General features: G+C 40.7%; 1 protein-coding gene and 1 long non-coding RNA gene across 6 annotated transcripts; one reads left to right on the top strand and one right to left on the bottom strand.

The window, feature by feature from the left end:
- Nucleotides 1-62260: 62260 nt before the first annotated feature.
- Nucleotides 62261-130224, bottom strand: KIF20B (kinesin family member 20B). Of its 5 annotated transcripts, none has more exons than XM_058188870.1 (34): nt 130021-130224; nt 123859-124006; nt 122505-122591; nt 122287-122418; nt 121999-122137; nt 120621-120805; nt 120187-120235; nt 119569-119763; nt 118633-118744; nt 116933-117001; nt 116690-116836; nt 114153-114315; nt 111500-111793; nt 106624-106763; nt 105251-105395; nt 103862-104084; nt 101505-101566; nt 100324-100443; nt 93409-93538; nt 88587-89697; nt 84497-84635; nt 83472-83594; nt 83021-83078; nt 82264-82389; nt 81551-81690; nt 80345-80500; nt 77585-77752; nt 75072-75224; nt 72318-72413; nt 71426-71626; nt 67218-67307; nt 66153-66300; nt 64801-64943; nt 62261-62470 (listed from the first exon to the last, which is right to left on the bottom strand). In XM_058188870.1, the coding sequence occupies exons 2-34, from the start codon at nt 124003-124005 to the stop codon at nt 62402-62404; spliced, it is 5460 nt and encodes a 1819-aa protein (XP_058044853.1). In that variant the 5' UTR covers nt 124006; nt 130021-130224; the 3' UTR covers nt 62261-62401. The 5 variants fall into 5 exon arrangements, with proteins under 5 accessions (XP_058044853.1, XP_058044854.1, XP_058044852.1 ...); XM_058188871.1 differs by having other exon boundaries at nt 130025-130224; XM_058188869.1 differs by having other exon boundaries at nt 130029-130224.
- Nucleotides 99397-101528, top strand: LOC131201183 (uncharacterized). Its single transcript, XR_009155791.1, has 3 exons — nt 99397-99505; nt 100435-100632; nt 101423-101528. It is a non-coding gene; the product is annotated as an uncharacterized LOC131201183 (long non-coding RNA).
- Nucleotides 130225-144179: the final 13955 nt, after the last annotated feature.

Here is a 144179-nt window from a genome sequence, read left to right as displayed (position 1 = left end):
TACAGGTATTTGATGTGATCTTGCTTAGCTTCACCTGCTGCTTCCTGTTTGTTAGGAAGCTTGTGATCCACTTACAAGTCTGTTCCGGTACCTGTAGCTGGTTTAGCTTAGTTAGAAGAATGTCTGGAATGATGGTATTGAATGCTGAACTAAAGTCTACAAAAAGGACCCTTGCATAGGTCTTTGGAGACTCAAGATGTTGTAGGATGTAGTGCAGAGCCATATTAACAGCATCATCTGTTGATCTATTTGCTCGGTATGCAAATTGCAAGGGGTCTAACAGCGGATCCATGATGGTTTTCAAGTAGGAAAGCACTAGCCTTTCAAAGGTTTTCATGACTACAGATGTTAAAGCAACTACTAGAAAATTTGGTTTATTTTTAGGTAAGAAATATTATACTTCCATTCTCCTTATCAAAAGAACTTTGTCCATATTCAGAGGAGCCTCACTTGAAACAACTGACATTTCAGAAAACCAAAGATCTTTTATAGCCATAGCTTACAGGGACACCGTGAAAACTCTTGAAACAGGTTGTAAATCAAAGATTACCTTTAAGTGTGCATTACTCAGGTACCTAAGACAAATAATTCCAGATTTAAGACATAGGAAATTTCCAGATTAATTGGAAAGCATTAATAAATTAAATATCTCATGGTTGGTAACTTTTAGATGGCTAGGTCCATGTTGTGACCTAGGCCCGAATAGTTATTACCAAACACAATCAGTCCTAAACAAACATATTTTATTAGAACATTGAGAATTACTTCATTCTCAATTTAGTCCAAATTAAGTCCTTATCACAAACCTTCTTTGGCACCCTGCCAAAGGCTTTTCTTGGCAAAACCCCCCACAAAGTTCAGAAACAGGAGTCAAGAAACAATTGCAACGTTGCTTTCCTACAAAGAACCCAAGAGCCGTTGCTGCTCTTTTAAGCCTTATGTGGGAGCCAATCATCTCCTGGCCTTACTCCCAAGTTGTCCTTTTTGCTTTAGCTGCTTTTGCCTTCTGGCAGCCCTTCACATGTGTGCACTAGGAACAGGCTCCACCTGTTCTTCTTCCTCTCTGCTGCCCGCCTCTGGAGGCTCCGGAGTCCATGCATTGCTTCCAGATGGCCCTGGCCCCATCTCTGCCTCCAATGCAGAGCCCTCGTCCGGGCCTTTCCCTGAATCCAGGACTGACCCATTGTCCTCCCCAACCTCCTCACTATCCGACTCCGCTGCCAGCTCCATAGGCTGCTGGTGGATCACAACAGTCTATATCCAGTGGTGGGATTCAAATAAATTAACAACCGGTTCTCTGCCCTAATGATTTCTTCCAACAACCAGTTCATCAAACTGCTCAGAAAGTTAACAACCGGTTCTCCCAAAGTGGTGCGAACTGGCTGAATCCCACCACTATCTATATCTAATATTACATGACTGCTGAAGATTACTTGATATATTTAGGAAAGTTTTTCCCCCACTGACTTTGGAGGAAAAAAACTTTGGGATCTTTTTTCCCCCCACAGTATAGAAACCCATTTTATAGCATGGCTACAATTTTTCTTCAGAATGGCAGGAAACTGTATTGCTAATTTTCAGGCATATAGTTCAAAGGGATCTTAGGGCCACAAAGAATAGAATAGAATAGAATAGAATTTTTATTGGCCAAGTGTGATTGGACACACAAGGAATTTGTCTTGGTGCATATGCTCTCAGTGTACATAAAAGAAAAGATACGTTCATCAAGGTACGACATTTACAACACAATTGATGGTCAATATATCAATATAAATCATAAGGATTGCCAGCAACAAAATTACGGTCATGCAGTCATAAGTGGAAAGAGATTGGTGATGGGAACTATGAGATGGGAACTATTAATAGTAGTACAGATTCAGTAAATAGTTTGACAGTGTTGAGGGAATTATTTGTTTAGCAGAGCCTTCAGGAAAAAACTGTTCTTGTGTCTAGTTGTTCTGGTATGCAGTGCTCTATAGCGTCGTTTTGAGGGTAGGAGTTGAAACAGTTTATGTCCAGGATGCGAGAAATCTGTAAATATTTTCACAGCCCTCTTCTTGATTCGTGCAGTATACAGGTCCTCAATGGAAGGCAGGTTGGTAGCAATTATTTTTTCTGCAGTTCTAATTATCCTCTGAAGTCTGTGTTTTTCTTGTTGGGTTGCAGAACCAAACCAGACAGTTATAGAGGTGCAAATGACAGACTCAATAATTCCTCTGTAGAACTGAATCAGCAGCTCCTTGGGCAGTTTGAGCTTACTGAGTTGGCGCAGAAAGAACATTCTTTGTTGTCCTTTTTTGATGATGTTTTTGATGTTAGCTGTCCATTTTAGATCTTGCGATATGATAGAACCTAGAAATTTGAAGGTTTCTACTGTTGATACTGTGTTGTCTAGTATTGTGAGAGGTGGAAGTATGGAAGGGTTTCTCCTAAAGTCTACCACCATTTCTACGGTTTTGAGTGTGTTCAGTTCCAGATTGTTTTGGTTGCACCACAAGGCTAGTCGTTCGACCTCTCGTCTATATGCAGATTCGTCATTGTCTCGAATGAGACCAATCACTGTTGTGTCATCTGCGAACTTCAGTAGCTTAACAGATGGATCATTGGAGATGCAGTCATTGGTATACAGAGAGAAGAGAAGTGGGGAGAGCACACAGCCTTGGGGGGCCCCTGTGCTAATTGTACAGGTATTTGATGTGATCTTGCTTAGCTTCACCTGCTGCTTCCTGTTTGTTAGGAAGCTTGTGATCCACTTACAAGTCTGTTCCAGTACCTGTAGCTGGTTTAGCTTAGTTAGAAGAATGTCTGGAATGATGGTATTGAATGCTGAACTAAAGTCTACAAAAAGGACCCTTGCATAGGTCTTTGGAGATTCAAGATGTTGTAGGATGAAGTGCAGAGCCATATTAACAGCATCATCTGTTGATCTATTTGCTCGGTATGCAAATTGCAAGGGGTCTAACAGCGGATCCGTGATGGTTTTCAAGTAGGAAAGCACTAGCCTTTCAAAGGTTTTCATGACTACAGATGTTAAAGCAACTACTAGAAAATTTGGTTTATTCTTAGGTAAGAAATATTATACTTCCATTCTCCTTATCAAAAGAACTTTGTCCATATTCAGAGGAGCCTCACTTGAAACAACTGACATTTCAGAAAACCAAAGATCTTTTATAGCCATAGCTTACAGGGACACCGTGAAAACTCTTGAAACAGGTTGTAAAATGATACATCCTGACCAATGGTGGGTTTCAAAAAATCTTACTACCGGTTCTGTGGCTTGGTGGGCATGGCTTGGTGGGCGTGGCAGGGGAAGGATACTGTACAATCTCCATTCCCTCCCCACTCCTGCAGGAAGAATATTGCAAAATCCCCATTTCCTCCCGATCAGCTGGGACTTGGGAGGCAGAGAATAGATGGGGGCGGGGCCAGTCAGAATTTTTACTACTGGTTCTCTGAACTACTCAAAATTTCCGCTTCCGGTTCTCCAGAACTGGCTAGAACCTGACGAAACCCACCTCTGATCCTGAACATATGTCTTTGAATTGGATGAAACATCCTTGATGAGAAATGTCCCCACATCTATCAATTAGCTCAAGAAAATAGGAATAAAGGCAGCAAGGATTATTGGGAAGAGAAATATTGCTTTTCAACCAGCAGACTGATTTACTACCAATGTTGAAATGTCTATGGGCTTCAATTGATTGTAGACTCGAGTAGGGTCAGGCTCAAGCACCCTTAATAAAATTCATGGTGTCCTAGACATCAGCAGGCATCAGCAATCTCTCATTTGCAAATTGGCTTTCACCTTTGTTCGGCAATTTGTATAGATCTTGCTCCTTGTTATAGAGATGGATAGCATCCAGGCCATTTCAGCAAATGTAGCTTAGAACCTGTTGGACAGCTCTGCTGTTTAATTCATATAATTTGCTGTTACTTCTGCTGCACAGTTCGGACAAATTGTCATTATTCCAGGAGAAGACTGAACCCCAAGGCACAATTCACCGAATCAAATTAAATGAACGCTTAGGACTAGGCTAGTTTTTTAATAGTCTATGACAGTCTTCCATAGCTAAGCCTTCCAGGTGTTTCTGAGTAAAACTGTCCATCTCCAGCCAATTCAGTCTGAAGTAATTTTAGAACCAATGGATAAGGATGATGGAGTTGTATTTATGCATATGTATGTATATATGTACATATGTATTCAGCCTATATTCTCCCTATCTCATCTAACAGTTACTTTAGACAGGTCACAGCAAATAAAAGCAACAAGATACAACATTAAAATAATAAATAGTAACACTAACATTGATTTTAAAATTAACAAAGATAGCAAGGAAGGGAGAATGATGTCCACAGGGAGGAAATGGGATCTTATTTCGGTCCATTAACCATCTCCAGTATGACATGCCTCCACTGGGCCCAGACCAATTGGCAGAGTCAGAATTATCTAAGACACACGGCAGGAAATAAGGTGGAGGCTATTACCATGGGCAAATGTTGTTTTGTCTCCAAGCCTGTAGATGTGTCTAGACTGGTTTTGAAAAGATGGTCACACATGATGTCTGTGTGTAAAGATCTTTACCTGATACCATCGCCCATACTCTAGATCAGTAATTGTCAACCTGGTCCCTACCGCCCACTAGTGGGCGTTCCAGCTTTCATGGTGGGCAGTAGGGGTTTTGTCTGATACTGAAGCGCTTTCCTTTTTTAAAATTTAATTGACTTTTTAAAAAATTTTCATAGCATTATTTTGAAACATTTTCATTAGGTTTTCATAAAATTCCCCATGACAATTTAAATTTCTGAAAATATACTATTTGTATCGCCCGTGCATAAGTTTAGTTCACGTTACGTAAGTGAAACTAAATGGTGCTATAGTGCGACCCCAAACAAAAGAGCCTCATCCCAGAATAGCTCAAGCATCTCCCCCCACACCACCCAGCTGTAACAGACAAGCAGAGCTGGTAGCACCCCCACCAAACCCAATCCACAATGCGCAAGGGGCATGTGCAGACGATGATACACTTTATAAATCACCATTACTGTGGAACCGGTGAGTGGTTAGAAAATTTTACTACTAACAGAGATACAAAAGTGGATGGTAGGTATAAAAAGGTTGACTACCCCTGCTCTAGATTATCAAATATTTTTCTTATACACAAATTCTTATTTCTTCCTCCCACACTCTCTCCCCTTTTTGGTCTTTTCTCTTGAGCACCCATAGGCGCATGCCTTTCATGCAAGAGTCTCACATGCAATCGAACTGTTATCCTTCCACAACCAATCTAAAAATGAGCTGTTGGAGGAGACAGCGGAATGGTTTCCTGGGAGAAGGTGGGGAAGCTTATTTGTCATCCTTTCAAGGTGGACTGAATTGAAAAACAGGCAGGGTAGAAATTCTGAAAATGCTTTTTATTGTACTGAGCTAGAATTTTGAAAGCCTATCCAAGTTTCCCCCTGACCTACATACACTAAAAAGAAATCAGGATGGGATTATTTTGTGTATCTTTGTTGTGCTTTCCTGTTTCTAAGGATTCTGTAATATTCTTTGTAGGTTCTCCCCTTAAAGTTCATTCATTCTTTCTCCTTTCCCAAGGCCAGGCCTATGTTATTTTCCATCCTATCACCTTCTTTTAGCAACCCAGCTTAGCTAACCTCCAAAAGAGGCTACCAGCAAGAAACCAGCAATCTTGTGCTGAGCATCTGTGAGGAAAGAGAAGGCAACAGATGGTTTTTTAAAAATAAATAAATATTTAACAAGCTGTTTGTTTTCTATTGACCAGTTGACAGGTGAGAAGAATTGGACAGGAGACAGCTTCCGGCAGTTTATGGTATAAGAAATCTAGCTGAAGGCAAACATGGATATATTGGCCTTTCAAACACCACACTCCAGTTGATGCTACTATTTCATTTGCTTTTTACCTCAGCCACAGTTTAAATGAGTCATATTGTAACATCATGGTGGATTTTGTTGAGTTCTTCTGCTGAAGCATTTAAACGATTTCTCTGGGGTTTTTTGTTTTTTTTTTAACTAAAGAAATGGTTCCAGTTCTTTTATTTAAAAAAAACACTCCTCTTCAGAAGTTAACCTAATTAACTGAAGCTTGTGAATTAATTTGTTCCTAAGGAAAAATAAGAATTTAATGCATCTGATTCTGGTTGGGTGATTGCAACGATTTTTTTTCTCTAAGAACTAAATGTCAAATTAGCTGTAAAATTCAAATTAGCAAATCCATTTTTTACAGAAATGTTCATGCTATTTTGTCCTTAGTCTTTTTAAAAGACAAGTGGCAAATCCCCCCATCTCTCTCTCTCTCTCTCCCTCCCTCCCTCCCTCTCCTTCTCTCTCTCTTCCTAAAACCATGAATGAAGGAAGAAGTTCTATATTTAGCCTTCAGGACTACTACTTTTGGATGGCTATTATCCAACACAGAAAATTGGTTATATTCTTACTGCAGTGATATTTCCAAAATAAAATTAAAAACAAAAATGATCTTCATATAAATGGAGGGCAACCAGTCATGCATGATGATGATGATGATGATGTTATCAATTCAGTCGTATCTGACTCTTGGAGATTCTATAGGCCAGGTCTTTCCATATCTTTCACTGCTTCTTTGAGTTTTCCTGTGCTCTGGCTGGTGTCAGTTTTGATGGTGTCCAGCCATCATGCTGTTGACAGCCTGATTTCCTTTTACTGTTAAACTCTTTCAAACATACTTGCTTTCCCAGGGAATTCCCCCACATGACATGGCCAAGTCATGCATGTGGGACCACTAACTTTTTATGCATTATGATTTCCCAGATTTATAGTTTAGTCCAGGAGTGTCAAACTCAAGGCCCTCGGACCAGATCTGGCCCGCAGGGTGCTTAAATCTGGCCCGCAGAGTGCTTAAATCTGGCCCATGGCCTGGGCATATCAAAGGACCAACCTGTGGTGCCTCCACTGGCTAAAATGGGCCATGTGCAGCCCCCCCCTGCCAAAAACCATTTTTGGCCACTTTTCAGCTGGCAGAGTGCTTCAGGAGGCCGTGGTGGGCAAAAATGAGGTGGGGGGGCTGCACGCAGCCCTATTTTGGCTAGTAAAGTGCTGTAGGAGGCTATTCAGGCCAAAATTGGGTAGAAAAATCTTCTCATCAGGAAATCTTTTGGAAGTCACGATGAGTTTTCTTCAATCCCTTAAAAATGCTTTTGAATAAAAAACAAAAGTATAATTAGTGTTGGCTTTCAAAAATTTTAAGTGAATTAAGCACTCAGATGGACTTGATTTAAGACTTTAAAGTTAATTAAAATAATTGTTTCCCATTGGAAAATGTCTGTGTTTATATTTGGAAACAACTGATTAGATGACTTTGAAAGCAGATGTTAGAACTTTGTTTGAGGGATCTAAACATTGTTGGGAGAGGCAAAAAAAGAACATAATATTGGTTTATTTGACCAAGGTTAAAATAAAGGGCTTGCTATTTCTGGTAACTGGATGACTGTTTTAAAAAATTTATCTGAAGAGAAGAAATAAGGGGGATATGCTTAATAGAAATAGAGATATAAATATGAAATGAACAAATCAAATTGGATTTAGTGGATAGATCCACTGGCCTGAAGTCATTCCACTAGTTATCATGCCTAAAACAGGACTAGAACTCAGTGTATCATGGTTTTGAGACCAACACCTTACATACAGAGACCTGGTTTGGTGGAATGGTTAAGGTGCTGGTCTAGAAACCAGGATACGGTGAATTCTAGAATTCTAGTCCTGCTTTAGGCATGAAAAGTGGAAAGACTTCAGACTAGACATTCTCACTCAGTTAAATCCATCTCAAAGAGTTGTTGTTGTGGAAAAAATAGGAAGCAAGAGTATAAGCATCCAAATAAGCAGGTATTAACACTAGAGAAACAATAAAGCAGAAAACAATGCCATAATCAAGTAATTAACAAGAGAATCTTCTACCCACACTGGCAGGGCAAGCTACCGTATATAAAAAGAGAGCAAACTCCACAATGACTGATCATACTGGAGCAAATAACCAAGCTCAAAAACTACCAAGGATTCCACAGTTTAACACTGAACTATAGATATTCTCTTCTACTGGAACTAGAAATACTGTCAGCCAGGCAAAATAAAGAGCCAGATTGGCAGTCAGTTCCCAAATATTATTGTAAATTTAAAGAAGGGTGAAGCTGGCAAGAAGAGTTGCAATGTGGATTCCTCCACCATTTCATGTTCTCTAAGAAGAAGCTGCAGCATCAACTAAAGTGCAGATGAATGGCCTGGGGTTTTAGCCAGGATGCAGTTAGTATAGCAACAAGATTTGCTGCGCTATAAATATTGTGAATGCCAATAGAGAATGAACTATTTATGTTCCTTCCCTTCCTCTTCCCTTTCTTCTCAATAAATAGCTCCCCTCACTATTTTTAGATGCTATTGATAAAGAACAGAAGGAGAGAATGATGGATTACCAAGAATAAGAATGTTTGATGACAGCTCTTTGAAACATAAAGGATCAATTATCAGAAAAGTCTATTCGAGAAAAGAGAGAAAATGGCTGCAGAAAAGGAAGAGAGAATGTAGCCCAATTGTGGTACATTTAATTCATTTTAAGGTACAATTCTACGCTATGTTCAATAGAACATACTTCTGAATAACTGCAAATATCCAGCTGCAGAAAAGGATGACTAAAACTCAAAAACATGGATATTTTAGTTCCATCATTTATTATCTAATATACAATCTTATGTAGTTTCAAAGAATCCAGAATGAGTTTTCAAAACTGCCCTTTGCATTGCCTTTCATCCCCAAGCTGAAAAATATGTTAGAAGTACAAAGAGAAGTTTTGTTATTATTGTACCACCACCTTTTGAAGAATGAAGACCAAGAACAAATCTGTGCCGCTCATAAAATGGTAGAATTAGCAGCCCTTTGGCCACATAGGAAGAAAGATATTCCCTTTATCTTCTATCACAAGCCTCACCAAATAAAGAAGCTTCCTTCACTATACAATTGGGCAATTATTGTAGATTCCATAAATCCAGGATAATCACTTTCATTCTGCTTGTAAAATGTTAAATATTTATAAGCTTACTATTATAACCACTTACTGTGTTTTACCAAGAGGCCTTTTTTTCTACAGCAAAAATTGCTCAGAAATACTCATCCTTTCACCTCTTGCAGTTGACAAGCTGATGAAGAAGCACATACATTGGTAATCACTATGTCAGAGTGTATACTGGCAAAAGGGTCAAGAACAGTGGTGGGTTGCCCCCGGTCCAGACTGGTTCACAAGAACTGATAGTAAAACTGGTGGGAGGCTTCGCCCACTGACCTGGATGTCATCAGGAAGCTTCTGCACGTGCACGTGTGTGGCCCCATTGGGAACCGGTAGTAAAGGTAAGTAGAACCCACCCCGGTCAAGAGAGTTGGACAAACAGATAATTTAGCCAAACCCAGGTATAGTTTAACTGGCTGTTGGTGGTTTGCTGTGCACACGGGTGAGGAGCTGCTCCCAGATAAGCAATGGCCAATCCTGTGACTATAGCTCTGGAATATGGGACTGGCCAGGCAGCTCATGGTGGAGCTGTAAATCTCTGCCTTTGAGGGACGTTCGTGCAACTTGCAACTTTGCAGCGCAGCCCTCGCTGGCTGGAATGAGGTAATGGTGCAAGGGGGGCGGTGCAGCAGGCCGAAGCAACGGATGGCGGGAACCCCAGGCTGTTTCTTCCCCCTGCTGTAGCTTCCTGTTGGCTGAACCCACCAGTGGCTGTCCCCGCCCCTCATCCTCCCTTCCCAGTCACTCCTCGCCTGGCAAGGGAAGGCGGGATGGAGATTCGCTCCATATTCCAGAGCGGGAGCTGGATCTCGCGGCTGTTTCTTCTGGCCCTTGTTGGTGTTCCTGCACCTTGGTCTCTCAGGGAGATGCCTGACTTCCTCTCAGCCCCAAGACACTGGCTGGACCATGAGATGACAGAGAGAAAGAGAATGAGAGAGAGAGAGAGAGAGAGAGAGAGAGAGAGAGAGAGAGAGAGAGAGAGAGAGAGAGAGAGAGAGAGAGAGAGAGAGAGAGAGAGAGAGAATCAGAATGAGAGAATGAGAGAGAGAGAGAGAGAGAGAGAGAGAGAGAGAGAGAGAGAGAGAGAGAATCAGAATGAGAGAATGAGAGACAGAGAAAGAGAATGAGAGAGAATGAGAGCACCGCCTTCTTGGAAGAAGTGGGGGGTGGAGCCGAAGGGCGATGTCTTGCATTTAAGTATTGACTCACCCACCTCAATTTCACAAGGTTGGCGCAGCAGGCAGCAGTCCTTCCCGGCGCGTCTTGTTTCTCTGGAGCACTCTGCCCCCTCCCGGTTCTGCCCGCCTCCTCCTTCTCCTCCTCCCGGAGTCTCTGGGCTGCTTACTCAGCCAGAGGGAAAACTCAAAGGGCGCTCCTCCACCCAGCTTGCCCACCTCCCTGGGGATGTCACCCAGGGGGCCGCTCTCTTCACAGCTCTTGCTCAGAGCCACCTGGCTCTGAAAGGGACACGCAGAGAATCAGAATCAGAGAAAGAGAGAATGAGAGAGAAAGAAAGGGGGAGAGAGAGAGAAAGAAAGGGGGGAGAATGAGAGAGAAAGAGTAGGGACAGAGAGAGAGAGAAAGAGAGAGCGGGAAAGAGAAAGAGATGAGAGAGAGAGAATGAGAGAGAATGAGTGGTGGAGAGAGGGGAGGAGAAGAGAATGAGAGAAAGATTGGGGAGAAGAGAGAAAGAGAGGGGAGAGAGAGAGAGAGAGAGATATATAAGAGAGAATGAGTGAGAGAGAGGGGGAAGAAAGAGAGAGAGAGAAAGAGAGGGAGAGAGAGAGAGAGAGAAAGAAAGAGAGAAAGGGGGAGAGAGAAAGAGAGATGAGAGCATGAGTGGGAGAGAGAGAAAGAGAGAGGGGGAGAGAGAATGAGAGAGAAAAAGTGGGAGGGAGAGGGAAAGGGGGGAGAAAGAGAGAAAGAGAGAGGAGGGAAAGTGCCTGAAGGACCCCATCCCATCACTGGGAGTCCAGGCGCTTCAGCAAGCGGTGCACTGAATTCATATTAGTGGTCTGCAGGATTTAAAATTATGGACTTGGTGGTCCCTGAGGTCCAAAAGGTTGGGGATCCCCGGTTTAATACATTTCAGTTGTCTTCCACCAGCCGTGATCGTGTGCCTCACAGCAGCTCTGCATTAGAACTTGTATTGGCTACTCAGCTCCATAAGCCTTTGCGTGTCCATGCACACAATACTGAATTATTTTGATTCATTCCAATCTTGTTTCTGATCTGGTTTTGGCTTCCAAACTGCCTTGATTGCTGATAATACTTCAGGCAGTAAATCAAAGACGCATATCTTGCTTGATGTTCTAAGAGTTTAAGACAGTGTTTCTCAATCTTACAAAGAACTGTAAAACTGATAGATATCTAGGATCAGGTCTTTTCTGCACTAGCTTCAAACTTTGGAATATTTTTCCATGAGACATATATGGCTCTTTTTGATGACTTACAGAAAAATTTCAAAGAGTTATTTGCTCTGGTTAACATTTAGTAGGCTGTGAATTCACTGGACATTTTATTCTGCAACTACTGGTTTTGTTGATGATTTTTTTTTATTTGTTGTTTTGTGATTTTGGTATTTAATTATGATTTTATGTTATGTTTGTAACCTAAAGATACAAATAATCACCCTTGGACAAAAGGAAGGCTATAAACTATAAGTAGGATAATTTGAACCTGGTATTTTTTGCCTGAAGTAAGAACGAAATTTCATTTTAATGTATGCCGATTAGTGTACATTTAAAGTGACAATAAAGTTATTCTAACCTGACCTGACTTGTTTAATGATTGGTTTAGTTTCTTGGCTGTCCACAATTTTCTCAGCAGTTTTCTCCAACATCAAAATTCAAAAGCATCAATATTATTTCCTTTACTGCTTCTTTCAAGTCTAACTTCTGTAGAGTCAGAGGGAATATCACACCCACGTCATTCTGATCTTTCTAAGTATAGTGTCATGCCCCAGCATATAAATTTATATACAGTTGTTGCTCTCTAGCCCCATCTAATGGCCAGAGGGACAAATATGCCCCAACATAGCATCTTTATAAACTGTTGTTGCTCTCTAGCCCCATCTAGTGGTCAGAGAGACAAATATCAAGTATATTGTTTGAAGCTGCCACAACTTCTTTATCCATCAGCCCACACTCTCAAAACAAGTGCATGCTGGGAAGTCAGACTCCATTTCCTTTAACATTTGGAGAAGGCCGAAGCACAAAGAAGAATCCATCTTAATCTGTGGCACATGATCATCCAAGGACAAACCCACATCCCACACACAGAGCATTGCTGGTGAGATTTAAATTACTTGCATTTATTAATTGTTAAGTTCAGCAGTAACCCAATACGGTCTATCTTGTATTTGGTTCTCATAGTATGAGAATAGTATAGTACTATTTTCCCGTTTCACCATATCCTGTTCTTTCAATAAAGCATTCAGATCTATGCACCCAGTCTGTTTTATTGGAGGACAGGTGGGTTTAGCTAAATGTCGACTGCACACAGACTAACGTGTAGCGAGGACAAAACATATAGACACACCATGACATTTGAATATCTTTTCCAGAGCCTTCATGGATGCTTTACCAAATGTTGATCTGCAAAGTGCTGCCCACAGAGTCTAATCCATATTATTTGGTCATGGATTGCATTGTAGCCAAGTACTATTCATTATATTAATATATTAATTAGCACAGGGGCGCCCCAAGGCTGTGTGCTCTCCCCACTTCTCTTCTCTCTGTATACCAATGACTGCATCTCCAATGATCCATTTGTTAAGCTACTGAAGTTCGCAGATGACACAACAGTGATTGGTCTCATTCGAGACAATGACGAATCCGCATATAGACGAGAGGTCGAACGACTAGCCTTGTGGTGCAACCAAAACAATCTGGAACTGAACACACTCAAAACCGTAGAAATGGTGGTAGACTTTAGGAAAAACCCTTCCATACTTCCACCTCTCACAATACTTGACAACACAGTATCAACAGTAGAAACCTTCAAATTTCTGGGTTCTATCATATCGCAAGATCTCAAATGGACAGCTAACATCAAAAACATCATTAAAAAAGGACAACAAAGAATGTTCTTTCTGCGCCAACTCAGTAAGCTCAAACTGCCCAAGGAGCTGCTGATCCAATTCTACAGAGGAATTATTGAGTCTGTCATTTGCACCTCTATAACTGTCTGGTTCGGTTCTGCAACCCAACAAGAAAAACACAGACTTCAGAGGATAATTAGAACTGCAGAAAAATAATTGCTACCAACTTGCCTTCCATTGAGGACCTGTATACTGCACGAATCAAGAAGAGGGCCGTGAAAATATTTGCAGATCCCTCGCATCCTGGACATAAACTGTTTCAACTCCTACCCTCAAAACGACGCTATAGAGCACTGCACACCAGAACAACTAGACACAAGAACAGTTTTTTCCCGAAGGCCATCACTCTGCTAAACAAATAATTCCCTCAACACTGTCAGACTATTTACTGAATCTGCACTACTATTAATCGTTTCATAGTTCCCATCACCAATCTCTTTCCACTTATGACTGTATGACTATAACTTGTTGCTGGCAATCCTTATGATTTATATTGATATATTGATCATCAATTGTGTTGTAAATGTTGTACCTTGATGAACGTATCTTTTCTTTTATGTACACTGAGAGCATATGCACCAAGACAAATTCCTTGTGTGTCCAATCACACTTGGCCAATAAAATTCTATTCTATTCTATTCTATAAGGCGAACAAACAAGTCAGTTCTAGAGGAGATCAACCCTGACTGCTCTTTAGAAGGCCAGATCCTGAAGATGAAACTGAAATACTTTGGCCACCTAATGAGAAAGAAGGAGTCACTGGAGAAGAGCCTAATGCTGGGAAAGATTGAGGGCAAAAGAAGAAGGGGACGACAGAGAATGAGGTGGCTGGATGGAGTCACTGAAGCAGTAGGCATGAGTTTAAAAGGACTCCAGAGGATGGTAGAAGACAGGAAGGCCTGGAGGAATGTTGTCCATGGGGTCGCGATGGGTTGGACACGACTTCGCAATTAACAACAACAACTGTTCATTATGATAGGGACGCAGTAGCTCAGGGGCTAAGACGCTGAGTTTGTCAATTGAAAGGTCGGCAGTTCAGCGGTTCGAATCCCTAGTGCTGCCATGTAACGGAGTGAGCTCCCGTGACTTGTCCCAGCTTCTGCCAACCTAGCAGTTGGAAAGCACATAAAAAATACAAGTAGAAAAAATAGGGACCAACTTTGATGGGAAGGTAACAGCATTCCGTGCGCCTTTGGCATTGAGTCATGCCGGCCACATGACCACAGAGACGTCTTTGGATAGCGCTGGCTCTTCGGCTTTGAAACGGAGATGACCACGCCCCCTAGAGTCGGGAACGACTAGCACGTATATGCAAGGGGCACCTTTACCTTTACCTTTACTGTTCATTATAAAAGCAACACCTTTTCTTCTTTGTTTTTCAGGTCCTGGCCAGGAAGTGACAATTGTTTTCAGTTTGAACATGAATATGGACACCAGGATAAGATTCAGGGTGGAATTTCATGCTTAGAAATAGTCTTGAATGCTTTTTTAAAAATCAACCATTTTGTTTGCCTGAGGGGGGGAAGAATCCTAATTCTGTGGTAGTGGTGAGGGTGGTGAAATTTTTTATGTACCCGAATCAAAAAATGGCTGCCAGGATAAGATTCAGAGTGGAATTTCATGCTTAGAAATGATCCTGGATACTCTTTTTAAAAATCTACCATTTTGGGTGCCCAGGGAAGAAAATTCATGATGCTGGCAGCAGGGGTGCAGTTAGCAGGGAAGCAACAATTTTTTTCAACACATGAAACATAAAAAGGGACACTGGGACAAGATTCAGAGTAGAATTTCATGATTTGAAATTGTTCTGAATGCTCTTTTTAAAAATCAATCTTTTTGGGTGCCTGAGGGAAATAATTTCTGATGCTGGTAGTAGTGGCATCGGAGGCCGAGAGCTGAAGTCAAATTTTTGACCCAAATGCAAAATTAGATATCTGGAGATTTGGCATGGAGTTTCAGCTTAAAATGGTTTCATATACTCTTCTCAGAAATTGACCATTTCTAGTCTCTAGGGAAGAAAATTCCTGATACTAGCATTACGAGTGTGGGGCAGGAAAGTGAAACTAAATTTTCAGAAAAATGGACATTGGGACAAAATTCAAATTTGATGCCTAGAATTGATCCCAGATGCCCTTCTCAAAAACTGACCTATTTGGATCCCCATGTAAAAAAAAAATCCTGTCAGAGGTAGGAGTTTGTGACAGGGAGGTAAAGCCAGATTTTCAACCTGAATACAAAAACTGATGCCAGGACAATAATCGGGCTGGAATTTCACACTTAGAAATAGTCCTTGATGCCCTTCTCAAAAATCAACCATTTCAGACCCCCAAGGAATAAAATTCATGATGCTATGAGTAGGTGTGTGTGTGGCAAAGAAGTGAAAAAACAATTCAATCTGAAGGAAAAACAGATGCCATTTTTGCAGGGTGAAATTCTTGCTTAGAAATGGTTCTGGATTTTCTTTTTAAAAATTGACCATTTTGGATGCCCACAAGAAAATTCCTGATGCTGACAGTAGGCGGGTGTTGTAGGGAAGTGAAAAAATGAATAACCCAAACACAAAAACCAATGCCAGAATAAGATTCAGGGTGGAAATTCATGTTTGGCAATAATCCTGGACCCTTTTTGTAAAAATCAACCGTTTCAGGTCCTTGGGAAGAATGAAAACAGGCCCATGGAACAAACTACTTTGTCTCCAGCATTTTGAAAATGGGCAAAGCCCTCCTGGGGAATAACTGTTGAGGAAATTAGACTCTTTGTTTTTCTACCCTTAATTCTTCAGAATTCTTCTTACATCTGATTTTTCCTTCAAGAACTGAGGGAAGAATATGCAATGCTGCCTCTTCCTTTTCTTCAACTCAAACAAGAGCACCATGAAGGCCTGGAGGCTCGAGGTCTTCTATGGATCTCAACTTCGGTGGGCAGTTTCTAAAAGTGGCTATGTTCTAATGTCTCTATGCTTCACAGGGCCAAGATCTTTATTACATGAAATGCTCTGTAGATGTTAAGATGCTGAGCAACTTCGGTATGTGACGATGGCCTATATATTTTAGGCATGTGAAAAATAAGTTTATTATTAAGCTCCTGCTTCATGATCTTTCAGGGCATGAGTCTCTCAATAACATCTTCACTGGAGAACGTTAAAACATTTACATATTTATTTTATTTTCAAGGAAGACATTTTCCCTGCAGAAATGCTTTTAATCATGGCAAATAATATATTGTTCACTCTTTGTCAATTAAGCTAATTAATGGCAAGATAGGACAGAGCACAGCAGGGTAGATATTTAAATCTTATTAGCATGTATGGGTGAAGTTTCTCTGTCTTTGAGGAGGAAGAAAGCTGAAGATGCTTCTCTTCTTGGAGAGCTAAAAAAGGTAACTGCAGCACTGGTGGGATTCAAATTTTTTTACTACTGGTTCTGTGGGCATGGCTTGGTGGGCGTGGCATGGCTTGGTGGGTGTGGCTTGGTGGGCGTGGCAAGAGAAGGATACTGTAAAATCCCCATTTCCTCCCAATCAGCTGGGACTCGGGAGGCAGAGAATAGATGGGGGCGGGGCCAGTCAGAGGTGGTATTTACCGGTTCTCTGAACTACTCAAAATTTCCGCTACCAGTTCTCCAAAACAGGTCAGAACCTGCTGAATACCACCTCTGAACCATAGCATGATAAACTAGAACAGGGGTGGGCGATTAATTTTCCCAAGGGGCCACGTGAGAAATTGGAACGATTGTGGAGAACCAAACCAATTGGCTGAATTTAATTCTGCTCAATAGTCTTCTCCCACAACTGACACTGTAGTCCCTGCTTGCTAGCTGCTGGCTGTACTCCACCCATTTACCCACAAGGTCGTGCTTTGACTGAGGTGGCAGTGGGTAGCTGAGCCCAGGCCCCTCATGCAATGACTGCCATGGCCACCTCCTCAAGCTGCTCCAGGTGAGGGACAAACACTCACTGGTGCAGGAAAATGCTTTTTCTCCTCACTCTCCCGCAGCTGCCAGCTGCCTAAAGGAGCATCTAGTTGACTCAGCTTCTGCTTCTACCTTCTGTGGCATCCTTATTTACATTTGATTTGTAATTTCTGATTGAAATTACAAATGATATTACAGGCTGGTTGGACAGGGACAGCCAAAGGGGGCTGTAAAATGCCCAGATCTGAACTAGAGAATAGATACAGATACAGATTAACAGAGTTGGAAGGGACCCTGTAGGTCATCTAGTCCACCCTTCGTGCCCAAGTAGGGGACCCTTGGCTTACACCATTTTTGACAGATGGAGTCCAGTTTTTCCTTGAAAGCTTCCAGTGATGAAGTTCCCACAACTTCTGAAGGCAACTTCTGTTCCTTTGGTTGATTGTTCTCACTGAGAGAAAATTTCTCCTTATTTCCACGTTGAATCTCTCCTTGATCAGTTTCCATCCATTATTCCTTGTCTGGCCTTCAGGTGCCTTGGGAAATAGCTTGACCCCCCCCCCTCCTCTCTGTGGCAGCCCCTCAAATATTGGAACACTGCTATCCTGTCTTGTGAAGAAAAAAGTCCTGGTCTAGTGAAGAAAAAAGTCTTTTTCTTCTCTAGACCAGCCATGCCCAGTTCCTGCAACCATTCATCGTATGCTTTATCCTCCAGTCCCCTAATCATCTTGGTTGCTCTTCTCTGCACTCTTTCTAGAGTCTCAACATCTTTTTTATAGGGTGGTGACCAAATGAAAGAGAATATAAGTAGTCCTCGTTAAATGACTGCTCACCCAATGACTGTTCAAAGTTACAATATACCTCCCCAAAAGGTACTTACAACTCAATTCTGGAATTCCAATGATAGTAAACCCCCATAGTTACATGACCACATGTCAGATGCTTGGCATCTGGCTAGCTTTTATGGCCAGATAAAACAGTTGCACCGTTTTTGTGTTTATATGACATGATTTCTGCCTTCTCCTTTTTTTTTTTTTTTTTGCAGGAAACTAGTCTTTTTGCTCAGTTGCCTAAGAAAGATGTTCCTAAGAATGCATTGATTCATTTAACAGCTGCTGCATTTGATTAACGACCACTGCAAAAAGATGAAAAAATTGGGCTGGTCCCATGAGTGCCTTGACTTACAACTACCATGACTTACAAGAGAAATTCCAGGATCCATTACGGTTGTAAGTAGAGGACCCTCTGTATCTAAAAGGATCATGAAATGCTGTAAGAAAATTCCAGATTTGCAAGAGTTCAACATTTCCCTTAGCCATTAAGTATAATTTATGCTATATGAGCTTGTGTTAAAATACAAATTTAGAGATGTAACTCAGCAGGTTGTCATCTGTTTTTGTAACCTATGTATAAATCAAGTTTCCACACTATTTAATAAGATGGGTTTCTTTTTGGAAGATTAATGGATTCTGTCTTAGATACCGCTGGTCTTTAAGGATAGAACAAGACATTATTTTGCAGTATCTAAAATAAATATGAAGATGCCCTCATATTGAGGTCAGTTCCTAGCGACTGCATCCCCAAAGCATTATGGAAGTCATTATCATTGCTTTCTTCCATAATGTGCTTTGACTCCATTTGTCCTGCAATCAAATACTCCCCAGGGTCATTCCTCCTTAACTTCTGAGTTTGACTAAGGTCAACTAAGTGTGCTACTGCTGAAACTGGAGGACAATTAGCTGAACATCTGTACTCCACTTTGAAGGACAATATACAAACACAAAATCAATTAGATAATGAAAATTTTGTTAACCTTCAACTAAAATAGGGCATATCTATGGAGAATCTCAGTCATCCAGGTCCTGGTTGACCCAAAGGAGCTTTTTCAAGAGGCAACTGGATCTTCTGGTTTTTCTTTTAAGACATCTCACTTCTCATCCATGAAGCTTCTTGGTTGAGAAGCAAAACATCTTCAGAGAAAAACCAGAAAATACAGTTGCCTTTTAAAAAAGCACCTTTGAGATAAAATAGGGCATACTCCTATGCTGTCCCCCTCACTCACACACATAACAATGGTTTAGTGCAGGGGTCTCTAACCTTGGCAACTTTAAGGCTTGTGGACTTCAACTCCCAGAATTCCTCAGCCAGCAAAGCTGGCTAAGGAACTCTGGGAGTTGAAGTCCACAAGCCTTAAAGTTCCCACGGTTAGAGACCCCTGGTTCAGTGAGTTTATTAATATTTCCCAACAATTCCCTTCACCAAAAACCCAGAACTGTCTCAAGTAAATTCAGGAAAAAGCAGACCAATGCTAGTCCACAGAGCAATGGCCAATGAGTCCACAAGTCATTTGAAAGTTTACCAAATGAGATAAATCCAACAGGCAAAATTATATCTACAATACTGGAGGATTCACAAGGCAAGAAAAGTCCAGAGTTCACAAGGCATGATTCTGGTCAAGCCACGGTGTCATTCCAAAGCAAGGCAAAAATCACAACAGACGGAAAGCACACATTTAAGAAATGAATACGTTGTCCCCAGCATCACCTCCATCTGCCTGCTCTGCTAAATAGCCAGCTTCTGGTGCAGCCCATCAAGAAAGGTGAGGCTGTCTCCCCATGAGTAATTTGACTGACCTTCTCTGCTCCTGACTTTTCTCTGCCCTACATGTTCTTGGATTAGCTGCAGAAGGCAGTTCCTCTTCCTCATCATTGACCGCCTGCAGCTGCATGCTTTCCCCGCCTGAAGACTCAGGGCTGTCCTACTGCAGCTCTGCTTCAGCCAAATCACTTTCAGATGGCTTCTCAGAGCCATTGACCAACACCCCTCCTGATAGATGTGCCTGGAACTGGTTCATCTTCCCCTGACCTGTCATCTGGAGACATACCTGGGGAAGCATCCAGGGAGACATCACACAGACCCTCTTCCTCCCAACCAACTTATCTAAACTTCATTGTTCTTATTCCTCTGGCATACAGACACTCCCTCCTGGGAATCTGGACTAGATTCCACCAGATGGGTTCACAGGAGTCTCCAAAGGATATGGTCAAAAATGTTGAGATGACAGCTGGGAAAGTGGAGTACAGTAGAAACAAGACATATAAACATAGGTGGGGTCTTGACTGTAATTACTACCAACCTGCCTTCCATTGAGGACCTGTATACTGCATAAGTCAAAAAGAGGGCTGTGAAAATATTTACAGACCTCTCCCATCCTGGACATAAATGGTTTCAACTCCTACTCTCAAAATGATGCTATAGAGCACTGCACACCAGAACAACTAGGCACAAGAACAGTTTTTTCCCGAACGCCATCACTCTGCTAAACAAATAATTCACTCAACATTGTCAAACTATTCACAAAATCTGCCCTACTATTAATCTCATTGTTCGCATCACCCATCTCCTCCCACTTATGACTGTAAGACTGTAACTTTGTTGCTTGTATCCTTACAATTTATATTGATATTGTTTCCTGATTGTTATTTGTACCCTATGACTCTCATTAAGTGTTGTACCTTATGATTCTTGATGAAGGTATCTTTTCTTTTATGTACACCGAGAGCATATGCATCAAGACAAATTCCTTGTGTTTCCAATCACACTTGGCCAAAAAAAAAAATTCTATTCTATTCTATTCTTATATCATGGTCACCATCGTCACTTTTTTGAGCATATCCTGCAGAAAATAGAGACATATCAATATGATTAGGAAAGACTGAGGCTTCCAGTGCTGTCGGGGTGGGGGAGAGAGAGAGACCGCTTTTAAGAATAGGTTTGTGCTGGATTTTTGGTAGGCATCAAATACTGAAGACCAGATGAAAAGGAAAAGGGGTCAGAGAGTAGAAAGGAATATGCAGAGGAGAGAAGAGTTCTCTAGAACGAATAATTGGGTGTGGGATACATTAAAAAAAAAAGTCGCAATTCCCATCTTTTGTTGCAGGCTCTAATAATGCTTTCCAATGCTGTCCTTGCCTGCTGTCTCTGAAATTTCATGCATATATTGCAATGTCTCTCACTCTGCCTTCTGCATGGCCAGCAGGTTTGTTCTGGTTTCCGTTTGAGGGGCTGCATGATTTTCTGGTTGAGACTCAAACCCGGTTTCCTCAGTTCAAATTATCCCCCTGTTTGCATAGGACAGGGGGAAAAAAATTGAAATATTTTAGTGTCGATTCTAGATTGTGGGTTTTTTTCCTTTCTTACTTTTTTGCACCACCACATGCTTCCTTGAAAATTTGCTTCCTAGCAGCACTTGTAATAGAGCCTAAGTTGTACGGTATTAAAAATCATTAAATAGGCGCCGAAATACATTAGGTTGAGGAAGGAGAGAGAGAGAGAGAGAGAGAGAGAGAGAGAGCTAAAAGGGAAAAGGAACGGGTTTTTTTTAACGTATCTTCCTTTTATTAGCACACTACAAATTATTTGAAGTAAAGTAGCTGTAGTACACGGAGCAATGATTAAGCATTCATAATATGAGAACATTTAGAGACAAAAAAGGGAAAAAATGTCCATGAAAGTTCTCTTGAAATAGCAGAATTGTATGCTACTCCTTCTAGCTACAGCAAAATTAATCCTTTTTTTCAAATATTATGTGCACTAATTCAAAAATCACAGTATGAATGAAATAATGTTTTGGGGAGTATTATTTGCGTATGAATTTCAAAAATGATTTTAATCTAGCAAACAACTGCTGCTCTTTTGAGAGCAGATATTTGTTTTTTCTGTTTCTTTCTCTGAATGAGTTATATACAAATCACTAACCCCTCAAAAGAAACAGAACCAATATTTATATATATATACCTATTAGTACAATTCTTCCTCTAACTGGAAAAACCCCACAGAGGCCGCTCGGTAGCAGTCATTTTCCACTGCAATCTGATTTTCTAAGAAACTATCTTTTTTTTAAAAAAAGTCGCAATTCCCATCTTTTGTTGCAGGCTCTAATAATGCTTTCCAATGCTGTCCTTGCCTGCTGTCTCTGAAATTTCATGCATATATTGCAATGTCTCTCACTCTGCCTTCTGCATGGCCAGCAGGTTTGTTCTGGTTTCCGTTTGAGGGGCTGCATGATTTTCTGGTTGAGACTCAAACCCGGTTTCCTCAGTTCAAATTATCCCCCTGTTTGCATAGGATAGGGGAAAAAAAATTGAAATATTTTAGTGTCGATTCTAGATTGTGGTTTTTTTTCCTTTCTTACTTTTTTGCACCACCACATGCTTCCTTGAAAATTTGCTTCCTAGCAGCACTTGTAATAGAGCCTAAGTTGTACGGTATTAAAAATCATTAAATAGGCGCCGAAATACATTAGGTTGAGGAAGGAGAGAGAGAGAGAGAGAGAGAGAGAGAGAGAGACAGAGACAGAGAAAGAGAGAGAGAAACTGAGCTAAAAGGGAAAAGGAACGGGTTTTTTTTAACGTATCTTCCTTTTATTAGCACACTACAAATTATTTGAAGTAAAGTAGCTGTAGTACACGGAGCAATGATTAAGCATTCATAATATGAGAACATTTAGAGACAAAAAAGGGAAAAAATGTCCATGAAAGTTCTCTTGAAATAGCAGAATTGTATGCTACTCCTTCTAGCTACAGCAAAATTAATCCTTTTTTTCAAATATTATGTGCACTAATTCAAAAATCACAGTATGAATGAAATAATGTTTTGGGGAGTATTATTTGCGTATGAATTTCAAAAATGATTTTAATCTAGCAAACAACTGCTGCTCTTTTGGGAGCAGATATTTGTTTTTTCTGTTTCTTTCTCTGAATGAGTTATATACAAATCACTAACCCCTCAAAAGAAACAGAACCAATATTTATATATATATACCTATTAGTACAATTCTTCCTCTAACTGGAAAAACCCCACAGAGGCCGCTCGGTAGCACTCATTTTCCACTGCAATCTGATTTTCTAAGAAACTATCTTTTTTTAAAAAAAAAAAAAAAGCTTTAAAACAGCAGCAGATGAAGTTCAGGGTAGGCAAGGATCTTTTTGCCAGGCATTTCACAAAAATTAGAAGTTTTGATGGCTTCTTTAATCTATGTCTCTGCCAATGGGGGGCTGACCCTAATTGAAAAATTGCCAGTCTTAAATTGAGATCAGAGAAAGATCAAGAACAGTTTGACGCTGGAAATCTTCAGTGCTGCGACTTCCAACACTGTTCAAATGATATATTTGGCAGGAAATAGTTGTGTGACAAGCTACTGTTCCTCTCGTTTTTATTCCCGTTCTCCTAGGTATAACTGGCTATAAAAAGTAGAGAGGCCATTATCACTAACTGAGCGGTAGAACATGATTTCCATCCTCAGCCATTCCAATAATTTTCACTCATTGATTGTTGTTTCTTTTCCTCCTATAAGGATTGGCTTTGACTGTAAGGAAATTTACTTATTTGTTTATTTATTCAATTTATATAGCGACCCATCTTACTTTTATGTGACTCTAGGGAGCTTACAATGAAACAAAATACAATGCGTAAAACCAAAACCAAAACCCATAGCATCAGGGGATGATACAAATTATACATACAATCAAGCAAAGGCCTCTAATCCATACCCCAGCCTTTAGCACAGACCTGGGCATTTTATAGCCCCTGGGCCATAACCAGCCTTTCCGTTGTCCCTGTCTAGCCCACATAGATAGGATGTGGGGCTGGCAATTGTAGGTTTGTGCTAAGAAAGAGTTTGTATTTAGTATTTTTATGTATTACTTATCACATTTAGAAACATCCCATCTCCCTTAATCAGAATAGAGCTGGAAGGGACCTTGGAGGTCTTCAAGTCCAACCCTCTGCTCAAGCAGGAGACCCTATACTGTTTCAGACAGGTGGATGTCCAGTCTTTTCTTGAAAACCTCCATCCACAACTTCTGGAGGCAAGTTGTTCCACTGGTTAATTGTTCTTACTGTTAGGAAGTTTCTCCTTAATTCCAAGTTGCTTCTCTCCTTGAGTAATTTCCATCCATTGTTCCTTGTCTTGCCTTCTGGGGCTTTGGAAAATAAATTGTCCCCCTCTTCTTTGTGTCATCCCCTCAAATACTGAAATAACAGGGCCTCTGTGGCTCAGACTGGTAAGACAGTCTGTTATTAACAGCAGCCGCTTGCAATTACTGCAGGTTCAAGCCCCACCAGGCCCAAGGTTGACTCAGCCTTCTATCCTTTATAAGTTAGGTAAAATGAGGACCCAGATTGTTGGAGGCAATAAGTTGACTTTGTATATAATATACAAATGGATGAAGACTATTGCTTGACATAGTGTAAGCCGCCCGGAGTCTTCGGAGAAGTGCGAGATATAAATGCAAATTTAAAAAAAATACTGTTATTATGTCACCCCTAGTCCTTCTTTTCTCTAGACTAGCCATACCCAATTCCTGCAACCGTTCATGTGGGAAAATTAATTGTCCACCCTGCTTTAGCACAAACCCAGTTTTCTTACAAAAGGTGAACAGGGACCAGTCTAATCTCAGGGGGAAGAAGTCTCCTTCTGGGCCTCGCCAACTCTATGGTACCTGAAATATGTCCTTCCTGCCAGATTGAGTAGGGTAGAAAGAGGGTAGAAACCAGTCGTGGGTTTCTACCGGCTGGCCCCGGTTCAGGTGAACTGGTAGCAGCAGTGGCGGGAGGCTCTGCCCACCTGCCTGGACATCATCATGTATGCACAGAAGTGCTGCATGCAAGCGAAGCAAACACATGCGCATGCTCACAGTTCTGAACTGGTAGTGAAGGTAAGTGAAACCCACTACTGGTAGAAACAATTTAGAAGAGAGTCTCCCACAAGCAATCCGCTCCTAAACTATGAAGGACTTTAAAGGTGACAACCAGCATCTTGAATTGCACCTAGAAGCATACCAGAAGCCAATGCAGCTTGCAGACCAGCGGTGTCACATGTGCTGGGCATGTGCTGGACTGCATCGCTGCATTTTGCACCAATTTGAAGCTTCTGAATACCCTTCAAGGGCAGCCCCACAAAGTGTATGTTCTGAATGGTATGAACAACAAACTTTGAAGAGTACAATGACATCATTGTTACCCTTGCAGCTCTAACCTTGAAGGGCTTCTCAGGATAGTAAAAAATGCAGACAGTAAGGTTTTTATGCACACCCAAACACACACACAATTCATAGTCACACACGCATGGAAAGAGATTGGTGATGGGAACTATGAGAAGATTAATAGTAGTGCAGATTCAGTAAATAATTTGACAGTGTTGATGGAATTATTTGTTTAGCAGAGTGATGGCCTTCGGGAAAAAACTGTTCTTGTGTCTAGTTGTTCTGGTGTGCAGTGCTCTATAGCATCGTTTTGAGGGTAGGAGTTGAAACAGTTTATGTCCAGGATGCGAGGGGTCTGTAAATATTTTCACGGCCCTCTTCTTCATTCGTGCAGTATACAGGTCCTCAATGGAAGGCAGGTTGGTAGCAATTATTTTTTCTGCAGTTCTGATCTCCCCTTGTGATGGAAGAAGAAAAGGAGGGAGAGATTCATCTTGGGAGGTAATATTTGTCTGGTTCTTTCTCAACAGCTATAGGAATATATCTCTAAGGGCCTCTACTGCTGGGGCAGCAGAGATTAAACAATGGTAGAAGCAGTGGTGAAATTCAAATTGTTTTACTACTGGTTCTGTGGGTGTAGCTTGGTGGGCGTGGCTTGGTGGGCATGGCAGGGGAAGGATACTGCAAAACCCCCATTCCCTCCCCACTCCTGGGGCCAGCCAGAGGTGGCATTTGCCGGTTCTCCAAACTACTCAAAATTTCCGCTACTGGTTCTCCAGAACCTGTAAGAACCTGCTGGATTTCACCCCTGGGTAGGAGCCAAATTGCAGCAGATTCTGAGACACATTGCGGGTGAATGTTGGCAAGCGGTAAAAGTCTGTAGCTTTTAGTAACTAGACAAAAGAACAGTTTTTTCCCAAACACCATCACTCTGCTAAACAAATAATTCCCTGAACACTATCAAACTATTCACTAAGTCTGCATTATTATTACTATTAATCTTCTCATTGTTCCCATCACCCATCTCCTTCCACTTATGATTGTATGACTGTAACTTGTTGCTGTATGCTTACGATTTATACTGGTTGTTTCCTAATATGATTTGATTGCTTATTTGTACTTAATGACTATCGTTAAGTGTTGTACCTTATGATTCTTGGCAAATGTATCTTTTCTTTTTATGTACACTGAGAGCATATGCACCAAAGACAAATTCCTTGTGTCCAATCACACTTGGCCAATAAAGAATTCATTCATTCATTCATTCATTTATTCATTCATTCTATCTATCTATCTATCTATCTATCTATCTATCTATCTATCTATCTATCTATCTATCTATCTATCTATCTATCTTTTCTAGGTTCCTAGCACCTTTATATCATTTACCTCATTGACTTCTGTCAATGAGGGGAGGGAGGGAGGCAGGGGGGAGGCAGGGGAGAGGAAGGGAGGGGGAGGGAGGGAGGGAGGGTGAAGGAAGCAAGAAAGGAAAAAAGGAAGGAGGGAGGGAGGGAAGGGAGGGAAGGGAGGGAGGGAGGAAACGAAGGAAAGAAAGAAGGAAAGGAAAGTAGGAAAGAAGGAAGAAGGAAGGTGTTTCTGTTTTATGATCTACTTATGGAAGGTAGATAGGACGTCTCTCTACTGTTTGATCTTCTCCACCATACTAGCAAGATTTCTTAACTTATCTCAGCCATGAATCCTTTGCCTTCTCATTCTGTGATTTGATTCGTTGGCATACAGATTCATACGTCCCAATGCCTCAGACTGTATCTCACAACATATTCTTTCAGTCAAATGACTTTATTCTTTTTGTTTGTTTGCTTCCTCCATTATTGAAGGACATAGCACCAGGAGCCATCTGTTTGATGTTCTCTGGGTTTTAAAGGTAAGCAGGGATAGTGGGGGGAAGATGGTTAGTAGTTGTGTGGAGAAACACAGGTTAGGGTGAAAAACTGAAAAGCACCCCAGAAAAAAGAAATGGGAAACCACTTCTATATTCTTGTGTATAAACCAACTGTATATGTTCCTCGTACAGTTGCTGAAATCAAGATCAACTTAAATGGCATCCTTGTTCTCTCTCTCTCTCTCTTTAGTTTTTTTCTAAACATCAGCATTATTATTTCACTGAGTTCAGTTATGAAATACTGATCTTGTCCCCTTTTGTCTTCTTGAAAGTTTGCAAGAATAACATTGCTTCTACTAGGAGAAGACAGGTTGAGGAGGTACATTATTATTTTTCTTTTATTTGGACAATCTGGTGCTTAGTGTGAGTGATGAAGCATTGTCTTGACTGCAGGGGCATTCTGTAAAGAAAGAACATTTCTTTCCATTATAGTTGAGTGCATCAATCTCTCTAAGGCGCTGCCATACCTCCTAGGTTTTGAGACCTAATCTTCTCCATAAAGTCATCTGAAGTGGGACTCAAAATTATCTGCAGGCTTTAGTTTTCTGATGACATTGAAACCCTCTGCTCTGCCTTTGCAAGTTTAGTATTTGCAAACAGCACCATGAACAAACCCATCTGGTATTCACCTTTTGTTAACTTCAGCACACCAGTAGGACAACGCAAAGAATAAGACCCAATAAATGCCCCACTCCTGACCCACTGTCAGGTCTAAAGAACAAAATGAAATGAAATGAATTGCTAGTAATTATTTGCCAAGAAAATAGTAATAGTCTGAGACATATGCTATGAAGCAGGGGTCACCAACCTTTAGGACCTCAGGGACCACTACATTCATAATTTTAAATCCCACGGACCACTAATATGAATTAGTGACAGGATGGGGTCCTTCAGGCACTTAGCTTGGCCGCCTGTTAGTGAAGAGTGCCCGGGGTCAACCCTAGCTTTGCTCTACATTGCAGCTAAGAATCTCAAATACGGCCAAGAATGGATGTTTATCTTGTAGCCAGCCTGGGCGCTAGATTAGTCCCCTGCAAACTCAAGAAGTTTTCTGTGCCGCATGCTAAAGCACTTAGACTTCCAGGGAGGGAAAAGAAGGGTTGGAGCTACTAAACAGATGGCCAAGCTAAGTGCCTGAAGGATTCCATCCCATCAGCAAGCGGAATTAATTGCTTTGGTGGGCCTTATCTGGCCCAGGGACCATAGTTTGAGGATCCCTGATTTAGTGCAATATATAAATTGCAAAAATGCAAAGATTTTTCTGCGGACCTCCAGAATATTCTCGCGGGCCACCAGTGGTCCACAGACCACCAGTTGGAGACTGCTGCTATGAAAGATAGCCAGATGTAAAAAGATGAGTGCAGTTGTATACAGGTAGTACTCAACTTACAACACTTCACTTAGTGTAACTTTTGAAGTTACAACAGCCCTGAAAAAAGTGACTTATGACCATTTTTCACACTTACAACCGATGCAGCATCCTTATGCTCAAGTGATTTACATTTGGATGCTTGACAACTGATTCACACTTCTGACAGTAGCAGCATCCTGGGGTCATGTGATCCCCTTCTGCGGCCTTCTGGCAAGCAAGGTCAATGGGGAAACCAGATTCACTTAAAAACCGTGGTACTAATTTAACAACTGCAGTGATTCACTTAACAAATGTGACAAGAAAGTCGCAAAATGGGGCAAAATTCACTTCACAAATTACTCACTTAGCAACATAAATTTTGGGCTCAGTTGTGGTTGTAAGTTGAGGACTACCTGTACAAGCCAAATAGCCAAACTGACGTTCGTTCACTGTTTCTTGAATAAAACCCCGTGACTTGTGAAGCTACCATGCCAGCAATTCTGCATGTACCTTTCTCAATAGCTGACATTTGTTGCATGTTATTCCCTGGATATGGGGAAAGGGAAAAACAAAGGAGACAGTTTCTAAAACAATGCATGTACAAGCAGACAAACTCCAAAAATAGCTCTAAGCATCCTGGGGAAGTGCAAAGAATATAAAGCTTCATTTGAGCTCAGGAAGCTCAAACGGCCCAAGGAGCTGCTGATCCAGTTCTACAGAGGAATTATGGAGTCTGTCTTCTGCACCTCTATAACTGTCTGCTTTGGTTCTGCAACCCAACAAGACAGACACAGACTTCAGAGGATAATTAGAACTGCAGAAAAAAAGAATTCTTATAACCTGCCTTCCATTGAGGACCTGTATACTGCACGAATCAAGAAGAGGGCCGTGAAAATATTTACAGATCCCTCACATCCTGGACATAAACTGTTTCAACTCCTCCCCTCAAAACGACAGTATAGAGCACTGCACACCAGAACGAGTAGACACAAGAACAGTTTTTTTCTGAATTCCATCACTCTGCTAAACAAATAATTCCCTCAACACTGTCAAACTATTACTAAATCTGCACTACTATTAATCTTCTCATCGTTCCCATCACCCATCTGCTTCCACTTATGACTGTAAGACAGTAACTTTGTTGCTTGTATCCTCATGATTTATATTGATATTGTTTCCTGTTTGCTTATTTGTACCCTATGACTATCATTAAGTGTTGTACCTTATGATTCTTGATGAATGTATCTTATCTTCTTATGTACACTGAGAGCATATGCACCAAAGACAAATTCCTTGTGTGTCCAATCACACTTGGCCAATAAATTCTATTCTATTCCAGTTGTTAGGTAATGGGAAATTTGAGCCCAGGAACCAGGAAGTGAAAAATTCCTCCCTCAAACAGGAAAGGAAATGTCACAAAACTGCAGAAGTGGATTAGCAGATGCAATATGAAATGAAGATTGGTTTAAATGTGAAAATAACTGAATTAAGATATAAAATTGAAAGGCCAGTAAATGAGGAAAATAACTAATGGATGTTGGAATAAGAAATTAGGAACTAAGGAAAGCAAGAGGTCGAAGGTTAATTAAGTTAAAAAGTTTCAATGTAAAAATGGAATGAGTTGAAATACATTGTTAATAATTAAAAAATGTGATGGGGACTTTGAAAAACATAGTTAATAAGTGGGGGGTGGAATCAGGGTTGCCCAGATACCATTGTGGAAAATATTGGATTGAAAATGAAATCTCTTTCCAACAATGGAAAGAGAATGGAACGAGGAGTAGAGGGAAGAAGGAGAGAGGAAGGAGAGAGAGGAATAGAAGAAAGGGGAAAGGAGAGGAAGAAAGGGAGAGGAAATAAGAGTAGGAGAGAAGGTTAGAAAGGGAGGAAGGAATAGACGAGGGGGGAGGAAGGGGAAGTAGAGAAGGAATAGGAGAGGAGGAAAGAGGAAAGTAGAAAGGGATAGAAGAGGGGAGGAAAGAGAAAGAGAGAAGATGAGAAGAAGACTTGTTGTAAAACAAGGGAAATGATGGTAGAAAGGCAACTCCGAGAATGTGCAAATTTATTAGGATGAAGAATGAATTAATATGAAAGTTAAAAGGGAATATATATGATTAACAATGGATAAGATAAGACAATTAATTGAAATAATGTTAAGAAACTAGGATTTGAGGGCGGATGGTGATGCTGTTTATATAATAAGTATAGAAGTATTAAGATAAGATAAAAAGTATGGAAAATTGATATTTTGGCAAAAATGGTAACTGTGTAAAACGAAATTGGATATGATAAGTTGTATAAGATATGATATGGTCAGTACTCTGTTCATGAAACACGTGAGTGTCTGTGACAGAAAAAGATCAATGAAACTTGATTTTTTTTTTAAAAACTGCAGAAATATATCAAGATCTTCCCAGAAGCTTTATTTGAAAGAAAACGTGAGTTCAGAAACAGCTTTGCTTTACTGGGGGTTCCAGCAAATTGGAACAAAGTCCACAATAAATTTATTCATCTCTGAATAGCTGGTGAGGTCATGCAAACCATCCATTTTCCTGCCAATTGCAAAGTGGTCCTGTACCAGTTGTTTGTAAGCAGGTTTCTTCTGTTTTGGATGGGTTGGACAGCGATAGACTTTTATAGGTTCAGATTGATTCCTGCTCTATTCTTCTTAAGGTGACACGTATTATCTTTGGCATCAGCTGGATTAGATGAAGAGAGCAAGGAGATGCTCTGTTCCATGGCTTTCCACGGAGAAAAGATTAGTTCATGAAATCCATAATATTTAAAGATGCTTAATTTTAGGTTTATTTATTTATTTATTTATTTATTATTCAAATTTCTATACCGCCCTATCTCCCGAAGGACTCAGAGCGGTTTACAGCCTTATAAAACATAAAGTATAAAATAGATACATGTTAAAACAACATTTAAAAAACTTATTCCATTAGGCCAAATTTAAAACTATAGTTAAAAGTACAAAACCCCGTTTAAAATTAGTTTTAAAATTAAACCCTAGGCCAGCCCTGCACAAATGAATAGATGTGTCTTAAGCTCGCGGCGGAAGGTTCGAAGGTCTGGAAGCAGACGTAATCCTGGGGGGAGCTCATTCCAGAGGGTGGGGGCCCCCACAGAGAAGGCCCTTCCCCTGGGTGTCGCCAGTCGGCACTGCCTGGCGGACGGCACCCTAAGGAGTCCCTCCCTGTGAGAGCGTACGGGTCGGTGGGAGGTAGTCGGTGGCAGCAGGCGGTCCCGTAAATAACCCGGCCCTATGCCATGGAGCATTCAAACAGGTTGACTGTTTGAAGGTGACTGCTCTTTTCCATATATGCCTTGTTGGTGAGAAACTGCAGGACGCCATGTGGCCTTGGTCCACAAATTTAAAGACGTAGACATTATTCACCCTGCGGTCCCTTCCCCCATGTGGTTAATAATAAGATCTGGCAATGCTAAAAGCAGATAAGTTGAAGAAAGGGACAGAGGAACTAATTCTGGATGCACAAAACCAAGTCTTAAGAACAAATGCATACAAAGCCAGAATTGAGAAGATAGCAACAGACCGCAAAATGCCACCTCTGCAAAGAAGCTGAAGAAACAGTGGACCACCAGGTTAGCTGCTGCAAGAAGATCCCACAAACTGACTCCAAAGAACAGCATGACCAAGTCTGCAAGAAATACCATTTGCCTGCAATTAAGCACTGGTGAGACCATGAAATAAAAGAAAATAATGCAAAATGAAGAAGCTAAACTGCTCTGAGACTTTATAATTTAAACACACAAGGCAGGGGGTAAAATGCACTTACCTTTCCTATTGGCTCGCTAATGTGCGTGTGCTGTGCATCATCAGCACATGGCTTGCTTGTCTTGTGTGCGCGCTGTCGTCTGCACATGCACAAAGCCTTTGGCGGATGCGCAGAGGGTCAAAACCAGGACGTGATGAGAGCCACGTCCCAGTTTTGGGGAGGTGGAGCCTCCCGCCACTGGCTCTAATGGCTTGCCGAACCAGTCACTGCCGGCGCTACCGGCTTGCATGAGTAAGATAGAGCCAGCTGCATTTCACCACTGACATAAGCATCTGCCACACAACACCCCAGATATAACAACTGTCAAAAGAAAGACAAAAAAATCTGGATCGTGGACTTTGCCGTCTCCAGAGACAGACTGCAGAGAATAGAAGAGAAAAAAGTGGGGGGGGGGAGATCACAAAACAAAAGATAAATTAGAAGACGTATGACTGCAAAAGAAAGCAAAGACGGTACCAATAGTAATTGGCACCATCGGCATTGACAGATTCACCATCAGTCAATTGCAAAAGCCACCTTTACCTGGAACAGCTTACATCTTGTGATGATACTTTCACACATCAAACAGCAACATCTACCCATCCTAGACCCCTGGGAAGGATTTGACATAGGTGGATAAAAATGCCAAATCCAGTCTAAACATCTGGCTGATTGTGCAACGGACTATAATAATATCTAGATTTCTTTTTTAAAAAACCTTTTTTCTGAGTCAAAACTTTTGCCTGTTTAAACTATGATGGAAAAATTTTATTCAGTGAAAGACCTCAGTCTTGAAACACTTCAATTTTCATCTAGATTAAGCAGACAGTAAATGGGAGGGGTCTAGGACAACCGCCACAGTCAATTCACTGCAGCCAATTTGCTGTAACCAACTTGCTGCAGCCAATTCTCCATTCTCCATGGGACAATTCACCATGGCCAAATCACAATGGGTCAACTGGCCATGGGGTGAAAGTTACATAATATCGAAGGAATGGTGGAAATAAATCATTAAAGAAAAGATGCAGGAGGAGGGACAAAATGAAACGCAAACAACAAAAATGTAAATATTTTTTAATTATCTTAAATATTTAAATAAAATTGTTGAATTGTCCTGCCACCAAGCTTTCCTGTGGCTAATTTTCCCACGGCAAGTTGGCTATGGCGAATTGGCAGTGGTGAGTTGGCCATGGTGAATTGTTCTATTCCGAGTGGGAGGGAGAGGTGGGGGGGAATTGCAATAGAACAGAGTTGTGGCTTCAATGTCCATCTTCTTGCCCAGTGTTCGGGACATGTGTCTTGTTCCTCCTGTTGACTGACAGTCAGCAAAAGTTGAAGATTCTTTTGTGCCAAGCTGATCAGCAGCTATTGCCCTGTTTATTTCATTGTACAACAAAGCAGGTTCATTCTCCATAATGCACCTTTTGCCGAAGAAAAGCCACTATATGGCTAGCTGTACCAATAGAGACTGATGGCTAAGCGTAGAAGCAGAGGTTATCCTGACATTTATAAGTTCCAAACTCTCATTTCGTAAGACAAATTGATTGGGAGGGGAGGGGGGAGGATACATATTCACAGTTTCTGTTTGTTAATGAGACCCAGGGGAACTAGAAGAAAAAAAATCAATTGAAAAAGCAACAAGGAAGACCATAAGATGAAGGTAACAGAAAATTGTAGGTTAAGGAAAAGGTTAAGCATGCCTTGCTATATTCAGTTCTCAGGAAATGTTCAGTTTTTAATTAGCTTTATTAGTAAGTATATATTCTTAAAATCTGCTTGTTTAACAAGCTGTGGTGGCGCAGTGGTTAGAATGCAATATTGCAGGCTAATTCTGCTGACTGCTAGCAATTCGATCCTGACTGGCTCAAGGCAGTGGTAAAATCCGAACCGGTTTGCTACCGGTTCACTGGCAGCACATGCGCGCTGCGTGACAAATGCAGTGTGCACCAAACACACACTGCATGCGCACGCATGCGCAGTACACGCCAAAGGAGACTGGGGAAAGTAAGTAGAACTGAGGGGGTGAATCAGCTATGGGCACAATTTAGCTTCGCTAGAAAGCAGGATTTCCTGCTTTCTAGCAAAGCTAAACCCCACTGCACTGCTGAATGTCGGAAATACCGGTTCAGAGCTGACTATCGGTTTGCCGGAACTGGTAGCTTTTTAAATTACCAATTCAATCAAACTGGTAGCTTTTTTTTTTTTTTACTACCGTTTCACTCGAACCAGTAGTTTTATCACTACTGGTTCACCCGAACCAGAGCAAACTGGTAGCATTTCACCTGTCTCAAGGTTGACTCAGCCTTCCATCCTTCCAAAGTTGGTAAAACGAGGACCCAGATTGTTGGGGGCAATATGCTGAGTCAGTAAACTGTTTAGAGAGGGCTGTCAAGCACTGTGAAGTGGTATATAAGTCTAAGTGCTATTCTCAGCTAGCTCAGCCACAGTTGAGTCAGAGGCCATGAGAAGAAACAAGCCAACTTGGTTTTCTTTTCCAACAGTGTCTTCGTTTATTGGGCCTGCTACACACCGGGTCTCAGTAATAGTCGAGGTCTCTCTGTACAAAGTCAGCGCTGAGTGCTTCTGCCTCTCAGGCCCTTTTAAGCATCTCGTGCTGCTCATGCCCCATCCCATGGCTGAACTGCTCCGTTGATTGGACACCCAGCTGCTCTCTCCCTCCTCGTCTGACAGCCTGAGCTGCCAAATCATCTGCCAAATCCTGGAATTTAAAGCAGCTCTTCGTGAACCCAGCCTTCATTTCCCTTATCCCGGCCGCCAGTGTGATGGTCCCCCTCCCCCTGCTTCCCAAACGCAGCCCTTGAACAAGTCCTCGATAATTCATCCTTTTGGATCTTTGATTGGGGCTGCTCCCAGGATCCAGCTCCCTGTAGCATCATGTGTCGAGACGGAGCTGGGCTCGACAGCTATTGCTACCAGATCTGGGCTTTAAGATGGCAACCAAGAATTCTAATTATCTCCTTGCTGCCATCTCATGGACATCTGCATTTTTGCAGCCCTATTTCTGTGTTTCCAGACCACATAGATAATTGTTACCTCATTTAAATAAATGTAAATATAACTTTTTCAAGATTTATCTCCACATCTTGATAACCACAATCGAAGATGTTCCACTAGCCCGTCTTCATGACATGGCCTTCCTGCTCATGTGCATGCAGCCTCCATTTTTCTTTAGCTGTTCCAGTGTTAAAGTCATGTTTTCTATTTTCCCCCCACCCAATGCATGTAATCCTTGACTTCTAACTGTTCGTTTAACGACAGCTTGAAGTTATGAAGGCCTTGGAAAAAGTGATGTATGATCTGTCCTTGAAGTTATAGTGTTGTACCACTCCCATGGTAAATAATTGCAACTCAGGTTCTTGACAACTGACATGTATTTATAATAGCTGCACCATCTTTTGATCGCAAGATCGCAATTTGCAGCCTTCCTAGCCAGCTTCTGACGAGCAACGTCAATTGAAGAAAGTGGATTCACTTTTTCATTTTGTATCACTCTCATCTTTCACATTTTCCTTCATTTATCTTGTTTCTCCCTCTCATTCTGCACCATGGTTGCTGCCTCTCAAAACTTCCCCTAGAAGCTTTTCTTCAGAGAAAACTGGAAGGGGGAGGGGCTGCCACAGAAAAGTCCTTCTTAATTCCCTTCCCTGCTAACCAAATCCACACACAACCTAACATTTACGTGTAGTCCTCGACTTATAACCTTTTGTTTAGTGATCATTCAAAGTTGCAATCACACTGGAAAAAGTGACCCCTTTTTCATCCTTAAAAACGGTGCAAGCATCACCATGGTGATGTGATCAAAATTCAGTTGCTTGGCAACTGGCTATATTTATGATGGTTGCAGTGTCCCAGGGGTCATGTGATCACCTTTTGTGACCTTCTGGCAAGGAAAGTCAATGGGGAAGCCAGATTCACTAAACAACCATGTCATGAGCCGCAGTGGTTAGAGTGCAGTACTACAGGCTACTACTGCTGCAGAGTGCCTGCAATTTGGCAGTTCAAATCTCACCAGGTTTCAGGTTGATTCAGCCTTCCATCCTTCCGAGGTGGGTAAAATGAGGACCCAGATTATTGGGGGCGATAGGCTGATTCTGTAAACCGCTTAGAGAGGGATGTAAAGAACTGTGAAGTTCTTAGACTTATGATATGATTGCTATTAGCTCAACAATTCAAGTGATTCACTTAACAATGAGTCACTTAACAAGTGCAAGAAAGATTGTAAAAATGGGATAAAATTAACAGCTGTCTTGCTTAGCAATGGAAATTTTAGGCCCAACTGTAGTCATAAGTCAAGGCCTACCTTTAATACACTTTCTTGTAAACTATCTTCCAGGTCTCAGAAGGAGCGGTACCGAGTTTGCTGTACCTAAGGCAAATTTTATTTAAACAACTCAGAGATTTTGCATTTTAAGACTTTTAGAACCAGTAGGTTAAGTGTTGTCCTCCCACAATGGCAAACAAGGGAAAATTGGTCACAGAGTATATTGATTGCTTTGGCCAATGTGAGCTAGGAAATTTGGCAGACAGAACTCATTAAAACAGCAGGCCCCATATTGTGTTTTATCACATACGCATGCTATTTATTCAAGTGCTGTTTACTAATTTTGCTGTCCCTTTCTTCTAAAATATCGGCTTTGTGGGCCAAAATGAAGGGATACCCACTATATTTACTTAAAACTTAACTATATGGAGCCGTGTCTTGTGGGAAGAAGAAAATCTTAATTGAGAGGCAGTAAAGAACAATCTTTCAGGGATATGTGATAATGATTCTCCCGTTGTTTCTGAAAGGCCACTTATGAAAGAAAGCAAGTGTATAATGTTCTGAGGACGGCTGGATGTCACATTGTGTTTCATGGATGGTTTTAAATGAGCTGAATGGGCTTGTTTTGATGAACATTAACATTTTGACACTAAATTAAACATGGATTATTTGAGCCCAGCACAGCAATGTGCTTCTGATGGGCTCAGGCTTTATTTGGTAAGTAAAAGTGTCTGGGATATTAAAGACAATGGCTAAGTTCTTACTCAGCTTCTCCGGACAGGTCTGCCATCTTTATAGCTGAATATCTCTGCAGAGAAGACTGTCTCCGAACGAATAAGAAACTCTACTTTCAATATGAGTTTAAGGCAGGGGTCCTCAAACTTGGCAGCTTTAACACTTGTGGACTTCAACTCTCAGAATTCTCCAGCCAGCTATGCTGGAGCTATGCTGGCTGGAGAATTCTGGGAGTTAAAGTCCACAAGTCTTAAAGCTGCCAAGTAAGTTTGAAGACCTCTGCTTTAAGGCATGGCCTGTTTTTTTCACACACTGTCACAGAGCTCAAACAAAAACAACAAATCATCGCACGTATTTTCAAAAACAGCCTTCTAGGTATTTCTGATTTTTAAAAAAAAAAATGCAATACGGAATGTTTTTCAGAGCGGCAGCTGATGTCCACTGTGGGACTGAAATTAATCAAAACACAGAGTGTGAAAAGCATGCTATGTACTGTAGGAAGTTAGCACCCACCCCTCTTCTGGAAGAATGAGATATTTTGGGAAATATTAAAAAGGCAGAATATATTTCCCTGGATGAGAAATAGAGAAACATGTTTTAAAGACAAAGCAGCTCTCACCTTCCTGTCTCTCCCCCCCCCCCACTTTTGTCAATGGGCCAGAGGCAGAAACCCAATCCCCATCCCCACCTTTGCCAATGGACCATCATCTGCAACACAATAGGACCCATCTAGCAACAGAAACTCACCACATGGCACCTGGGAAGATTACATCAGCCAGCAAGGCTAGCTAAGACCCCCCACCCCCTGGGAGTCTGACAACCAATCAGGATACTCTTCCTGTATCCCTGGAAGTTCAAAGCTCAGAGAGGGCATAAAACCAAGGCGCACTCAGCATCTCAGCCCTTTTCTGTTCAGGAACTCAAACCATGTGATCCTATCCACCATTAAACCATCTTTCCAAGCAGTCTCCATGTTTCCAGTATCTTTTTCCCCACTTGGAACTGAACCCAGATGGACATTTCTTCCAACAGTACTATTGCAATCCGTAATTCAGAAATGTCTGTTTACTGGAGGGAAACATCTGTTTGACAAAAAGTTAATGTGTGTGGCTCCTCACCACCCTCTATAACAGGAGTGCCCAAACTTGGCCCCATGAAGAGTGGTGGACTTCAACTCCCAGAATTCCCCAGCCAGCAACTTGCTTATATATATCCTAACAAACAGGAAGCAGCAGGTGAAGCTAAGCAAGATCACATCAAATACCTGTACAATTAGCACATGGGCCCCCCAAGGCTGTGTGCTCTCCCCACTTCTCTTCTCTCTGTATACCAATGACTGCATCTCCAATGATCCATCTGTTAAGCTACTGAAGTTTGCAGATGACACAACAGTGATTGGTCTCATTCGAGACAATGACGAATCCGCATATAGACGAGAGGTCGAACGACTAGCCTTGTGGTGCAACCAAAACAATCTGGAACTGAACACACTCAAAACCGTAGAAATGGTGGTAGACTTTAGGAAAAACCCTTCCATACTTCCACCTCTCACAATACTTGACAACACAGTATCAACAGTAGAAACCTTCAAATTTCTGGGTTCTATCATATCGCAAGATCTCAAATGGACAGCTAACATCAAAAACATCATTAAAAAGGACAACAAAGAATGTTCTTTCTGCCAACTCAGTAAGCTCAAACTGCCCAAGGAGCTGCTGATCCAATTCTACAGAGGAATTATTGAGTCTGTCATTTGCACCTCTATAACTGTCTGGTTCGGTTCTGCAACCCAACAAGAAAAACACAGACTTCAGAGGATAATTAGAACTGCAGAAGAAAAAATAATTGCTACCAACCTGCCTTCCATTGAGGACCTGTATACTGCACGAATCAAGAAGAGGGCCGTGAAAATATTTGCAGATCCCTCGCATCCTGGACATAAACTGTTTCAACTCCTACCCTCAAAACGACGCTATAGAGCACTGCACACCAGAACAACTAGACACAAGAACAGTTTTTTCCCGAAGGCCATCACTCTGCTAAACAAATAATTCCCTCAACACTGTCAGACTATTTACTGAATCTGCACTACTATTAATCGTTTCATAGTTCCCATCACCAATCTCTTTCCACTTATGACTGTATGACTATAACTTGTTGCTGGCAATCCTTATGATTTATATTGATATATTGACCATCAATTGTGTTGTAAATGTTGTACCTTGATGAACGTATCTTTTCTTTTATGTACACTGAGAGCATATGCACCAAGACAAATTCCTTGTGTGTCCAATCACACTTGGCCAATAAAAACTTCTATTCTATTCTATTCTATTTATAACTCATGCTGGCTGGGGAATTCTCGGAGTTGAAGTCCACCACTCTTCAAGGGGCCAGGTTTGGACATCACTGCTCTACAACCTTCCCAAAAGGCTATTATTAGGGATTGCTCGGGGATAGCTTCTTTTTCCTCTGGATGACATCAATCCAGCTATTTCGAGATTGGTCCCTCCAAGTATTTCAGACATTGTCCATTCTTTAAAAAATTCTGTTATCTCTGGAACACCAGGCCTAGAACAGGGACCCCAATCCCTGGGCTGCGGCCCAGTACCAGGCTGGGGCCCCTTCGGAACCACGGTGGGCAAGCCTGTGCCCAGCTCAACTTCCACGAGTGGTAAGCAAGCACACACAACTCCATTTGTGCAAGCTGTGCATTTCTGCGCTCGCTGGCCGCTTGTGCAGAAACATCCCCTTTCCCCATCTCCACCAGTCCACAAAGTCAGAAAGGTTGGGGAACTCTAGTAGAATAGAATAGAATAGAATAGAATAGAATAGAATAGAATAGAATAGAATAGAATAGAATAGAATAGAATAGAATAGAATAACAGAGTTGGAAGGGACCTTGGAGGTCTTCTAGTTGAACCCTTGCTTAGGCAGGAAACCCTGTATCATTACAGACAAATGGTTATCCAATCTTTTCTTAAAAACTTCCAGTGTTGGAGCATTTACAACTTTTGGAGAAAAATCATTTCACTGATTAATTATTCTGTCAGGAATTTCTCCTTAGTTCTGGGTTGCTTCTCTGGAATATCATGAACTTTCTAGCCTAAATTATTACATTTCCAAGAAAGTACCAGCTGGATCCAGAGGGGGGAAAATTGAATAAATAGAACATTCCTTTCCAGAGTGGAAATTTTGCACAAACCTACCATCTACCACTTCAGATTTCCTGTGTGTCTTTTTCTAAGCAAATGGGTGTACTATGAAACAATATTTTGGACAGTACCTCTCTACGGTTTATATTGTTTAATATTTCTAGGCTCTCAAATAAGTCTTGGGGGAAAAGGATGGTGATTAATTTTCAGCATATTGGATTCTAATTTTTAAAAAACTAAGAGAGTATCTTAAAATAAATTAAAAGGAAGTAAGGGAGGGAACCTGGCAGCCAACAAGAGAGGTGGGTGGACAACCAAAATGGCACACACTCAGATACGGATTATGTAATACTGATGAAAATTACATATTTTGTGTCATTTGCATAATGGTATTATGTATAATGTCATTGTGGCTTCTCCCAGACTCATGAAATCAGGTAGTGAATAGATACTCACTGAACCCAGGTAGACACAAATATCCTAATATTAGAGCCACTTAACTGTTCTCCATTAAGGCTTTTAAATCTATCATTAGGGCTGAAAAAACCTTTTGTCTTATTACTGCTGTTATATCAACAAAGGATGAAACCCGAAGATAACCTGGACCATTTATTATAGCATCAAGCTATTGTAAGATTTCCTGTCTCATACTCTGAAAGATTATATAAAAATGTAAATAAGGAAAAACAAGGCTCTTTATTTTCATACTTTTCATATTTTGTTTTGTTTGGGGATGTGCATTGTATGGATGACAACAAGGAAAAGCATATCAAATTTGTAATCAGCACCTCAAGTCTTTGTAAAAGCACTTTTGTTATCCTCCTTTTGAAATTTCCTACCTTTCAAAATATGCATTCATCAAGAAAAGTTTCCCCCTTTATAGGTATTTCAATAGAATAAGCCACCAAATCTCATAGCACCTTGATTCTATTGTGCTTCTGGCACACATTTGCAAGGGTTGGTAAAGGAGAAAAGGATGCAGAAAAATATTCCCAAACAGCTAACATGTAAGGGCACGTTTTGCACTCACCTTCCAACATACAAATGTAATGCAGTTAATTGAGCCGATGCTTCGCACAATCGCATGAAAATAGATACAATAGCAATTAAAATAAAGGGGGAAATTAGGCAGATTTGATATCTGTAGTATTTTGTACAAATGAACTTAATTTGCATATTTAAAAGACCCAGGTTAAAGCTCTGCCACTACTTTTGTGGGAAGTCATGCAGAACTGAAAATCCTTTTGTTCTTCTTGGGAGTTTGTAGTCGACAGATTTGGGGTGGGAGAGAGAGACAGGGAATAAGATGGACCAGGATTTTGCTGTCTCTTTTGATAACATTCTTCTGAATTAAATTTTGTTCAAGGACACTTCCCAGTACTGAAGTATGTGATTATTTTTATTTTTATTTTTGCTTTCCATTTGACATGCTCTCCACCAAACTCAAGCTTTTCTGGATGGTTTTGCCTTCCTTAGATGGAAGGGGCCCATTAAGTCTATATTTGGATTCTGCCACTACAGTGGTCTATCATTTCACTCTAGTTACTTTCTTTACTGGCACAGAGATAGGATGGTTCCAAAGCAAACTACAATTACTAACTATACAATGCTTGCATATTTCAAATTTATTTATTTTTATTTATTTATTTTATTTTGTCACAACAATATATGTAGGTATCATACAAAAAGATTATATAGTATATAAACACATATATGAGTAAATATAAGGAGGTATAAGCATATATATAGGAAGAAGAAAAGAAAAAAACAATAGGACAGAACGGTAGGCACGTTTGTGCACTTATGCACGCCCCTTATGGTCCTCTTAGGAATGGGGTGAGGTCAATAGTAGAAAGATTTTGGATAAAATTTTTAGGATTATGGGAAGAGACCACAGAGTCAGATAAAGTATTCCAAGCACTGATGATTCTGTTACAGAAGTCATATTTTCTGCAATCTAGATTAAAGCGGTTGACATTAAGTTTAAATCTATTAGTTGCTCTAGTATTATTGCAATTAAAGCTGAAGTAGTCTTTAACAGGAAGGACATTACAATAGATGATTCTGTGAGTTAAGCTTAGGTCTTGTCGAAGGCGACGGAGTTCCAAATTTTCTAAGCCTAGGATTTCAAGTCTGGTGGGATAGGGTATTTTATTGTTTTCAGAGGAATGGAGAACTCTTCTTGTAAAATATTTCTGGACACGTTCAATTGTATTGATGTCAGAGATGTGGTGAGGGTTCCAAACAGGCGAGCTGTATTCTAGAATTGGTCTAGCAAATGTTTTATATGCTCTGGTTAGTAGTGTGGTGTTTTTGGAAAATCACTTAATGATTAGACAATCTTTTTGTTTTGTTTTTGGAAAATCACTTAATGATTAGACAAGGATCACATCATTTGATTGGATCCCTCTCCTTCATACCCACTCCATGTCTTCAAATTCCAAAGGTCTGAAATAGGCAGCCTGCTTTACGATACAAGTGGGCATGAATGCACGTACAAAATTTAGAACTTGGCACAGTCAAGATTCCAAACAATGGACCAAGTCCATCACTCCATGCCATCTGCCTCCAAAGCACAGAGTATCGTGTGGCCAGGTCAAGAGGATGTGATTGAAGCATGGAGCAGCTGGGACAGCTGTTCTCTTTTTCTCATTGCATTTCTAAGCGCAAGATGACTTTAAGTATATTTAATTGTTATTGGAATATATGAAACTAAACATTAGGTGATATACATGCTTCAAAAATAATTCAGAAGTCTTTTGGACTTCATACAAGCAATTATAGTGCCTCTGTGCCAGTTCTCACAACTATTTTCCAGCCTGGTATGCAATCCTGAAACAACAAAAAATTGCCGTTTCTTTAAAGAAGCCGCCTACTGAGCTAAGATAGTCTTTTAGTGGTAACACCTTTTTTCTCAGGTTGTGAGAAGCTTAAAACAAGTTGAGCAACTTTGCAGAGTAACAGTAGGCTTAGGAGAGCTCCAAGGTACATCTTCCAATTATGAATGTCAAAGCATTCTTGGGCTAGCAACAACAAACCACTTCTGAAAAACCTTGCCAAGAAAACTGCAGGGATTTGTCCAGCCACTCTCTGAGAATGATTGAACGGAAGAAAAAAAATAAGTTTTCAAACTAAAATCCAACTGAGTCTGCATGGTGCAGTTCAAAAGTCTTGAAAACCAACATACTTGAAGAAAATTTCCTCCCTCTCCCCACAATTGCTATTATTCAACATAGTAAAGTAAGTCCTTTGAAATAATGGGCTGCAGATGCTTGACTTTGGTTTCTCTAATATTGTCAAGCTCTTCATGCCCAGAAACAATTTCAGACTAAATCAAAGTAAATCTCACTACCACCACATACCCCAAGCACATAGATTGGACCTGTCAGTCAGCATCTTCTAAAGATAGCAAATAGGAGGTTTGAAACAACAACCACCCAGCTCTGTGTCTTTATCTACAGCAGGGGTCTCCAGCCTTGGCCACTTTAAGACTTGTGGACTTCAACTCCCAGAGTTTCTCAGGCAGCTTTGCTGGCCAAGGTTGGAGACCCCTGATCTACAGCCATCATGTACAGAAATCATGTTGAGATTTCAACCATCTCAACGTTAGCAATCAGGATAATTTGCACAGCCATTTAAGATTCCATGTCGCAAGATGCAACTCCTCTGTTCCATGCATTTAAAAGACTAAAAGCCACGGCAGGATGCTACGGCGACACGACCACTGCGGCAAAACAAGGGATCCCAAAAACTGATCGATGCATTCATGAGCCAAAGGGGAAATGTTCTGCTCCCAGCCTCTGCAGAAATCCAGCTCTAAAAGTGGAAAGCCAGATTCAGCAGGTTTTCCACTGAACCGCAGCTGAACCAGAAATAAATTAACTCAGCTGCTGAACCAAGATAAGGTTGTGGGATCCCACGAAGAATCAGTTTGGGGATCAGGTCAAACCCCTCGGAAAATAATAGACCCTGCAGGAAGTTTTCTATTTTGAGTATTTTTTTAAAAAAAAATACAATACTTCTATTTAAAGTAGGCCTGAATAAACATTGAAAGCTCTGATAACATTTCTGTTTATCTTTTTTTTTTTTTTAGGTATGATAGGCTTACTTTATCTAAAACATGTACCATAGGAAAGAGAGCTTGTTTCATATAATTTTGCTTTCTAATTTTTCCTCTTTCGTGCAGGAAAAGCAGAAGTCAGCTGGAGTGAAATACTTATGGCCTCTCCACATGCAGGGTTTGCACTGATCCTGGCATAAAGAGATCAAGATTGCTCTTCTCATCCTTCTTTGTCAGCCAAGGCAGTGCTCTTTTGGTACGCTTGTGGTACAACTCAGATTGGGGGGGAAAGAAAGAAGTTTTTCACGACGGACCTCTGTGACTTTGGCCGAATGCTGATTTTTCCATTCATTGCATTTCTTACCTCAGGGGTCTCCAATCTTGGCAACTTTAAGCCTGGTGGACTTCAACTCCCAGAATTCCCCAGCCAGTTTTGCTTTGCTGGGGAATTCTGGGAGCTGAAGTCCTCCAGGCTTAAAGTTGCCAAGATTGGAGACCCCTGTCTTACCTGGTTCAACTCTGAATAGATGGAACAGGGAGTTTCACAAGCTTTGTACAATCCACCTCAAAAAATCCACCCAGATTGATTTTCCATGTTCATATTAATTTTCTTGCACAATTAACAATCGTGGTACGGTGGCCTAGAGACAGTGGTGAGATTCAACCTGTTTGTACCACTTTGGCCAAACTGGTTGTTGAATTGCTTGCTGGTCCCACCATGCCCCTCACTTGTTATCTCACACACACCCCACCTTGATCGATGCCTACGGTCTCGCCTGTGGCATTGCTGCTGCTGCTCTCTGGCTCCCTTGCTTGCCTTGACCGTGGCCATTTTGAAAAAAGGATCTTTGGGACTAAATAAAACATGCAACTAGAGTTCTTTTTTTAAAAAAAAACCAGTTGGCTATGATATTATTTTTGACTGTAACTGGGGGACAAATTTTACTCTTCAAGAATATCAGACACATTTAAACTGAATAACATGCCTTTTAAATGCAGAGACAAATGGCTGTTATGAGACGTAAGAACTGCTGTCTGTGGCATTGCTATTGCAACAAGGGACTCTAGTCCCTAAAATGTACTGTAATTCCAGCAGAAATGTTTGTCTTTACTTAAAAATCAGTGACGTCCGTCCTTGCTCCTTCAAAGTTTCAGTTGGTTATTTTTCCCGCCAGAGTAGTAAAAAAAGAAATCTCACTTCAGAGAGTTCTATTATAGCACAAATGTTCTTACAAGGCCCTTGTATCAATTGACTTTAATCTGCTAGCAGGAGAGGCAAGGAACTGGCTGCCTTTTGTTGAATGAATGACATCCTGCTAATATAGAATGGCCCCATTTGATTTCTCTTCCCCCCCCCAATTTAAAATATATAACATGAGCTGCTGATCCAGTTCTACAGAGGAATTATTGAGTCTGTCATCTGCATCTCTATAACTGTCTGGTTAGGTTCTGCAACCAACAAGACAGACACAGACTTCAGAGGATAATTAGAACTGCAGAAAAAACAATTGCTACCAACCTGCCTTCCATTGAGGACCTGTATACTGCACGAATCAAGAAAAGGGCCGTGAAAATATTTACAGATCCCTCACATCCAGGACATAAACTGTTTCAACTCCTACCCTCAAAATGACGCTATAGGGCACTGCACACCAGAATAACTAGACACAAGAACATTTTTTTCCCGAATGCCATCACTCTATTAAACAAATAATTCCCTCAACACTGTCAAACTATTTACTAAATCTGCACTACTATTAATCTCATCATTCCCATCACCCATCTCCTTCCACTTATGACTGTATGACTCTAACTTTGTTGCTTTATCCTTACGATTTATATTGATATTGATTGTTTTCTGATTGCTTGTTTGTATCCTATGATCTGAAGATGAAATTGAAATACTTTGGCCACCTAATGAGAAAGAAGGACTCACTGGAGAAGAGCCTAATGCTGTGAAAGATTGAGGGCAAAAGAAGAACAGAACGACAGAGAACGAGATGGCTGGATGGAGTCACTGAAGCAGTAGGCATGAGTTTAAATCAGTGCTTCTCAATTATTTTCTGTCATGCCCCCCTAGGAAGAAGAAAACATTTTTCGCGCCCCCCGCGCGACTGTAAATATCATGTTTGTTATGTTAGTATGTTTGCCGAGGTCAAACGCGCCCCCCTTTACGGAGCCTCGCGCCCCCCCCGGGGGGGGCCGCCCCACTATTTGAGAAGCACTAGTTTAAATGGACCCCAGAGGTGGTAGAGGACAGGAAGGCCTGGAGGAACATTGTCCAGGGGGTCGCGATGGGTCGGACACGACTTCGCAACTAACAACAACAACAACAACCCTATGACTATCATTAAGTGTTGTAAGTGTTGTACTTTATGATTCTTGATGAACGTATCTTTTCTTTTATGTACACTGAGAGCATATGCACCAAGACAAATTCCTTGTGTGTCCAATCACACTTGGCCCAAAAAAAAAAAAATTCTATTCTATTCTATGAACTTAGTTTGGGTTTTTACTTAGAGTCCTGAGGGAAACCAACCTTTAAGATATGTAAACTACAGTTTAGCTCAGAATATATATTTTTTATTTCTTTTTGTCACAACAGTATACACAAACAATTGTCATAGATAAAAACAACATAATTTGAAGAAAATATACATATATGTATAAAAAAAATATGCATCAACTATATCAATTTGATATGATGAAGGAACAATAGGACAGGAACGGTAGGCACTTTTGTGCTCTTATGCACGCCCCTTATAGCCCTCTTAGGAATGGGGTGAGGTCAATAGTAGACAGTTTTTGGTTGAAGATTTTGGGATTTGGAGTAGAGACTATGGAGTCAGGTAATGAGTTCCAAGCATTAACAACTCTGTTACAGAAGTCATATTTTCTGCAATCAAGTTTGAAGCGGTTGACATTTAGCTTGAATCTATTTTTTGCTCTTGTAATATTGAGATTAAAGCTGAAGTAGTCTTTTATAGGAAGGATATTGCAATAGATGATTTTGTGTGTTAAACACAGGTCATGTCAAAGTCGACGGAGTTGTAAATTTTCTAATCCCAGGATTTCAAGTCTGTTGGTATAAGGTATTTTGTTGTTTTCGGAGCAGTGAAGAACTCTTCTAGTAAAATATTTCTGGACTCTTTCTATTGTATTTATGTCAGAGATGTGGTATGGGTTCCAGACGGATGAGCTGTATTCAAGAATAGGTCTGGCAAATGTTTTTTATGCTCTAGTTAGTAGTGTAGAGTTTTTAGAAAAGAAGCTGCGTAAAATTAGGTTTACAACTCTTAGGGATTAAAAAGCTGTATTTCTGCCTGGTTTTTGGAACACCAAGGTAAATATGGGCTAATAAATATGGCTAAGTATGTGAAAATATGGCTACGTGACTAAATATGGCTAAATATGGCTATGTGACAGAAAGTAGTGAGTACAGCAGATGACCTTGATGAAAATAATCCAACCAGAACCAACTCAGACTTGCAAGGTTCTCTTATTATAGCCAATCTCAATAAAAAATAGTTGTAGTCTTACTCAGGAGTTAATTTCCTGATCTGGTCTACCTAGTGAGCTTGCAGATCTGATCGGGAGTGGTATTCACTTACTTTCCCTACCGGTTCGCAAATGCGAGTGCATGCGCCACTTCCGCGCATCTGCACGGCCTTCCACACATTTGCTTTGCTTGCGCGTGGACCTTCCTTCTCATCCAAGAAGCTTCTTCAGCTGTGACTGGATGGTGGGGAATAGAAGGATTTATATTCCTTGCAGATAGCTGGTTACTTGCATCCTTTTAGAGGGTCATTGAAGCAGTTGGAGGTTTATCTGTGTCCTCAGGGTCACCTGAGTAGTGTTCTGGTTCCTGTAGTCTGCAGTTTTTTCTCTGGAAATCCATTCCTACGCCCACCCCATTCAAAGGGTGTTCATCCCAAATTGTACAGCTAGATGAGAAGAAAAACGTCTTCAAAGAAAAAACCAGAAAGTCCAGTTGCCTCCTGAAAAAGCACCTTTGGGACAATCATGACGTGAATGACTGAGAATCGCTACATACTTCCTACTTCCTTTATTGTCTTAGGCTACCTGTTGAACTGTTGATTCATGACTTTCAGGGCCCTGCTGGTGTCATGGAAGGTTTTCCCATTCAACTTTTCTGTGATCCAGATCATGACACTTTTTCACCCCACGGAATTGCAGTATGCCTTCTGCACCATTTCATTATGAAAAGTTTGACAAGATGGATTGTCTTCCAGATCTTCTGTTTCATCTGGATAGAAAGTATCCTCTATGCACAATCTTGCATGGTACTCTTAGGAGTAAAATATGGGGTAGGGTCCTTCAGTTACCTGCTCCAGACATGCTCAGGATTATGGGTATCAGGCTGTTGCTATTCTATGGAATCTGCAGATGCCTGATGCTCTCATGGTTAAGGCAGAAAGGACCTGGGAACAAGTGCAGTTTGTGTTATGTACTGCCTGGGTGATGCTAAAAATAAGTCAAGTTGGTGGCCATAACATGCAATTCAAACTCTGCTCACTTTTTAATGTGCATTGCATACCTGTGGACTTTCCAGCTATCTTGGGTGGTGAGGTGGCTGGAGACTTTTTAAGGGTAATTGCTTTACCCTTAAATTTAAATTGCAGGATGTAAATTGCAGTAGATAGGATTTAAATTGCAGTGAAGCCTATGGGAAGAGGCGTTGTATTGACCATGCTACGGAATGATCTTTAAAGAGAGGCCATACAAAAGATTGTAAAGAGGCTAGGACAGAAATTGTCTTGTCCTAGATAAGAGACAGACATCAAAAATCTAGAGATGGGCCAATAATTGATAGTTTGTCCCAAACAGAGCAACCAGTGGTGGGATTCAGCCAATTCGCACCACTTCGGGAGAACCAGTTGTTAACTTTCTGAGCAGTTTGGCAAACTGGTTGTTGGAAGAAATCATTATGGCAGAGAACCGGTTGTTAAATTACTTGAATCCCACCACTGAGAGCAACATAGCCTTGGTGACTAAAGTCCATGAAAGAAGCATTTCAGTTTCTTTAGAGAAACTCTACTTTAATTAAATTCACTATAAATGAGAGCGGGGCAGTCTTCTTTACTACTTCCAAGATTCTCTATTTATCCTAAGGCAAGCATTAAAGATAAAAAGAATTGAAATCTCTACAGTTCTCACTTCCTTGACTTGCTCGGTTGCATGGGACTTGACAAACTGACAGCTGCTGGCATGAATGTTAGAAATACACCTGGAGATGTTTGGGTTCTTGGCCACATATATTTCAAGTGTTGCTGCTTGTTTACTTTTGGAAGCACATGGTAGGGTGTGGAATTAGTTCAAGCATAGAATTAGTTTCAGCATAAGTCAGTGTTTTTCAAACTTGGCAACTTTTGATTGTTCTGGGAGTTGAAGTTCACACATCTTAAAGTTGCCAAGTTTGAAAAATACTGGTGTAAGAGGCTCCATTGAGTGCGTTTCCCAAGTTGGATTTATCGCTGGTCGTGATTGCAGGAAGTGTGTTGGCACATATCCTTCCATCTTACCTAGAGAAGATTTAGCTGTTGGAAATAGGAGGTCCATATGTGCACATAGTATTTATCCTGTTCTTAATTGGAGTCAAACATTGTAGGAATCAATTTCACAACATGATGATATTTCAGACGTGTGTGTGTATATCCATGGTGAGAAATGCTAGCGTTCCTCAAATATTTATCGTTAGTTCCTTGTAATCTAGGATTAGACAAAGATTTGTAAATATATACATAAACATTTATGGGTAAGGTCCTCAACTTCTGCAGAAAAGGAAGCTAGTTTGGCCATCTCTTGGCAAACTTTAAAAAATAAGGCAGGAAATTTCAATAAGCTTTGAATATGGTGACCAGATTAGTCAGCAGAGTATCATCCCTTGTTTGTTATCATCCAAGTGCTTAAAATATCTTCAGCTTCCTTTTTTAAAAAAAAAACCCCATGGAATTTGAAGTATTATTAATGCCTTAAAACTGGGCCATCTGAAGATGTTATCTTCTCACACAAGACACTGACCATTTATTGAGATAATCACTTGAAGTTCTGTTCTAGATGTCACCATATTTGGAATCTAGGCAGCCTTTTCCAATGTAGAACACTTCTGGAAGTATCAATATTATGATTCTTTATAAGCTTCTATTCCAGCGCCATATTAAAACTATGGTCCTTCCTTCCTTCCTTCCTTCCTTCCTTCCTTCCTTCCTTCCTTCCTTCCTTCCTTCCTTCCTTCCTTCCTTCCTTCCTTCCTTGATTTCAGACAGTTTTTGATGATGAATAAGTGAGAGGATTCATATGTTGCTCAACCAATCATGTTATTCCTGTGTGGCTCCTATTTGTATGCACTGTGTTACTTCAGTGTGTTTGTACTGCATCGCGGTGTTTGTGGTTGTTATGGTAAAAGAGTCAAGATGGTAGCCACAACCATTGTTAAGGGACAGGGCTTTGATTGCATAGTTATGGCCGCTAGCTTGACATTTTTGAGTCCCTCTTTGCAGACACCCCAAGGAAATGCAAGCTGTTTGTTTTCTTAAATAGAAGACTCTTCTCTGAGCATTCAATGGCATTCCCCTCCCAAGAGAATTTCTCAAGCTAGATACAGAAAGACAAATAGCTATTTGGTATTTGGATGGGTTTTTTTGCCTTGTGCTTCCGAGGATCAGAGCCGATAAACATCTTTCAGTGCTGAAAAATAATTTTAAAAGACTAGATAGGGTAGAAGATGCCCATCCCTCTTCAGTCACCAATGCTTGAATTTTGTAAAGAGTAAAGAGATTATCTGAGCTGGCAAGGCTGTAGCAAATGCTAAACTATCTGCCATCCCTGCTCCTTTCTCTCTCTTTCATCTTTGTTCCATCAAGGAGGTCCATTTTGCCCCTGGGTGCACTTGAGTGACATGTAGCACCATGCTGTACAAGAACCTCATCTTATCCCCTATAGTGTAGTTAACATTAACGAGATAACAGCATGGCATTTTAAAGAGGTCTAAATATTTGATTAAGGGCAGAAGGAAGGGAACTGAACATATTATGCAGGAGGAACATGAAATGACAAAGAGAGAGGTGGACTTTACTTCTCATCTACCCTCACCCTCATTTTCCCTCTCAAAAGAAAATATATCACACAATAGGATTAAAATTGCCTTTCGTTGCATGAATACCTCTGGTCAAATGGGGGGGGGGGATCAGTCCCGCTTATCCACTTTGGGATTTTGAAGAACCAATTGACCTATTAGGGTGGAATTGCTGTAGAACATTGTATAGCGTTACATTTTTCCAAAAAGACTTTGAAGAATTCTACTTCCCTGGAGGCCTCTATAAGGAACCTCCTCAAATGACAAGATAATAAAATTGTGCGCTGTTGTGAATTCAGTTGTAAAAAGGTTCTTTAGAGAGCGCGGGAGTGTGAATGGAGATGATGACTCATTAAAACAGCTTTGTGAAAGCATGGGAAAAGACATGGCTGATTTAATGAGTCAACAGCAGAGGCTTCATTCATGTTCCCACACTTTCTGAAGAAACCAAATTAGAAGCACAAGACTGCCCCCACAAGGCCACATTCTGCTACTGAAAATCTTTGCAGTACAGTACATGACCTGCCTAGACATATTTGCAGTTTTGAGAACATGATACAGCTGCTATCTCCAAACAGTTTTTACGGTGAGCACGGTGAGTCACAAAAAAGCAAACAGATGGAGATGTTCCCTGCAGCTCTCCTGGGTTCTAGCATCATGTTGCCCAGGGAGCTTGCAGGGTATCGTTAAAAAAGTCAAGATGCTGCCCACAACAGTACAGTGGAAATATGTAAAAAGAACAGGTACTTCAGTCACAACATCATGGCCGCCATCTTGAGTTTTTTTTACCACAACCTGCAGAAACTCTACTATTTATTCTGTGCAGGTGACCCTGGTTCCAGCCATTTAGTACTTTTTCTTTCGTGGAATAGCTGCAGAGCCAGTGCCTTTCCTGTAATTAAATATTCTTTTAGAGACTGGTGCTTTGCTTTGCTACCTTCCCACTTATTACTATTTTTAATTAAAAGAATCTAAACAAGCATTAAAGTCAAGTGGCGCAAAGAGACTACTGAGCACCAATGAAAACAGCTCCAGGCACGAACTTGCTCACTAGCATCATGCTGCCTGTGCCTAATTTACACAAATGCCTGTGAGTTGTAAATTCTTAGCTAAATGACTATAAATATGATCATCCGCAACTAAGAGTAACATTTAAAATATAAACCACTCATTCAACTTTCTTGGCTAAGTTTCAGTATTTGAATGTTGATATTAAGCCAAATGCCTTTGTTCCTATAGCGATATACTTAGAAACCCTTAAGCGAAAAGAGCTGTGCTGCCATATGAAAATAATGAACCTATATTAAAACCAAGTAAACAAACTCTCCCTTGAGTTAAGGTCATTTCCTGAAGACTATGTTTGGTTTAGAAACTGATAAGACCATTCAACTCTACTATAATTCTGGGTGGCATATAGCAAAAACAATCAGGCAATGCAAATAAAATACAAAAAAAAAAAAAAACCTTTCCCAATGGCACTGGTTTTTTTTTTCTTGGTAAAAATCCAGAAATAATTTGCTAGAGCCTTTTTCTTGAATATTTTCTAGGCTATAGGCCTGAGATTTCCTAGTGGTCTGTTATCCAAGCAATAATCATGCCCGACTCGCTAAACTGTTTCAAGATTAGCCAAGGTTAGCTTTGGTCCTGCTTCCTATGCTAGAGAAATCAATTTTTCTTTTCTTCTTTAGATAGCATGCCAAGTAAAAGATGAAAGCAGTCTTTCGTCTAAAAAAGAACGGGATGTGCTTTGGAGTTCTTCACCACCCCAAAATAAGGAGTAAGGACTCCATTTGTTCTTTATGGCAGAGTAAATTAGATTTCTTTAAATTTAATTTCAACGGAATTATTAAATCCGGTAGCTTTAATCATTTTCTCCTCCTGATGCATTAAAACATAGAGAATTTGGCAGCAACTTTAGAAAGGGTCACATCCATAGGCCGTATCCAAATTTTTGAGGACAGCAAAACTCAGGAAAAACAAACAATCAGAGTCTTAATTTAGTTACAAACTTAATCGGAAACCAACCAACCAACCAACAAGACTTCATCAAGTTCTGGAAAGGCTTTTTATTTATTTATTTTTATTTATTTATTTATTTTTATCACAACAATATATGTAACTATCATACAGAAAGGTTATATAGTATATAAAGGTATAAGCATATATATATGAAGAAGAAAAGAAAAACAATAGGACAGGAACGGTAGGCACGTTTGTCGGCTTATGCATGCCCCTTATGGTCCTCTTAGGAATGGGGTGAGGTCAATAGTAGAAAGTTTTTGGTTAAAGCTTTTAGGATTATGAGAAGAGACCACAGAGTCAGGTAAAGTATTCCAAGCACTGATGATTCTGTTACAGAAGTCATATTTTCTGCAATCTAGATTAAAGCGGTTGACATTAAGTTTAAATCTATTGGTTGCTCTTGTATTATTGCAATTAAAGCTGAAGTAGTCTTTGACAGGAAGGACATTACAATAGATGATTCTATGAGTTAAACTTAGGTCTTGTCGAAGGCGACGGAGTTCCAAGTTTTCCAAGCCCAGGATTTCAAGTCTAGTGGGATAAGGTATTTTGTTGTTTACAGAGGAATGGAGAACTCTTCTTGTAAAATATTTCTGGACACGTTCAATTGTATTGATGTCAGAGATATGGTGAGGGTTCCAAACAGGTGAGTTGTATTCTAGAATTGGTCTAGCAAATGTTTTATATGCTCTGGTTAGTAGTGTAGTGTTTCAGTAAATGAATCTAAATGTAAATATGTTTACACTCCTTTGAACATCAAGCTTCTTATAAAGTACTAAAGATTTATATATCTTGGCAAGAATATAAAGAGATGGTAGATAAGAAGCTCACAAGAAAGTCCCTGACCACAATCAGACCCGGACTTCTAAATAGAAACTCTTTTCTTTTCTCTACCTAAATGTGATTTATCTCCTTTATCTCCTTTATGACTAAGGATCCACATTTCTGTTATTATCTAAGCACCTTAGAATCTCTAGAATAGTTTGGAAACAGTTATTCAATATTCTCTATTAAAACATAGTGTCAAAGCTTCTTAAAATATCAGTGACAAAGGAATAAGGAGGAAATGTGAACAGACGAAAAAAGTAGGTGATTTCTATTATTTCTTTTCTTCCTTCCTCCAGCCCGCTCCTTTAAAGGCCTCTCACTCCAAGTGGGGAGCCAAATCATTTTAAAAACAAGCTCTACCAGGAATAATATGGTGTGGGGAGGCTTCTTCTGGTTATCCTTTATGTGCTAGGGACAAGGCCTAATTTCAAACACCATGGTTTATTAGCCTCAATGGCCGCATTCACACAACATGTTATGCCTACAATTGAATCAACTGCATTATGGCTGAGGGAAATGGGGAGACCAGCCACTGCAGATTTATGTCACTGCTGACACATTTGTCTTTTAATGCATTACTATCTAGATTTACGGTCTCCAATCCTCTTACAAATTAGCCAGACATGACTCCCTATTGGCAACTTCCTTTAAAAAAAAAAAAAAGAAACATTATTTCAAAACAATAAAATAGCCCTCCAAAGGCGAGGGCTTATTTTTGCTCTTGGACAGGAGATGGGTGGTTTTTTTGCCACCCCACCCCAACTGAGCATCCATTATTATTTGCAGAAGATCAACCTGGAGATTATTTTAAAGAGTGTGTCATATATACCATTTAATTTATTTATTTTTTATTTATTTATTTATTTTGTCACAACATCATACAAAAAGATTATATAGTATATAAACATATATACGAGTAAATGTTAGGAGGTATAAGCATATATATATATAGGAAGAAGACAAGACAAACAATAGGACAGGAATGGTAGGCACGTTTGTGCGCTTATGCACGCCCCTTATGGTCCTCTTAGGAATGGGGTGAGGTCAATAGTAGAATTGATGCCCCAATAATAGTAGAATTAATGCCCCAAGTAAGTGTGCCATGTGGTGACTAAGGCCTCATCAGTTACTTGTTTGGCTGTATTGCATTATGCTTTGGTCCAAATAAACATTCCCCCCAACCCCCTTTCTGCAACCTGTGGACCGGTGTGGACCTGTGGACCTGTGGACCAGGGCCGGTGAATAGCGCAGGCTGGTAAAGCCTGTTATTAAGAACACAAAGCCTGCAATTACTGCAGGTTCAAGCCCGGCCCAAGGTTGACTCAGCCTTCCATCCTTTATAAGGTAGGTAAAATGAGGACCCAGATTGTTGGGGGGGCAATAAGTTGACTTTGTAAAAATATACAAATAGAATGAGACTATTGCCTTATACACTGTAAGCCACCCTGAGTCTTCGGAGAAGGGCGGGGTATAAATGTAAACAAAACAAAAAAAAAAATGAGGACCCAGATTGTTGGGGGGGGCAATAAGTTGACTTTGTAAAAATATACAAATAGAATGAGACTATTGCCTTATACACTGTAAGCCGCCCTGAGTCTTCGGAGAAGGGCGGGGTATAAATGTAAACAAAAAAAAAAAAACAACCCTAAAAACTCTTGTCAGGATAAAAACATTTCAGAAGGGGTTCTTTTCACTTTTAATTTTAAAAAGGTGCTGAAGTGCCATCTAGTGGAGCTTTCCTTGTCTTCTAATTTAAACTAAGCCAGAGAGACCCAGACAAAATCATTCAGTCGCAAATTCAATTGCAGAAACAAACATATCAGATCTTATTTGATGAATAATTGCTTGAGTTAGAGCTCAGGATGAAGCAGGGCCACCAGCTCAGTCTAACAGTTAACTGTGCATAGACCCAACTAGCTTAAAATTGGAACTGTTAAATTACCTACCGTAATACTAATTATTTTCCAAGCCATTATTCATTGCTGATTAATCCCCCTTTCTATAGAAAGACAAGAGGCATATTTAAAATGTTTACATAAGCAGAATTGAAAGAGCAAGCAAGAATAGGGCAAAGAGGGATGGCAACCAACTCAACATCCAAATCTTATTGGTTGACAAGAAAGCAGGACAAGAACCAATGGATGGAAACTAATTTAAGGAGAGACACAACCTAGAACTAAGGAGAAATTTCCTAAGTTAGAACAATTGATCAGTGTCTCCAGAAATTGGAGGTGTTAAAGAAGAGATTGGAGAATCATTTGTCTGAAACGATATAGCATTGGAATAGAAGACTTGTGAGATCCCTTCCAGCTCTATTATTCTGCTAAAGAGCTGTGGTGGCGCAGTGGTTAGAGTGCAGTACTGCAGGCTCCTTCAGCTGACTGCTAACTCAGTTCGGCAGTTCAAATCTCACTGGCTCAAGGTTGACTCAGCCTTCCATTCTTCCGAGGTGTGTAAAATGAGGACCCAGAGCACTGGGGGCAAGATGCTGACTCTCTAAACTGCTTAGAGGGCAGTTAAAGCACTGTGAAGCCGTATATAGGTCTAAGTGCTATTGCTATTGCTATGATAGAATATTGAAATATTATTGCCACTGGTCTCTGTTGGGGAAAATAAAGCAGAGCAAGTGACATCATGGGTATCATGACATCAGACAAATGATGGAATTGATGTTATTTGTGCCAGTTGACATGATCTATCAAAGGTAACTTGATAAGGCCTATTTGGATATAAGGAAGGTTTCTCCAGTCCAGGGATCTCTGATGTTTTAAGACTAGTGGGCATATTTGGAATTTTGAAAACATATTATGAATACCATGCAAGATGGCTCTATGGAAGGCAGTGACCAAATACAAAGTAGATATTCATTCAAGGGCAACTGAAGAATTAGCTTCCCATCAACTTACAAGTATTAGCATCATTATTAGAATTTAATAATAATATTGGTTGGATCAGTACTCTGGGCAGCAAGAAAAGGCACAATGCCTCAGGTGCTGTTTTAGAAATTGTTGGCTTTCCAAAGGTGAGGGCAAAAATTTTTTACAAAAATATCAGAGACTTCCCTTTGAATATTTGGCTATACATCGTTGCTCCCATCTTCACCAAGAACATGTCCTGACATTTTTGCAAATTCTTTGTGCAAATGAAAGATGTATTTCCCAGATATCGCACAGACACTCTCCAGAAAGTATGGAGGACAATATGGTACTTCAGTGCTTCTTCCAGAAGATTCAGGGCACATATTTTGCATTGATTGAAGATGAGGGAGAAGAGTGCTGATGACCAGATGATTGCAAAGAATATAAATCTTTCTATTCGCCACCATTCCATCAGAACCGAAAAAGCTTCTTGGATGAGAAGCGAAACACCTTCAAGGAAGAAATAGGGTCCAGTTCAGGGATGAAATCTAAAAAAAATTCCTACCGGTTCTGTGGGCGTGGCTTAATTGGTAGGCGTGGCTTGGTGATCAGGTGACTGAATGGGCATGGTCAATAATAAGAAATAATAAAAGTAATATACAAAACTTGGGAGCGCACCGGTCTACCTTCTTTAAAAATAGAGGCACCGATCTACTAATTGCCTTTTTTTGGGAGGCATCAGTCTACCTTCTTTAAAAATAGAGGCACCGGTCTACTAGCTGCCTACAGTGCTGATCAGCTGTAGTGCGGCCTTTGAAGCGCCGCGGCAGTCATTTAAGACCGTTTGCAGCTATATCACCACCGAGAGCTTCATGGACAGAGCATAGGAACAGTGAGGTGTAGGGGGGGGGCAGGAATTTTTGCTACCTGTTCTCCGAACTACCTGCCCCCCATCACTACCGGATCGGATGATCCGGTCCAAACCGAGAGCATTTCACCCCTGGTCCAGTTGCTTTTTGAAAAAAAACATCTGTGGGACAACCACAACCTGGATGACTGAGAATCTCCATAGGCATGAGGATCACTATAGTAAAACTATGAAATTGCTTAATTTCGCTCCCTGCCATTGCACGAAAGTGCAGTCATTAAAATAAATACATCTTGCTTAGACGCAAGATGTATTTATTTGTGCACTCATCATTTTTTTTAAAAAAAAATTAAAATAGAAATTATCCCACAGGGAAGCCAACGTTTTAGAATTTGCAACATTGGCACTAGGCAGCGCCAAAGGGCTTGAACCCTTCATTGAATTAGAAAGAAAAGCTAATTAGACGAACAGGGAAAACTCAAAAACATTCAGACATTAAAGGAACAGGGAATATTGATAGTCTGGTGGCCATATTTACAATTGCAATCCAGCTATAAGAAAGACATGGAAGAATTTGGAATTGATATGGAACCAAATCAACTAGACAAATTATTGATAGGCCAGGAAGGAAAATTAATATCTAAACTATACAAATACCTACTAGAGTTTGATAGAATGGAAGAGGTAGTGAAAGAACCGATGATTGCATAGGCAAAGAATATAGGGCACAATATAGATTTAGATAATTGGGAAATAATCTGGAATAAAAATTTAAAATTAACCAGATCTACTGCTTACAAAGAAAATCAATATAAAATGCTTTACCGCTGGCACTTAGCGCCTGATAGGTTGGCCAAAATGTACCCAAATCTAAGTCCAAAGTGCTGGAAATGTAATCAACATCAAGGTACCTTCTTTCATGTCTGGTAGATGTTCCCCAAAGCGAAAAAGTACTGGGTTAAGATACAGGGATGGTTACAGGATATAACAAAATGCCAAATTGAACTGAACCCAGAAACATTTCTCTTGGGAATGTTTAAGACAAAACTTAATAAAAAAACAAGATATTTGATTTTGCATATTTTAACAGCGGCAAGGAAACTCAGTAACATACCACCAGAGAGTCTGATTATCCAAAAAGTATATGATTGCGTAGAAATGGATAGGCTTACCATATAATTACAAAAAAAAAACAAGATTCAGAATACTATGCGGTCTGGGAAAATTGGTACACGTGGACAATCAATAGAAATAGAAAACAAAATATATATAAGGCTATATTGATGATTAGATGTATATAATGTATATAGAAATTATATGGAAGGTAGATCCGAAATATACAATAATGTCACGGTTCTGTTGAATATATACAATGGTTATGAAAAAAGAAAATCGTAATAAAAATAAAATAAAAAAAAATAGAAAGAAAAGCTCACAAGGTGGAGCCTTAAAACTCTGCTGCTACCACAGCAAAAATCTACAAAACCTAAAGCAATAGATTGAGGATGCATAAAACAGTTTGTTGCAATAGATACAACCACTAATGTTGGTAGGATGTTGTCCTCTATGGCCCAAACGGCAATTCCCTAAGACTGTCAGTTCTTGTGCCAAAGAGTGAAGAAGCAAAACACACAGAGTTTCTGGTACTACAGATTTTTTCCTTGGAATTGCTCCGAGGAGAGACACCTTCAACCCTAGAATTGTTGAATTACAGGTAGTCCTCGACTTACAGCAGTTCATTTAGTGACCGTTTGAAGTTACAGCGGCACTGAAAAAAGTGACTTGCGGCCATTTTCCCCCCTTACGGCCATTGCAGCATCCCTATGGTCACGTGATCAAAACGTGGACGCTTGGCAACTGCCTCATATTTATGACGGTTGCTGTGTCATATTTTGCAACCTTCTGATCACATTTTGCAACTTTCTGACAATCAAAGTCAAGAGGGAAGCCAGATTCACCTAATAACCTTTTTTTTTCAAACAGACAGTGGTATTTTTATATACTTTGGATTAAAGTATATAAAATTAAAATTAAAGTATATATATTAAGTAAAACCTATATTTATTTATTTATTTATTTATTTATTTGATTTTTATACCGCCCTTCTCCCGAAGGACTCAGGGCGGTGTACAGGCAAGATAAAACAATACAATATACAGATTAAAATACCATTTAAAAAACTTATTTAAATTAGCCTAACATTAAAAAATTTCCATACTAAAAACCCCGTTTAAAAATTGATAAAAGATAAAATTCAAGACAGCCCAGCGCAAATAAAAGATCGTCTTCAGTTCGCGACGGAATGTCCGAAGGTCAGGTATTTGGCGTAAACCCGGGGGAAGTTCGTTCCAGAGTGTGGGAGCCCCCACAGAGAAGGACCTTCCCCTGGGGGCCGCCAGCCGACATTGCTTGGCGGACGGCACCCTGAGAAGTCCCTCTCTGTGAGAGCGTACGGGTCGGTGGGAGGCATGTGGTAACAGCAGGCGGTCCCGTAAGTATGTATATATATATACATCCTCAACTTTCTTATGAATAATACCTATTTTTGTTTCTGTTAACTATCCACCTATACCATTTTCCCCAAACTGCTTAATATTCCGAATCATCTTTTTCTTTTAATTCTAAGGTTAGTTTATTCATTTCGGCACATTCAAATATTTTCTGGATAATCAGTCCTTCTGGTGGTAAGTTATGTTCCTTCTAATATTGCGCGAACACAATTCTTGCTGCTATTAGTATACGTACGATCAGATATCTTATTTTTTTAATCAAATTTAGTTTTTAATATTCCCAGGAGAAATGTTTCCAGATTTAACTCAGTTTGGCAATTTATTAAATCTTGTAGCCAACCTTGTATTTTGGTCCAATACTTTTTCACTTCGGGGCATAACCACCAAGCATGAAAGAAAGTACCTTGTTGCTGGTTGCATTTCCAGCACTTGGGGCTTAGGTTTGGGTACATTTTAGCCAGCCTTGCTGGGGCTAAGTGCCAACGATATTTTATACTGGTTTTCCTTATAGGCAACCGATTTTGTTAATGTGTAGTTTTTGTTCCAGATTGTTTTCCAGTCATCTAGGTTTATATTATGCCATATATTTTTAGCCCTCACCTAATAATCTAGTCACTGCAGAGATTCATCTAACAACTGTGGCAAGAAAGTTCAAAAAAATGGGATAAAACTCACTTAACACCTTTTTCACTTAGCAATAACAGAAATGTTGGGCTCAATTGAGGTTTTAACTCCTTTACAGGAGTTCCAGGGCCTTATAATAACAGGAATGTTAACAGCAGTAGTTCCCCCGAGACCTATTGTCAAGTTTAACAATTTAAAGTTTAGAAACATGGCTTGTTTTAATAATCTTTCCAAACCAAGATCATGAAGATGCTAAGTTCCACAACCAAAGAATATTTGGGAGCATTTATTTATTTGATTTACCTTCTGCTTTTTATTCAGGAGTTTACGGTAGTACCGTAGTATGGTAGCATTGTAGAACACTTCCTCCAGTGATGGGATTCAGCTGGTTCTGTCCGGATCGCGCGAACCGGTAGCGGCGATGGCGGGAGGCTCCACCCACCTGCCAAGATGTAATGCGCGACTAGTCTGCATGCGAGCAAAGTGAGCAAGAGCGTGAGCGCGCTCACATTTGCGAACCAGTAGGGAAGGTAAGTGAATCCCACCTCTGACTTCCTCCTTCTATCTTTCTTACAATATCTCTGTGAGATAGGCTGGACTAAGACAGAGTGACCTACCCAACATCATCCAGTAAGCTTTTGTGATTATGGATGCATATGTATCTGGCTTTGTATTTAAAGCAGGGCTAGAACTCCTGGTTTCTAAACTAATGTCTTAATCACTACACTAAACTGGCTCTCTTTGTGGTTGAGAATGGGCCTCTGGTGGCTCAGCAGACTAAATCTGTCTGTTATTAACACAGCTGCTTGCAATTACTGCAAGTTCAAGTCCCACCAGGCCCAAGGTTGACTCAGACTTCCATCCTTTATAAGGTAGGTAAAATGAGGACCCAGATTGCTGGGGGCAATAAAGTTGACTTTGTATATAATATACAAATGAATGAAGACTATTGCTTAACACAGTGTAAGCCGCCCTGAGTCTTCGGAGAAGGGCGGGATATAAATTCAAATTAAAAAAAAATCAGATTCACCCCAGTTCTACCCTTAATCATTATACCACACAGTTAAAATAGCAGATTCAGCCTTGTGTAATATGGCTTCTGAAGAAACTACATATTTTTTTTTTAAAAAAGACCATAGACTCTTCAACATATTTTAATTTCCCTTTGTTCATTTTTACAGCAATATAAACAAAATCTACACCAAAATTTTGAAAAGTAGCAGTTACCGCATTGATAAGATCTAAGAAACAATTCTATACAGGATTATCCATGAAAAGAATATTGCTATTTTTTTTTCATTCGGAGCCGTCGTTTGATGATTTCATGATCGGTTTCCTTTTGATCCTCAAAGATCTAAAAAAAAATATGAAAAAGTTTTCTAACCAATCAGGTACGCAGATACTACTTGATCAAAATGTGAGAATCGGAGCAAATTCTTTCTCGGAACAATAAAGAAGAAGAAGCTAAACCTCCCAAGTTTACAAGAGCTTTCAAGTTAGAGAGGCCAGCAATCAAGTAACTTTGGTTCCCAAATAACTGCATGATGAAGGCCACAATATCTTACATAGTTATTCTTAGCGGACCCTGGTGATGGTTTCAAAATCCTGAGCTGCCCTAGATCTGATGTAAAGTAAAGAAATAATCCAGTGTTTAGTACTTGTTCAACTAGAAGCCAAATGATGTGGGAAAGTCATTACTATTTTAGAATACCACCTCTTAAGGCTGGTTAGCAATCTGAATTCATGACTCTTAGATGACTAACAACAGACCTTGAATAAAATAATAAAGAAATGGTTTTAGCACCAAATGCTAAGCAATAATATGTTTTGGTTTTCTGCTAAGAATATCCTTAGATTATGCTTGCTGACTCTCAATATTATCCAAAAAAGATAAAAGATTCCCACTTGGTCAAGGAAAAAGAATGCCTCAAAATTCTCACTATCTTATTATTCTTAGATAATGTTCATACTTTTATTTATTATCGTATGATGGTATTCCCTCATTAAACAAGTTTAACATTGTAAATGCAATCATTACGGTTTAGCATTATTTGCAGACTAGTTTAGGACTTGTTTCAACAAAACATACCGTGTTTCCCTGAAAATAAGATCCTGTCTTATATTTTTTTGAACCCTGAAATAAGCGCTTGGCCTTATCCATGCGCTCAAAAGCCATTTGGGCTTATTATCAGGGGATGTCCTATTCTGGGGGAAACAGGGTAGTTAAAGATTGAGATAACTGAATTGCCGTGAAACATTAAACAGTGGTTTAATTGGGTGATTATTATCTGTTTTATTTGTATTTTGAACAAACCAGAAACATATGTGACCTCCTCTAGCATATAAAATGAATCTGGATATTGGGATCAATAAAGCTTCTAAACCAAGATAAAGTATCACTAGTCTCACCTAAAGGTAATAAAAACAAGTGGAATCCAAATACAACTTTGCTTGCTCTTCTCGGCTTTATTTATGATTAAGCTGTTTACTTTTAATTTGGATACAATGCTGCATTCCAGTTGACCCATATCAGGAGATTTTGATTTTGTGTTAATCTTGCCGTTGACAAGTGGGGCAGGATGTAAGCTTAAGACTTATTGAATAACTAATATAAAACCAATACAATTTATTCAAGCGAAAATAATGACAGTCATCAGCTTGGAAGGCAAGACAGAAGTGGGAAATGGTGATTTTGCTGAAATCCTATTGCTGAGGATAAAGATTTAAGCCTCTCAACTTATGCACGTTTACTTTGGGCAAACCCACTGGACTGTACAGACTTCAATTAAGTAGAAGTATATAAAATAAAACTAAAAATAGAGAGACAGTTAAGGAGAACAGACACAGACTGTAATAGTAAATGCATCTGTTTCAGTTATATTCCAAGATGGCAGGGATGGGCCAAATAATAATGGAAAAATTAAAAAAATATCCTAAATCTATCTTGTCTCAGTCTATACAATATACCAGTATCATATTCTATCGTATCTATCCATCACCTATTTCTCTGCCTTTCTTTCAGAGAAACCTGTAAAAATGATTTAATATACAGGTAGTCCTCTACTTACAACTGTTACTTTAGTGACCGTTCAAAGTCACAACGGCCCTGAAAAAAGTGATTTATGACCATTTTTCACACTTACAACTATTGCAGCATCCCCATGGTTATGTGAGCAAAATTCAGATGCTTGGCATTTATGACGGTTGCGGTGTCCCGAGGTCACGTGATCTCCTTTTGCGACTTTCCGATGAGCAAAATAAATGGGGAAGCCAAATTCACTTAACAACCGTGTTTCTACCTGAACAAATGCAGTGATTCATTTCACAACTGCGGCAAAATAGGTTGTAAGGTGGGGCAAAACTCACTTAACAACTGTCTCGCTTAGCCAACAGAAATTTTGGGCTCAATTGTGGTTGTAAATTGAGGACTACCTGGTAGTAGAAACCCCTAAAGCTTATCCCCCTTGCCAAACAAAAACATGGAAAATCCTGCCATTGCCCTCATCTTTGATCTAATCTTATTTCTTCTGAGCATCATGGGCTTTTTTATAACTTTTAACTTCTTTTCTATAACATCTGTTTCCCTCCACCTATCCCACCCCACCCCCAAAAAATTAGGTAGTTTCCAGCTTTCAAAAGGCTGTACACTCTGAATTGGTCAAAATGCTTTGTGGAATCACTTACTACAGGCCCAGAAAATTCAACGGGAGAAGAAATATTGGTTGAGTGAAGCTTCCGCTTAGCTTTCTTGGGTTTGTCATCATTTTTCTTAACAGTTTCTTCATCAGTAGATTTGGGAGATTTCATTGTTGCCATCAGCTTCTTCGCTGGAAAGGGAACAATAGAAAACATTTTTTAAAATTCAAAACAGTCCAATTCTATCTTATCATTTGCTCTATTTGTATCTAGACCGGGGGGGGGGGGGTTTCAAATCAAAAAGTTTAATGACTAATCTTTCTCAGTTATACCTCTTCCTTTTCTTCTCCCGGAAATCATCTTTAAAAGTCATGATCCATACAAACTGAAATTCATTCAACAAAGAGGAAAATCTTGAAAGCAATGTTTTGAAACAATGCTTTTCAACCTTGGTAACTTTATGGCAGGTGGAATTCTCCTCCCAGAATTTCCCAGCCAAGGGAGGGACGGAGGGAGGGAAAGGACAAATTGCCAATACCTGGTGTGTGTACTCTGCCCCTCACAGTTTTATGTTGAGGATTACTGGTTCACTCTCACCCAACTCCATTTTCTGCCTTCCTTATGCTTATCTTTATAAATAATTCATGTACATTCCATTATGTACATGCAGTCCAGCACATTTTCTTTAATATGCTGTTTATTCTCTGACTTTATTCTCTGGCTCATTTTATCCTAAGCAAACTTACGACACAAACAGTGTGACTTTATAGCAGTCGTGTCCAAGTGAGAATCTGAAATTGGATTTTCCTTGTTTTAGTTCAACCATTTATCACACCGCATTTTTAAGGTTTACAGAAGCTTCTAAGAGGCATGCCAAGAATCTGTATTTAACATTGTTCAAGTTCAAAACAGACCCTTCTCTCAAAACAATCTCAAACCTTCTGGAAGAGTCTAAAGTCAAAATGACACTGTTTTTAATTCAAAATAGGGCTGGCTTTGACACTTCCAGAATTGTCAAGGCAGCATTGGAAGGTTTCCAGTAATTTTGGAACAGCTAATTCAAACTCAAAAGAGAACATGTTGAACTTGAAATACTTTACAGTCTTCTAGAGGCAATCGTTTCAGGAAAGGGGAGCTTTCCAGTTAAAGACCTGTCTCTAAATGAGGTGAGGCTGAAACTAATTAAATTACAGTTTCAATGTCCCTCCAGCAAAGTACTACAAGGAATTAAAAAAAACAACACCCAAGAACACAAGTGATGCCCAAAATGGATTTCATCAGCTGTGTAGTTTAAATACCAACTGTCCCTTTTAAAATATGCAGTGTTCCAGTTGGAACAACTGAAATATCTCCTAATTGCCTCACATTAATGGAAAAGGCTTCTTGGTTTGGCTGCTTACCTTTAGTTTGTATGATTGTAGGGGAATTCTGCAAGAGATTGCCAAATTTGTATAGGGTTCCACCTGGGGATGCTGTGGATTGTATATTTAATGCATGTTTATTCCTTAAGGAATAATTCTTCCTGAGAGCGGAGTTAGGAGGAGAAGTCTAAAGCAATAGAAAAGATTAAAACAGATATTTGAAACATTTTATTCAGGAACTAAAGACATTTGCTAAATTATATTGTCCTTTATAAAAAGTATACCTTCATCATATTATTACCATGTTTTGAACATTAGAACTTGAACTTAGTTCTCACACATATTTCCAATATCTGATACATCTCTTCTCAAATGTGTTGGAGTTCATTTGTGTAGTCCTTGTCTTATTCCTTAGTAGCTCTATGTTGCCTAGATCAGCAGTCTCCAATCTTGGCAACTTTATGACTTGTGGACTTCAAGTCCCAGAATTCCTCAGCCAACATTCGCTGGAAACCCATTCGCTGGAAACCCCTGGCCTAGATGGTTTCCAGCTGCTGCAGTTATATCTTTTTAAGTTTCAGTTTATTACAGCCATGGGCCAGAACAAATAAAAAACACTCCTGCAATTATATCAGCTTTCCCCAATCTGAGCAAGTTGGCAGATGTCTGGATTTCGTGAACCCAGAATTCTCAGCAAAGGCTTGCTGGTGAGGGAATTCCCAGAAAGTCCAGACATCTGAAGGTCATAAAAGTTGGAAGTAGGCTGACCATTCAAGTAGCTAAAGGCTTAGATAATGGAGATTGGCTGTTGATAGGTTAATAAAAAGTACTTTAAAGCACTTTGCATGTGTACCTTGGAGAGGAGAAAATGATAATTAGTTTCTAGAAGAAAAGGAAGAGCCCATTACTCCGGCCTAAAGCAAGCTAGGGTCCTTGACAATTTATCTCCTTTTTATCTGCAATATAACAACCTACTGTTCACATAATTGCTCAAATCAGGAATGTATGCAATCTAACAATTAAATTATTATATCATCAAAATAAAGCTATTCCGTGTCAAACTACTGCCACAGCATTATATTATAAAGTTATTAACTCACATACCTTTTTTCCTTGTCTCCTTAATGAATCAGACCACCCATTCATATTAGCTGGCAATTTTACATTCTTTTCATTTTCATTTTTCAAGGCGTCCTTAGAAAGAGAAAGATGTGTTTAGTAATGAGCTACAGTCTCGATATTGGATTGTTAAATTCTTTTTAGAGGAAAATGGGGCAGCTTTAACCAAGACTTCCAATCTTTTCACACATTGGATGGAGCGTGTTATCACAGACATTAACAAAAATAACATTTTTCAAAAAGCCAAACTCTTATGAGATCTCATGGGAAGGGCATTTACATCTTGTTATACTTTTGCTATGGTTAATCTTAAATTCAAATTAAATCCAAGGCAATTTTCCAATAATCATGAATTATTCCATCAGGGACAAAGCAATCTGTGGTATTTTTAGATGTTATAACCTCTAGGGATTTCAACAAAGGAAGAGAAATATTGTAGTTTTTATTTCGACTGCATTTATAATTCTGTCCTGTTCTGCATTAATTCCATATTGTTTAATCTGAGAACATGAAAAAAACCCCATACTTCCGAATTAAGTTATACTGTTCTGCCATTTTTATTCATTTTATAAATTCTTCTATTTTGCAATAAGAATTTTTTTCCTTTGGCTTTTGTATTAAATTGGTTTTTGCTTTATATTAAATTGGACACCACTCCAATTTTAGAATGAAGGACTCAGGATAGTCATAGGTCTCTGGGAGAACCTTCAGCAATTTCTCCCTGAACATCATCTGGATTCTGAGTGCTGAGATTTTTCACTCAGTATATCCAGAGTGGCTGGATTTTGATCTAATATATACAGGAACTTATTAAGTAAAAATGAATACTTGCAATCAGTGTGCAAGCATTAGTGTCTGCTTCAGACTGAATTTAGAGATTAGTACAATATTTTATTGCCCATTACATTCCTCATGAATGAAAAAGAGTCTCTACATAGGAAGTTAACAGTTATCAGTCGCTCCGATTTTCATGGCCCTCCCTGGGGTCCAGGTAACAATGATTGAGAAGCCTAGTTCTGCTTCAGGGGGTGAGCTCAAAAAGACTGGATGGATGAATGGATGGATGGATACGGAGGGATGGAATGATAGGATGGGATGGGATGGGATGGGAGGGGAGGGGAGGGGAGGGGAGGGAAGAGAAGAGAAGAGAAGAGAAGAGAAGAGAAGAGAAGAGAAGAGAAGAGAAGAGAAGAGAAGAGAAGAGAAGAGAATCTTGATTATTTTTTTTAATGCCTACTGGCTGGGACCAACCTGCCTTTGTATTTTGTGCCAGGAGCTAATGAGGAATGAGAAAGAACTGCAAGGGTGGGAACCCTATATAGCAATGATGGCTAATCTTTTTGCCATTGCATGCCAAAAGCAGGAAGAGCGCAGGGGGTCACGCGTGTGTGTGTCCACATCCATAATTCAATGCGCCCCGCCTCACACGCATGCGCGCACAACCCCGTGTTCCCCCCACTTTTGTCATGCAATGGCATGGTGGGCCTGGGACGGCCATTTTTCACTCTCCCCAAGTTCTAGAGACTTTCTAGGAGCCTGGGGAAGGTGAAAAGGGCCTTCCCCATCCCTCCGGAGGCCCTCCAGAGGCCAGAAACAGCTGATTTCCTGACTTCCAGTGGGCCCAGAAGACCTGAAAACCAGCTGGCTGGCACGCGCACTGGAGCTGAGCTAGGGCAACGCTCACGTGCCCAGAGATATGGCTCCGCATGCCACCTGTAGCACACGTGCCATAGGTTCGCCATCATGGCTATATAGATTTATTATACATGTGGTGAAGTTCAATTCACTGTTCAAAAACTACCACTTAATTGAGATATTATTGTTGTGATTATCTTTTATTTTATTAACATTTTCTCTCAAATTCTCTATATCTTGTGTGTTATTCACATGCATACATACAATTTTGGTTTTTCCTCTTTTTATTTTTGTATTAAAGCAATAAGATAAAACCTGTTCAAATGAAATTTATTTTCAAACCTACAAGATTAAGATTACCATCCCACCAAACTATTAATGGATATGAATAAATAATGGCAGATTTCAGTTGGTTAGCAACGATTCTGATCAAAAGATAGATACAGTAAAATCTCAAATCAGATTCTAATTCAGTGGACTCGATATATATACTGTGAACAAAATTTTGCTTAAAATTTTACCCTTAAACAATGAACTTGGTTTCCAAAATAGTAGAGATCATTTATAAAAACATGTTACTTGTATCTATTTCCACTTACGCATTTAAGCAAATAATATAAATTGGCATAAAATGACATGACTTAGATTTAATACAAAAATTCAAATATAATGGGTATTCAGCTTACTGGATACCTTTTTCTCTTCGAAATGGTCCGTTAAATTGAAGTTTTACTGTATATTGGAAAAGCAGGTTTGATTACAAGAGATGGTAAGAAATAGGAGATGAAAGATCAACTGTGATAATTGTTATAATATAAATGTGGTATTTGGGTGAAATGTGAAGGAGGATTAAAGCAGCAATCCCCAACTTCTGCGGCTTGGCGGCCCGGCTAGTGGGAGCGAGAGGGGAACCGGGCCATGCGAGCGGTGGGATGGCGCACATGGAGATGTACACATCCCTTGCCTTCTACGCACAGCCCGCCATTCACACAAGTCAAGCTGTATGTGTGCACACTGGCCCGCTGCACATGTGGCCCAGTTCCGAATAGTCCGTGGCCGCAGCCTGGGTGTTGGGGACCCTTGAATTAAAATATTGTTATCTACTTGTACTAGTTTATCTATCCCGTAAGCTTAAAGAGATTCAGTACCTGACTCACATTAGAAATACCCTTATTTCTAAGTTTGTTTTTCCAGAAACTTGACAGCATATTACTCTTGAAGGAAGCACAGTTGAGAAGACAACGTTATTTTTCCATGTAGTTACCCCTAAGTATTCATATACCATTTTAAACCTGAAATTAAACCGTCCCTTTTAGAAATGTGACTTTTGAAAAAAAATAGTATTGATGGTTAAGAAATGGTTTTAATGTTTGAGGGCACTGATTAAGGTCAGATCTTAGCTGCACATTCAGATTCCCCTGAGTAGATTTAGGGGGCAAAAGAGACATGTTTGATGTACAGGCTTGTGTTTCTCACCTAAGATTTAGTCATATACAGATGCCTAGAAAATTAGAGTTACATCTGCAGCTCACATTATGGAATTTCAATTCTATCATAACTTAGGGGCAATAGCCATGAAGAACACATTAGTAAAAAAAAAACAGAGACTTGTGATAAACTGGGTCTATGTTTTCAGGCTAGAACCTGTTTTTCCCCAAACAAATTAAACAAAAAAAGTTATATAAATATCAGTGCAGGTTGTTAAAAAAGTCTTTTGACTTCAGCTCTGATGGCTTCATGGACATATTCCTATTATTTTCTTGGCAACAATTAAAGCAAGTTGTACCCTTATTTTAGCACCAGAGCAATAGCCTACCTAGATCAGTGTTTCTCAACCTTGGCAACTTTAAGATGTGTGGACTTCAACTCTCAGAATTTTGTCAAAGTTTGTTACAAAAAAAACAAATCCAGAAGCACCCAGATAAACTGATGCAGCAGGATTCATTAACTTCTTTATATATATACACAATAATACATGAAGTAAGTTTACAATAACAACAATAGATCACATTTTCATTTCAGCTCAGAGCAGCAGACAAGTTCACACACACTCTGGTTTCAATTTCTATTTTCTGCACAGAATCAGAAGCTGCAGACTAAGACACGCCCTGGCTCCAGTCTGTCTCAGCTCCCAATTGGCTGACTTAGTTGCTATGCCTATTCATTGGCTAACCTTGTTACCATGCCTTCCCAGTCATGAATATTCTAACAAATTTCTCATGCTGGCTGGGCTGGGGAATTCTGGGAGTTGAAGTCCACATCTTAAAGTTGCCAAAGTTGAGAAACACTGGCCCAGATTATAAAGATAGAACCAGATGCATCCAAATCCTTAAAAAAACACACATATAACCGTACATGCCAAATCTTTAAGAAACTATGTATAATTGTACATTTATAAGGAAGCGTGTCCTACTGTATCCAATGAGACTTATTCTTTGGTTTGGAATTACATCCTTTGGTGATTTAACAATTAACTTTTTAGATTTCTTTCAGAAATACTATTTCGAGAACTATATAAGAAACACACAAGAATATTTGCTTTCTTCCAAACATGGTACCTCATCCATAGTGCAGCTCTTCCTTTTTCTTGTCCTGGGCACCTTAAGAGTCACCGTGGAAGGACTTCCTTGATGCTTTATTTCCATTTTATTGGGCTGCAAAGGTGAAAACTGAATTTCCATTTCAGATTTTGGAAAGCGGCTAATTTGTTCACTCTCAGAAGACACTTCATAAGAATCTAAGACCGCATCTGGTTGTTCCTACAAGTACAATAACATGACATAAAATAGAAAGCTATTTTCTAGGAAAAAACTATTTGCTTTGCTCTTAAAATGAGGAGGAAAACAAACAATTTTGGTGAGAAACTGAACAGAAATCTCTAAGAAAAAGTGACTCTGTTGCATACACTATGTCATTGTTCAAATCTTTGCAGTAGGTCTTATAGTATGATATCAAAAACTTGTCCTATCAAAGGACAATTCAATGAAGCACAATTTTACTGGAGGACAGAACACTGAAAAGCAGCATAGAAGTGCATCAATAAACCTAAAGCGATTTACTCCTAGAAGACTAGTTTTATATGAAAACTAAACATCTTTCAGTGCAGCAAAATCCAATACCAAGAAGCAGAATGCTTTGGGCCTCAAATATATCTAGGATTAAATGCCATCGAGCAAAATGCTACCTTCGCTGGATGGGCCCTTTTTTAAAAAGAAAAATATTTTGGAATCATTTTTTGACTCCTGCTAACTGTGTGAACTAATCTGCAGTTTTCTTGGCAAGATATTTGGAAATGGTTTGCTATTACCTCTTCCCTAGGGCTGAGAGAGAATGACTGGCCAAGGTTAGCCAGCTGGGTTTTTTTTCCTAAAGCAGGACAAACTGACAATCTCCTAGTTTCTACCCTGATGCCCTAACCACTACACCAAATAAGAGGGGGGGGGGGATTACCTGAATATTATCTTCTGAAGATGCCTTGCTAGACTTTTGCAGTAAGGAGCCATTTGACAAGTTGCAATTTGACAAGTTAGTTTGTTTTTCTTTAAGCTGTGGAAGAAAGAATTTGATGGGATTTTAAGATCTGCATTGTTCAGAAATACACATGATTTTGTTGCCACTAGTGGTGTAACAGGGCAAGATGAAGAATCTGATTTCTACCATAATGGTGACCACGTGGTGAAATATCTTCCTAACTTAATTGCAACTTTATTTCCTGCTCCAAGTGCCTTGTTTTGTCAATCACATTAATAATATATGTTGCTTTATAAAATTATGGGCTATGTCTGCTTGAGAAAATGGCACCTGAATGTGCCAGGCTATCTGGAAAGAAACAGATTTTTTTTAAAAAAAGTTTTACAGTAACTTGAAGTTTGCTATATGAAAAGAACCAGATGAAGCAACCACTTTCTTCTAATAACTACGAAAATAGTCTGCAGAAGCAACTGGCAACAGATGATTGCTAAACAGCAGGTGACGTCCAGTACTGTGCCAGCCACATTCAGCAAAATATAGGTCATTTGGGGGCAATATTGTTTTTTGTCTTGGGTGGGATAAGGACTGGGAGATCTCTGGAAGACAATGCCTCCATTTCTGCTCTTATTCTTCCCCAAACAACCCAAAAAATTTGCAAGGCCAAAAATTTGGCCTCTGTGAGGCTCAAATGTGGCCACACAATTCTGAACCACTGGAAGAAATCAAAAATGTGAGCAGGTTGCCTCCAAAACTATTCACTTTGTTTTCTCCTCTCCAAAATCTCCCACTAAAGGAAAAATGAAAAATAAATTCAGCTATACCCTTTTAGTGACATTATATGTGACTTCCCCAGTTGATTTCAGGAGTAAATTGAGACCCACAAAGCAAAAATATTTTTTAAAAAATGGGCATTGTTTTTCTCCCTCACACACACATTTTTTTTAACACTAACCTACCACTAATAGTCTTTAATTCAGGAATTTAACCAGTTTAAGAGAGTACAGGCAAAGAAGAACAATTGCGAAAGATCCTAAAGAAAGAAATTTTGTGCTGATTTAGTTCTTTCTAATCCTTCTCTTCCAAACTAAACATAGTTGAAAGTTAACCAGGCTAGAGTCTTGTTCAATTTAGAGGAACTGCTCCAATATTAGATTTTTAAGCGAGTAGGCTCTGGCATGTTTAGCTAAACTTTAACTAATAATTCATTCTGGATCAGAATACAAGTAGTGCAAGATCAATATTCCATGTTATATATATTTTGAGGGTTCAATCCTCCAACGAAGATTTATTTTGCCCATTTCAGAAATAAGCCGGTTTCTGGAAGACAGGAAAAAATTATCTTGATATTTGCAACCGTTAAATTGCCTCCAGATTTGCCTTCCTGCCAATAAGTTCTCTTTTCAATTTGTTTATAATAACTCTTCCCTTTTTCCACATTGGGAAAGGCTTTATAAAACAAAAAGAAATAAGTTTGCTGCAGGATAAGGAAAATAGAACCACCAGATTCCAGTTTTAATCTTCTAAGGCAGGGGTCTCCAACCTTGGCAACTTTAAGCCTGGCGGACTTCCACTCCCAGAATTCCCCAGCCAGGTGGCTGGGGAATTCTGGGAGTGGAAGTCCGCCAAGCTTAAAGGTTAGAGACCCCTGCCAAGATTAGAGACCCCTGTTTTAAGGCAAGGGTCTCCAACACCCGGTCTCCAACCATGGCACTGGGCCACAGCATGCCAGAAACCAAGCTGCACAAACAAGCAAAACCCTCGACTTCCAACAGTTCGCTTAGTGACCGTTCAAGGTTACAATGGCACTGGAAAAAGTGATTTATGACTGTTGCAGCATCCTCACAGCCACGTGATTCACATTTGGATGCTTGACAACTGACTCGCATTTATGACGGTTGTAGTGTCCCAGAGTCATATGATCCCCTTTTGAGACTTTCTGACAACCGAAGCCAATGGGGAAACCATCTTTTAACAACCGCATTACTAATTTAACAACTGCAGTAACAACTTAACAAATGTGGCGAGACGAGGTGTAAAATGGGGCAAAACCCACTTAACAAATTTCTCAGGAACATAAATTTTGGCCTCAATTGTGGTCATACGTTGAGGACTATCTGTATAGCATACCAAACCAGAGCTGCTCTTACAAGGAATGGAGAACTTAGGGATATAATGGATACAAAGCCAAAATTGTCCCCTTCCTATCCGAGACCCACAATGATAGTAAATTTGCATGCACAACTTTCCATGGGAGTCTATAGAGATTCTTAGTCATCCAGGTCATGGTTGTCCCAAAGGTGCTTTTTCAGGAGGCAACTGGACTTTCTTTTGAAGACGTTTCGCTTCTCCTCCAAGAAGCTTCTTCAGCTCTGATAGGATAGTGGAGAATGGAAGGATTTATATTCCTTGCAGACAGCTGGTTATTTGCATCCTTCAACGACCCTCTAAAAGGATGCAAATGACCAGCTGTCAATAAGGAATATAAATTCTTCCATTCCCTATTATCCAGTCAGAGCTGAAGAAGCTTCTTGGAGGAGAAGTGAAATTTCTTCAAAAGAAAAACAAGAAAGTCCAGTTGCCTCCTGAAAAAGCAGATTTGGGATTTCCAAAGCCTGCACACTTTTCTTTACCCTAAGTCCTTCTCCTTCAAAATGGAAGAGAAACACACAACTCCTTTACCTGAGGGTAAATCCCCCTGGGCTAGGAAGAACTCAAATTGTAAACTACCATTACCTGCACCTGCTTAGAGTCGCTGGACTCTTCCGCCTGAGTTTTTTCTGCTCCATTTGAAACAGCCAACACTGCAGAGGCAATATTCCCACATCCAATTTCAGTTAGTTCCTTGGAATCATCACCTTGCAATCCTTCAGCGATAATTTTGTGCTCCTTTACAGGGTGAAAAAAAAGACATTGTACATTTAGCTAAATAGATTCAGACAATTCAGGATCAATAAGAAGACAATTTAAAACACAGCATAGCGTGGATCAATATGGGGATTTCAGTACATTTTCTGTTCAATAGTATTTAATTTAAACATATTCTTTATTCATTGAATCTGCAGCCTGATTTTCCTTTGGGAATTTAAGATGATGTTTGTTTATTTAAAAAATTTATATTGCTGCCTACTTGCACATGGCAGCTCAAGGCAGCTTACAAGGACATAAAAACACAATATAAAAGAAATAAAAATAATACTATGTTTCTCCAAAAAGAAGGCCCAGTCTTATTTTCTTTTGATCCCCCCAAAAAACGGCCAGGCCTTCTTTTTGCTTGTATCCTTACAATTTATATTGATATATTGATTTATATTGATATTGTTTCCTGATTGCTTATTTATAGCCTATGACTATCATTAAGTGTTGTATCATTAAGTGTTAAATTTGTATTTATTGTATCATTGTGTATTTTAATTGGCATAAATAATAAATAAATAAATAAATAATAAATAAATAAATAAATTTGTACCCTATGACTATCATTAAGTGTTGTAAGTGTTGTACCTTGATGAAGGTATCTTTTCTTTTATGTACACTGAGAGCTTATGCACCAAGACAAATTCCTTGTCTGTCCAATCCCACTTGGCCAATAAAAAATTCTATTCTATTCTAAGTGGTGCTTGTTATAATTGAAGGTCAAAGGCAAATTGAAATAGGGAGGTTTTAATGGTCTCACAGGTTGCCCAGGAGGATGGAGTCAACTGTATATTCAGGAAACCTATTCCAAAGCATGAAGGTTATCAGTGAAAAGACCAGCCACCTGGCTCACATCATCCCCTACATACAACTGCAATCCCAGAACTCCCAGTTGCGGTCATTAAGCAGTCTCCTGTGCCATTAGGATATAGTGAAAAAGTTGGCTGCCGGAGAGTTTGAGTTCCACACAGAACTGAAATCTTCCCAGGCATAGGCAGCTCTTTCAACCAGATCCCAGAAACAAGAGGCGGTCCTCTTGGCAGGCAGACACAGCTTGCAACCTTCCTTGTCTTAAGCGCTTTCTGGGAAAGCCAGCAAAGAAGATTGCCAATGGAGATCACATAAATTTAGCAACTGGTTATAAGGATAATGGTTGTCAAACATCCAGATCTCAATCATGTAATCAGGGGGTGTAGGCAATGTTTTGCAACCCTTGGAAGTGTTTTACACATCATAAAGCACCCATCCCAAGGCTACCATTAATTTGAACCATTAAGCAAATGGTTGTAAACCAAGGACTGTCTATATCAGAATAAATTCATGTTTGTCATTATTATTGGTTGTGGCAGTGACCTGACAGTTCCAAAACAGCCTATGCTGTGGAAGAATTGGAGAGAGAAGAAAGAGATACAGACTGGTGGTGATTTTGCACCTTCAAAGGTCACACTAGATTCTTGTGAACTTTCAATCAGCAACTTTAAATGTCAAGAACTTGGCCTGCAGCCAAAGGATGTGGAGAATGCAGTGCTTAGCTACAGTATGTAACCTACAGGACTCTGTGTAGCTATCGATAATTTCTTAAAAGCAACCACAGAAAACACTAACCTTGTGTGAGGGCTGGATTAGAACAAAAATCCCTCTTGCTCGTTTTTCACAAAAACGAGATGCACAGAGAGTTTGGGAGGCCTGCAGAGTGCTTCTGGGGGCTGGGGAGGGCAAAAATGTGACGCATGGGGGGTTTGGGAGGCCAAAAACAGAGCATGCAGAAGGTTTTGGGAGGCCTGCAGAGTGTTCCTGGGGCTGGGAGGTCAAAAACTCTGTTTTTGTGAAAAATGGACTCGTTTTTGGCCTCCCAAACCCCTCACGCATCACATTTGTGCCCTCCCCAGTCCCCAGGAGCACTCTGCAGGCCTCCCAAATTCTCTGCACATCCCATTTTTGCAGGTTTGGCGAAAACAGGACGTGCGGGGCGAGATTTCAAGAGGCCTAAAATGGCTGTATTCAGTGTATAAGACGCACCAATATTTCTACCCTTTTTTAGGGGGCAGGGTCTTATACTTCGGAGTCTTATACTCCGAAAAGTATGGTAATCAATGATGTGAAGTAGCAATAGGTAGACACGAGTGTTCATGGAACATAGATGTCAAAAATGCCAGATGGTCGCCACAGCAAGGAAATCAACATGCATGTATGTACAAATCAACAGGCCTTCGATTACCTTGACAAGAACTTTGTCTTCTTTTATTTTTAACCACATCTGTGCTCCCATGGTAGGCCAATTTGAGAATAGCAGAGAAAAAAGACTTGTGAAGGAATAACAAAACTATACAAACCTTCCCAGAAGATTGCGGTATCATCTTTTTCAATTCTTCCATTTCTTTATCTTTCTGTACGTTACTTGAGATTAGAGAACTCAGCTGAACTTCCAGAGCTGCAACCAACTGGTCTCTTTCTACCCGCCATCTTTGAAGGTCATGGTCTTTTTCTGCCACACGGTTTTCCTGGAGAGAAAATAAGAGATGATGATCAGGATGATGATGATGGATGTGTTGGGTTTACCATGAATGATTTTTTGTAGTTTACAAATGTAAAAACAAAGTAAAATATAAAAGCTGACTGAAAACAGAACCAACCATGAGACATAAAGTGGTAAATATAAGGGGGTGATCATTCTCCAATGGCCCTTGGGAGCAAATCTGTTTTTTAACTCCGGAAGGCCAACAGTGAGATGGGTGTGTCAATAGATATGGTCAAAAATGTTATGATGGTAGTTCTGTCAATGCAATCAAAGCTTTGACTGTTTTTTAACTGCAACATACTGTTGTGGCCGCCATCTTGACATTTCTTTTACCGTATCCCATGGATACCCTTGGCCAACAATGAGAGTGTTAGTATGTGCTAAATATAATATAGAAAGGAAGATGTTGAAAAACCTGGAGATTATCTCAGGAAGCATTCTCCAAAACCCTAACTTTTTTCACCTTCCTTATTTGGGGAACCATTAAAAGATCCATATTGGATAAGTGGAGGATGAATTGAGAGGCCTAACTCAAAGCAAAGGAAGGCTGTCTTATATAAGTACCTTAGTGCCAAAAAGCATCGGGATAAAAGACATATAGGTCAAAACCAACATTTTAGATTGCATCCCAAAATGTAACCAAAATAGTAAACCTAAAACAGTGCCATATGATTTTTGAGCCTGGAATGTTGATTGCAAGTTGTTTGCAGCCATAAGTCAAGGCACCCTGTGACTGCTTCATTCAACGACTGCAATCACGGCACTCCCGATTGTGGCTGTTAAGTGATTGAGTGGGTCATTAAGCCGAGCTTGCTTCAGGGGATGGGGAAAGCCGCCCTGTCATGATTTGGAGAAAGAACCTTCTGAATGACCGCAAGAATGGTACTTGCTTGCAGGATGGCTCAATGCAGCTTTGGGTAGAAAAGCCACGTCTCACATCAGCTAGGCATACCCGTAAGTAACCGCAGAACAACCCAAAAGTAAGGGGATAAGGATGGAGGGGGCAAGGCCTCCAGGACCCAGTCTGCAATTGGTGAGCCAGCTGTGCACCTGAGATGATGAGGAGAGATAGGTGAGTAGGAGCAGTTGCAATGTCCCTGCAGCCAGTCGTAAGGATGGGTGGATTGCCAAAGGCCTGAATTTTGATCACATGAGCATGTGGGCACTGCAACAGCTAAAACTTTGGACAAGGATCATACCTTCATTCAGCACTGTCGAAATTTCATGAATACATTTTGTGTCAACTGAAAATTTCTGTGTAATTTTTAGAGGCAGCCTTGCATATGGTGCCCAGTTAGAATTTCTTAGAAATTATTATGATTGGTCACACAATCAGCTCAATGTTTAGACTATTATAGGTAGTCCTCGACATATAACAGTTTGTTTTAAAAGACTGTAGAGATTTTCAGTCATCCAGGTCATAGTTGTCCCAAAGGTGCTTTTTCAGGAGGCAACGGAACTTTCTTGTTTTTTCATTGAAGACATTTTGCTGCTCATCCAAGAAGCTTCTTCAGCTCCCCACCATTCCCCACTATCCTGTCAAAGTTGAAAAAGCTTCTTGGATGAGAAGCGAAATGTCTTCAAAGAAAAACAAGAAAGTCCAATTGCCTCCTGAAAAAGCACCTTTGGGACAACAGCTTGTTTTGTTTAGTGTCCTTTTGAAGCAACAATGTAAACAAAGAAGAGGGAGTCAAACTATTTTCCAAAGCACCTGAGGGTAGAACAAGAAGCAATGAGTGGAAACTAATCAAGGAGAGAAGCAACTTAGAACTAAGGAGAAATTTCCTGACAGTTAAAACAATTAATCAGTGGAACTACATGCCTCCAGAAAATGCTCCAACATTGGAAGTTTTTAAGAAGATGTTGGATAACCATTTGTCTGAAGTGGTGTAGGGTTTTCTGCCTAAGCAGGGGGTTGGACTAGAAGACCTCCAAAATCCCTTTCAACTCTGCTATTCTATGTTCTAAGTAACAATAAAAAAAACCTGACTTATGATCACTTTTCACAATCACAACTGTTGCAGCATTCCCATGGTCAACTTGATCAAAATTCAGATTCTTGGCAACTGATTCATATTTATGATGGTTCCAGTGTCCCGGGGTCATGGGATCCTCTTTTGTGACCTTCTGAAAAGCAAAAGTTGATGGGGAAGCCAGAATCACTTAACAACGGTGTTGCTAACTTAACAACTGCAGTGATTCACTTAACAACTGTGGCAAGAAAGGTCATAAAATGGGACAAAACTGATTTAACAACTGTCTCACTTAGCAACAGAAATTTTGGGCCCAATTGTGGTCATAGAGAACTCCCTGTATTGATGTTGTTGAAGGAATTTTTAGTTTTTAAAGCTGCAGTATATTATAACGTGTGTGTGTGTGTGTGTGTGTGTGTGTGTGTGCGCGTGCGCGCGTGCGCATGCGTGCGTGCTGTTACATAATTTGTCTATGCACATATGTATTTTTTGGGAATTATACGCTCAACAATAAGGCAGAAGATAAATTGGAAGACATTCATTCACAAATCTTTCTCTTGGATTTTTTCAGAGATACAAAGAAAAAGCCAAAATCCACTTACTGCTTCTGCGAGTTGCTTGGCATAATATTCTTTATCTCCAGCAAATTTTTTCATCTCCTTGTTACGGAGAGTTTCCGCTTCTTTCGCCTGAGTTATAAGGAGCGTCTTTTCTGCCAGCCACTTCCTATGATCTGTTTCATGCTGTTCTTTGCATTCCTGGTTTAAAAGGAATCAGAGTTACACCTTTTCTTCTAATGGAACTGAAAATGTTCTAGAGACAAAACCATTGAAATGTGAAAATCTCCGTTCCCACTCCCCAAATTCCTCAAACCATGCCTGCCTTCAAAAGAGTATGTGTTTAAATATCAAATTCACATGTAACACATGTAACTCTAGCAGATAAAGGCATTATAGAGTACGTTCTGCGTTTGTGAGCTCTCTCTTCATTTCTCTCATTTTGTTTCATCTGAACTGGAGAAACACAAACTTTGTACAAGCCAAGGGAACGTCTCATGAAAACTGTTTCTAATCAAGGAATCACAGGGTATTTTTTTTCCATTCCTGATCATTATTTGTTGTAAGATCATCCTTTTTGTCAGGGTAGAGCCAAAAGAGGCAAGATGGAACTCTAATGGTGTGATTACAGGTTTGCAGGCCCAACATAACTAGAAACAACCAGAACTTCGATTGCACCATTGTGGTTGCCATCTTGAATTTGTTGACCCCACCCTGCTGTATGTCCATCCATTCACATGCATAGGGTGCCTATATATTCACTTCTTTCATATACTGGAAAGGGAAACAGGTTTTATTCCATCTCCAATAATGTTTGCCTTGAATCGGCTTCTGTTTTCTTTCATGAGCCTGTTCACAGACTGAATAGTCAGCGGAATAAGATTAAAGAGTCCTTTTTACCAATTCTGCACAAAATGGTGGCTTCCTTCTTGCCATTAGCATTGGATTATAATACATTAGTACAAACCAATTTTAGAGCTGGCAGCATCTAAGGAAATATATTTTCCCATATATTCCTATCCAAGAACCTAAGTGTAGTTAGTGGGGAACTGAAATTTGTAAAAATTAGAATCATGCTGTTTTGATCATACTGTTATAAAAATCCTTGTTCTGTCAAGACTACCAATGCCAATTTATTAGGGTTTTTTTTTTTTTTTTGAGAAACAAATTAAACAAGCTCAGGATCTCCACAAATAGTTTGACATGAAGTCCCATATTTGCCGCTAAATGTGACAGGAACTGACGCATTACCTCCAATTTCTTTTGCAATTGTTTTAATTGTTCGTGAAGCACGTTGGTGTCTTTTTCACAGCCTTCATTAACGTCTTGTGGCCTGAGATCAATCTTCTGCTCCTTTAGCTCCTGGCATCTTCTCTCCCATTCTTTCAATTCTACAGCAAAAATGTGCATTAGCAAGGTGACACACAATTGTAAGAGACCAAATGAATCCCATTAGCAGCAACTGAAGACAGTCACAATTTGCCTACAAAGGTTGCAAGATGAAACTTCAAATGATCAAGAGACTAGATAGGTCGGATTTCCTGGCACATGAAACAAAGGGTGCAACTTTCATGATTAAATTCTCCCTCAGTTGTTAAGTGAATCAGTGCAGTTGATAAGTTATTAACTTTGTTGTTAAGTGAATCCGGCTTTCCCATTGACTTTGCTTGTCAGAAGGTCGCAAAAAGTGACCTTGGGATACAGCAATGGTCATTAATATGAACCAGTTGCCAAGCATCTGAATTTTGATCACTTGGTCATGGGGATGCTGCAAAAGTTGTAACTGTGAAAAATGGACAAGTCACTTTTTTCAGTGCCGTTGTCACTTTGAACAGCCACTAAATGAACTGCTGCAACTCGAGGACTACCTGTTGTCGAATTCTACATCTCAGCTTCAAAGGCCGCTTGGCATTTGTGTAAGGGAGCAGAAGGAACAATGCACATCACCCTCCATCGTGGCTTACCTGCTTTACACCTTTCACTCTCTGCTAACGTGGCCTGAAGAATTTGATCTTGTTCGGACTGAGTCTGTTCTTGTTCCTCTAAGGTCAGTCTCATGTCGTCAATGGTCTTCTCTTTGCAACGTAGATCTAAAGTTTGAAATAAAAATGGCGACTCTTGTAAATCTTCCGTGCGGTCCTTAACTGCCACATATTTTAGCTGGGGAAGTTGGGAGGGGGTTGTTGTTGGAGCGGTAGAAAGTTAGTCATAACAACATTCCGTATTCAAGGACTTTTGCCTGCGTCTGATGGAGACTGCCTGAAGATTGTATCCAGTTGAGTGTGAAGAGTTGATTGGACAATATGATGAACTTTTGGGTGTGGGGCAGGGCTGTGAACTGTCAGCTGGGTGTGGAAAACCTGGAAGCTTTCAGATTCGGGTTTTCCCAGCTGTGCCAACATGACATCTCTAATAAATTGGAACTTTGAGGAACCTCAAGCCTCAGAGCTTTATTTCGTTGGGGGTGTTCCTTGGAACCGACAGAATTCTTTGGGGAGCAGGGAGACACAGCTGTGGGCCTCAGGACCACTTTTCCAACCCAAGTGATTCCCTGCTTCAGCTTCCTGCTCTACACAGAAAGGAGGCATGCTAATGTGAGGAGCAGGGGTTTTGTTGATATAGTACTTCGTATTAACACTATATATAGACTAGCAAAATGATAAAATCCAGAGAGAATAAGAAGCAGAAACATTCAGAACATTTAGAAGCATTGCTACATACCTTCACATGATTTCTGGTACTGCTCTAAAAGGTCCTCCAACTTCTTACTCAGATCATCCTGATTTGGACACAGAAATAAAAACATCAGACATAGAAACTAAACATTTTGTAAAAGTTTTTTTAAAATCATAAAAATTCTAAAGTCAGAGTCGCTGTGCTCAGTTGCAGGTAGCAGTCCTAAATACACAGAGCAGTAAACCACATTAGATTCAGTCTGACTTTGAGTGGATCTCTCTGGATCTTCACTGCCTTCACACACATAGCACCGTCTTCACTAGGGGTTTTACCCGCAAAGTACATGTCTTCACTAGGAGATTCACACGCAAAACACCGACTGCCTTCACTAGGGGTTCACGCACAAAGCACAGACTGCACTAAAAGGGCCATGTTACGCAAGTCATCTTCAACCCTTCCCCCTATATGTTACCCAAATCGAAACATTCTGTGGCACCTTCTTAAATTGCTGGATTGTCCGCTGCTTGAGATCCAGCTCTTCAGTTAGCTGGCCTTTGGCCTTCTCAAGTTCATTAACTTTACTCCGCAGCAATTTCTCTTCAGCACGCATGCTGCTCACCTGTAAAAAGATTCAATGGGGGTACATTATACCCAGCTGGAGAGAGAGTGCTACTTTCCCCACATATCTTGGTTGCAATTTGAAAGAGGAGGACAAATCAAGCATCAATGTGAGCAGAGAGATGATGTCCAGCAGGAACATGTGTCATCTTTTGAAAGCAGAACAAATGGAGCTTCTAATAGCAGGAAGGAAAAAAGATCTTGATGTGGACAAACTACAAAGAAAAATGGAAACAGCCAGAAAAATCTGGGACTTGATGAGTTTTGTTACACCAGTGGGAATGGAAATTGCCCAGTGATGAAGAGGCTTTGAACAAAACTCAACCAAAAAATATCCACCACCATCAATAAACCTTCAAACAAGGTTCTCAACTGATGACCACGGAAGGCCAATCTGTTTAGTTTCTTCCTGGAATGCTTCAATTTAATCCAATTTTACATCTTCAAGCATGACTAACCAAATTAGAAATACAAGCAGTCCTCGACTTAACGACCACAATTGAGCCCAAAATTTTTGTGAAGCAAAACATTAGTTAAGTGAGATTTGCCTCCATTTTACGATCTTTCTTCTTGCCACAGTTGTTCAGTGAATCATTGCGATTATTAAGTTAGCGATGCCGTTGTTAAGTGAATCTGGCCTCCCCATTGACTTTGTTTGTCAGAAGGTCAAAAAAAAGGTGATCATGCGACTCTGGGACACCGCAACCATCATAAATATGAACCAGTTGCCGAGCTGTAATGGTTGTAAAAACGGTCATAAGTCACTTTTTTCAGTGCTGCTGTAACTTTGATCGGTCACTAAATGAACTGTTGTAAATTGAGGACTACCTATAAGTGCACAAGACAAAAGAAGAGTTGCGTACAGAACAACAGAAAAAGAATTTCCCCCCCCCTCTTACAGACCTGTCTTTGAACCTGCTCAATCTGCTTTTTGGTATCAGCCAACTTCTCCTTCAAATCTGCATATTCTTCATCTTTCTGCTGGATTTCTGCTTGTAGACGGGAAGAAAGATCGGTACTTTTTGACAGCTCTTCTTTCAATCTGAAAGAGAAACGAACAACGACTGTGCCTGAGTGTGAGAAAGAGAGTGAACTCTTTTAGAAATAACTCCCTAAGCAGCAGAGTTCTAGTTTAACAAATCAGGAACAGAGCCAAGAGTCAAACGTATTTCATTAGCAAGATACAGGTAAAATGGCTCGGTCTCTACTTCTTACCTTGAAAATATTCTTCTCGGATAGGAACAAGCAATTATTTGTGCCTTTTAATTTTTCAGATTAGTCTTTGCTTCCAAGAGCCCCAGGGCATTTGTGGCCCACTCCAGTACCACTAAGTCATGGCAAGTGGTGTCCCTTGTAGGGGCCCAAAAATTCATCTCCAATTTTATAAGCTTTGTTAGTTATGTTCCCGGGGTTATTTAAAAAAATAGACAGGTGAAACTTAATATACCTATTTGGTTTATGATCAGGAAATAGAACAAAGAAATAATATTGTTTAAGGGATATTCAGGGAAAGCCAAAAAGGAATCAGAAACTATATGTAGACTATCTATGAGACATAAATTACACTAAAGCTATAGACTATCAACCATGGGTAACAATAGTTAGAAAAAAACTCACCAAGGACAGTAATTTAGATTTCTATAGAAATCTTCTATTTTTCTCTTTCACAAACACCACTGCTTTTGGATTCCAAGCAATGTTACATGAGAAGTCCAGCCAAATCAGCCAAATTTGCAATTTTGTTATCGCTACTTGTGTTCCATGCAGTTCCATGGAGATTTTCTCGCCGATTTGGTGTCTTTCCAGACAGGTCTGGACAGGTTCCTATTGAGAAACAGCTCTCTAAAATTGCCTAAGCTGTTCAGGGATTTTAAAGTTAAAACTAGCATCCGTAAATTATGCAGCTGCAACAACTAGCAACCTTTAACTTTTTTTTTTAACATGGACCATACCTTAGCAGCTAGCTGCTGCAATTTGCATTCATTGAAGCGGCTCGCCCAGGGGTCTCCAACCTTGTCAACTTTAAGCCTAGCGGACTTCAACTCCCTGGCTGGGGAATTCTGGGAGTTGAAGTTCGGCAGGCTTAAAGTTGACAAGGTTGGAGACCTCTGGGCTAGACAATGGCTAGAAGCAGAATGCATTAATTTTCTCTTCTAATACAAACATCCTCCCCCATTCAAAATGTGGCATGCTGGTCTCTTTTTCCAGACTAAAGAACATGGCATTTGTCTCTGTTAAATATCATTGTTATTTTTCAATCCATTTCTCTAATCTAGCAAGATCTTAACTCTTATTTCGTTTCTGTTTTGTAAGGCATTAGCTGTTCCATAGAGCTTTATGCCCTCTTCAGATCCCCTTGCTTCATCATTCAATCATTAACAAAAATATTAATTAATAATATATAACAAAAATATTTTAAGATTACATTTATCAGAAAACCTATTCAATACTTTCCTCCAGTTGAGGCAAAATCCTTTCATGAGTATTATTTGAGCATGAGTTTTGAGCTTCTTTTATGCTACTTATTTAATTAGTTTCCTAAGCATGATGTTCTTGTAGAGGGCAGAGGCACCTTCTGCAACAGGAGAAAAAGCCCAAGGCAACAGTTGAGGGGGGGAAAGGGAAGTCTGAGCCCAGGTCAAAAATGTAATGTAACCTATTTAGGATTGATTAACACGATTAGGGGACTGGAGGCTAAAACATATGAAGAACAGTTGCAGGAACTGGGTATGTCTAGTTTAATGAAAAGAAGGACTAGGGGAGACACGATAGCAGTGTTCCAATATCTCAGGGGCTACCACAAAGAAGGAGTCAAGCTATTCTCCAAAGCAGGGGTCACCAACCTTTCAGACCTCAGGGACTACTAAATTCATAATTTTAAATCCCGTGGACCACTAATATGATCTACCTGATGACCAGCTAGGTGGGTGTGGCTAATGGTCATGTGACTGGGTGGGCGTAGCCTACTCAATGTCACATCAAGGGGCACATCGCCAGCCTCTACTTGTCCCTCCCCTCCCAGCCACTCCTCGCCTCCCCACCCAGGCTCCTTAGGCTCCCAATAGGAAGCAGTTGCTGGAGCTAAGCAGCCACCATGAAAAAGAGTTGGCAAAACAGCTGGCTCAGTTCAAATTGGATCTGACCGAGAAGGTGGCTCAGCAGAAGCACCTCACTGAGGACTTTCATAGGCTTTCCAAGCAGAGGGAAGATCTGCAGGAGTGCAAGGCCAGGTACCAGTGCCCGGAGGCTTAGCAGGCTGAGATGGTTAACCAATTCAAGGCCATGATGCAGTCCCACTGGAACAAGGTTCTCCGGTTCTTCGCCACCAGTGGCACTTCTCTCCAGCCTTCGCCCAAAGCCCTGCACCAGGAGGCTGAAGCAGACCCCAAGTCAGAATTTCTGCCCTCCACCAACCCACACAAAAAGACCCCAAGGAGGGAGACTCTCGGCAGCAACACAAATGTTTATTACACGTTTCTGTCCCACGGGCCTTAGTTTGAGGAGCCCTGATTTAGTGCAATATAAAAAATGCAAATAATTTTTCTGCGGACCACCAAATTTTCTCGTGGACCACCAGTTGGTGAGCAGTGCTCCAAAGCACCTGAGGGCAGGATAACAAGCAATGGGTGGAAACTAATCAAGGAGAGAAGCAACTTAGAACTAAGGAGAAATTTCCTGACAGTTAGAACAATTAATCAGTGGAACAACTTGCCTCCAGAAGTTGTGAATGCTCCAATATTAGAAGATTTTAAGAAGATGTTAAATAACCATTTGTCTGAAGTGGTGTAGGGTTTCCTGCCTGAGCAGGGGGTTGGACTAGAAGATCTCCAAGGTCCCTTCCAACTCTGTTATTCTATGTTCTAAGTAACAATAAAAAAAACTGACTTATGATCACTTTTCACAATCACAACCATTGCAGCATTCCCATGGTCACTTATCAAAATTCAGATGCTTGGCAACTGATTCATATTTATGATGGTTGCAGTGTCCCTTAAAAGTCCCTCTTCTTTTAAGTGTCCCTTAAAAGTCCTTCTTCTTAAAAACTTTTAAGAAGTTTTTAAGAAGAGATTTGTCTGAAATGGTATAGGATTTCCTGCCTAAACAGGGGGTTGGACTAGAAGACCTCCAAGGTCCCGTCCAATTCAGTTCAATTCAATTCAATTCAATTCTCTCAGACAAACCCCTTCTTAGATCACACAACATGAACAAAAACAGAAGCACGTTCAGACCTGCAAGGTTTTGTTTCTAAAGCTTTACAATAAAGGTAACACTGATGTACGTGGTATTTCTTTTCTTAGCCTGGTCTACTTTGAAGGGCTACCACTTCTATAGCATTTTGTCCAAAATAAATATACAACCCATTCCCAAGACTGTTTATTGAGAAGCAACCCCTATTATGTTCCTAGTGCATGCCCCAAAGCTACTATAGAAGTCTGCAGCCTTGCTGGCTTGTGTTTTGGTCTTTTATCGCAGGGGTCACCAACCTTTCGGACCTCGGGGACCACTAAATTCATAATTTTAAATCCTGAAGATCACTAATATGATTTTTTTTAAAAGATAAAGAGTATTTAGTGCAATATAAAAATGCAAATAATTTTTCTACAGACCACCAAAATTTTCTCGCGGACCACTGGTTGGTTACCACTGTTTTATCGCTATCACTAGCTATTATACTCGTTTTGGCCACTTTCACGTAAGTTTTAGAAAAGGGTTCAGAGATGACCAGGAGAAATGTGGTTATTTTTCTTGGTCTTTTGACCAATCAAGGGAACAGGAAATTGACCAACTTATATTAAGACAATAAATCAGTCAATGACTTCAATTACGGAAGTTTAGAAGTGGAAGTTCAACTCCTAGAAAACATCTACTTGAAAAACTATCCTAGATTAAGCATTTCTTGGGAGAAAGGCGACAGTACATAGATGGTCTAATTTCACCCAATATTTATATTTGTATCCGTGTATTATTTAGCAGGAAGATAATAAAAACTTACTCTTTTGTGACTTGATTTAACTCTTCTCTCTTCTCTCTTCCAACTTCATTCAATCTCTTCAGGTCTAGAATTTCCACTTTCAGTTGTGATTCCTGATCCATAAATTTTCCTATTTTAGCTTCTGAAATGCCAAGCTTCTCCTCCACGTCTTGAATGGATTGTTTCATTGCTAAAATGGCCGAATCTTTATCTTTCACCATTTGCTCTAAAGAAACTATTCTGACATCTTTTGCCCTACACTCTTCCAAGAAGTCCTCGTTTGTTTTTATTCTCTCAACTGCTCTATTTTCTTCTTCCTTACATTTTTCAGCATAAAAAGCATTTTTCTGCTCTAAGTCCCTCAGCTGATTAAGGAGGAATGTCTTCTCCTGCACCAACGCATCTCTCTGACTTATAGTTTCGCTCAGTTTCAACTTCAGCTGAGAATTCTCCTCATCGACCTCGGAGGTTTTCCTCTGTAAACATTCAACCTGTTGCATGAGGCCTGCAATGCAACTGCTTTTTTGAGATGAGGCGTTAATGATCTGCTGGCTTATTTTCCAGATGCCTTCAATGCTACAATGGAATGAGCTCTTTTGTTCAGCATTAACATGAGTTGGCAAAGGCTCCTCTCTTGGCATAGCTTCTTGATTTGCCAAGTCAACATCTACCACAGGGCAATGTGACCCTAACCTGTTCAATAAACCCAGTTCTGCTTCAGGTGTCTTTACTTGTGATTTTTCTTCAACGGTGATTTGGCTAGCAGCACCTATCTCTTGAAGCAGAAGCAGAATTTTCTCCTCCTGACTCTTATTTCTCTCTTTCAGCCTAGCTAATTCAAGTATTGCCTGCTCATGAATTGTCTGCTGTTGCTGAAGCTCCCTATTCAAGCCAGAAACCTTTTCCTTTTCTAATGAAAGAGCTTGAGACAATCTAGCAATTTCCCTGGAAAATCCCTCCTTCTCATTTTCCTCTTTTTCTAACTTTTCTCTGAGTGAGGCCCCCTGAACTTCTAGCATTTTAATTTTTTCCTCCAAGGCCACCATGTCTCCCTTTTCCTTCAAAGGGTAGGGTTGTGTTTCATCAGCTTTCTCTGAGACTATGGCATCTTTAGAACTGTGGTGAATGAATCCTACAAAAATTAAAAAGAGGAATTTTATTCAACCGTCAACTGCCGACATATTTGTTAACAACCCTTTAAAAAATTTGCCCCATGAATAAAGGATCTGAAAATGGTATTTTAGAGATCATTTTTAGTTTCTTGTTTCCTTCAAATCAATTTTGGGAAAACCAGAAAGCTGACTTGCCTTACAAGTCTAGTCAAGTCTAGTCTATTAACTATCCCTAGGCAACTATTTAAGAAATTGACACTGTTGTGCAGACTAGCTTATCTGCAGTGATAGCACTGCTTGAGGCAGAAGTCTAAATGAATATACAGGTTAGACACCATAAAACTTCCTGAAGTCTTTATTTCCTTATTTGTTGCTGTCAAAAAAAATAAAACATTATATAGTTATTTTATTTTTACATAAAGACCCATGGTGGTGGCGCAGTGGTTAGAATGCAGTACGGCAGGCTCACTGCCAGGAGTTCAGTCCTGAATGGCTCAAGGTTGACTCAGCCTTCCATCCTTCCGAGGTCAGTAAAATGAGGACCCAGATTATTGGGGGCAATGTGCTGACTCTGTAAACTGCTTAGACAAGGCTATAAAGCACTATGAAGTGGTATATGCCAGTAAGTCTAAGTGCTGTTGTTATTTTTTATCTTACTGTAATATACTTTCAAATATATTGTTTTCTTTATAACTTTGTGGGGTGGGGGTGGCTGAGGTAAATTTTTTAAAACATTCTACTGGGTTTGCAATTACATTAATGAAAGCATTAGCTGCAAAAAAATAGCAACTCTAATCTCTACAGACCAGGTGTTAATAGCATCAATTGCAAAAAGTGTCAAGCATTAATTGTGGTATTTTTATATAGCAGGGCAATGTTGACCCACCCAAAAAATTTCTTCCTGCTCAACGAGAATAAATGTGGTTAGCCACTCTAGTTAAAGTCCAAAGTAATCACTAGTAATTGAAACCTGAAATTGCTAGTCAAGATATAGCCAAATAGTATTTAGCACACATCTGAAGAGGAATGATGAAGAAAAGCTTATATAGGCATAGGCACACACACACACACACACACACAATTGTATTCAATGACAAAATAGAGGGACAAATGTTAGTCTTTCCCCATAACCTTTGTGCTTTCAAAAGATTAATATAGGTAGTCCTCGACTTACAACAGTTCATTTAGTAACTGTTCAAAACGTCTCTGAAAAAAATGATTTATGACTGCTATTCACACTTAACGACCATTGCAGCATCCCCATGGTCATGTGATCAAAATTCAGATGCTTAGCAACCGACTCATATTTGCAACGGTTGCAGGGTCCCGGGAGTGGGGGCTGGGACATGCGATCCCCTTTTGCGACCTTCTGACAAGTAAAGTCAATGGGGGAAACTAGATTCACCTAACAACCATGTCACTAACTTAACAACTGCAAGAAACTAACTTGACACCTGTGGCAAGAAAAGTCATAAAACGGAGCAAAACTCACTTAACAAATATTTATTTATTTATTTATTTATTTATTTATTTCACTTAGCAACAGAAATTTCATGCTCAATGTACGTTCAGGACTGCCTGTATTTCTATATACTAAATGATAAGTCATGCTTACTGACAGGCCAACAGAAAAAAAAAATACCCCATTAAAGGTATTTTTATACTAAAGGTTTTATATACTATAAAACAATACTTTTCACATTTGTGAAGAAATCCTTAATTTTAATTCCTATCCCTGCAGTTCTTGCTTTAGGATTTTTGACACTCATCTACATGATAGTCTACAGTAGATGTACAAGATTCATCTACATGATAGTCTAGAGTAGACCAGTGATTTTCAAACTTTACAAATGTAAGATTTGTGGACTTCAATTCCCAGAATTCCCTAGCCAGTAATAGCTACAGATTTGGGGACTTAAAGTCCATACAATGTATAGTTGCTAAAGTTGAGAAGCACTGATCCAGATAAATGCGGCAGAGATTAGTCAATTCATATACTTGGCATGTACTACAGAGCAGAGTACTACAGAGCAAACTTTCGGACCTCAGGGACCACTAAATTCATAATTTTACATTCCGTGGACCACTAATATGATTTGCCTAATGACTGGCTGGGTGGGTGGGCATGGCTAGGTGGTCATGTGACTGGGTGGCCATGGCCAATTCAATGTCACTCACATGAAGGGGCACCTCATCAGCCTCTATTCACCCCTCCCACCCATTCCTCTCCTGCCCGCCCAGGCTCCTTAAGGCCCCAACAGAAAACAGATGTTGGAGCTAAGCAGCCACCATGAGAAAGAATTGGCAAAACAGCTGGCTCAGTTCAAATTGGATCTGACCGAGAAGGAGGCTCCGCAGAAGCACCTCACTGAGAACTATGAGCATAGACTTTCCAAACAGAGGGAAGACCTGCGGGAGTGCAAGGCCAGGTACCAGTGCCTGGAGGCTTAGCAGGCTGAGATAGTCAGCCAGTTCCAGGCCATGATGCAGTCCCACTGGAACAAGGCCCTCCGGCTCTTCACCACCAATGGCACTTCCCTCCAGCCTTTGCCCAAAGCCCTGCACCAGGAGGCTGAAGCAGACCCCAAGTCAGAATTTCTCCCCCCACAACCCACACAGAAAGACCCCGACTCTCTGCAGCAACACAAGCATTCATTGCACATATCCAGCCCAGGGGCCATAGTTTGAGGTCCCTTGATTTAGCGTAACATAAAAAATGCAAATAATTTTTCTGCGAACCACCAAAATTTTCTCGTGGACCACCAGTGGTCCACGGACCACCAGTTGGTGACCTCTGCTACAGAGTAATAGGTCTTATTCTGGTGACCTTTAAAGATTCTCTAACAATGATTTTTCTGGGGGGACTGTATGAATCGCAAACCAAAAATATTAACTACCATATAAATTGCTGACTGTAAAAAAAATGGGAAGAATAATTCAGATGGAAAAGATGCAGGATCTTGCAAGCCAGCTCTCTTAATAAAGGAAGCATAACGTTTTTAATAGACTCACAAAGATAGGATTTTGGAATTTCCATTGACTAGTACATTTAGGACAGGGGTCTGCAAACTTGGCTCTTTTAAGACTTGTGGACTTCAACTTCCAGAGTTGAAGACTTATGGAACTTGAAGTCCACAAGTCTTAAAAGACCCCTGCTTTAGGAGAATCAAAATTACATGTGTACGCACACACAGACACACACTTGCGCAGACCCAGCAGATTTACGAAACAGAAAATAGTTCACAACATCAATTTGATGAGAAATGCACATTTTTTTTGTGTGTCTTTTAATGACCCGTAATCCCTTGCATCGGGGTGGAATCAGGGCAACTGAATGGAGCTGAGCCTTTACTGGCCAAATGCCCTTCCTGTCACCAAAAGTGGAGCCTGCTGCAGATATTTTCTCATTGTGCCCAGAGAGAGGAATATCAGCCGCTACCTAGGATCAAACTCACAGATTGTGAGGCGAGAGCTCCACCTCTAGGCCATTGCACCACTCTGATGAGAAACGCGCATGCTACATGGAAAAGGCGATGTTCCATTTAAAACAGTTTATTTCTGATTTTGACAAAATAAAAGTAATAAGAGTTCATGCAAGATGCACATCTGATGTGACAGCCGTCTTCTGGTTCTCAACATTTAATTCTGTGCTTTATTAACTTTTCATTTTGATATACAAGTAATTTTTGACCTCAGCAGCCTTTAGGTATATGCAGAAGAGGAAGTGATACCTTGCTTTGAAGGGGGGCCTTCTTCATCCCTTTCTAAATGTCGTTTCCTTCTTGAGCCAATGCTTTTCTCATTGGATTCACTGCAGTTTTCCTCCTCCATTTGCTGTTTTATAGTCTTAATGGTGATCTCCTGCATTAAAATAAAGAAGCCAATTTTTAAAGGTCAGAATCATTAACAATTCACCTGCTTTGCCATTTCTAGTTCAAATGACTTCTACAATAAAAAAGATAAATAGGAATTTTTCCCCATTGCTACTCACACACGCTGGAATGTAGCATTCCAAACAATGTTTGTCAAGATCACTTATTTTAGATACTCTGCTAAGTTTCACTAACTCCTTACACCTTGGGTGATGAGGTGGCTCAGCAGTTCAGACACTGGACTTGTCGGCTGGAAAGCCGACAGCCCATGTTCGAGACCTAAGCATTGCACGACGGGGTGAACGCCCATTCTCACTCCAGCTCCTGCCAACCTAGCAGTTTGAAAGCATGCAAATGCAACTAGATAAATAGATACCACTTTGGTGAATAGGTAACAGCACTCCTTAATGTCATGCTGGCCACATGACTGTGGAAATACCTTTGGACAGTGCTGGCTTAACAGTCTTGAAATAGAGATAGACATTGCCCCCTAGAGTGCGAAGAAGATTAGCGAAGTAAAATCTGTAGGGCCTCCTTCAACTTAACTTACCTTTGGTAGGGTCACTAAAACTTATTTCTGCGTGGAATATTAGTGGCACTAATGGATATAGGCACTGAGTAAGTATGATAACTTCTTAGTAATTCAAATACCATAAGAATGTTAGTGCTCTCATCTAAAACTTAATGCAGACAAATTAAAAAAAAAAACTTATTCCCTGGATTACTCCCCATCGTGATGCATAGGATCAGATAACTTTTATAGGATCTTGTGTGGAAAATAAAAATGGAGTTGGTTGTGGGATCAAGAGTGTCCCTAAGCTCCTTATAATGGGTCCCACACAGTGGATCTATATATAACTTCACCTAGTGATGGCTAACCTTTTTGCTGTCGTTTGCCAAAAGCGTGGGGAGCATGGGGTGGGGGTGGTGTCACCCGTGCATGCCCACACCCATAATTCAATGCACCTCACACCCCGCGTATGCACGCACAACTCCCCCCCCACTCCCCAAGCTTTTGGCACGTGATGGCACGGTGGGTCTGGGAGGCCCATTTTTTACCCTCCCCAGGCTCCAGAGGCTTTCTTGGAGCCTGGGGAGGGCAAAAACGGCTCCCCCCCCAAGGCCCTCTGGAGGCCAGAAGTTGGGAAATAGGCTGTTTCCGGCCACCAGGGGGTGGGGAAGGCCATTTTCGCCCTCCCCAGGCTCCTAGAAAGGCTCTGGAGCCTAGGGAGAGCAAAAAATGGACTTCCCTACCCCCACCATCACCGAGACCCTCTGGAGGCCGGAAAAAGCCTGTTTCCTGACTTCTGGTGGACCCAGAAGGCCTGAAAACCAGCTGGCTGGCATGCGCATGCGCGCCAGAGCTGAGCCAGGGCAACACTCGTGTGCCCACCAATTTGGCTCCGCGTGCCACAGGTTTGCCATCACGGACCTCATCTCTCTTCTATAATTTTTTTTTTTTTTGCATTTATATCCCGCCCTTCTCCGAAGACTCAGGGCGGCTTACACTATGTTAAGCAATAGTCTTCATCCATTTGTATATTATATACAAAGTCAACTTATTGCCCCCAACAATCTGGGTCCTCATTTTACCTACCTTATAAAGGATGGAAGGCTGAGTCAACCTTGGGCCTGGTGGGACTTGAACTTGCAGTAATTGCAAGCACCTGTGTTAATAACAGACAGTCTTAGCAGTCTGAGCCACCAGAGGCCCTTGTGTAATTCTTTGTCTTTTCATTATTATAAAATATTTTCCTTCAGATTTTATTCATAAAACATAAAATACTGTTTCCAATTATCTACTTCAAGGAGCAGGCTCAAATTTAGATAGCTGCTTTACATGGTAACAACAAAGATAAACAGAAAGACTGTCCTTCAAAAGATATCATGAGACCTCTCCCTCTCATGAAGTTGCTCTTTGAAGTTTTAAATCATGTATGTCGGTGGTTCTCAATCTTTTCTTCACCATGGACCCCTTTTCAATACCTTTTATGGCCACAGATCCCCAAGACGTAACCACCAATGTTATGCTATTAGAATGAAATCAAGAGAAAATAATAATAATAATAATAATAATAATAATAATAATAATAATAATAATAATAATAATAATAATAATAATAATATTTTAATTTGTATACCGCCCTTCTCCCGACGGACTCAGGGCGGTGAACAGGCAGGTAAAATACAAATATACACAATAGTTAAAACAACCCTTAAAAAACTGATTAAATTAGCCCAAGTATTAAAATAACTTACACCCCTATAAAATTACAAAAATTTAAAAAACCCATCGAATTCAATTAAAATATAAAGATAAAAATCAAGCTAGTCCAGCCATGCGAAATAAATAGGTCTTAAGTTCATGCTAAAGGTCCTAAGGCCAGGTAGTAGCCGAAGTCCGAGGGGAAGTTCGTCCCACAGGGTCGGAGCCCCCACAGAGAAGGCCCTCCCCCTGGGGGCCGCCAGTCGACACTGTTTGGCTGACGGCACCCTGAGGAGTCCCTCTCTGTGGGAACGCACCGGACGATGGGAGATAGAGGCCGGCAGTAGACGGTCCCATAGATAGCCCGGTCCTAAGCCATGGAGCGCTTTAAAGGTGGTAACCAATACCTTGAAGCGCACCCGGAAAACAACAGGTAGCCAGTGCAGTCTGCGCAGGATAGGTGTTACGTGGGAGCTCCGAACCGCTCCCTCAATAACCCGCGCAGCCACATTCTGAACTAGCTGAAGTCTCCGGGTGCTCTTCAAGGGGAGCCCCATGTAGAGAGCATTGCAGTAGTCCAGGCGAGAGGTCACGAGAGCATGAGTGACCGTGCATAAGGCATCCCGGTCCAGGAAGGGACGCAACTGGCGGATCAGGCGAACCTGATAAAAAGCTCTCCTGGAGATGGTCGCCAAATGATCTTCCAAGGACAACCGACCATCCAGGAGCACGCCCAAGTTGCGTACCTTCTCCATCAACTTGCCTGGGGAAACATTTCTAAATGTGAGAATTAGCCTCTCTCCATACTTCCCACGCTGCTAAAGAAGTTGCTCCCTAAAGCTCCTTATGTTTTAGGAACAGCTTGTGTGATAACATGAAAAATGAGGATACCACAAAAGGGTTTTCTTCCTACACAAGGCTGTGTGCCTTTTTGAATGAGGCCTTAGTTTGGATCATTTTGTTATCGTCCACTTGCTTTTAAATCTCTGTACCTCAACGCACATATTTCAATGGGATTGTCTGTCAGGAGCTGCTTCACTGAATTCTTATAAGTTGTAGTTTGAATCATACTAGTGATAGTATCTATCTGGCTTGTCTTCTTTGATTTTTTTTCCCAAGCTTCAGGGTTTTCTTCATTGACTCTGGCCTTTATGTGCCAAAATTATTTAAGCTTTAGCTTCATTATTACAGCTTCCAATTAGCTCTCTGGATTTATTTCATCCAGTACTGAATTAATTAGATTCTATCTAGTCGAAGGTATGCTGAGCAATCGTCACCAGCACAATTCAAAAGCATCATTTTTTTCTTCATTTCTTTTTCCTAATGGCTCAGTTGCACAGCTGTACATTACAATTGGGAAAGCCATGACATAAGCAATGTGTAACTCTGGGGACATTCAATTTCTCGGCACATTAATTGTCAGAGATGCCACCTCACGGTTTTACTGATTTTCTCCCAAATAAATTGTAAGCGGTCCCCTGCTGGATCAGACCCCTGGGCCATCTAGTCCAGCACTTTTTTCATACAGTGGCCAAACAACCCCACAAAGAAACCCAGTTAAGTCTTCTAGCAGATGGCCTTCAGAGGTGGTCACACTGCCACCAAGGCTAAGAGTCACTGATCCTCCTGACCTCCATGTATTGATCCAACTCTTTTCTGAAGCCAGCCAAACTAGTAGCAAGCACCACATTTCATGGTAAGCATCTGTCTTAACTTCAGCCTCCAGACACAGTTTTTCTTTCATTTGATTTTTTTTTTCATTTCAGGGTATTGTTGTTGGTTTCATCTTAAATGATGCCACATATTTCAATCCAAAGTTCTTCAGGCACTTGACTTGCCAAATCTAAGCCATTAAAGCAATTATTGGTATCTGCCAAAGATAAAGGAATACTGCTGAAGTAATGTCTTCTTGGTCAGGTGACTTTGTCTTTAATTTCAGTTATAACCTATAGAGGTTGTATCCGTCAACTCTCAAAAGGACTCTAGCTGAAGCCGTATTTTTCTTGCTTCATTTCTTAGATGCCATGCTTATGGGGGTGGGGACTTATGGAATGTAGAATGTTTTCCTCCAATGTGCCAGACATAACAACGATAAGGCTCCTGAGAACGAAGGCCAGATCAACGTGCCCTAGCAATGGCAGGAGGGAGTGCTGAGAAGTTCAATACTTGCTTGGTAGACTAACGTGACCTGTGACACAAAGGGGGATGGGCAGTATCTATTCTATTAATTATACCTAAGCTTGGGAATTACTGTATTTTTTCGGAGTATAAGACGCACCAAAGTATAAGACACACACCTTAGTTTTGGGAGAGGAAAATAGGAGGAAAAAAATCTGCCTACCAAGCTAGCATCCTTAGTCTGGTCAGCTTCAACAGATTAATTTGCTGGTTTTGAGCGTGCGCACACGTGGGCGTGCTTTTTATCCTCTGGTTGGGGATAAAAAACAGCTTCTAAAGCACAGCTGATTGTCGGAGAGAGAAGCAATGAGAAAAGCAGGCAAAGCGGAAGATCATTTCACCCGCTAGCACCTCATTAGGGCTGAAAAAAAGCTTCGAAAAAGCTATATTCGGAATATAAGACGCACCCAAAATTTCAGGCTCTTTTAGGGGAGGGGGGGAAATTGTATCTTATACTCCAAAAAGTACGGAATTCAGTGTTGGTTTCACATTTGACCATGCTAATATGATATGTGCAATAAACAGGATTTTTGAGGAAGCCACGACCTCAGAGTCTTGAATTGATTGGTAGCATTACTCAGATCCAAGACAGTATCGGGGGCTCTAATTTTGACACCTTTTTTTTGGTTAATGATGTCTAGTCTATAATCTGATGCTTCTTTGGGGTGAAGGGGTACATTGAAGTCTGTCTCAGCTTGCTGGCTCCCAGAATATCAATCTAAAATATTGACATTTCTACCCCGATATCAAATTTGTTGTGGCACATGGATCTGATGTTTCATTTACCAATGGTGTGCATTTGCATCTTTACAGCATCAGTCTTTCCTTTTGGTATGGCCATGTTAGTTGGCATTTCAACGTTGCTCCATCTACAACATAAATGCTCATACTTGGTCTTTGCTTTTCCTCAGTGGCTTTTTGAATACTTTCTGATCTGGAGGGCTCATCTTCTAATCTCATGATGATATCCTAACTGTAAAGTGTCCATTTGGTTTTGGCACACTACTGGAGGGAGTTGGGATTTCCCACTTCCACAGATCGTATTTAGTCTAATCCTTCTTTGTCGTGCCTATGGATGACTCCATATTATGATGTACACTGTTAATGGTGTAGCTCCTCGAGTCACTGGAGAAAATAAGTCTCTTCATCATTATCATTTTGCCCAAAGGAGGATTTATCATAAGGGTACATGCAAGCTCCCAGTCAGATGGCCATTATTAAGGCATTCCTTAAGGTTATTCTGTAAGAAGATGGATAAAGTATTGTTTCTGCTTATGATACGATGGCAACGATCAAGGGGCTGGAACTGAAGAGGCTTTGTTTCATTTTGCAGGTGATTTTATAATATAGCAAAGATGCCTATTTGGTCAGAGCAACCTTTGGTTTCACTGAATTAGAAAATCTACAAAGAATCTACAAAGACACCTTCAAACTTAAGTCAATTGTGCATCATCTCAGAGCTATGGTGGTGCAGTGGTTAGAATGCAGTACTGCAGGCTATTTCTGTTGACTGCCGGCTGCCAGCAAAATCTCACCAGGCTCAAGGTTGACTCAGCCTTTCATCATTCCGAGGTGGGTAAAATGAGAACCCAGATTGTTGGGGTCAATAGGCTGACTGTGAAAACTGCTTAGAGAGGGCTACAGTATAAAGCACTGTGAAACAGTATATACCCTGTTTCCCCGAAAATAAAGACATCCCCTGATAATAAGCCCAATCGGGCCTTTGAGCGCATGCCCTAAAATAAGCCCCCCCCCCTGAAAATAAGCCCTCCCCAAAAATATTTAAACACATGCGCAGCCGGTCCCCGCCATTTCCTCTGGTTTCCTCCACGTGCCCCAAAATAATAAGACCTCCCCGAAAATAAGGCCAAGCGCTTATTTCGAGGTTCAAAAAAATATAAGACAAGGTCTTATTTTCGGGAAAACATGATAAGTCTAACTGCTATTGCTAAGTGCTATCTCAAGAGCCAGGATGGGATGTATAGACTGCCTCTAAGAGAGCAGACATTTTTTGTTACGTCCAACAGCAAATCAAATGTTACTTTTCTCCCTGCAGTTACGTTTCATTACGGGCAAAAAAAAATCCACAGAGTAGGAAACCAAGGAGTAAAAGAAAGTGTTTGGCACCTTGAGTTGCATACCTTTCAAGAAAACAAACAGCAGGCCCTCTTTGCTTTATCATACACTATCTTCAAAAGTCTTTGTCTTAATAGATTGGAAGTACAGAGGCTGAATTTTACAAGAAAATAAAATTCCAAAGGTTGTCTTCGGAGCCCAGTTCTAACTGACTTTTGGATTACCTCTAAAAGCTTAGCAAATCTTGACTTTGGCATTAACAGGCGACACAGCTACACCTGTAACATGATCAGGGAGACAGATGAAATACTCACAGAATCTTTTATGGTAGCTTCCAAGTGACCAACCAGAGTTTGTAGCCGACTTATTTCTTTGTCCTTTTGTTGCACAGTTTGGCTCAGCTCCTGAATGTGTTTGTTCTGTAGAGCCATTTTCTTGAAAAGAAAGAGAAAGAAGCCTGAGAAGAGATGTGTCTGCGCACAGTGGGCAACTTCCAACAAAATATCATCTCAAGCTGGGTTGTGCTAGCTTCATTAAGTCCTGGTTTAGGAAGTTACAGAAGATTTGTCCCAAATCCTCTGCAGAAGGAGATGACTACCCACGAGCTGCAGATGATCCCTAATGTGAGTTGGAGTTTCCTCCTCAGTTTGAAAGTCTATTTCTCTACAGATCCCTCACATCCTGGACATAAATTGTTTCAACTTCTACCCTCAAAAAGACGCTATAGGGCACTGCACACCCAAAAAAAAAAATGACACAAGGACAGTTTTTTCCTGAATGCCATCACTCTGTTTAATAACTAATTCCCACAACATTGTCAAATAATTTACTAAGACTGTGTTACTATTATTCTTCTCTTCCTTACTAGTACCGTTTCCCCCAAAATAAGACATCCCCTGATAATAAGCCCAATTGGGCTTTTGAGCGCATGGCAATAAGACCAAGCACTTGTTTCAGGGTTCAAAAAAATGCAAGACAGAGTCTTATTTTTGGGGAAACATGGTATCTATCTCTTCCCACTTATTATTATAACCATAACCATCTTTCAATTTATATTGTTTTTACTTGTCTCCTAGTACGATTTGATAACTTATTAGTAACCTTGACTATCACTAAATATTGTATCTTTTTACTTGATGAATGTATTTTATTCTCCTTATGTAGACTAAGAGCATATACACCTAAGACAAATTCCTTGCATGTCCAATAAAGAATTCTATTCTATTCTGTTCTGTTCTGGTCTATTCTCTGTATGCCAATATTCACTGACAAAGTGCCTTCTAACAACAATTTTTTCATTAATGATTTTTCTGAGGGTTTTGGGTTTTTTTTGGCAGGGGTGGGAATGCTGTGGGTGGATGTGAGAAAGAAAGAGCAAGCAATTTTATTATCTCCCCATTTTTCTCTCCGTAGACCAATCAACTTTTGTTGTGCTTTTGGGACGAAAGAGGCTACCTTATTTGTTCCTGATTTGAATGTAATGAACAATCTTTACCTCAGTAGCATCTTGAAGAACTTTAGCAGATTCACTCAGTTTATCTTCTTGCATTCCCGCGGCTGGAATGTAAGCAGTTTTTAAAATATATTTTAAGTACCATGAGAAGAATTACTTCAATTGTTTAGAAAAAAATTTTTTTAATAAAATTTCTTGATACCTTTACTTTTTGTCTTTTTGGTAAATCTGATAACATCCATGTAACATTCAATACTACTCAGTTAAATTGGTTAGGAAATAACTACCCAATCTGCTATTAATGAACAAGCATTTATCTTGTTCATTATCTTTATCTTCTTTATAAACGAACCCTTAAGATAAGTAAAATTACTGATTGGTCAAATGGCGAAGCATTTCCTGCCAAACAGCTAGGCTCCCCTGTAATTAAAAATCTATTTTTCATTTTTTAATTAAACCCAAAAGATACAATTATACTAGTGCTTATGTTTAACATATCTTTAATATTCATCACTCATTCATTTTTATTTTCAAACAATGAAGAAATAGACTTAATCTACATACTGATTTATAGAATGCTTTTATTGAGTTTTAGAGTTCCTTTGGACCTGGAACCAAATTCATTTCCCAGCCTTGATAGTACAGGCAGTCCTCAACATATGACTACAATAGGGTCCAAAATTTATGTTGCCAAGTAAGACATTTCTTAAGTGAGTTTTGTCCCATTTTACAACCTTCCTTGCCACTGTTGTTAAGTGAATCACCCCAGTTGTTAAATTAGTAACAGGGTTATTAAGTGAATCTGGCTTCCCCATTGACTTTGCTTGTCGTAAGGTTGCAAAAGGGGATCACATGACCCCAGGACACTGCAACCATCTTATTTATATAAGAGTCAGTTGCCAAGCGTTTGAATTTTTATCACATGACCATGGGGATGTTGCAACGGCCGTAAATGTGAAAAATGGTCATAAATCACTTTTTTCAGCGTTGCAACTTGTAACGTCGTTGTAACGGTCACTAAATGAATTTTTGTAAGTTGAGGACTACCAGTACATATTTTTCAGAGTATAAGACGCACCGGAGTATAAGATGCAGTTTAGTTTTTGGGGAGGAAAATGGGGGGGGGGGAAATCTGCCTACCAGGCTAGTGTCCTTAGTCTGGTCAGCTTCAGCACATTAGTTTGCTGGTTTTTATCCCCTGCTTGGGGATAAAAAAAAGCTTCTAAAGCACAACTGATCTTTGGAGACAGAAGCAATGAGAAAAGCAGGTAAACCACGGAGATCGCTTCACTCACTAATGCCTCATTAGAGCTGAAAAAAAGCTTCATAAAACCTATATTTTTAGTATAAGGAGTATAAGAGGCACCCAAATTTTCAGCCTCTTTCAGGAGGGAAAAAAGTGTGTCTTATACTCTGAAAAATATGGTATTGAGGAACACTAATTTCCCTTTTAAATTGCTAAAAATTAAAGTCAAGCGGAAATCATTCCCTCCACACGCATTCCTGACTTGCGAAACTGGCTGCATGCTCCTTCAGAATGCAGCCAATACAAGTAGTCTCCTCGACTTAACAGTTCATTTAGTGACCATTCGAAGTTACAACGGCACTGAAAAAAAGACCACTTTTCACACTTTTGACCATTGCAGCATCCTCATGATCATGTGATTTACATTTGGAAGCTTGACAACGGATTCACATTGATGACGGTTGCAGAGTCCCAGGGTCATGCGATTCACCTTTTGCGACCTTCTGACAAGCAAAGTCAAGCGAGATTCACTTAACAACCACGTCACTAATTCAACAAGTGCAGCGATTCATTTAACAAACGTGACAAGAGAAGTCATAAAATAGGGGAAAACTCACTTTAAAAATTTTCCACTTAGCAACATACTGTATTTTTCGGAGTATAAGACGCACCTTTTTCCCCCAAAAAAGAGGATGAAAATCTGGGTGCGTCTTATACTCCAAATGTAGCCCCGCCCAGCTTCTCAAACAGAGGTTTCAGAGGCTGAAAAAAGCATCAGAAACGGAGCTTCAGAAAAAAAGCCCCAGACAGAGCTTCAGAAAAGAAGCTCCCAAACAGAGCTTCAGAGGCTTTTTTTCTGAAGCTGTTTTGGAGGCTTTCAGAGGCAGAAAAAAGTTTTTTCTGAAACAGAGTTTCAGAGGCAGAAAAAAAAGCAAAAAAAAAAGCAAGGCACAGAGCTCACAACCAAGGAACCTGCTGCTAAAATTCACCTCTGGGAATAGCTGATTGGGGGAATTCTGGGAGGCCAATCCATCTGCCAATCAGCTTTTTTCTTATTTTCCTCCCCAAAAACTAAGGTGCGTCTTATACTCCGAAAAATACAGTCAATTCTGGACTACCTATAATTTTACTGGGTTTTTTGCTCTTTGTGTACCTTCTTTCCGGCTAAAAAGGTCATCTCGAGCATGGGCGAGCTCCGCTGTAATATCAGCCAATTGCTTTTCAAGTCGCTCGATGGTCAGTTGAGGTTCTTCTAAAGCATCAAGTATGCCAAACGCCGCTTCTGCCTGTTGCTTAATATCAGCAACGTTCTGCTGCAGTGACCCCACCATACTGGGAAGGTCCGCCACGCTTCCAGGTTCTCCGTCTTCACTTCCCTTGTTGTAAAAAAAACAACCCAACAACAACAAGCCATTTAAAAGCAGGAGGGAAAACAAGAGAGGTACAGAAAACATGCAACTACGTCGAAAGTCTCGGAAGTGCAAATTAACAGCATTGTTGAAATACTCCAAATCTATCTGGGAAAGGGGGAAAAAAAGGAAGAAAGGAGAACAGGCCTGGGTTCAGAAATCAAATTACCATATTTTTTTGGAGTATAAGACGCACCTTTTTCCCCCAAAAAAAGAGGGTGAAAATCTGGGTGCGTCTTATACTCCGAATGTAGCCCTGCCCAGTTTCTCAAACGGAGGTTTCAGAGGCTGAAAAAAGCATCAGAAAAGAAGCTCCCAAACAGAGCTTCAGAGGCTTTTTTTCTGAAGCTGTTTCGGAGGCTTTCAGAGGCAGGAATAAAGTTTTTTCTGAAACAGAGTTTCAGAGGCAGAAAAAAAGCAAAAAAAAAAAAAAGCAAGGCACAAAGCTCACAACCATGGAACCTGTTCCTAAAATTCACCTCTGGAAACAGCTGATTGGGAGTATTCCGGGAGGCCAATCCACCTGCCAATCAGCTTTTTTCTTATTTTCCTCCCTAGAAACTAAGCTGCATCTTATACTCCGGTGAGTCTTATACTCCAAAAAATATGGTAAGCCATGGCTTGCTCAAGCATTGCTTGCTGAGAATAAGCTGAAGATGGCAGCTTCACTGGCCGTATCTCAAAGCTGACAGGCTGACCTAGCAGGAAGAGATAAATACAGGAAGTCCTTGTTCAACTACATTCCTTGAGGTTGGCAACTCTGTCGCTAAACGAGGTGGCTGTAAATCCTGATGTCACGTGGCCATGCCAATTTACAGCAGCAGACGCAGCAATTCGTTGCGGTTCTTGAGCGAATCTTTAACACGATGTCACGTGATCCTCATTTCCCGCTGGTCAGAACCCGAAAGGAAGGTTGCAAATGGCCATCACATAACCACTGCTACCATCGCAATTGTGAGCCGGTTGCCAAAATCATCATCGTGCGACCGTGTGGATGCTGCACCTTCAAGGACCCCACTGTGAGTCTCCTTGTTCAGCGCTGTCTTAAATTTGAATCGATCTCTGAACAAGGGGTCATTAGCTGAGGACTATCTGTTAACGCAATTGCTTACGTTTGCTGGAACAAAACTTACCACTTTTTTGCCTTCTTTTAGCGTCTCTTCTGCTCCACCTTTGACATCTGGGAGTGTGATACAGTCCTTCAGCAGCTCCTTGTAAATGCTCATCCGCTCTTCACACGTGTTCGCCATTATTTCTTCTTTATCGCTAAAGATCTTTCTAAATGGATCAAGAAGAGAAATAATTTGTAGACTTCCTGGAAACAAATCATACCAATCTACCCCCTTCAACTAATTATTTAAAAAAACAAAACAAAACAAAGCAAAGCAAAACAAAACAAAACACCTTAGCTGGAAGAGCTAAGCGTATTGGATATGAGAAATTGCACTTTGTAGGCAAGTTCTTTATTATGCATAATAACTTTAGAATACAATAGAATAGAATTTTTATTGGCCAAGTGTGATTGGACACACAAGGAATTTGTCTTGGTGCATATGCTCTCAGTGTACATAAAAGAAAAGATACGTTCATCATTTATTATCATGATGAACCTGGAAAAAAATTTCCTAGGAGGAAAACTGGCCATTCCTTTATTGGGAATGGGAAAATCGCACTATACCATTAATTTATGTAAACATAGGATTTTAACTGATGAACAAGGCTTCCAGTGGCATTCCATCCAATTTGCAGTATGTCTCATACAGGCAAATCAAATCCTAAAAGCTTTTCCTTATAAACTTCCTATTTCTCCATAAATAGGATAGAGCAGCAGTCCTCCAACTTTTGGGGCTTGGTGGCCTGGCCAGGGGCAGGAGAGGGGGGGAAGAGAAGAACCGGGTCGCACAAGTGGCAGGCCAGTGGGCGTGCAGCTCAACTTACATGAGCATCAGGCCGATGCACATATGCAGGTATGTGTGTCAACTATGCCAGGGGTCTCCAACCTTGGCAACTTTAAGCCTGGATGACGTCAACTCCCAGAATGCCCCAGCCAGCCATGGCCCCGGTAGGACTGTGGCCAGGGGGATTGGAGACCTCTGGGCTAGAGAATATATCAGGACAATTCATCTGCCAGACGCCATTTTATGTAATTACATAATCAACATCTATTACACATTTGGTCCATTTTGTTAAGTAGAAGTTTATAATTCAGGTTATCTGGAAAAAGGTTGCTTTACGGGTGAATGAGAATACTACTTATCAATAGTATACAAGTGAACAACTTTTAAGTGGCAATCTTAAATGTTGAGTAGTGTCTAAAACCTTTTTCCAATCCTTGTTTTATCTAAACATTCACAAGGAATAGCTCCATTACTGTTAAGTAAATTTGCTGACTGATTTAAGCAGCTTGACCTTGACAAACTCTGACACAATATGCATGCACCTTTGTTGTATATCCTAAAACTCCCCAGACGCACACAAAAAAAAAAAAACCCACCAGAAAACTTACTTGAGGTCACCCTCTTTTGCACTGAAATAATTGGAACATTCTTGAATAACTTCTTTACGAATGTCTAGCTCCATGTACAGCTTAGCTGTCTTTTCCTCTATCAGCTTATTCTTCAATTCTTCTATTATATCAAGTAACTTCTAAACAGGAGAACCAGAAATAGATATTATATAAGACTTTCTATGTGAGGGGTCTCCAACCTTGGCCACTTTAAGCCTGGCGGACTTCAACTCCCAGCAAAGTTGGCTGGGGAATTCTGGGAGTTGAAGTCCTCCAGGCTTAAAGTGGCCACGGTTGGAGACCCTTATTCTATGTTATGACATGCAAAGTGAGTTTCTTTAGACTTGATGCTAAACTCTCATAATCCTGTCGCTTAGGCAAAAGATGCAGGACAGAATAAGGCCGTCTTCTAGCAAAGATGGACCACTTCCTAACTCAATACATTCACAGTACAGCCCATATTATCAACAGACATCACCTGTATAGGTATTCCCCATTTTCTTCTTTACCCATTACAGGTAGTCCTTGGCTTACGACCACAATTGAGCCCAACATTTTTGTTGCTAAGAGAAACATTTGTTTAGATAATTTTGCCCTATTGTATTTATTTTATTTATTTATTTATTTATTTATTTTTCGTATTTTTATACCGCCCTATCTCCCTAGGGACTCAGGGCGGTTTACAGCCAAATAAAACATACATATAAATACAAAATAAAACATCAATTAAAAAACTTATTACATAAGGCCGAATATTTAAAAATAGCAATACAAATAATAAAACCCCATTAAAACCAAATTCAAAATTTAAAATTCTAGTCCAGTCCTGCGCAGATAAATAGATGTGTCTTAAGCTCGCGGCGAAAGGTTCGAAGGTCAGGAAGTTGGCGGAGTCCTGGGGGAAGTTCGTTCCAGAGGGTGGGAGCCCCCACAGAGAAGGCCCTTCCCCTGGGTGTCGCCAGTCGGCACTGCCTGGCCGACGGCACCCTGAGGAGTCCCTCTCTGTGAGAGCGCACGGGTCGGTGAGAGGCATTCGGTGGCAGCAGACGGTCCCGTAAGTAACCCGGCCCTATGCCATGGAGCGCTTTGAAGATAGTTACCAGAACCTTGAAGCGCACCCGGAAGGCCACAGGCAGCCAGTGCAGTCTGCGCAGGAGAGGTGTCACATGGGAGCCACGAGGGGCTCCCTCTATCACCTGCGCAGCTGCATTCTGAACTAACTGGAGCCTCTGGGTGCTCAAGGAGACCCCCATGTAGAGAGCATTGCAGTAATCCAGACGAGATGTCACGAGAGCGTGAGTGACCGTGCATAGGGCATCCCGGTCTAGAAAGGGGCGCAACTGGCGAACCAGGTGGACCTGGTAAAAAGCTCTCCTGGAGACGGCCGTCAAATGATCTTCAAAGGACAGCCATCCATCCAGGAGAACGCCCAAGTTGCGCACCCTCTCCATTGGGGCCAATGACTCGCCCCCAACAGTCAGCCGCGGCTGCAGCTGACTGTACCGGGATACTGGCATCCACAGCCACTCCGTCTTGGAGGGATTGAGCTTGAGCCTGTTTCTCCCCATCCAGACCACTTTTGCCACAGTTGTTAAGCGAATTGCTGCAGTTGTTAAGTTAGTCACATGGCTGTTAAGCGAATCCGGCGTTCCCATTGACTTTTGTTTGTCAGAAGGTCACAAAAGGGGATCACATAACCCTTGGGACATTGCAACTGTCATAAATATGAGCAATAAATATTGCCAAGCATCTAAATTTTGATCATGCGACCACAGGGATGCTCCAACAGTTGCAAGTGTGGAAAACTGTCACAAGTCACTTTTTTCAGTGCTGTTGTGACTCTGAAATAGGTCACTAAATGGACTGTTGTAAGAACAGGATTACCTGTATTATTGTTTTAACGTTTCATTCAGGATATGCCTGTAGATTTCTAACCCTGCAAGAAAGCTTACGTTGGAGGAAGCTGCCTCTTTTCTCCAAGAAAACACGAATGTGTAAAGAAAGCCAAATTGTTCTTCCTACACTTCCTTTTGAGTCATATACCAAGGAGGTACCTGGAGGTGGCTTATAGGCATATAAATTGAGCATCCACGCAGCATCCTACACTGAGTTGCATCCTGTTAACATCCGTGGCTCATCTATGGATTGCTAACAATTTAATTGTGAATCCACCCACTTTAGGATACGACCTAGTCAGGCTAGACTAGGAAACTGAGGTCAACACTGCTTTTATAACAGAATGACAGAATCTTGCAAAGCTTGAATGTGCTTCCCTCTCCTCCTCCCTCCCTTTATTTTTGTGATAATGAGGGAGGGTCTTATTTGAGATGCTTTCTCGGATATAGTTCTGGCCTGAACTCTGATTTCTTTCATCCGAGCATAGTTTTGGTAGTGGCTCTTTCGCTGGTTCTTCAAGGTCTTCATTGGTTCTGACCATTACAGGCAACAATTTGCTCAGTACCTAGGCAATCCTGCTGCTTTCCTTCTACAGCAGGGGTATCAAACTGGATTTCTTGGCGGGGGCGGTTCAGCATTGAAGTTGTCCTCCGTGGGATGGCCAGGTGGGGGAGGGGAAGGAGACGGGACGGCCAGCCTCCTGCAGCATCCTGCCGGCCAAAAGGGGTGCGGGGAGCCCACGAGCGGCCCCCATATGCCCCGTTTTCGCTAGCAGAGGCACCGTGGGCCGGTCCTTTGCTATTTCCAGGCCGGCCCCATGGGCCAGCTCTAAGCATCCTTGAGTTTGACACCCCTGTTCTACAGCATTTCCTTCTAAACCAGAGAACAGTCACTCCAAAAAGACAAATCTACCGGAGTCTCTCAGGATGTGGTTAAAACAATCCAAGATATCAGCCACAATATGCAATTGAAGCTCATAAGGAAACAGGTGCAGCTTTGATCATACTTTCGCAGCCACCATGTTGACTTGTTTGATTGCAACCCATGAATACAAAATACACATTACAAGAAAGATGTTAAGAAGAGCAACTAAGATGATTAAAGGCCTGGAGATTAAAACGTATAAAGAACAGTTGCAGGATTTGGGTTTGTTAGTCTAGAGAAAAGAAGGACGGGTGGGGGGGGGGAGAGAGGGACATGATAGCAGTATTCCAGTATTTGAGAGGTTGCCACAAAAGAGGAGGGAGTCAACTTATTTTCCAAAACACTTGTAGGTAGGACAAGAAACAATGGATGGAAACTAATCAAGGAGACAAGCAACCTGGAATTGAGAAACTTCCTAACAGTGAGGACAATTAACGAGTGGAACAGCTTGCCTTCAGAACTTGTAGGTGCTTCATCACTGGAGGTTTTTAAGAAGAGACTGGACAGTCACTTATCTGAAATAGTAGAGGGCCTCCTGCTTGAGCAGGGGGTTGGACTAGAAGACCTCCAAGGTCCCTTCCAGCTCTATTCTGATGGATGGATACCCCTCTAACTTACTTTCTGCCGAACTCCCTTTTATATCTAAATTCATTTCTAAAAGCAACCTGATTTATTATATTCTTTAATTTGCTATTTAACAGGCTGGTTTTTATGACATTTTTATATTTCATTTTATTTTTATTTTTGTTGTCTAATTTGAGCGTTGGAAATCAACTTTGAGTATAGGTTGTTGCAGAAAAGCAAGCTGCAGATACGCAGGATAAACACAAGCTAGATTTGCTTTCAGATATAAAATTCTGCTTTTTGGTTGCTAGGCAAAGGCCCCTTTGAGTCCAGCTCAGTTCCTGTTACTACCATGGAAGGAACTTGGCTAATAAAAGGGAACTATATTAAGCAAGCAGATGATGCAGACAGTAACAGGAGCAAGATAACCTCAAAGAAAATGTCTTTAATCTTACAAGTTGGCACAACCACTCTAGATCTAAATTAAACAAAACTGGTTCTCATCGACAGCTAAAGAGAGACTGCCTATACTGAATGCATGAAGCATAATCCAATCTTGTGTAGCTATTGATTATTGATTAGACAAATATTAGTTAAATGTAGTTTATATTGGAGATATATTGATTTTATTAAATGATTTTTCTCTTTCTGGAAAAGTGCTCAATGTTCATCCGTTTCTCTCCCCCCCCCCCAAAAATACACCTTGTTGGTAACACCTGGAGTATCTCCCAACATTATTCAGCTACTTCTGTGTAATTTTCTGAGCAACGGTTTAATGACTTGACATCAATTTTTCCAGATTTTTTTTTAATCTTCTCAGTCTAGTCCAGGGGTCTGCAAACTTGGCTCTTTTAAGACTTGTGGACTTCAGCTCCCAGAGTTCCTCAGCCAGCAAAGCAAAACTGGCTGAGGAACTCTGGGAATTGAAGTCCACAAGTCTTAAAAGAGCCAAGTTTGCAGATCCCTGATCTAGTCTATGTTCCATATTTTTACTAACCAGACATGCCCCTCCTTAGTTTTTAGTGAGATATCCAAGGAACCAGATATGACTTTGTTGTTTGAAGGTAGTCTATCTTCTTTGTTAGACTACAAAGACACGATGTGAAAGGAAGCAGGGTCCATCCACCAATCCTTTTTTTTTTAATTTACATTTATATCCCGCCCTTCTCCGAAGACTCAGGGCGGCTTACAGTGTATCCTGATAAAATACCCGCTCTTAATGAACTGCATTAATTCTAATAGGAACTGATGAACAAGCTTCCTTTTTTATTTCTCTTCACTACCCTATCCTAATTTTAAATTGCCTTGATGCTATCCATGCTCATTAGAGCAGGGGTCTCCAACCTTGACAACTTTAAAGACAGCTTTGCTGGCTGAGGAGCTCTGGGAGTTGAAGTCCACAAGTCTTAAAGTTGTCAAGGTTGGAGACCCCTGCATTAGAGAGCCTTTTTGGTTGAAAATTGGGACACATGGACACCAGTAGAAGACATACCTGATATTCTTCTTTTTTGATAACAATATCACTATCTTCGCCTTCGAGTTGACTTTCCATCTCATCAGTTGGGTCATCTTCCTTTGCATATGTGTCTTCTACCAAATAATTCCCCTGGTCTTCTTCAGTACCCTCTTCCACCAGCTCTTCTTCATCTTCCATCACATCTTCCAGGGTCCCCTCCCAAAATATAGTTGCTCTTTTCGTGGGTAAACAGACACTATCATCAAAGATATTTTCAGATTCTGCTTCAACTCTCTCCACTTGGGGAGAATCAGGATCCAGTACCATGACCTATTCAAGGTGGACATCACAAAATGTGTTTAAAGCCACAATTAACGGAATTGTTTTAGCATTTATGAATATTTTATCCTCATCCTTATCCATTCCCTGCCCCAAAATCGTAACTCTTATAGATGCTCACTACATATGTAAAAAAAAAAAAGCTCTCCAAAGACAGTACACGTAGTCCTCAACTTATGACCACAACTGAACCCAAAAATTATGTTGCTAAGTGAGACATCTGTTAGGTGAATGTTGCTCCATTTTATGAACTTTCTTGCCACATTTGTTAAGTGAATCATTGTAGTTGTTAAGTTAGTAACAGGGTTGTGTGAGGTGAATCCGGCTTCCCCCTTGACTTTGTCAGAGGGTTGCAAAAGGTGATCACCTGACCCCAGGACACTGGAACCATCATAAATATGAGTCAGTTGCCAAGTGCTTGAATTTTGATTACGCGACCACGGGGGTACCGCAAGTGTGAAAAACGGTCATAAGCCATAATTTTTTCAGTGCTGTTGTAACTTTGAATGGTCACTAAATGAACTGGGAGTTCAGGGCTGCCCGTACAGTATTTCCACCATATTCCTGTAGGAAAGAAGAAATAGAACGAAACGGAACCTAACTGCAAAAAGCAATATGACTTATGACCATATTTCTTCTTATATATACTGATGTAACCAGTTTTTGAAATATCATGAAGATTAGGATCAAAATACACATCCTTGTTTGTGACAGCTATAGCCCTACCTTTCATCTGAGAGTCATTCAGGAGATCCTCATGTCTAACTATCTTCACAAGAATCCGATGGGATAAGGGGATTATCCTAAAGAGACCCAGGCAGCTTCCATTGCTGAGGGTGGACTTCAATCTGTTTTGTTCTGGATTTATTTCAACACTTTTACCACTACCCCGCACTGACCTTTCCCCACTTTAAACTGCTAATTAGCACATCTGAGAGGTGAAGACAGAAGTAAGGATAGAAACTTCTGGAATTTTCATTTGAGAATTGCTCTCAAATAAATTGCTCAAATGAACCAGACATTTCTCAGAGGCACCAACAGATGGATTAAGTATTTGTTAGCTCTAAAAGGAAGTGGGGGGGAAACCTAATTTAAACTGCAGTGCAGGCCTACTCAAAAATGTTGATTACTTTGCGCTACTGTGAACAAATCAACAGTGGCTTCATTCTTGTCTCCAGTAAAGTTTCTCATTTGAGCCAAATAATACCTCAGAAGCTTCTGTCAAAACTAGCCTAATACTGAATAAAGTTTTAAGTACAGGTCATCCTCGACTTACGACCCCAATGGAGCCCAGCATTTATGTTGCTGAGTGAGAAATTTGTGGAGTTTTGCCCCGTTTTATGATTTCTCTTGTCACAGTTGTTAAGTGAATCACTGCAGCTGTTAAATTAGTAACATGGTTGTGAAATCAATCTGGCTTCCCCATTGATTTAGCTTGTCAGGTCATCAAAGGTGTTTGCATGACCCTGAGACACTGCAACCGTTATAAATATGAACCAGTTGACAAGGATCCGAATGTAAATCATGTGACCACGGAGATATCGCAACGGTCATAAGTCTCCTAAGTGTTGTGATCCATCAGTAGCCTACGGAGCTGACAACGTAGTCAGACAGCGATGAGGCTGTGGTGAGGCCAGGGCCCTCAGGAAATGAGGTTCCGGCCTCCAGAGCCTGATAGGAGTGAGGCAGAGGAACAGGAGGAGCCTGTTCCTAATGCACGCATGAGAAGAGCTGCCAGAAGGCAAGAGCAGCTCAAGCAGAGAGGACAACTCGGGAGTAGGGCCAAGAGATGATTGGCCCCTCCCATAAGGCTTAAAACAGACCAGCACCGGCGTTTGAGCTTTGCTGGAAAACAATGTTGTAGCTGTGTCTTCTGCTTCATCTTCTGCTTCGTGTACATCTTTGTTTTTGTGGCTTCTGGACATTTGCCAGGAAGGGCCTTTGGAAGTTTGCCTAATTGGACTAAGGTTTGTTAGATAACTGAGGAATTTGTGTTGGGAGGCATTTGTTTTACTTTGAGTTGAACGACGCTGGGAATGAAGTAATTCCCAGCTGTTCGAATAAAGTTTGTTTTTTCATGGACTAAGTTTATTACTACCTACTTGGGTCTGGGTCACAACACTAAGTCGCTTTTTTCACTGCTGTTATAACTTCACTAAAGTTATTCACTTTAGTAAATAAATGGTCACTAAACGAGACCTGTCGTAATTCGAGGACTACCTTATCTAGAAAGCTGAGATTTATTATCAAATCTTGGTATGAAGTCTGACAACTTGAAAGTTTTGTAATTTTGACAGTAATTTTGTCATAGGCATTCGTTCCTAGCCACTAATCTTTGGCACACATTTACCTTTTGAGCAATTGCAGAAAACTTGAGCACGTTGAGAGTTTCGTCGTACGCAGAGGGACTCTGGCTGACATTAACTATCATGCAAACTTTTCCTTTCCCACTGAAGAAACCTTGGAAGAAGTGAGTGAGCTTGCTTTCCCGAAAGGGAATGTGCTGTTGCAGCCTGGAATGAAGCATGAGAATATTTTTTTTAACATTGCAGCAAGGTTTAAAACATATTACCCTCAAAACGACGCTATAGAGCACTGCACACCAGAACAACCAGACACAAGAACAGTTTTTTCCCGAAGGCCATCACTCTGCTAAACAAATAATTCCCTCAACACTGTCAGACTATTTACTGAATCTGCACTACTATTAATCGTTTCATAGTTCCCATCACCAATCTCTTTCCACTTATGACTGTATGACTATAACTTGTTGCTGGCAATCCTTATGATTTATATTGATATATTGATCATGAATTGTGTTGTAAATGTTGTACCTTGATGAACGTATCTTTTCTTTTATGTACACTGAGAGCATATGCACCAAGACAAATTCCTTGTGTGTCCAATCACACTTGGCCAATAAAAAAAAAAAATTCTATAGAAGGTTAGCCACAAACTTTTACTTTAGAAATAAGTGCAAAATCTATCCCTACTTATAGGCTTAGGGTTCATCCAACTTTAGTTTTAATGAAATACAAGTTTCCTGGCTAAACAAGCAAAAGCTAAACTTGAATTCATAAAAGAAAATGAAGATACATGATGGAGAAACACAATGGATAGAATTCTTTCAAAGCAGATATCCCAGAACTAAGAGGCTGTGCAGGTAAACGGTGACTGAAACAAGCTTTGTCTGCTATTTTTAACTTAGATGTTTATTGTTAAAGAGGTTTTAAAGCTTGCTACTTCGATATAGAGAACTTACAAGAAGGAAAATAGTCTAAATACACGTAGCCCTGCCATTTAAGTTTCAAAACCAAAGATTATGTCTGCTTGTAAACTCTTTTTATATATATATATAAATAAGAAACCAATAATCTTGCCACAACTAACAAAAGAGTATCTCTAGAAAATCAACATAGAAGGAAAATCTTATGGAAAGGCTGCAGAGAACTATGGTCCGCTAAGATCTGGAAAACAGGTAATTTTTTGACCTTTACAAGCAAAGGTCAACAACTTTTGAAAAATTATTTAAATGATTTAATGACAAGGATGGCAGAGTGAGGAAATCATTACATCAGACAAGACAAAGAGTGTTGTTTGTTCCAAGGTAAATTTGAGAAGAAACGTGACAGTTTTAAGACTTTGTGCATTTCGTAACAGATTTTTTTTTTTCCTGGATAAGCAGACATTGCATCTTTGAAACTCAAACCATATGGTCCTCAGCCTACAATCACAATTGTTAAGTGAATTGGGCCCAATTTTACAACTTTCTGCCGCAGTTGCTAAGCGAATTACTGCAGTTGTTAAGCGATTCACGTGGTTGTTAAATGAATCCAGCTTTCCCCATTGACTTTGCTTGTTTGTTGCAAGCTGGCTGAAAATGGTGGTCACATGACCCCAGGACATGGCAACTGTCTTAAATATATGCTAGTTGCCAAATGTCCAAATTTTGATCCTGTGACCAGGGGTTGGGTTGCCACAATTGTAAGTGTGAGGACCGGCCTTAAAGCCACCTATTTCAGTGCCACTTGACTAAATGCAAAAGTGTGTATAGTCACAGCTACGGTTTTCCCAGTTGCAATGTATGGCTGTGAAAGTTGGACCATAAGAAAGGCTGAGTGCCAAAGAATTGAGGCCTTTGAACTCTGGTACTGGAGAAGACTCCTGCGAGTCCCTTGGACTGAAAGGCTATCCAACCGGTCAGTCCTAGAGGAGATCAACCCTGACTGCTCTTTAGAAGGCCAGATCCTGAAGATGAAACTCAAATACTTTGGCCACCTAATGAGAAGAACGGACTCAATGGAGAAGAGCCTAATGCTGGGAAAGATTGAGGGCAAAAGAAGAAAGGGACGACAGAGAATGAGGTGGCTGGATGGAGTCACTGAAGAAGTAGGCGTGAGTGTAAGTGAACTCCAGAGGATGGTAGAGGACAGGAAGGCCTGGAGGAACATTGTCCATGGGGTCATGATGGGTCAGACTTCGCAACTAACAACAACACAGTGCCACTTTACTAAATGAGTGGTTATAAGACAAGGACGATCCATAGTGCAATTCTGGGGGAAATTGGAGGCAATCCTCAAAGAAGAGTTGAGCACCCCTGATTTACTAAATTCCTTTCTCTTTTGGTTCTTTCTCTCTTATACAGGAATGGTGGACAAGAAACTATCAAGCATTTTTTTTAAAGCTAGGGTTAGGAGAACACTAAATGGGGAACGCATAATTTCTGTATTTTTTATAGTTAGAAAGAACATTAAGAGGATTCAGGAAGAAGGTAAAAGAAACTTTTCTCTCCCATTTAGCATTTTTTTTTTCCCTTTCTAGAAATGGGTGGCTGAGATGCCCCAATTTTTGCCTATTCTGAAAAAAAAAACACCCTCCAGTCCTTACTTCGTTTGTTGATTGGATTTCAAGGCACCGATGCATTTGCCTAGAATAAGCAATGAAGTGTTAATGTTCCCGCTCTCTTTTAATCTTTCCCCTTCGTTGCAGGTTCTCGTGCAGCGCTCCGAGCCAGCAAGATCACAGAGAAATAACCTAGAAGAAGAGAAAAGCGCGCCCATTCAGCACAAACACAGATCGCAGGATGGTTTTGAAGAGATGGTGATTTCCCGAAACGTTAAGACCGCTTACTCATTGACTTGCATCACATGCGTGGTTTCCGAATCAATTTTTAGCATTTTCAAGGTAAATATGCTATGGCTGTAAGAGAAAATGAAAACGTTACCTCTAGCATCTCTGGGTGCAAACGGCAATTTGCTTGCCTGTACGTATCTCAAAAGCCAACAGATTCAATTCTTACATAAATGCAAAGGGTTTCCATTCCCCATTTTGTGAGACATGTAGTCCTTGTAGTCCATTGCTAAGTGAAGCAGTCCCATGAGCGAAATATCACATGACTGCCTCGCTTAGTGATGGCAGTCCCATTACAGTCATTAAGTGAATTAATCACGACTGTGATTTGTGATCTCCTGCTATTTCCCCATTAGTTTTGCTTGTCAGAAACCGGCCGGGAAAGTCACAAATGAGACACTGCGACTGTCATAAATATGCCATGGTTGCCAAGCACCCAAATCGTGATCACATGACTAATCGTGATCACATGACTATAGGGACACTGGACGGTCTTTAAATGTGAGAACTGGTTGTCACTTTTTCAGTATTGTCGTAACTTTGAATTGCCGCTAAATAAATTGTGATTAAGGGAGGACTACCTGCACTCCTGTTTTCAAGTAAGTTACACCCAGCTTGCTACCAGCCAATAAATAAATTCATCCACCCAGCCAACATTCTGGTTGCAATTGCTTGTCCGTGAAAAGTACCTTCCTTGCTCTTCAGAGCAGATAAAGATTCCAAAAATCATGCCATTCTAGGGTTCAGGGAGACACAAACCATTCTAACATCCCGGGATACTCACACACTGACATTCCCAGATATGCTCACAACTACAAATTTAGAAGTTTTTTTTACTTTTGATTTTCTGTTGCTGATTCGTGGATCCACAGCATTCATCGTTGTACTGATTGCTGGCTGTGACATTCAAAAGCTTGCATTGATTCAGTTCCTGGATATCTCTCGGACAAGAATATCTGTCTCTCCAATAAGATCAGCTTCTTTTTGCATGCGTTAATACGCGTTAATCCAATGATCGGGCAATATTCTATTTATTCCTTGTCCTTACATTCCACTAAATGTTTCCTTATTGTCAAACACATGATTTTTCTGGTTTTATTCAATTAAAACTTTGCCCATATCTAGGGTTGTGGAAGCATACCTTGCTGTTCCCTTTTAGACATTTGAATGGTGCCCTCCAGACTGATGTTTTCAAAGACTTAGCTATTCAAACTATTCAAATCCTGGAAAGTTGAATGAGGTATTTGCCCCTCTACTAATTGAAATACCAGTGATAGTTACATGAAATAATGGAGGTGGGGTAAGGGTGGACTGCTGCTACTCCCAAAAAACGACTGTATAGTTTTGTTTTCATTATAGTTTGCTGTGTTTTAATCTGAGCTAGAGAGGAAGATTTGTAGGGTGCTAAGAGTTCATTGTGATTGGAGTGGTCAATAACAACTTAATAGGTCTTAGCTATAATCTTAAAGATTGTCTGAACCCGTCAGCTATTAGTAAGGCAAACACAGGTTGATCAGAAATGAAAATGAAAGCTTGTAAGCGCCACCTTGTGGTTATAAAGCATATAAATTGAGATCAAGAAACATATTATGAACAAGCAGCCTTTGGGAGCATTAAGTCTGGATTGGATATGATTCCCAAATTAAATAAAAAGCAGACATTTGTCTGTTCCATACCAAGCATTTCCTGTTTTACTGTACCTTCTACTTGAGTTGGCATTCAGTTTTGTGGAAGCATAGCTCTGATGTCTCAAGCCTACTTTCATAAGTTTATAAGCTTCTTTTGAGTTTGAAACGTGAACCCATTGTAGATCTTTCAAGAAACAAGAGTATTTATTAGTTATGGAACAACAACGAAGTCCTACAAGATATATAATCCTACCAATTACATTTTCCAAATGTAATTGGAAAAATAGAATTCAGTAATAGATGTCTGATTTAGCAACATTTTGCCTTTCAAATTAAGTGTTACTTCACACATTGGCTGGTTCTAGATTAGACATACATAGGGGATGTAAATAAGCTTCAAGAACTTTTCCCCACATAGCTAACCTCAAAGCCCCCAGGTTGGAACCTCAGGTGTATGTGACTAAGATCTTACACTTTTTAAAGAGGAAATAATTATGGAGGAAAATTAGCAAGAACACAGGATAAACTTCCAAGCCCATCAAGACACCATAAAAGCTTGTGCAAAGAATACTGATTTTACAAAATATGTATCAATCTGCATGAATTTTCTTGGAATCTTCTCTTTGAAATCAAGCTGAACAAAAATTATTATATAAGCAGTGACCTAATCAATGCCAAAGAGTTAATAATTGTTAACAGAGATACTTTTAAGATAATGACATGCATCTCTGAATTCCTAAATAGCAAGATTTGCTTAAAAAATGCAACAAATTAAAACTACTCATTGTATAAAGAAATTCCAAATAAAGTGTTTAAATAAGTGAAGGTAAAAGTCAACAAATGAAAATACTAACCTATATCATATTATCCATTTTACAATCACACATATACACACATATACATATAATTTGATGCATAATTTTAGTCAAAGGAAGCCCATCTCATATTGAAAAAGGACGATATTTGTAAGTTATTGAAATTATGGGCAATTGCTAAACATTTCATTACCTTTTACATAGGGGTAGCCTTTTACGTCCTGGGCCAGGCGCAGCATTTTTCTCCTCTTTTCATTAGATATTGGAAGCAATAAGTCATAAATGCACTCATTGTAAATTTCACAGAAAGAGACCCAAAGGGAATATTTTACATCTCTCTGCTCTTCCAAGTTAGTCTGGTCTGCTTCTTTTTCTGGTTCTTTCTTATCTGGCAAAAGATTTGAGTAAGTTATAATGTAAAACCATTATTATTCAGTAGCAGGCAATTGGTATGGAGGATACAACTTCAGCTTGGATGTATCACAGTTAGTTCTTAGACTTTGCTAGCTACAGCAATGAACTCAACAATGTGACAACTAGCAACATTCACTTTTTAAGTAATAATGCTCGATTTGGGTTTAACATGTTATGCGGACTCAGACTTTCTGGTTGGCACAGTACAATATATGCAGAAATTGTCTGGACTTTGTTCACTTCTTGTCTTTATCCTACCACTCCCTTGAAGAATGGTCCCATCACACCATTCCAAATTCAAGATGGCCTTGGTTAACACTAGCTGAGCATTATTTGTGAACCCAACCGTCTTCAGTAAACAGTGGTTTAGCAAATGAGTATGAACAACCTAACTTACCTTCACAATTATCTGTTGTTGTTCTACTACTGTTGCTGTGGCAATCTACCTGAAAATTAAGTCAGGAACAAAATTTGGATTACCACAAATATTTTGTCAGAGGTTTTTCTCCATCATCTTTTATATCTTAATATTCTGCAATAACTAGAAACAAATAAAATCAGATCACAGAGCATTTACCTAACGTGTACGGTGTCCCTGAATTGTAATGTAAACCCTGAACATCACCCAAACTGACCGGGGGGCGGAGTGGGGAGGCATATGCATTAATCCAACAATTAGAATATTGGGGCAATATTCTATTTATTCCCTGTCCTTACATTCCACTAAATGTTTCCTTATTGTCAAACACATGATTTTACTGGCTTTATTTAACTAAAAGCTGCTAAAAAGTTTGCTTTGAGTTTTTTTGTTTTTTGTTTAAGTCACAATACCTCTTTCAGGAGGCGAAGCAATGTATTTTTTAGAGATATTTCCTCTCGCACTTCTTCTTTAGACAGATTTCTATAGTCTCTACATCGATGGGGCTTGAGATTCATGTCTGGATACAATTTGTTTCCAATGCTTTGAAATACCATATCCAGGGTCCTGGGGAGAATGCCTCTATCTTCATCTGTACCTGGCATATAGAATTTAAGACTTAGGTAGAATTCCAAATTGTTGGAGCAGAGATAAAGAAAGGCTGAACTTTCTGAAATAAATATATTTTGAACGACTATCATTATCCCCCAATATGTTGCTGTTTAGGTATGCTAGATCCTAGCCTCTATAACTGTTGTCCAAGGAAATCCAAGGTATTTGCTGGACCCAGCTTGCAGAAGGCTGAACTGGAGCCCTCCTTCAGGTAAATACAATAGTTTTACAACAGACAGCAAATATGGACTTGCTTGGCTTTTAAATTGACAAAAAAGCACCAAGTGTTCTTACTGCTTTGAACTTACTTAACTCATCCCAAAAGTGAGCTCTATTTGCATTCAGTGAGTCTTACTTCCAGATTATATGTATCAATAATTTCTTTGTCACCAAAAACAAAAATAATGCAAATCATTCAACGAATTCAACTCATTCATTAGTATTATATCATTCAGATGGAAAATGTTTCCTTGTTTTTTCCTTCCCCTTCTCCCCCCCACCGAAAAATACTTGTGGGTTCTGGGATAGGGTTTGGTTTTTTTTAGCTATTTCCATTTTCCTGACCAAATGTATCAACACTGACATAGCCATATGGGGAAATGGAACACACCCTTCTGATTCCTGGATTTATTCATTCCTTATTACAAATGAGATTGCTAAAAGATGCTCACTTGGTTAAGACAGCGGAGGAGTTAAAACTAAAGCACCATTGCTATGTTAGATCCTGGCTTACCTTTCATTTATTGAATTCAAGAAAGGTGCCTTCCTTCAGCTGAGAGAAAGGACTCTAACTGAATAGCAGAGGGCACATTTTGCAGGCAAGAAGACCCCATCTCTGCCATCTATTGTTTGAAACTCAGGTTGCAGAGACAAGAAAGTTGGCTTAAGGCAGAGGTGTTCAAACTTGGCAGCTTTAAGACTTGTGGACTTCAGCTCCCAGAATTATCCAGCCAGCATGGAGCTGAACTCCACAAGTCTTAAAGCTGCCAAGTTTGAAGAACTCTGCCTTAAGGCTTTAAAGTTGCTGCCAATGAAATATAGAAAAGTCTGAATTTTCATCTTCTCAAATCTAAATATCCCCCAAAAGTAACAGGATGGAACTGTGAAATTATTGTGTGTCACCAAGAGAGCAATAAGCAACCTTAGCTGAAATGTATAACTTAAATAAATCAGATATACCTCGGTAGGTGTGGGTTTTCCCAGCATTTGTAACTCCGTAAGTGAATATTAGCCGACTGTGTCCCCTTAGGAAATCTAATGTAGACTGCTTCACAGCACCATCGAAGAGTTCTTCTTGTGTTGTTTTGGGCCCAAATACCTAGGAAATATACAAGAAAAGTCTTTGAATTTATAAAAATCGCAGAAAATATATTGAGTCTTCACTTTTAAAAGCTTTTCTAATTGTTTAATAATTCTGTTAAAACATGCATAACATTTTCATATTACTGATCAGGAAACTGGCCATACCTGGGAAAAAGTAAATTTCTGCACCAATTGCCGCAGGTTTTTTTCACTAAGGCGAAATGTCTTGGAGCCTTTAGGAGCTTTTAATATAATACTTGTTGAGTCAACCACAGAAACACAACCCTGTAAGAAAAACTGGGGTGAGGGGGAATCCTTTAGAGTCAGGCAGATAGCATAATTTTAAGGAAGTTTTGCTTTTAGCTCTTTTAGCTGAATAATACCTGATCATCATGTTCTTTTTCCAACTCTAAAATTGGTTTGACCCGAAGGCAAACATGAATTCGTTCTTTGGATTCCAGGCTCTCTCTCTAATTAAAAGATAAAGTGATAAAAATCTGGTTCGTGCCCAATGATTTTTCGAATGCCGCAAACTTACAACTGCAGAAACATTTTTTCTCCTTAGTCAAGCCTTTTCTTAACAGTCCTTTCTCTTCATCTCTCTCATACGCAGAGAACAAACATTTCACTTATTATAGCAAAGCCTTGTCGGTTCTTCACTAGCTATTCCTAAATGCACCATATTGATACCTCTCATTTTTGTGCAACATAAGACAGCATGTAAGGCATTACCGTGTTTCCCCGAAAATAAGACCTCCCCAGATAATAAGCCCTCCCCTGAAAATAAACCCTCTCCAAAAAATATTTAAATGCATGTGCAGCCAGTCCCCATTTCCTCTGGTTGGGGTTAGGGAGCTGGAGCTGGAAATCAGGTAAGATGGCAAGAGGATCCCCGTCTTCCTCCACGCACCCCAAAATAATAAGACCTCCCTGAAAATAAGGCCAAGCGCTTATTTCAGGATTCAAAAAAATATAAGGTCTTATTTTTGGGGAAACACAATACTGTCAGCTGTTTTTAAAAAGGACGTTACATTACTGTCTCAAGATTTTAAGTCTTTGAGTTTAGCTCAAGACTTGACCACTGAAAATGACAAACTTAAATTTAAGGGTAGATGAAGCTGCCCCATTTGGTTCCACATAATTTCTGGAGTATGTTATCCTAGTGTTGATTTTTGCCGCCATATTTTCAAGGTGTATCTTTTGCACCAGCAAAACAATAACTATGTGCTTCTACCTTAACAACAAACTAGCATATGAAACTCTGAAGATCTACTTAAACAATAATATACTCCCCTGTAATCCCCCATCCAAGGTATCTCAAAGTAACATTGAACTGGACTCTCTTCAATAAGACAACTTTAAAAAAAATAAAGATTCAAACTGTGTTAAGAGTCTGCTACCAACAACCGAGTAGTTAGATCAAACTCTAGAATCCATACTACCACATTTACTCAAGTTTCCTAAGCCATTATTTCCCTAGTTATATTTAAGATTTTTCTTTAAAAAATCTTCCTCTCACCGTGAAGCAGATCCCATGTGTTTTAAGGGCCCCTTTCCAGGTTATAATAACATCTATTGATTATAATTTTTCTTGGCTGCTGTATATACTGTATATATTGCATCATGTTTGCGATTGATTTTAATTTATTTATGATTGTTCATCACTCCAAAGTCAATTGTTTGATATGGGTGGTCACAAAAACTGAATAAATAAATTTCCAGTGTTTATTCTCTTACCTGGCTTATATTGAAAGCTGAAGAAAAATCACTGTATAGATTTTTTTTAACATCAGTAGCATCCACAGGTCCAGTTCTTGGGGTTAACTCAACTGCTGAAAGAAAGGAAGGTCTGGAAACTGTTTGTTTATCCAGATTTTCCTCCATTCTATTAGAATACAAAAAAGAACTTAAAGGTAGGTTACCCAAGGCACTGTAAAGTTGACAATTATAGCATAGATGTATTTTTACAAACAACTGCAAGGGGGCAAACACATGCAACACATCTTCCCCTTCTTGTTTTTTCCCACAACAATCCTAATCATTGGCAACGCAAAGAGCAGGTATAACAATCATTTTTTAAACTTCTATGCTTTCCCATTCTAAATAACAGTCGGTAACATATTGCAAAACAAGGTTTTGATGGAAAAAGGGATGGAGTGAAACTCACAAGAACTGGAAAGAATATATTCAGAAAATGACTGGCTCATCTTATCAGAAGACATTTAAACTAAAATTGAAAGGCGAGGGGGCCCCAATCTTCAAGAACTTTAGAACCTAATTCCAAGGAAAAACCACTACCAATTATACAAGGAGACAGGGAGTAAAGAGAAAGAAAAGGAAAAACATAATGAAGTAGAGAGTGATGGGAAGGATGGAAATCCCAGTTACAAAGTAGGAGATATAAGAAGCATACGCAAGACCCATAAAGGACTAAAATTGTTATACTCGAGTGTTCAAAGTTTAGCGAACAAACAGGGTGAACTTGAAGTATTAGTACATGAAGGCAGATACGATATAGTTGCCATTACTGAAACTTGGTCGGATGAAACTCATGACTGGAATGTACTGATGGAAGGATACAAATTATTCAAAAGAAACAGAACTATCAGCAACAAAAGGAGGAGGTAGAGTTGCATTATATATAAAAGATCACAAAATCTCTACAGAAATCCACCAAACCAAGGATGAAAACCACCTAGAATCCATGTGGGTCAATATAAAAGAATGATATTTCTATAGGTGTACACTACAGGCCACCCAACCAAACAGAAGAAATCAATGAACCTTTTGCTAAACAACTAACAAATGTATGTAGGAAACATACCACAGTAGCAATGGGTGACTTCAACTACCCTGATATCAACTGGGAGATGAACTCTGCAGCACGTAGGAGATCAAACAGATTCCTAGCCAACCTAGCTGACAACTTTGTCATCCAAAAAGTAGAGGAGGGAGCTAGAGGAAAAGCTATACTGGACCAAATTCTTACTAATAGAGAAGTGATAGAGGAAGTTGAAGTTGCCAGAACTTTGATGACAGTGACCACATCATATTGGAATTCAATATACCGTATATACTCGAATATAAGCCGATCCGAGTATAAGCCGAGGTCCCCAATTTTACCCCAAAACCTGGGGTAAACTGGGGACTCGAGTATAAGCCGAGGGTGGGAAATGAGGCACCTACCGGTCGGCGAAACCCTCCCTCCCTCGGCCGAGAAGGCTGGCGGCTCCCGCCCGCCCTCTCACTGCACCGGCAGGGCTTCCAGCTAAAGCAAAAGCCCGCCAAGTTCGCTGGCGGTATAATGTGAAAAACGGAAAAAAAAAACTCGAGTATAAGCCGTATATACTCGAGTATAAGCCGAGGGGACGTTTTTCAGCACAAAAAACGTGCTGAAAAACTCGGCTTATACTCGAGTATATACGGTAATGCAAACACAAGCAATAGAACATAATCCAGCTGATTTTAGCAAACTCAGAGACAGCCTAAGAAAAATTCCACGGATGAAAATCCTAAAGAGTAAAACAACTCAAGAAGTGTGGGAAACTGAAAAAAATTCTTGTGCTGGACTGGCACAAAAGCCCAGTCCAGCACAAGTAAAAAAAAAATCCAAGAAGAAACCAGCATGGTTGCCCAAAGATCTCTCTGATGATAAACTGAAAAAAACTTACAAAGATGAAGTCAGGAAAGCAATCAGCCTAATATCAATACCTGGGAAGATACTGGAAAAGATAATCAAAAAGCAGATCTGCAAACATCTAGAAATTAAGTTATAACTAAAAGTCAGCTTGGGTTTGTTAAAAACAGATCATGCCAAACCAATCTTATTTCATTCTTTGACAAAGGGACTAAATTAGTAGACCAGTGAACTGCTGTGGACATAAGTATACTTAAACTTCAGCAAGGCATTCAACAAAGTAGACCACAACCTACTTCTGACAAGAGCTTATTTCTGCCGTGCCCATAATGTTGCCTTCATCTGCAGCCCATGAATGAGACAGGCTTAAGTATCCCTATTCAACTGTGCCAATAGTAATAACATTACCAAACTAATGAGGTTTGCACACTAAGGTCCCTTCCTCATTGCTGAGTGGAAACGCTGTCTATCCACCTTTTACTTGGCAGCTCTTTAATAAGAGAGTTGTTGTTGGATGCTACTCAACTCTCAACAACTCTATTATTATTATTTTATGTGGCAAATATTCTTTTTAATTGTGTGCTTCCCAGCCTCCACGCCATTCCTATATCTTAACATATTATACATCATTTAGAACTATTTACATTGGCTATTTTTAAAATAATAATAATAATAATAATAATAATAATAATAATAATAATAATAATAATAATAATAATAATAATAATAATAATAATAATATTTTAATTTGTATACCGCCCTTCTCCCGAAGGACTCAGGGCGGTGAACAGGCAGATAAAATATAAATACACACAATAATTTAAAAACAACCCTTAAAAAACTAATTTAAATGCCCAAAATGTTAAAAAACATACTCCCCTGTAAAATAACACAATTTTAAAACCCATCCAATAAAAATAAAAATCAGGCTAGTCCAGCCATATGAAATAAATAAGTTTTAAGTTCGCGGCGAAAGGTCCTAAGGTCAGGTAATTGTCGAAGTCCGAGGGGAAGTTCGTTCCACAGGGTCGGAGCTCCCACAGAGAAGGCCCTCCCCCTGGGGGCCGCCAGTCGACACTGTTTGGCTGGCGGCACCCTGAGGGTCCCTCTCTGTGGGAGCGCATCGGACGATGGGAGATAGAAGCCGGCAGTAGGCGGTCCCGTAGATAGCCGGTCCTAAGCCATGGGCGCTTTAAAGGTGGTAACCAATACCTTGAAGCGCACCGGAAAACAACAGGTAGCCAGTGCAGTCTGCGCAGGATAGGTGTTATGTGGGAGCTCGAGGCGCTCCCTCAATAACCCGCGCAGCCGCGTTCTGAACTAGCTGAAGTCTCCGGGTGCTCTTCAAGGGGAGCCCCATGTAGAGAGCATTGCAGTAGTCCAGGCGAGAGGTAACAAGGGCATGAGTGACTGTGCATAAGGCATCCCAGTCCAGGAAGGGCCGCAACTGGCGGATCAGGCGAACCTGATAAAATGCTCTCCTGGAGACGGTCGCCAAATGGTCTTCAAAGGACAACCGGCCATCCAGGAGCACGCCCAAGTTGCATACCTTCTCCATTGGGGCCAATGATTCACCCCCGACAGACAGCCGCATCTGCAGCTGACTGTACCGAGGTGCCGGCATCCACAGCCACTCCGTCTTGGAGGGATTAAGTTTGAGCCTGTTCCTCCCCATCCAGACCCGTACGGCTTCCAGACACCGGGACAACACTTCGACAGCTTCACTGGGGTGGCCCGGGGTGGAAAAGTACAGCTGAGTGTCATCAGCGTACAGTTGGTGCCAAGACAATTGATCCTACTTTTAAATCTAGAGGTATAAAAGAAAGTATATCTCATATGTCTAATTTCCCCACTCTTGTACATCAAAATACCTTGGAGTATGTACATGTGTGTATGTATATACATATGCACACACACATATACATATGAATTTTCAATGCATTTAAGTCTTTCCCCTTTTCTCTCTGTCACATTCGGAAAGAACTACAAATTGCAGCAGAACACTTGTAGCTAGATGAAACGAAAGGCTTTTTAAATGAGTCTATACTGCAGAATTCACAAGGTTCAGCATGAACGATATATAAATTTAAGCAGAGATGAGCGATTTGTTTTGCATCCATATTTTGTCCATCTCTTACTAGGTCTCTTTTTTTTCCTTCCCAAATATCCAGGATTTGTGTTGCTTGGCCCAGCCACCATTACATACGGGAGTAATCAACAGCTCTATTATTAAAGATGCATTTCTCCAACCCCCTTTTTAATATATCCTAAGCCAGGGATGTCCAAACTTGGCCCCTTGAAGAGTGGTGGACTTCAACTCCCAGAATTCTCCAACTAGCAACTTGCTTAAATTTATAGCTCATGCTGGCTGGGGAACTCTGGGAGTTGAAGTCCACCACTCTCCAAAGGGCCAAGTTTGGACACCCCTGTCCTAAGCATTACTGCACATTCTCTTGAACACCACAGTGATTAGAAGTAGAGACATAGAATCAGGGCAGGAATCAGTAGTGGGGGGAAACCTCTTGTACTATATTGGGTTAGTTTTTTGCCAAGTAAGAGGTGGGTAGAGAGCGTTACTACTTAGCAATGAGGAAGGGACTTTATTGTGCAAACCTCATTAATTTGGTTTATAAGGCAGTTTTTTTTAATTTGCATTTATATCCCGCCCTTCTCCGAAGACTCAGGGCGGCTTATACTATGTCAAGCAATAGTCTTCATCCATTTGTATATTAATAAATAAATAATAAATAATATACAAAGTCAACTTATTGCCCCCCAACAATCTGGGTCCTCATTTTACCTACCTTATAAAGGATGGAAGGCCGAGTCAACCTTGGGCCTGGTGGGACTTGAACCTGAAGTAATTGCAAGCAGCTGCTGTTAATAACAGACTGCATTAGTCTGTTGAGCCACCAGAGGCTCAACAAACCAGTTGGTTTATAAGTGACTTTATTGTGCAAAGTTAATGAGTTTGGTCTAGTGGTTAGACTCCAGGTTAGATAGAAACCGGAAAGTGGGCCAGTGATGTTCTCTCAAGTCCTAGGAAGAATGCAACGATTTCTGAAAATACTTGCCAAGAAAACTGCAGGGACTCGGTCCAGGGAATGGCCATCGACTCGAAGTCCCCACCCCCACTCCCCGAACTTTATTTGTCAATCATATATAACAGGTAAAAGTATAAACATAATTTGGATACATGAAAAGAGTAAATAAAAAAGGAATATTAAGACAGGGACTGTAGGCACGCGGGTGCACTTATGCACGCCCCTTACAACTTGCACCTGTGCAAACGTAAGTGTTAAACGTAAGAGTGTTAAATCGGTAATAAAGGAATTTATTTCCGCAAAACAAAATATTCCAAGATGATAATATCGAAATAAATTACTTTCAAATCGATTATAATATGGTTTCAAATATTCAGAACAACGTGTGTGTGTGTGTATTATTGTAATGCTCTCTACATGGGGCTCCCCTTGAGGTGCACTCGGAGGCTTCAGTTAGTCCAGAATGCAGCTGCGCGGGTGATAGAGGGAGCTACGCGTAGCTCCCATATAACACCGCTCCTGCGCAGACTGCACTGGCTACCTGTGGCCTTTCGAGTGCACTTTAAGGCTTTGGTTACTACCTTTAAAGCGCTCCATGGCTTAGGGCCTGGGTACTTAGGGGACCGCCTGCTGTTACCACATGCCTCCCACCGATCCGTATGCTCTCACAGAGAGGGACTTCTCAGGGTGCCGTCCGCCAAGCAATGTCGGCTGGCGGCCCCCAGGGGAAGGTCCTTCTCTGTGGGGGCTCCCACACTCTGGAACGAGCTTCCCCCGGGTTTACGCCAAATACCTGACCTTCGGACATTCCGTCCCGAACTGAAGACACATCTTTTCATTCGCGCGGGGCTGGCTTGAATTGAATTTTATTAATTTTAAATTTTTATTAATTAATTTTAAATGGGGTTTTTAGTTTATTGTATATTTTTACTTCTCAGGCTAATTTTAAAATAAGTTTTTTAATTACATTTTAAATTGTACATTGTATTATCTGTTTTATTTTTGCCTGTACACCGCCCTGAGTCCTTCGGGAGAAGGGCGGTATAAAAATCAAATAAATAAAATAAATAAAAATGTGTATGAACCTAACGGAGGGCGAGAAAAAAGGATTCAGGAAAAGTTCCGACTCAGTTTTGGACTTCATAAAACTGGACTGAACGCAGTGAATCCCGGCTGTATCTTTCAGGGAGGCGAAAAGGAGCAGTTCAGTTTACTTACTTACTTACTTCCAAATCTATTGGAGGGAGTGACCGGCGAGAAAGAGGATCGAGTCAGGAATCTGGGCTGGGGGCTCCGTTCTCCCCACTCCAGAAAGTGGAAATCACGTCCGGGATCCTTTGCGTCCCATTACAATCCACCCTTTCCCCCTCCACGAGAAGCCAAGAGTTCGCCGCTGCAATGCACGCTTCAAAAGCGTGCAAAAGTCGGGGGCACAGCAGACAAACACCCCCCACTCTCCCACTTTCAAAGCCACCAGCGCAGCAAACGCGTCACTGGCTTTAAGGGCACCTGAATCGCGGCTTTTTCAAATCCAGCCGCAAAGGCTGATGGGAGTCAAACGTCTATGCCGAAAAGGTTCCTGGGAAGGGTAGTTTTTTTTTCCCCTCTCCAAAACTGCGATAGAAGCCTTTGCTTCCTCTACGGTTCGTGGTTATGGGCTTATTCGTAGATTAATGCGATGATTTTAAGGACTGGCTTGAAATTATTTTAAAATATTTTAGAAATTATTTTAGACATAAGGGAAGAGGCGTGGGGGAAACCCGGCGTTGGACTTTAACCAGCGCAAGACGCTTGCTTTTACTAAGTGGAATAGTTCATTGGTTCGAATCCCTAGTACAGGTCTCCTGCGGGAGCGGGAGTTGGACTAGATGACCTCCAAGATCCCTTCCAACTCTTTTACTGTTACTGTTATTTCACACACACACACACACACACGTTGGTTATTTAATTTAATTTATTTTATTTATTTTATTTGTCACAACATTATATATAAGCATAAGCATGAAATAACTATACTATATATAAGCATATATATAAAACCATAAGTATGTAATAACTATATGAAATTGTATACAATCAAAGGGAACATTATGTTTGTGTATACTGTTGTGACTAAATAAATAAATAAATGGTGGGCACGTTGGTGCTCTTATGCTGTTGGAAGAAATATCCATCTGGGTTCAGTTCCAAGTGGGGAAAAAGACACTGGAAACATGGAGGCTGCTTTGAAAGATGGTTTAATGGTGGGGAGAATGAGTTTCTGTCTCTGACCCATTGACAAAGGTGGGGGGAGTCAGGAAGCTGCTTTGTCCTTAAAACATGTTTCTCCATTTCTCATCCAGGGAAATATATCCTGCCTTTTTAAATATTTTCTAAAATATTTCATTCTTCTAGGAGTGGGGTGGGTGTTAACTTCTGCACGCCCCTTACAGACCCCTTAGGAATGGGGTGAGGTCAATAGTAGTTAGTTTTTGGAATTAGAATTCTTATAATCAATAGAATAGAATAGAATAGAATAGAATAGAATAGAATAGAATAGAATAGAATAGAATATTATATATATATTATTAAGTCTGGTGTCCGATACCAGGAAGAGTCCAGTCAGGGACTGCTTTAACAACTTTATTAAGCAACGTGATAACAACAAGAGAACTCTGACTAACTAGAAAAACCCTTGACAGCTCTTATATACCGGCTGCCAGAAGGGCTGCACCAATGACAGGGCTCCAAATTTCCCGCCTTTCTTGTGGCGCGTCTCAACCAATCAGCGGACGCCTGGCTGTTGCCAGGCTAGAGATGCATCGTAACTCTGAGGACTTTACACCCTTCCCCTCCTGGACCGCGCATGCGTAATCAGCCAAGTATGTAGGCCGCCGTCGGCTCCGCCCAGATCTTCTTAGTTCAGGGGCGGTAGCTGCCGGAGGAGGAGGAGGAGGAGTGGCTGAGTCTTCTGCTGGGAACGACAACTCCACCCCTAAAGGAGGCCTGGCCCGTGCGGGAACTTCGGTAACTTCAGGTACGTTTCTCGACGAGATCGATCCGCGTCTTGAGGGTTGGAGTCCCTCCCTGGCCTGCAAGTCCGGAAGGCCGGGTTCCCGAAACGGGCCGGCGTGGTCGTGGTTTCCTTCCAGGGCTGGTGGCCTGGGAGGTGTAGCTGGAGGGGCCAGCCCCGATGTTCCTGGGTAGTCCTGGTCATAGATGGGCCCCTCCGTGCTGGCTGTCCGCCATCTGAGTTGATTTATATGGCGGCGCCACTCTCGTCCGTCGGCCAGCCGGACCCTGTAGGAATAGGGCCCGGTTATTTGTATAATGGTGCCTGGCACCCACTTGGGTGATGACCCAAAGTTCCGGATAAACACGGTGTCCCCTCCCTTGAACCCCCTAGTTGTGATTGAATTGTCTGGCCCCCGCTCTGTGTCATACTGGGGGTGTAGCCTATCCAGACTCGTCCGCAACCGCCTCCCCATCAGTAACTCGGCTGGGCTGAGGTTGGTGACCGGGCACGGTGTCGAGTGTTGTGCCAGCAGGTACCGGCAGATCTTGTCATGCCAATTCGTGGGTCCCATGCGACCCAACGCCTCCTTGGCCGATCTAACGGCCCGTTCTGCCCGGCCATTCGCCGCCGGGTGGAGCGGCGCTGGTGCATGGCGAATGCCATGCTTGGCCAAGAACATCTGGAAGGGTGCCGATGCGAATTGTGGCCCGTTATCGGTAACCACAAGGTCTGGTAGCCCATGGGTCACGAACAATCGTTCTAGCACCCTAATGGTGGCTTCCGCGGTGGTAGATGACATGCATGCCAACTCCACCCACTTGGAGTAGGCGTCAACTACCACCAAAATTGACTGCCCTAAATATGGTCCCGCGTAATCCAGGTGGATTCGAGACCAGGGTGAGTGGGGGGCCTCCCATTCCCTGATGGGTACAGCTGAGGGCGCTGCCCGTGATTGCTGGCAGCTCAGACACCCAGCCACACATCGTTCGATGTCCTGGTCTACCTACGGGCCAAAGTCTTCATTCTAACAATGCCCGGGTGGGCCTCGTGGAGCGTCGTAAGAACGCTCCCCCTTAGCTCTTGTGGGACTACTATCCTATTCCCCCACAGGAGACAGCCCTTTAACGCTGACAGCTCATGTTGTCTGCGCCGGAACGGAAGGAATTCTTCTGGAACTGGGTCCCTTGGCCACCCCCTGCGCACCCAGTCCAGAACCTGAGACAGGATCCGGTCTGAGGCAGAGTGGTGCGCAATATCTGAAGAGGATATTGGGGACTGCCACTCATCAATGAGCAAGACTAGCTCTGCGGGTGCTGGGTCTACAACAGGGGTAGGTAGAGGGCACCGGCTCAGGCATCAGCATGCCCGATCGCCTTCCCGGCCGATAGAGTAGTTTGTAATTATAGGCGGCCAGAAACTCCACCCAGCGTGACATTCTGGGGATAGGATTTGAGGACTGTTTGTCCCCGGCCAGCAGGCCAAGGAGCGGTTTATGGTCTGTAATCAGCGAAAAAAAACGGCCATAAATATAGTGGTGGAATCTTTTGATTCCTGCCACGGCCGCAAGAGCCTCTTTGTCCAATTGACTATAATTCCGCTCGGGCGCCGAGAGCGTCCTGGAATAATAGGCAATTGGCGCCTCAGCTCCGCCAGGCAGAACATGGCTCAGGACCGCGCCAATGCCAAAAGGGGAGGCATCACACGTCAGAGTGACCGGCAGGCGCGGATCATACTGGACAAGAACTGCCTGAGAGGTGAGGAGGCTCTTGACAGCCTCGAAGGAGGCAGCTGCCTCCTTCCCCCAACACCACGGCGTGCTAGCTGACAGCAACTTGTGCAGGGGCTCCGCAAGGGAGGCTTTATGCGGCAAGAAAACGGCATAAAAGTTTAGGAGCCCCAAAAAGGCCTGGAGCTCCGTTTTATTCGTTGGGACACGGCCCTCACCTATAGCTTCAATCTTCGAAGGGGTAGGGTGAATCCCCCGAGAGTCCAACAGGAATCCCAGGAACTCCACCTGAGAGACTCCTATCTGACACTTCTGCCGCTTAAGCCTCAAGCCAGCGGTCCGAAACCGGGACAAGACAGCCCTCAACTTCGCGGCCAGGTCCTCAGGACCGGCAGCGGAAATGAGGACGTCGTCAAAATAAGGGACGACGCCCTCTAACCCTTGTAGCAACCTCTCCATTAAACACTGGAACAACCCGGGGGCTACACTGACGCCGAACTGGAGTCGGTTACACTTAAATGCCCCCCGGTGCGTAACAATGGTCTGTGCCAGCGCCGTGGCATCGTCCACCGGCAACTGCTGGTAGGCCTGCGCCAAGTCAAGCTTGGCGAAGATAGAGCCCTGTCCCAGGGAGTGGAGCAGATGCTGCACCACCGGAACAGGGTATGGGTTCGCCTGCAGCGCCTTGTTAATCGTGCCCTTGTAATCTGCACATATTCTAAGTGAGCCGTCCTGTTTAAGGGAGAGAACAATAGGGGTCTCCCATGGGGAATAATCCACTGGCTCAATAACCCCTTGAGAGAGAAGTTTATCCAACTCCAAGTCAACCTTATGCCTCAATGCGAGGGGCACCCTTCTCGACTTCAAACGGATAGGCGCAATGCTGGGATCCAGGTTAAACGAAACTGGAGAACCCGTATATCTCCCCAGGTGATCACTGAAGACATCGGCGAACTCCCGGGTGATGCCTTCCCAAGAACAGGGGGTAGTGGAGTGGACCCCTAGGACATTAAGTTTGAGGGCGGCAAACCAATCCAACCCCAAAAGAGTGGGCAGGCGCCCCCTAACCACAATGAGAGGCAGATACCCCGAGAACTCCCCATGGCGAATATGGAAGTCGCGGCACCCCAAAACCGGAATAGCCCCCCCCTGATAATCTTTTAGGGTGATGGGGCATGGCCACAATTGAGATTTCGAGAAATTTGGCAAAAGTCGTTTGACGGTGGACCAGGAAATTAAGGACTTGGAGGACCCAGTGTCCACTTCCATCTTGCAAGGAGAGCCTTCCAGGTTTACCGTGAGGTAAATCTTATTACCATGAGGGGCCGCCGATGCATGGCCAATGGTAAACAGTCTTCCGGCGGAGGCGGTCTTCAAGTCATCTTCTTACGGGTTGCAGGTTCCGCTGGAGGGTCAGAAACCGCAATGCGGCACGGCAGACGCGGGCGAGATGGCCCTTCTTCCCACACCGCGGCAAGTGGCAGCCTTGAAACGGCAATCAGATCTGCCGTGGCTCCTCCGCATCCCAAACAACTAGCGGGGACGGTTTGGGCAGAGGCCACCCTTCTTGAAGTGGCCTTAAGACGGCGGACACCGCTGTCATCGCCAGAGGAATGACGGGTCCGGCGACATGAAGGACAGCTGAGCCTTTCCGGAAATAGCGGGGAAGGTTGGAATTTATGGATCTCCGTCGCAGACTTCTCAGCCATCTCAGCTGCTCGGGCTTCGTCAATCGCCGCGCCAAAGTCACATCTGCGCCGCCAGCAGCCGCCTTTGCAACCGCAGGTCGGCAACCCGCTCACCAGCTGCTCTAGGAGGGCCTCATCTAGATCGTGGAACTCGCACTCTAAGGCGGCCGTGCGCAAAGAAGCCATATAGGTGTTAATCGATTCGCCCGGTTGCTGAATCCTTTGCCGAAACGCGTGTCTTCGGGCAATACGGGAGGGAGTGGGGGAGTAGTGGCTCCGCAGCTTGCCTAGCAGAGTGTCCCATGGCACCTCAAACACAGGAATGGGAGCGGCCAGAGCTCTGGCCGTCCCGAACATGTCTCTTCCACAAAGACTGAGGAAGTAGCCACGCTTCCTTTCAGCTGACAGCTCAGCGTAATCATTTGCCCGCAGGAAACATTCGAAACGGTCGAGGAACGCTTGCCAAGTTTCAGCGTGAGGCTCGAAAGGAGCAAAAGACGGCTGGGTTGCCATCTATGAATCAATTCGATTGGAGGCGATAACCTTGCAGGTCCGACTTGACCCTCGTCGCCAGTATTAAGTCTGGTGTCCGATACCAGGAAGAGTCCAGTCAGGGACTGCTTTAACAACTTTATTAAGCAACGTGATAACAACAAGAGAACTCTGACTAACTAGAAAAACCCTTGACAGCTCTTCATCTTAAAAAGTTTTATTTTGACATTCTTATCCAATAACATATCCAATAACATATTTAATGTACCCTCATATACAATTAATCGGATCTGCCTGGTCACCACCCCCTTCCTTTTCCTTTTACTCTCCTTCTTTACCTTCTTCTACTTTCCATAACCATCCTCCCCCTCTCTTATCTACATCCTCTCCTCTTTCCTCCCTATTCCTTTCTTCTCCCTCTTCCCCTCTTCCTTCCTTCCTTTCCTCCTCCTCCTCTTCTCTTTCCTCCTTCTCTCTTCTACTCCTTCTTTCCCTTCATTCTAAAGTAGTAACCAGGCAGGTCCGATCTTACATTAATTATACATCTTCAATCATCTTTGTACATTAACTATCAATCCATTTTCTACCCCTCCCTCCCTTCCCTTCCTCCCCCACCCCCAGGACTTCCGAGAACCGAGTACAGGGTATAAAACTAACAACAAAAATTAAAATCTAGCACAAATCATAATCCATAGTCATTCCTTAAAACCTCCACTCCTTCCAAAGACAAAGAAGATACTTTTCTTCCACTCCATTATATATCAGACCATTCCACTCCTAGAATTCTCAAAGTTTCCAATTGAGTTAGTGTTTATTCTTGAATAAAGTACGTAGTTTTAATATCCAACCTTCATCAATCAATATCAAAACAACGTTCCATCTTCCAATATTCACCAAGGTTTCTTCTAAAATGTCTTTCTTCCTTAGCAATCTCTCAAAAATAGTTCATATTTCCAACTTAGTTTCTTTAATTTTTCTGTCCAACCTTCAGGGTAAGCAATAGTCCATCTTTTCACATCTTTAACATTTATATATACAACAAATAATATTACAAATATCCAAAGTGTCAATTGTAATAATTAAAATCTTCACTTTACCTTACTTATGTCAAATAACATTGTTAAAATTACACCTATATCATCCACAATATATCTATTATAACAATTACATTCTAATTAACATTACATCCATCTCTTAAATATAATATTTAATCCAAGTTCCTAAATTTTACTATCTATCCTCCAAAATTAAACAATATTCCATCTTCCTATTCCTTTATACCTTTAATATATCATATAGTACCCCTAAAATTACACATTTATATCCACAATAAGTCATTTACAAAAATTAACCATAATCATATTTAATAAAATTAAACATTCTCCCTCCCCTTCTTCTATCTTACACATTTTCAACCATCTATTCACCATTCAACTTAACATCTGTTAACAAAGAATTCCCAATCTTTAATACATTAGTATAAAAATCTCGTGCTTTACAAATTGTATTGAGAAAATACTTTTCTTCCTTTATAATTCAGTGTTAAACCTGCTGGAACCTCCCATCTAAAATATATCTGATGTTTCTTAAGCTCATCCACCAGAAAGGCAAATTCTTTTCTCTTTCTTAACATTTTAGGAGGAATTTCCTTCATCATTATTATATCTTGTCCTAATATTTGAAATTTATTTTTATAAAATGCTTGCAAAATTCCATACCTAATCCTCTTATTTGTAAAATAAATAACCACATCTCTCGGTAAACACTTCTGCCTTGCCCACCAGGAATTAACACGATAAATTTTTTCAATATTAACTTCAAAATCTTCTGGTTCCATTCCCTCTATCTGGGCAAAGGCCTGAATAAAAATCTCTTTCAAATTTTCCTCTTTAAATTCTCTTAAACCCCTTACCCTTATAGCATATTCCATTAATTTATATTGTAATATAACCCTTTCTTCCTCTGCCTTATCAGCCTTAACCTGAATATCATCTATTTTATTTTCTAAATTCAAATTAATTTGAACTTCATCTATTTTCCTTTGCAAATCTAAATTAATTTGGTTAAATTCATTCAGTCTTTCTTCTGTCTGTGTACTAGATAACAATAATGGAGTAATTGATTCCTTTAATTTTTTCATCTCCTTACTCTGCTCTTCCACCAAATCTTTAAAATCCAGTATTTCTTTCTCCATTTCATTAAATTTTTGATCTATTTCTGAAAGATGAGCCTCCATAAGCTCCTGTAAAAAATTCCTTAGACTGTCTTTAATATCTTCTTTCAATTTCCGTACCTGAAGTGAAGATATTTCCAATAATTTAGAAGTGGTTAAATCTCTTTGCTTAAAAGCCATTTTTAAACTAAGTAATATCAAGAAGAAGAAGAAAAAAAAAGGGAGAGGGAATAAAAAGAAAAAAAAACCCAATAAATTTTTCTTCTTAAACACTGTAAAAAAGATAATAAAAAAAGAAATAGATTTTTTTTAAAAAAAAAGAATTCCATTTAGAAAAAAAAATCTTGTTATTTTCTTCTTAGAGGTTCCACACCAGCAATTGTAATCAGCATTTCCTTAGCTTTCACTTTCAAAACACAAAACGCCATCTTTCTTCATCTCCACTCTTCAAATAACTTCTCTGTCAGGGAGTTAAAATCATCTTACAAGCAAATGCCAGCCCTCCTGCTTTCGATTCTTTCCGTGTTGACAATTTATCATTAATCCTCTTCAGTCACGGAGATGGACGCTGCGTTTTGCTCTGCTTTTGCAGAGGCGTTCTGGACTCTGGAGCTTTTTTTGAACTATCGAAGGTTTCCGGTTTGGCTCCGCTGTGTTAATGGCGGCGATTTCAGTCCGCCCGTTCTTTGTGATTCTGTGAGAGCTGTTTAGACAGTGCTAATCTTCTGTCAACAGCTCGTAAATCTCTGCCCTCGGGCAAAGAGGGGGAGATGAGCATTTGAACTGAAGTTTGAGCCCCCAAGAAAAACCCTTGACAGCTCTTATATACCGGCTGCCAGAAGGGCTGCACCAATGACAGGGCTCCAAATTTCCCGCCTTTCTTGTGGCGCGTCTCAACCAATCAGCGGACGCCTGGCTGTTGCCAGGCTAGAGACGCATCGTAACTCTGAGGACTTTACATATATAATTATATTATATCTATTATATTATAGATAGAATAGAATAGAATAATCAAGAATTAGAATTCTTGCCAGAATTCTTCGCAGAACGTTTTTGTAAACAGGTGTTTGCATATTTGGAAGTCATTCCTGTTAGAGTCTGTAGGATTTGTTTCTTAGAGAGGCTTCAATGCAAGGTTAACTGAGGCCACCTCATGTTGAAACTTAGAAGCATCTATTCAAAGTAAATATGAGGAAATTGAGGAGAGTCACAAACAAGTGTAAGAAGTTAAAACCCACCCCTCTCCTAGAAAATGAAATATTTTAGGAAATATTCAATATTAACTTCCTGTGCCACAGGAAGTTCAAATATTTCCCCTAAAATGGAGGCAGAAACTCAGCCCCCACCCCTTTGTTAATGGGCCATTAAGGGCATTCATAACAAAGATCTACCTCCTTCAGACAGAGCCATTTAATTGCCCTTCATTGCATCACCCAACAAGATTCAACCAAACTTAACACACAGGCAACCTAAAAAGCTAGCTATGACCTCTGACAGCAACCAATCAGGATACGCTTCCTGTGCCCCAGGAAGTTCAAAGCCAGAGAGGATATAAAATCCAGGGACTCCCAGCATCTCTTCCCTTTTTTTGCCCAAGATCTCCAAGGCATGTGATCCTGTTCATCAATAAACCTTCTTTCCAAGCAACGTCCATGAATCCAGTGTCTTTTTTCCCACTTGGAACTAAACCCAGAAGGATATTTCTTCCAACACAAGCAAGCCCCATCTTGTTTCATTTCAGTTTTTAACCTTCTCGATAGTAATCTAATAAAATGAACATTGCATCAGAATCCCAGTAGGCAGCTCAAAACATTGGAGAGATTTCATAGCTTGTGGGTTGGCCGGTAAAGTTGGCAGGTCTTGCTAATAATGTACCAAACTCAACACATTGTGTAACCATTGGTACAAACAACACAATCACTTCATCCATGGAGATCTCAACACACATTTTAAGGAGCCACAGTACCCAAAAAAATTGAACAGTCCCAGAATAGGTTAAAGCAGGGATCACCAAAATCTTCTGGTCATCATCCCCATTATAAAGTTTGAGATTCTTCATTGATCACCAAACATTGATTACATCGTAAATATCCCGGCATATTTAGGGACCACCTACTGCCACCAACAGCCTCCCATCGACCTGTGCACTCTCACAGGGAAGGCCTCCTTAGGGTGCCGTCAGCCAAACAATGCCGGCTGGCGGCTCCCGGGGGAAGAGCATTCTCGGTGGGGGCACCTGCCCTGTGGAATGAACTACCTGTGGGGCTACGCATACTCCCTGACCTCCGGACCTTTAAGCGCGAGCTCAAGACTTTCTTATTTCATCAAGCAGAGCTGGCCTAATGGGAATTTTAATGGGGTTTTATAGGGTCTTTTATAATTTTTATCTTATTATTTTTAACTTTTAGCCAAATCGAATTAGATTTTTATTGATATATTGTTTTTAACTGCTGTGTTACTGTTTTATTCTGGCTGTACACTGCCTGAGTCTTCGGAGAATGGCGGTATAAAAATATAAATAATAAATAAATAAATAAACCTTGGCAACTTTTAAGATGTGTGGACTAACTCCCAGAATTTTTCTTTTTTTTTCTTTTTTTTTTTATTACTTTTTTCCAACAAACAAAAAAGAAAATACATTATTACACCCTTGTGCTATACATAAAAAAAAGGAAGATTTGGGTCTTCGGATATGTCCTCATAATTGCCAAAATCCACGTTCTCGAGGTACAGGTACCGAAGCGTCCAATTTTCCAAGCGCATAGTCCATGAATGGTTTCCAAGTCTTCCAGAAAATATCTTCTTTATACACACCACTTCTAATTTTAATATCACATGTCATTTTATCATTTAAGGCTAATTTCCACATGTCAGAATTCCACTCTTCTATTCTAAAAATCACATCTAATTTCCAATATCTAGCTATTATAATTCTACCTATTATAATCATAATTCTAATAAATTCTTTTTCATATTTTGTTAATTCTATTTCCTTAATTACCAACAATAATATAGTTTCCACTCTCAATATTATTACTTTCCCCATCATTTCAAATATCATTTTCTCCAATTGTTGCCAAAACTTTTTAACCTTGTCACATTTATACCACATATGTTCATAAGTCCCCAATTCCATCTCACATCTCCAACATTTTTTACTAATTTTTTTATCCATTTGTGACAATCTTTGGGCCTAGTAGGCCTAGTAGGCCTCCCTGCACTTACCTGGGAGCCAAAATGGGGCACTGGGGACTTCTGGAAGGGGCAGGGCAGGGCCAGCCAGCAATTTAACAGCCGGTTTGGCCGAACTGGTACGAACCGGTTAAATCCCACCATTGGTTTTAGCTAACTTAGTAGGTTTGCTGAGTGTTGTAATCTTCCCAGGTGCCATGCGGTGAGTTTCTGTTGCTAGATGGGTCGTCTTATGTCCTGGCCTTTTGTGTTGCAGATGAGCTGGCTCGCCTTAATGGCCCACTGACAAAGGAGGTGGGGCTGAGTTTCTGCCTCCCTTTTAGGGAAAATATTCTGCTCTTTTAATATTTCCTAAAATGTTTCATTTTTTGAGGGGAAGGGTGGGTGCTAACTTCTTACACAGCCATAGTTTCTCCTCTCTTCTAATACCTGATGGAGTACAGCAGGGGTCCCCCAACCCAGGGCCCCGGCCCATTCAGAATTGGGACACACAAGTGGCAGGCAAGAGTGTGAGCACACAGGTCCATTTAAGTGAACGGCAGGGGCTCACACTTCCATGTGAAGCTCCATTTGTGCAAGTGGAGGTTGCACACACCTGCCGGTCACACAGAACCATTCTCTCTCTCCCACCCCCCACCCCCCAAGCTGGAAAGGTTAAGGACCGCTGGATTATAGGTTCTGAACTAACTGCAATTGGTCTCAGCCATCAGAAAGATCTAGTTTGCAATTCACTTTTCCATTCAGGAACTACCACGGGGGTTTTGGTGTCAGCAAAATTTCATTTGCACAGAGAACAAATCAAACGGATTTGGGGAAGCTTATCCCTTAGAACTGGCATCCTAAGGGCTTTTCCCTTGGAGCTGGCATCCTAAGGATGCTAATAAAGGCTAAGAAGTAACAGCTGTCTTTTTTGGAAGGCATGGCAGTGGGTGTGGCGGTTCCCTTCCTGCAGATGAGACACCTGCTCAGTTCGCCTTCCTGCAAGAAAGCAAGCAGTTGATAGGAAAATTCTCCACCAACAGAATTTGGTGGAGAATTTGAACGTTTTAATAGCAGAGCTCTCAGAGGCTGTCAGATCCTGCAAATATCAGATATGGTGCCTGAAGAAAGAATTTGGCTTATGGGAGCCATCTATCCAGCAGGGCCATGCCACATCACAGTGGCACAGACAAGTTTCAGCACCAGGAAAAACACGCTTGGAAGATGCAGGGTCAAATTCAGGCCCCAATTTCTGCAAAAACCGATTTCCTACACTTGCATGCTTTTCATGACATCCTTGTTAAAAATTTAAGAAGATATAAACTAATAGAAACTAATACTAAGTGAGGGGGGGGAAATGAAGAGCTAAAAGTGTAAAAAAAAAATTTGTTATGGTTTTCATGGTGTCTAAATTTGTGAGGTTTAGGTCTCTGCAAAACAAGGGTAGTAGGCCTAATTGTTGCTGCTAAATTTTAGCAAGGAACTGTCAGATACAGACAGGATGAGCCCAGCCTAATTTGGAATAAAGGCAGTCCTCGACTTATGACCACAACTGACCCCAAAATTTACATTGCTAAGTGAGAAATTTGTTCAGTGAGTTTTGCCCTATTTTACAACTTTTCTTGCCACATTTGTTAAGTGAATCATTGTAGTTCTTAAATTAATAAGATGGTTGTTGAGTGAACCTGGCTTCCCATTGACATTGCTTGACAGAAGGTCACAAAAGGGGATCATATGACCCCAGGATACTGCAACTGTCATAAATTTGAATCCGTTGCCAGGGTTTGAATTTTGATCACATGACCATGGGGATGCCACAATGTTCATAAGTGTGAAAAATGGTCATAAGTCACTTTTTTCAGTGCTATTCTAACTTTGAACAGTCACTAAACTAACTATTGTATGTCCAGGACTACCTGTACTGCACTTCCTCCCTCCTAATTGTGAAATATGGCCAATGCTTTGGTTTGCGTAGGGCTAACAAATATGTAGTTGGCTGATTTATGTTGGTTTGTTGGGCAAATCCAACCGGACACAGCTCAATATGTTGGGCAAATCCTTGCAAGGCTTAAAAGACATTTGATGGGTTCATTGGGAGCATCACCTCTAAAACCGAACAAAATACTTTTTCTAACTACCCAAAAGGCTGCAAATGTTATGCTACATTTGGTTTACTTATTTATTGAACAAGTTACATATGGCTGGATTCCCACAACATGGTGAGCTCTAAATGAGATCAATGAAACATTTTGAGAAGGATTAGATTGTGGTTTGGCCACTAAATAAGACTTGAGCAAATTCTAACTTACCTTATCTTTTTACAGAGATCTGGCAGTAGGATTCAATACAAAATTATAGTGTTTACCTAAGCAAAGTAGTGATGAGTAAATAATTAAAAAAGGATTTCCATTTAATTGAACTTTTGCTTTAGGCAAGCTGCATTAATTCAGCCCCTTCACCCATATTATTGGCATATAAATACGGACTTGTTACACAGGATTGTTTTAAGGTAATTGCAATGTAAATGCATGTGAAACGCTTTGGGCTCCACCCTCTCTCACTGTGCTACAAGAATATTAATATATATTTAGGCTGTACCTATTTCCATGTTGAAATGACAAAATATCATATATGAGTTGGGGTGGCATATAGGAAAATAAAATGAGCCTTTTCTCAACATTTTTTGATGGGGGAGCATCTAATCATACCATTCTCCTGTCTGCCAGTGCTGTTCTTGATGTGCTATATGAACATTTCACACACAGCCCAAAAGTAAATTTTCTTATTAAAATTCCCCCTCTTGACTTGAGCCAATGAAATTCCCATTACAATATTTGTCCAGTAAGGTGGAGTCTTGTAGATTATTTTTGTCATGTAAAGGTAATGCTTGAATTGTTAGTTGTTAGTTGATTGTTAGTGAGTAATATTGTGAAAAATTCTTGCCAGAAACTACATTGTTGCTACAAGAAACTCTGAATGAGCCAATTCATTGGACTAAATTATAATGTACACTTACCTTCGCTACTGGATCACAAATGTGAGCACGTGTGCCTCCTCCACGCATGTGCAGAGCCTTCTGCGCATGCACAGAGGGTCAAAAACGGGATGTGATGACATCTGGGTGGGTGGGCG

Source organism: Ahaetulla prasina, chromosome 6 (assembly GCF_028640845.1).
Source record: "Ahaetulla prasina isolate Xishuangbanna chromosome 6, ASM2864084v1, whole genome shotgun sequence".
NCBI classification, from domain to species: domain Eukaryota; kingdom Metazoa; phylum Chordata; class Lepidosauria; order Squamata; family Colubridae; genus Ahaetulla; species Ahaetulla prasina.
This window is presented reverse-complemented; position numbering and strand designations above follow the sequence as displayed.

Coding starts and splice junctions, on each gene's coding strand:
- KIF20B (XM_058188870.1), bottom strand. CDS start 124,005: ATGGAGGAAAATCTGGATAAACAAACAGTTTCCAGACCTTCCTTTCTT. Junction 111,794..114,152: donor TTTCTGCAATTGCTCAAAAG/GTAAATGTGTGC, acceptor CACCTTGAATAG/GTCATGGTACTGGATCCTGA. Junction 80,501..81,550: donor AATTGCAAAAGAAATTGGAG/GTAATGCGTCAG, acceptor CTTTTAAACCAG/GAATGCAAAGAACAGCATGA.